A 144,179-nucleotide genomic window follows, 5' to 3' on the forward strand; every position below is an offset into this window, starting at 1 on the left:
TATTGCCTGAGGGTCCCTTGACCTGGCGCAATATCTGTCCAGTTTTTTGTTGAGGCGGGACGCCATCATGTCCACCTTTGGTTTTTCCCAACGGTTCACAATCATGTCGCAGACTTCTGGGTGAAGTCCCCACTCCCCCGGGTGAAGATCGTGTCTGCTGAGGAAGTCTGCTTCCCAGTTGTCCACTCCCGGAATGAACACTGCTGACAGTGCTATCACATGATTTTCCGCCCAGCGAAGAATCCTTGCAACTTCCGTCATTGCCCTCCTGCTTCTTGTGCCGCCCTGTCTGTTTACGTGGGCGACTGCCGTGATGTTGTCCGACTGGATCAACACCGGCTGACCCTGAAGCAGAGGCCTTGCCTGACTTAGGGCATTGTAAATGGCCCTTAGTTCCAGGATATTTATGTGAAGTGACGTTTCCATGCTTGACCACAAGCCCTGGAAATTTTTTCCCTGTGTGACTGCTCCCCAGCCTCTCAGGCTGGCATCCGTGGTCACCAGGACCCAATCCTGAATGCCGAATCTGCGGCCCTCTAGGAGATGAGCACTCTGTAACCACCACAGGAGAGACACCCTTGTCCTTGGAGACAGGGTTATCCGCTGATGCATTTGAAGATGCGATCCGGACCATTTGTCCAGCAGATCCCACTGAAAAGTTCTTGCGTGGAATCTGCCGAATGGAATCGCTTCGTAAGAAGCCACCATCTTTCCCAGGACCCTTGTGCATTGATGCACTGACACTTGGCCTGGTCTTAGGAGGTTCCTGACTAGGTCGGATAACTCCCTGGCTTTCTCCTCCGGGAGAAACACCTTTTTCTGGACTGTGTCCAGAATCATCCCTAGGAACAGCAGACGTGTCGTCGGAATCAGCTGCGATTTTGGAAGATTTAGAATCCACCCGTGCTGTCGTAGTACTACTTGAGATAGTGCTACTCCGACCTCTAACTGTTCTCTGGACCTTGCCCTTATCAGGAGATCGTCCAAGTAAGGGATAATTAAGACGCCTTTTCTTCGAAGAAGAATCATCATTTCGGCCATTACCTTGGTAAAGACCAGGGGTGCCGTGGACAATCCAAACGGCAGCGTCTGAAACTGATAGTGACAGTTCTGTACCACAAACCTGAGGTACCCTTGGTGAGAAGGGCAAATTGGGACATGGAGGTAAGCATCCTTGATGTCCAGAGACACCATATAGTCCCCTTCTTCCAGGTTCGCTATCACTGCTCTGAGTGACTCCATCTTGAACTTGAACCTTTTTATGCAAGTGTTCAAGGATTTCAGATTTAAAATGGGTCTCACCGAGCCGTCCGGCTTCGGTACCACAAACAGCGTGGAATAATACCCCTTTCCCTGTTGTAGGAGGGGTACCTTGATTATCACCTGCTGGGAATACAGCTTGTGAATGGCTTCCAATACCGCCTCCCTGTCGGGGGGAGACGTTGGTAAAGCAGACTTCAGGAACCGGCGAGGGGGAGACGTCTCGAATTCCAATTTGTACCCCTGAGATACTACCTGCAGGATCCAGGGGTCCACTTGCGAGTGAGCCCACTGCGCGCTGAAATTCTTGAGACGGGCCCCCACCGTGCCTGAGTCCGCTTGTAAGGCCCCAGCGTCATGCTGAGGACTTGGCAGAAGCGGGGGAGGGCTTCTGTTCGTGGGAAGAGGCTGTCTGCTGCAGTCTTTTTCCCCTTCCTCTGCCCCGGGGCAGATATGAGTGGCCTTTTGCCCGCTTGCCCTTATGGGGACGAAAGGACTGAGCCTGAAAAGACGGTATTTTTTTCTGCTGAGAGGTGACCTGGGGTAAAAAGGTGGATTTCCCAGCCGTTGCCACCAGGTCCGATAGACCGACCCCAAATAACTCCTCCCCTTTATACAGCAATACTTCCATATGCCGTTTGGAATCCGCATCACCTGACCACTGTCGCGTCCATAACCCTCTTCTGGCAGAAATGGACAGCGCACTTACTCTTGATGCCAGAGTGCAAATATCCCTCTGTGCATCTCGCATATATAGAAATGCATCCTTTAAATGCTCTATAGTCAATAATATATTGTCCCTGTCCAGGGTATCAATATTTTCAGTCAGGGAATCCGACCAAGCCACCCCAGCACTGCACATCCAGGCTGAGGCGATTGCTGGTCGCAGTATAATACCAGTATGTGTGTATATACTTTTTAGGATATTTTCCAGCTTCCTATCAGCTGGTTCCTTGAGGGCGGCCGTATCAAGAGACGGTAACGCCACTTGTTTTGATAAGCGTGTGAGCGCCTTATCTACCCTAGGGGGTGTTTCCCAACGCGCCCTAACCTCTGGCGGGAAAGGGTATAATGCCAATAATTTTTTAGAAATTAGCAGTTTTTTATCGGGGGAAACCCACGCTTCATCACACACCTCATTTAATTCATCTGATTCAGGAAAAACTACGGGTAGTTTTTTCACACCCCACATAATACCCTTTTTTGTGGTACTTGTAGTATCAGAAATGTTCAAAACCTCCTTCATTGCCGTGATCATGTAACGTGTGGCCCTACTGGAAAATACGTTTGTTTCCTCACCGTCGACACTGGAGTCAGTGTCCGTGTCAGTGTCTGTATCTGTATCGACCTGAGGTAACGGGCGTTTTAGAGCCCCTGACGGTGTTTGAGACGCCTGTACAGGTATTAACTGATTTGCCGGCTGTCTCATGTCGTCAACAGTCTTTTGTGAAGTGCTGACACTATCACGTAATTCTTTCCATAAGACCATCCAGTCAGGTGTCGACTCCCTAGGGGGTGACATCACTAACACAGGCAATTGCTCCGCCTCCACACCATTTTCCTCCTCATACATGTCGACACAACGTACCGACACACAGCACACACACAGGGAATGCTCTGACAGAGGACAGGACCCCACTAGCCCTTTGGGGAGACAGAGGGAGAGTTTGCCAGCACACACCAGAGCGCTATATATATATATATATATATATATATATATATATATATATAGGGATAACCTTATATAAGTGTTTTTCCCTGATATAGCTGCTGTATATATTTATCTGCCAATTAGTGCCCCCCCTCTCTTGTTTTACCCTGTTTCCGTAGTTCAGGACTGCAGGGGAGAGTCAGGGAGCCTTCCTCCAATGGAGCTGTGAGGAAAAAATGGCGCCAGTGTGCTGAGGAGATAGGCTCCGCCCCCTTCTCGGCGGCCTTTCTCCCGCTTTTTTATGGAAAAATTGGCAGGGGTTAAATGCATCCATATAGCCCAGGAGCTATATGTGATGTATTTTTTGCCAAAAAAGGTGTTTTTATTGCGTCCCAGGGCGCCCCCCCCCCCCCAGCGCCCTGCACCCTCAGTGACCGGAGTGTGAAGTGTGCTGAGAGCAATGGCGCACAGCTGCGGTGCTGTGCGCTACCTTATTGAAGACAGGACGTCTTCTGCCGCCGATTTTTCCGGACCTCTTCTGCTCTTCTGGCTCTGTAAGGGGGACGGCGGCGCGGCTCTGGGACCCATCCATGGCTGGACCTGTGATCGTCCCTCTGGAGCTAATGTCCAGTAGCCTAAGAAGCCCAATCCACTCTGCATGCAGGTGAGTTCGCTTCTTCTCCCCTTAGTCCCTCGGTGCAGTGAGCCTGTTGCCAGCAGGTCTCACTGAAAATAAAAAACCTAAAACTAAACTTTTTTCTAAGCAGCTCAGGAGAGCCTCCTAGACTGCACCCTTCTCGTTCGGACACAAAAATCTAACTGAGGCTTGGAGGAGGGTCATAGGGGGAGGAGCCAGTGCACACCAGGTAGTCCTAAAGCTTTTACTTTTGTGCCCAGTCTCCTGCGGAGCCGCTATTCCCCATGGTCCTTTCGGAGTCCCCAGCATCCACTAGGACGTTAGAGAAATATATTTGGATTGAGAGAGGAAACCAAGTAAAACATCTGCGCTGTGGCATTTGTCCTGCGGGCAGCAATCTGAAATCACTGTGAACAGGGTGCTCAGGGGTGTTTCTAGAGAGGAGGCGGCCCACGTACAGGCTCAGTCAGGGCCCTCTCCTCTCTAGCTGGCAGCAGCGCTGTGACTCTGGGCACTAGGGTCCCTTGGTGATCCTAGAGCTGTCCCAGAGCCTAGATCTCAGTGATTTCTGCAGCACTGCTGTTGCGCCGCGGAACGTTGGAGGTTAAGTATTTAAACTAATGGGTGCAGGGTGTGCGATGTGGGCCTCCCTGGACCCCCAAGGGCACCACACACACTGCACCCATTATAAATATGCCAGTGAGTGTGCTGGTATAGGTCATTGGTGAATTTGATTTTTAGCTCTGGTCATTACACTACTGTAACATGGTGCCAAGCAGATCCAACTGGAAACAGACCCGCTAACTAAGATACATACTATTTTACGCTGTGTAAAGGGGCCTACACACGGTGCGATTCTGACTTTGCGATTTTCCTTGAAATCCCCAGAGCCCAAAACCACCAATATTGACTGTATACACGGTGCAATTTTGGCTACGAACAATTCTGACTATACTAGAAACTAGATTGTACACTTTCTAGTCAAAATTGACCTGCCTGCACAGTATATTTTTCTTGTGATACCGACCCCGTAGGAGTGTGCATTGACCTTGTAAGCTGTGTACACACGGTACGATACGTACTGTTTTCTACTGATATGAACTAAATAGTTCAAAATGCAACGAGTGTATGCGGCATAAGATCTATTTTAATATTTTTTTAAATATTAAGCTGGCCATACACCTTAAGATTCTCTTCCCAACCAATCAATTAATTCGCTGGTTGGAAGGAAAATGTTGCGATTTATGAGGGGAGGGGGGGGGGGGGGCAATTTACCATATTCTCCCAAATGCAAAATAATGGACATTGAGACAAATTTGTTAAATCAAACTGACTTAAGGGGGGTACTCACGGGAGAGATGTGTGCCGAGCGATCTTAACACAGACCGCTCAGCACACATCTCTCTCCCCGCTCAGCACAGCGCGATGTGCTGAGCGAGGGGGAAAGCCGACGGGGGGGCGCTCACACTTCACACAACGGTGAAGTGAGCGACCCGCTAGATTGAGCCTGCATGCAGGCTTAATCTAGCGACAGCGATATCGCTGGGGGGCATACACACGGCAGATCCGTGCTTAAAATCTAAACAATCTAGCAAGATTGCTTAGATTTTAAGCACGGATCTCTCCGTGTGTACCCCCTTTAGGGCCTAATTCCGAGTTGATAGCATCAGCAAATTTGTTAGCAGTTGGGCAAAATCATGTGCATTGCAGGGGGGGGGCAGATGTAATATGTGCAGAGAGAGTTAGATTTGGGCGGGCTGTGTTCAAACTGAAATGTAAATTGCAGTGTAAATATAAAGCAGCCAGTATTTACCCGGCACAAAAACAATATAACCCACCCAAACCTAACTCTCTCTGCACAGGTTATATCTGCCACACCTGCAGTGCACATGGTTTTGCCCAACTGCTAACAAATTTGCTGCTGCGATCAACTATTAATTACCCCCTTAATCAATTTGATTAAAGGTGCATGGCCAGCTTGTCAGCAATGCAGTTTGTCATTTCCCAACACAGACCTTCTCTGGATTTTTTATATCTACTTTTGTATTTTTTTTTTTTAAGTTATTTAATGACAGCTGTATTTTTTTTTTTTTTTTTTTTTTTTAAGCATGAGATTTTGATTGACTCACACCCAAAATGTCCTTTAGGGTGATATTTCTACAACAATTTATACATTTTGTGTAAAGACAATCTTTAAAACTTATTCCCACAGATGCACTGAGAGAAGTAATAAAAATTTCCTTAGAAAATGTGTTTATTTTAGTGGTGTGTATTTAATGTGTGTAGCCAGGACCACTAGAAGCCGCTTTACACATTTTAAAATGGCCTCCGCGGTTTCCGACATGGTCAGAGCTGTGGGAAGGAGACGGTTAACTCCTAGTGCAGTGTACTGGGCGAAATGAGTGCTGCAGTACCAAACAGAGATGCAATATTTTTGGAGGTGCAAGTAGAAGCATTCCCGAGCTTGGCCTCTGCAGCTCAGCCATCTGAAGATGGAGTTAGTCTGTTGTAGCCTATGGGCTACAAACTACAACAGTAACTGGCAGAATTTTCCTCCAGAACCCTCCCCCACCAACGGCTGCAGCGAATAGTGGTCCGTACATGTGTACGAGTCCTGCTATCACTCAGAACTCATCACAGGGTCGGGCTCCATCCCTAAAGCTGGGTACACACTGGACCAGTGGTTCTCAATCCCTTTTAAATCACTGCGCCCTAGAGTATCAGAATTTTTTTCACAGCACCTCCTAGGCCAAACATTTCTTATTGATAAATTTAGAAAGAAATATTAAATTAAGTAAATTGTGTTTATATGTCGTCCTTAGGTTTAATTGTGTGATGAGGGACAAGTGATGCTTCCGTTTGTCCACATATTTTATGATTGACAGCCACCAGTGCTGGTTTTGCCTATTACATTGACCATAAATAATTTGAATTGGTGCTGGAACACCAATCCAAGGCACCCCTGCAAGTGCCCTGAAGCACCCCAGGGTGCAATGGCACACAGTTTGAGAACCACTGCACTAGACTTATCTTAACGATGTGGCTGATTCCGACAGATTGGAACAACACATCATTAAAGTTGTACAGTGTGTAACAATGCACGCTCCCGTGGGTCGTTAGCGACATTCCACGTTGGCTGCACAAGCGGCTCAACCTGGGGATGTCGCAAGCAATGCCTTTCAGCCGTGCTCCCCTCAATGCTCCGTCGCGACCAACATCTGCAAGTGTGTATGCACTTGCCGATGTCGGCGGGTACACACATTGTTTAGCTTAATAGTTTATATATCTGCCCAGTGTAACTACATAATGCTAATATCCCACCCACCCATTGCAGTAAAGTATGTGATTATTAATAAACAGACCACCAGTATATGTCACAACTGGCTCATATGAAAAATTGCACACACAATAACATCTGCTGCATTAGACATTATTTTCTTCCATCCAGGATACCAAAGTTCCAACAAAACTGTAATACCCCTTTCACACCGCAAATATATCCCGGGATATTGTCAGGTCGAGGTGCAGTCTAAAAGCACCACTTTTGAATATCCAAGGTCGAGTAACCCTGCGTTTCAACCTGGTATAAAAGCAGTGTTAAACACGAGTTGGATCCGGGTCAATGTGCACTCTAAAGCAGGCTTTTTCAACCAGTGTGCCGTGGCACACTAGTGTGCCGTGACCAGTTGCAAGGTGTGCCGCGGAGCCAGAGCAGCTTCCTGCACCTTCAGAGTGAACTGTTGGCCCAGGCTCTTCTTAGAGGATCAGTCGTGCTCCGGCTGTGACGTATGCCTTGAAGACGCTGCGGTGTGATATCATAGGTCACAACCGCCGCGTCTCACCACCCAGCCAGCCCACCTGCCTGCATACACATCTTACAGTTCCTGCCTGCACACACAGCTTTCCTTGCCCACCCACATCCACACCTGCCCGACTGCCCGCTGCTCAGTATTCGCAGCACTCCACTATGAACAACCCCCGCCACTTAGGGACAGGGAGGAGGACAGCTGACCGGTAGGGACTAATATTTGGTATTTTTTTTCTCCTGTGGGGAACAATAGGATTTATGTGGGGAGAATAAGGAATTATGGATTTATGGGGGGAACAATGTGAATAATTCATGTGGGGAGCAATAGGATTTATGTAGGGAGCAATATGATTTATGTGGGGAGCAATGTGATTGATTTTCCTGTGTAGGCCAATGTATGTGTGGATATTTTTTTACTATGAGGGCCAATGTGTGTGTTTTGTTTTTTTCTGTGGGGAACTGATGGTGTGCCTTGGCAATTTTAAAATATTGTTCGGTGTGCCGCGAGTAAAAAAAGGTTGAAAATCACTGCTCTAAAGTATTCAACCCTGCATTCATGTAAAAGTGCTGATTGGCTGTTCTTTGTGTGCCTTGATGATGTCAGCAGCCTGAGCCCTGCTACACAGGAGAGAACAGAGAGCATTAAGAATTGGAGCTATTAAGAATTAGGGGTGAGGCAGAGATTGCTAGCTAGCTTACTGTATACCTCCCAACTTATTCAAAGTACAAAGCGGGACCTTGGGGTGCGCCACGTGCATGCACGGCCGAAACGAGTGTGGCCTATATGAAAGCGGGCGTGTCCTCATGGTAGAGCAGCGACCGCGAGCCACATACCCATTTACTCCACTCCACCCCCCCCCACTGCGGGACACTATGGCCCGCGCGTGGTACAGCAGGACAGGCCCAAAAAAAAACAGGATTGTCACGTGAATATCGGGACAGTTGGGAGGTATGTTACTGGATCAGTTAAAGATGTAATTGTGTATAAAAAACATAGCTCTGTCAGCCACAATTCCTGCAATGCTGTGAGCTGTCCCCACCCTCTTCTTTTATCCCCTTCTGACACTTCATCTTTCTGAGCCAAAAAAAGTCCATTTAAAATGACATCCATGGTGTTTTAATTGCTGACCTGGGTTGAGTTAAAAAGAGCCAACCCTGCAATAACCCGGGTTGAAAGTGTAGTGTGAAAGGGTCTGACCTGGATTCAAAATACTGGGTCGGACCGGGGTTTGCGGTGTGAAAGGAGTATAACCTACTCCCAGATCATGCCAACTTCTGTTAATATAATACACTAGCCATATATGGCCCTACACACTGGGCGATAATACTCAAAGATATGAACGATCTTGTTCATTAATGAACGAGATACCTTTCATATCTTTCAGTGTGGAGGCACCAGCGATGAACGATGCGCGGCCCCGTGCTCGTTCACCGCTGGTGCCCCGTCGCTTGTGCATGCAGGCCAATATGGACGATCTCATCCATATTGCCTGCACTGCTATGGAGCCGGGTCACTACCCCCCCCCCGCCGCCAGGTCGCCTGTATCCGCCGTCGGGCAGCTCGGCGGCGGATCTCGCAATGTGTAGGGCCCATAAGACACACGCTGTCCTTCCAACCAACATAACGCTGATGCTGCTGCTGTTACTGGGATGGAAGGTAATAAAATAAAAATATACAAAACCAGAGTGTTATACAAAGCATATGCACACCTGCAGATACCAACACATCTGATGCGACTAAAACCAATAACCGGATACTAATGTCTAATTCTAGAAAATAGAGTGAGCATCATTCACTCCCGAATCGAGTGTTTTACATCTGCCCCCGCTGGCTAATATAGTCATGGCCGGAACATGCGGCACAGAGAGAGCTCAGCACCGAATATTCAAGCAGAAATAACGACTGCTCTGTACATGCCAAGACCGGTGCCCCCTCCCGGTGCTGCAGCCGTTGCCATCCAGGGTGGAGTTACTGTGCCCAATGACCCTGTGCCGCTACTCGCCATGTTGCCCAGGCACTGCCGTACTGCTCCGCACCATCTCTATGCCATTATATCATGAAACTGCCCTCTGAGCCTAGCCACATTCTCACCCATGCTGCCCCAGGTCTGTCAGGGCCTCTCCCGGCTCCTCTGGGACAATATGTCTGACTAACGGAAGCCTCCAAGTGACAGTTTAAGGAAAGCGCGGAGTAAATGTGTATACGTAACGTCAGGGAGCCCGAGCGTGCGCCGTGCGTGTCACCGGCCGCTGCTCTGCGTGTCAGCAGCTCACCGCCGGACAACCGGTTTATAGTGGCAGTGATGCAGCGCGTATACAGCACATCGGTATACAGCGGTGTATAGCAGTATAACGGATGTATGTACGTAAGAACATATAGTAGTTTATTGCAACAGAGAGCAGCATAAAGCGATATATATCGAAACACATAGCAGCATACCTCCCAACATGACCCTCTCCAGGAGGGACAGAATGCTCTGCTCCTGGACTTCCCTCTTAATTTCTGATTGCCATCACCTGTGGTGAAACACCTTTCTTATTCATTAACTTGTCCAAATCAGGTGCCGACAATTACACATTAAGAGGAAAGTCCAGAAGCAGAGCTATTTGTCCCTCATGGAGAGGGTCATGTTGGGAGGTATGTAGCAGTCCATAGTAGCAGGGATGGGTGTATTACCAGTGCATATTATTATTCACAAGTTTATATGACACCACAAGGTGTTCATTGTGCCAGACAATGAAAACAAGATACATACACATAGTGAAAATACAGAGGAAAACCATAGTATAAAGCAGGGTATATACACATACCTAATCCTCTGCTGATCGGGTTTCATGCTCTCGATCAGCCGAGTTGTGTGTATCCAGCTTGACACCCTGTTACCGGGATACGGTCCTTAGGCCAACTTCCATTAGGTCGATATGGAAAAAGGTCGAAATTAGTTTTTCCCTTTTTTTTCCCATTTTTTTAAAACTTTTTCATACTTTCCGATCCACGTGGACCACGATTGGGAATAGTTTCTGAGCCATGCGAGGGGATGCGGTGCACTAATTGGGGTTCCCCGTCACTTTACAAAGAAAACAACGCCAAAAAATGTTTAAAAAAAACATGTCAACCTTTTTCCGTGTCGACTTAGTGACCATGTCAGCCAATAGTGGTCGACCTAATGACCCATACCCTGTGACCACTTGTGAGGCAGGGGCAGCAGCATTGAGGTAAGCAGCTCCTCTAGGATTATGTTATAAGCCATATGTCGGCTAATGCTCCTGCATTGGCACTGCATAGACCCCTATACAATTGGATAAAGCTTCTGTGAAAGGTGCGAAACGCGTCAGAAGTGTGGATTTTGGACCCTTATTTCTCTATCGTCCTAAGTGGATGCTGGGGTTCCTGAAAGGACCATGGGGAATAGCGGCTCCGCAGGAGACAGGGCACAAAAAAGTAAAGCTTTACTAGGTCAGGTGGTGTGCACTGGCTCCTCCCCCCATGACCCTCCTCCAGACTCCAGTTAGATTTTGTGCCCGAACGAGAAGGGTGCAATCTAGGTGGCTCTCCTAAAGAGCTGCTTAGAGAAAGTTTAGTTTAGGTTTTTTTCTTTACAGTGAGTCCTGCTGGCAACAGGATCACTGCAACGTGGGACTTAGGGGGAAAGTAGTAAACTCACCTGCATGCAGAGTGGATTTGCTGCTTGGCTACTGGACACCATTAGCTCCAGAGGGATCGAACACAGGCCCAGCCGTGGAGTCCGGTCCCGGAGCCGCGCCGCCGACCCCCTTGCAGATGCTGAAGCGTGAAGAGGTCCGGAAACCGGCGGCTGAAGACTCCTCAGTCTTCATAAGGTAGCGCACAGCACTGCAGCTGTGCGCCATTTTCCTCTCAGCACACTTCACTGGGCAGTCACTGAGGGTGCAGAGCGCTGGGGGGGGGCGCTCTGAGAGGCAAATATAAACCTTATACAAGGCTAAAAATACCTCACATATAGCCCATAGGGGCTATATGGAGATATTTAACCCCTGCCTGACTGGAAAAATAGCGGGAGAAGAACCCGCCGAAAAAGGGGCGGGGCCTATCTCCTCAGCACACGGCGCCATTTTCTGTCACAGCTCCGCTGGTCAGAACGGCTCCCAGGTCTCTCCCCTGCACTGCACTACAGAAACAGGGTAAAACAGAGAGGGGGGGCACATTAATGGCTATATATATATATATATTAAAGCAGCTATAAGGGAGCACTTAATATAAGGATATCCCTTGTATATATAGCGCTTTGTGGTGTGTGCTGGCAGACTCTCCCTCTGTCTCCCCAAAAGGGCTAGTGGGTCCTGTCTTCATTAGAGCATTCCCTGTGAGTTTGCGGTGTGTGTCGGTACGTGGTGTCGACATGTATGAGGACGATATTGGTGTGGAGGCGGAGCAATTGCCAAATATGCAGATGTCACCCCCCAGGGGGTCGACACCAGAATGGATGCCTTTATTTGTGGAATTACGTGATGGTTTATCTTCCCTTAAACAGTCAGTTGAGGACATGAGGCGGCCGGACAATCAATTAATGCCTGTCCAGGCGCCTCAAACACCGTCAGGGGCTGTAAAACGCCCTTTGCCTCAGTCGGTCGACACAGACCCAGACACGGGCACTGATTCCAGTGACGACGGTAGAAATTCAAACGTATTTTCCAGTAGGGCCACACGTTATATGATTTTGGCAATGAAGGAGACGTTACATTTAGCTGATACTACAGATACCGTAAAACAGGGTATTATGTATGGTGTGAAAAAACTACAAACAGTTTTTCCTGAATCAGAAGAATTAAATGACGTGTGTGATGAAGCGTGGGTTGCTCCTGATAAAAAGTTGATAATTTCAAAAAAGTTATTGGCATTATACCCTTTCCCGCCAGAGGTTAGGGCGCGCTGGGAAACACCCCCTAAGGTGGACAAGGCGCTCACACGCTTATCCAAACAAGTGGCGTTACCCTCTCCTGAGACGGCCGCACTTAAGGATCCATCAGATAGAAAGATGGAAGTTATTCAAAAGAATATATACACACATGCAGGTGTTATACTACGACCAGCTATAGCAACTGCCTGGATGTGCAGTGCTGGAGTAGTTTGGTCAGAATCCCTGATTGAAAATATTGATACCCTAGATAGGGACAATGTTTTACTGTCGTTAGAACAAATAAAGGATGCATTTATCTATATGCGTGATGCACAGAGGGATATTTGCACACTGGCATCTCGGGTGAGTGCTATGTCCATTTCAGCCAGAAGAGCCTTATGGACACGACAGTGGACAGGCGATGCGGATTCAAAACGTCACATGGAGGTTTTGCCGTATAAAGGGGAGGAGTTATTTGGAGTTGGTCTATCAGACTTGGTGGCCACGGCTACTGCCGGGAAATCCACTTTTTTACCTCAAGTCACTCCCCAACAGAGAAAGGCACCGACCTTTCAACCGCAGCCTTTTCGCTCCTACAAAAATAAGAGAGCAAAGGGCTTGTCGTACCTGCCACGAGGCAGAGGAAGAGGGAAGAGACACCAACAGGCAGCTCCTTCCCAGGAACAGAAGCCCTCCCCGGCTCCTGCAAAAACCTCAGCATGACGCTGGGGCCTCTCAAGCGGACTCGGGGACAGTGGGGGGCCGTCTCAAAAATTACAGCGCGCAGTGGGCTCACTCGCAGGTAGACCCCTGGATCCTGCAGATAATATCTCAGGGGTACAGGTTGGAATTAGAGACGGATCCTCCTCATCGTTTCCTGAAGTCTGCCTTACCAACCGTCTCTTCCGAAAGGGAGAGGGTGTTGGAAGCCATTCACAAGCTGTACGCTCAGCAGGTGATAGTCAAAGTACCCCTATTACAACAAGGAAAGGGGTATTATTCCACTCTATTTTTGGTACCGAAGCCGGATGGCTCGGTAAGGCCTATTCTAAATCTGAAGTCCTTGAACCTCTACATAAAAAAGTTCAAGTTCAAGATGGAGTCACTCAGAGCAGTGATAGCGAACCTGGAAGAAGGGGACTTTATGGTATCCTTGGACATCAAGGATGCGTATCTACACGTTCCGATTTACCCCGCACACCAGGGGTACCTCAGGTTCATTGTTCAAAACTGTCACTATCAGTTTCAGACGCTGCCGTTCGGATTGTCCACGGCGCCTCGGGTCTTTACCAAGGTAATGGCCGAGATGATGATTCTTCTTCGAAGAAAAGGCGTATTAGTTATCCCATACTTGGACGATCTCCTAATAAGGGCAAGGTCCAGAGAACAGCTGGAGACAGCTTTAGCACTATCTCAAGAGGTGCTAAGACAACACGGGTGGATTCTGAATATTCCAAAATCCCATTTAATCCCGACAACTCGTCTGCTGTTCCTAGGAATGATTCTGGACACGGTTCAGAAAAAGGTTTTCCTTCCAGAGGAAAAAGCCAAGGAGTTATCCGATCTGGTCAGGAACCTCCTAAAACCAGGAAAAGTGTCAGTACATCAATGCACAAGAGTCCTGGGAAAAATGGTGGCTTCTTACGAAGCAATTCCATTCGGCAGATTCCATGCAAGAATATTCCAAAGGGATCTGTTGGACAAATGGTCAGGGTCGCATCTGCAGATGCACCTGCGAATAACCCTGTCACCAAAGACAAGGGTGTCACTTCTGTGGTGGTTGCAGAAGGCTCACCTATTAGAAGGCCGCAGATTCGGCATTCAGGATTGGATCCTGGTGACCACGGACGCCAGCCTGAGAGGCTGGGGAGCAGTCACACAAGGAAGAAACTTCCAGGGAGTATGGACGAGTCTGGAAAAGTCTCTTCACATAAACATTCTGGAACTAAGAGCAATCTACAATGCTCTAAGCCAGGCGGAACTTCTCCTGCAAGGAAAGCCGGTGTTGATTCAGTCGGACAACATCACGGCGGTCGCCCATGTAAACAGGCAGGGCGGCACAAGAAGCAGGAGTGCAATGGCAGAAGCTGCCAAGATTCTTCGCTGGGCGGAGAATCACGTGATAGCACTGTCAGCAGTGTTCATCCCGGGCGTGGACAACTGGGAAGCAGACTTCCTCAGCAGACACGATCTTCATCCGGGAGAGTGGGGTCTACATCCAGAAGTCTTCAACATGTTAATAGACCGTTGGGAAAGACCAATTGTAGACATGATGGCGTCTCGCCTCAACAAGAAACTGGACAAATATTGCGCCAGGTCAAGAGATCCACAGGCAATAGCTGTGGACGCACTGGTAACTCCTTGGGTGTACCAGTCAGTGTATGTGTTTCCTCCTCTGCCGCTCATACCAAAGGTATTGAAGATCATACGGCAAAGAAGAGTAAGAACAATACTAGTGGTTCCGGATTGGCCGAGAAGGACTTGGTATCCGGAACTTCAAGAGATGCTCACGGACGAACCGTGGCCTCTACCTCTGAGAAGGGACCTGCTACAGCAGGGTCCCTGTCTTTTTCAAGACTTACCGCGGCTGCGTTTGACGGCATGGCGGTTGAACGCCAGATCCTAAAAGGGAAAGGCATTCCAGAAGAAGTCATTCCTACCTTGATTAAGGCACGGAAGGAAGTCACCGTGAAACATTATCACCGCATTTGGCGAAAATATGTAGCGTGGTGCGAGGATCGGAAGGTTCCGACGGAGGAATTCCAACTGGGTCGTTTCCTACATTTCCTGCAATCAGGATTATCTATGGGTCTCAAATTGGGATCCATTAAGGTTCAAATTTCGGCCCTGTCAATATTCTTCCAAAAAGAATTGGCCTCTGTCCCTGAGGTCCAGACTTTTGTCAAGGGAGTACTGCATATACAGCCTCCTGTGGTGCCTCCGGTGGCACCGTGGGATCTAAATGTAGTTTTAGATTTCCTCAAATCCCATTGGTTTGAACCATTGAAAAAGGTGGATTTGAAATATCTCACATTGAAAGTGACTATGTTACTAGCCCTGGCCTCTGCCAGGAGAGTATCTGAATTGGCGGCTTTATCTTATAAAAGTCCTTATCTAATCTTCCATTCGGATAGGGCAGAACTGCGGACTCGTCCGCATTTTCTCCCTAAAGTGGTATCAGCATTTCATCTGAACCAACCTATTGTGGTGCCTGCGGCCACTAGCGACTTGGAGGACTCCAAGTTGTTGGACGTTGTCAGAGCCTTAAAAATATACATTGCAAGGACGGCTGGAGTCAGAAAATCTGACTCGCTGTTTATATTGTATGCACCCAACAAGTTGGGCGCACCTGCTTCTAAGCAGTCGATTGCTCGTTGGATTTGTAACACAATTCAACTTGCACATTCTGTGGCAGGCCTGCCACAGCCTAAAACTGTAAAAGCCCACTCCACAAGGAAGGTGGGCTCATCTTGGGCGGCTGCCCGAGGGGTCTCGGCATTACAACTCTGCCGAGCAGCTACGTGGTCGGGGGAGAACACGTTTGTAAAATTTTACAAATTTGATACCCTGGCAAAGGAGGACCTGGAGTTCTCTCATTCGGTGCTGCAGAGTCATCCGCACTCTCCCGCCCGTTTGGGAGCTTTGGTATAATCCCCATGGTCCTTTCAGGAACCCCAGCATCCACTTAGGACGATAGAGAAAATAAGAATTTACTTACCGATAATTCTATTTCTCGGAGTCCGTAGTGGATGCTGGGCGCCCATCCCAAGTGCGGATTATCTGCAATACTTGTACATAGTTATTGTTAACTAATTCGGGTTATTGTTAAGGAGCCATCTTTAAGAGGCCCTTTCTGTTGTCATACTGTTAACTGGGTTTAGATCACAAGTTGTACGGTGTGATTGGTGTGGCTGGTATGAGTCTTACCCGGGATTCAAAATGCCTCCCTTATTGTGTATGCTCGTCCGGGCACAGTACCTAACTGGAGTCTGGAGGAGGGTCATGGGGGGAGGAGCCAGTGCACACCACCTGACCTAGTAAAGCTTTACTTTTTTGTGCCCTGTCTCCTGCGGAGCCGCTATTCCCCATGGTCCTTTCAGGAACCCCAGCATCCACTACGGACTCCGAGAAATAGAATTATCGGTAAGTAAATTCTTATTATTACCTTTGAACCCATCTGTATTGCTGTTCATCGCCATTAACATCAGCCCGACACCCTTTGAGAGGAGAGAGACCGGGACCTGGGTGCTTGCAAGCAGCACTGGAACGGTGCGGTCTCGTTGTTCCCCGTGGCTGGACATCCTCGCCATCAGCGGGCGGCATTGCAGGCGCTGGATCCCCTGAAACCGGGACCGCTGTACTCACCATTGGGGCTCCATCTTGCATTACACAACACTGACGGAAACCACACGTAAGGCTCCGTTTAGGAGCATATCTTCATGCCATTATTCTGTCTTTGCTGATGGGCAATAAAATATGGAACATTGCTTTTACATAAAAAACATCTAAGGAACTTACATTTCTACATGGGTTCTAGAAGCAAATTGTTGCGCATTATAACAAGTGTATTATGCGGACTGAAATATAGTTACTAATTTGTCCGTTTGAGAACTGTGCACAGATCAGCTTGGCTCCACCTCCTTGAGTCATTTTTAATAGTATTTTGATAATACTGATTATATTATTGTTCTTATATTGTTAAGATATCTTAGACCGGTCTAGTTTTTTATGTGTATTAAAACTCATGAATTATAAGAAAATTTGCAGTTTGGTTATTTGAACATCAGCCATACCATATTTAATAGCGCAGAGTTAAGTGTTAGATTAGCTTTGGGAACTAGCACAGGGTTCACCTGTGCTAATTAATCTGACTTGAAGGCCCCAAGTCAGTAACTCTGTGTTGCAGTTTGAAAATAACAAATGGTGATTTATTAAATTGAAATTAGCTATTTATTAGCGCCTGGTTGCGGCTTGTGTGTTGTGACCCCTATACAATTGGCAATATCGGGAGAACGGGCTGACATTGTATAGGCGTGTACACAGTTTATGGGGGGGCATTTATCCAAAATCGCATTGTTGAGTTGTATCTGCCGTGACACAGAAATAGCTGCTGACAATGCATGTGTCTGAAGTGGCAAAGGGCTTTTTTCCATGTTCCCGACATGTGAAGGTTTCAGTGGCAGTGTGGAGAGGTGATTGGCCGGGACAGAGCTTTCTCCAAGCCCTGCTTTCAATACATTTGTGCGATATTTCTAAATATTTCATTTAGAATGGGTACATTTTTTCAGATTTATAGCCGCATTTCATATGCGGATTGTGATAAATGGGTTTCAAGGAGTTAATGATTTGCCACACACCACAATCAACCAGTCAGCCATGCCGGTATTTCTTCTACATTATGGGGGTCATTCCGAGTTGTTCGCTCGTTAAAAATCTTCGCATCGCAGCGATTTTCCGCTTAATGCGCATGCGCAATGTCCGCACTGCGACTGCGCCAAGTAAATTTGCTATGCACTTAGGAATTTTACTCACGGCATTTTCATCGTTCTGGCGATCGTAATGTGATTGACAGGAAATGGGTGTTACTGGGCGGAAACAGGCCGTTTTATGGGCGTGTGGGAAAAAACGCTACCGTTTCCGGAAAAAACGCAGGAGTGGCCGGAGAAACGGGGGAGTGTCTGGGCGAACGCTGGGTGTGTTTGTGACGTCAAACCAGGAACGACAAGCAGTGAAATGATCGCAGATGCCGAGTAAGTCTGGAGCTACTCAGAAACTGCTACGAGGTGTGTTATCGCAATATTGCGAATACATCGTTCGCAATTTTAAGATGCTAAGATTCACTCCCAGTAGGCGGCGGCTTAGCATGAGCAAATCTGCTAAAATCCGCTTGCGAGCGAACAACTCGGAATGACCCCCTATACACGGTCGAGTCACATTATTATGACCACCAGCTAATAGACAGAGTAACCGCCATATGCAGCATGGACAGCAGTTAGACGGGCTGAACTGATGTTTTAGCCCCCAGGTTAATTTTGACAGTGAGCTGCTCCACAGTAGGTTGACCCTCATGCACCTTCGTAGCCGACATTCACCTCTCACATCAATGGCACATGGTTATTCGCAGTTTCCATGTCAGTTATTTGCAATGGTGCCATTTGTCCAGTCACGATACACCTTCACAGCAGGCAAACAGTTCACAATTGTGCTGTTTCAGAAACACTGCCACCCTTGGCCCGAAAGCCGATAATCATTTAAGGGATGTACCAGCATAGGAGGACCAGTGCCATTTAACGTATTTGTGAGTAGGCGACCAGTTTTATTGCCAAATTTACGGTATTGTTAATTCACTGTGAATAGATATTTGTCCCCCATGCTTTGCAGTAACTCTTCAAAGTGTATTTTAGCTTTCTGATATTGCTGTTCAGGGATGTAACTACGTGTGTGCAGAGTGTGCGCTGCCCACAGCGCGTTGGCACTGCAGGCGCAACCGGCACACTCTCTCTCCTCCTTCCTCCTCTCCTCCCCCGCCGCAGCCTCTTGCACCCAGTGCACACTGGCCTTGGCGTTCAGCACTCGCAATCGTTTTAATGCGTCTGCCGCCGCCGCCCACCCTTTCACCCGCAGGCGGCCTGTCCCTTTCTAGCAGCTAAGCTGTTGACTTTGTCTGTGTGATATGCAGAGTTCCGCAGCTCTGCCTTGAACTCGGTGGTGGAATACACGTGACTGCAGGTGCCGGAGGAGCGGACCGAGGCAGTGTGGGGTGAGTCACGGGGGAGGGGGGGGGGAGTGAGGTTACAAATGGCAGCATTAACGCACACTTGGCTCAGCAGCTCCACACTGATGTCCCGCACTGTTCCAAACACACTCCCTACACCCCTGTCTCTCTGCTCCCCTCACTCAGTCACCCACCCTCACTGCTCCCTAAACCAGCCCTCACTGCTCCCTGCACCCACTCTCTCTGCTCCCCTCATTCATCCTCACTGCTCCCTACACCCACTCTGCTCCCCTCACTCACCCCCACTGCTCCCTACACCCACTCTCTCTGCTCCCCTTACTCACCCTCACTGCTCCCCTCACTCACTGCTCCCTACACTGACTCACCCTCACTGCTTGATAACCTCACCCTCACTGCTCCCCTCACTCACTGCTCCCTACACTGACCCACCCTCACTGCTTGATAACCTCACCCTCACTGCTCCCTACACTAACCCAGCCTCACTGCTTGATAACCTCACCCTCACTGCTCCCTACACCCTTCCTCACTTTTCCCTACACTCAACCTTACTAACTCCTCTCTACAAGGACCAGGGCCATAACTAGGGGTGTGCAGATGGTGCTTTGCCCAGAGCACATTTGCCCTGTGGGGGCACCATCTACAGATACCCCAACTGTCCGCTTATTCCCTCATGTGGTCCGCTGATGGACGCTCCTTCTGCTCCCACTCCCCTGAGCGCTCTGTCTGCATTAGAGCATCCGATGTCTAGCGCCTCAGCCCCAAGCCTTCACTCTCAGGGAGGGAGCAGCACCAGCCTTTGCCCAATCAGATTGCAGCATCGGCAAGAGTGACGGCTGGCTGCAGAAATCCCTCTCTGTCCCTTTCTCCCTTTGCATGACAGACGTCGGAGGAAGGACAGCTGCTACCAGGGCCGGCTCCAGGCCTACTAGTGCCCTGAGCGAGAAAATGTAAAAGCGCCCCTCCCCCCCCCATGCGCGCGCCTTCGGCGCTCGCGCTCCTGGAAAGTGGGTGTGGTCTCTTGAAAAGTGGGCGTGGCCTCGTAACTTCATATCATCAAACTATAAATATATTTTCACACAATTAGCAGCCTTACACATAGCCACAGTAGTGTTCCTTACACACAATGTCTCCAGTATAGTGCCAGATACACATAATGTGCAGTGCCAGATAGACATGACATGCCCCCCAGCAGTGCCAGCTACACATGACATGCCCCGCAGCAGTGCCAGCTACACATGACATGCCCCGCAGCAGTGCCAGCTACACATGACATGCCCCGCAGCAGTGCCAGCTACACATGATAGTGTTCACTTTTTAGGGCATGGTGCTGATCACAGGGAGGGCACATTTTTAAGTTAGGAGGGCAAAATGATGTACATACTGCTTGTTGTTCCCATACCTATATGTCAAAGCAAGGACAGTGCGCACCGAAGGCGCGCAGCAAAAATTAAGGGGAGTTACTTCGTGGGGAAGGTACGTGGCCACATAATAGTGGCAATTTGCATTACACCACACAGTAGTGCAGCTAATACACACTGCACCAGGTAGAACCTCCTATACACTTTGCGCCAGGCACAGCACTGAGACACATTGCACCAGGGAGAGCACTGAGACACATTGCCTAGCCACAGACGCCTAGCGGGAACACTACATGACATGCCCCCCAGCAGTGCCAGCTACACGTGACATGCCCCCCAGCAGTGCCAGCTACACGTGACATGCTCCCCAGCAGTGCCAGCTACACGTGACATGCCCCCCAGCAGTGCCAGCTACACGTGACATGCCCCCCAGCAGTGCCAGCTACACGTGACATGCCCCCCAGCAGTGCCAGCTACATAAATGGCCACACAGTGCCAGATATGCACCCACAGTTCAGATACATAAATGCCCCCAAAGTGCCAGATACATAAATGCCCCCAGAGTGCAGATATGCCCCCCACAGTGCCAGATACATAAATGCCCCCACAGTGCCAGATACATAAGTGCCCACACAGTGCCAGATACATAAGTGCCCCCACAGTGCCAGATATAAAAATGCCCACACAGTGCCAGATATGTCCCCACAGTGCCAGATATAAAAATGCCCCCACAGTGCCAGATATAAAAATGCCCCCACAGTGCCAGATATGCCCCCACAGGGCCAGATACATAAATGCCCCCAGTGCCAGATACATAAATGCCCACACATTGCCAGATGCATAAATGCCCCCAGTGCCAGATGCATAAGTGCCCACACAGTGCCAGATACATTATTGCCCCCCACAGTGTCAGATACATTAATGCCCCCAGTGCCAGATATGCCCCCCCAGTGCCAGATATTCCCCCACAGTGCCAGATATGCCCCCACAGTGCCAGATACCTTAATGCCTCCAGTGCCAGATATGCCCCCACAGTGAGAGATACCTTAATGCCCCCAGTGCCAGATATGCCCCCACAGTGCCAGATACATTAAATGCCCCCAGTGCCAGATATGCCCCCACAGTGTCAGATAAATAAATGCCCCCCACAGTGCCAGATAAATAAATGCCCCCCACAGTGCCAGATAAATAAATGCCCCCCACAGTGCCAGATAAATAAATGCCCCCACAGTGCCAGATAAATAAGTGCCCCCATAGTGCAGATATACCCCCACAGTGCCAGATACATAAATGCCCCCACAGTGCCGATATGCCCCCACAGTGCCAGATACAGAAATGCCCCCACAGTGCCAGATACAGAAATGCCCCCACAGCGCAGATATGCCCCCACAGTGCCAGAAATGCCCCCACAGTGCCAGATACATTAATGCCCCCTCACAGTGCACAGATTAATGTGTCACCCCCCCGCAGTGCCAGATAAATGAATGCCCCCCACAGTGCCAGATAAATGAATGCCCCCCACAGTGCCAGATAAATGCCCCCCACAGTGCCACATATGCCCCCAGTACCTGCTGTGCCGAGGGAGGGGGAGTGCTGCTGGTAGTGCTGCTGTGCGCGCCGCTGTCTGTGCGCGCTGTGCGGCGCCGGTGTCTGACATCAGACGCCGGCGCCGCACAGCGCACACAGCGGCGGCGCACACAGCGGGAGCCGGGAGGACAGCAGGGGAGATCAGGGCCGGCTCCAGGCTCCGACATGGCGGCGCCAGCGCGCGGTGCCCTTTAAGGGTGGCGCCCTGCACGGCCGCTCGAGTCGAACATGCCTCGAGCCGGCCCTGGCTGCTACTGCCACCGACCACGATACCTCAGGATTCCTCTCCTCAGTATGCTCCACCCCCTCCGTCTCCTGCAGTTTCTGAGGAGGGACTGGAGTATAGGAGCCATTCCTCGGCAGAAGAAATGTAAGTAGCACCATAGCTGCCATCCACATTATACAGCATGACCCAAATGCCCACTGTACTGCCGCAGACAGAAGTCATGAATTTCTTTTGAGCATTTGTTGGAACATCAAACTTAGTGTGAGACCATGCGTCTGACTGTTCTCTACTGTGGTATAAAATGTATAAAGTGTACTTCTTTGTGGTGTGGGCTTTACCTGCCGTCATATGAATTGGTATTATTTTGTGGCCACGCCCCTTCCCCATGAAGCTATGCCCCTGTATGTTTAGCCCAGTTTTGAATATGAAGGGAGGAAGGGGGGGGAGGGGGGTGCCAATGTAGTTTTTTGCACACAGTACTAAAATGTCTAGTTGCAGCACTGTCTACCTGGCATAATGTGTCTCAGGAGTTTTACCTTGTGTAATGTGGGCTCTGCTTGGCATAAAGTGTATCTGGGGCTCTACCTACCGTAATGTGCAAAATGGGACTGTACCTGGTGTAATGTGTGTAAGTGGCGCTACTGCGCAGCGTAGTTTGGAGACTACTGTGCAGCGTAATATGAATTGGTATTATTCTGTGGCCACGCCCCTTCCCCATGAAGCCACTCCCTTCATGGGAGTGGCTTTATGGGGAAGGGGCATGGCCACAAGTTTGAATATGGGGGGGGCAATGCCGTTTCTTGCACACAGCGCTAAACGTCTAGTTATGGCACTGTTGCTGTTTATTAGTAAGTGACAGGTTTTCTTTGAATTTAGGCCCTCATTCCGAGTTGTTCGCTCGCAAGCTGCTTTTAGCAGCATTGCACACGCTAAGCCGCCGCCTACTGGGAGTGAATCTTAGCTTATCAAAATTGCGAACGAAAGATTCGCAATATTGCGAAAAGACTTCTCTGTGCAGTTTCTGAGTAGCTCGAGACTTACTCTTCCAGTGCGATCAGTTCAGTGCTTGTCGTTCCTGGTTTGACGTCGCAAACACACCCAGCGTTCGCCAAGGCACTCCTCCGTTTCTCCAGCCACTCCCGCGTTTTTCCCAGAAACGGTAGCGTTTTTTCGTACACTCCCATAAAATGGCCAGTTTCCGCTCAGAAACACCCACTTCCTGTCAATCACACTCCGATCTCCAGTACGAAGAAAAAACCTTGTAATGCCGTGAGTAAAATACCAATCTTCATAGCAAATTTACTTGGCGCAGTCGCAGTGCGAACATTGCGCATGCGCAGTTAGCGGAAAATCGCTGCGATGCGAAGAAAATTACCGAGCGAACAACTCGGAATGACCACCTTAGAGTATGAGTTTGATAAAGAAGCTTGAAGCGTTAGGTAAGACGAGGAGTATTCCCTTTTTAAAGAGAATACATAGGATATTAAGTAACCTTTCAAAACTGATTTGGTTGATTGCCAAAACAGCGGAGGGTCTGAGGAGGCATGGGATTGATTATTAAGCTTTTGTTCTTCCCATATGGCCTCTAATAAATCGGTGCCTAAATTTTAGAGAGTGAATAAGATGTGATGGAAACCACCTAAAAAAGTGAGAGGATCTCTTTATGACCTGTAATGAAAACCAAAGTAGAGCGTGGTTGGATATTGCAATGAGCTTGATATTAAATACCAATTTTTTAGGAAAGAATGTAGTGGAAATCATAAGATAATCAATTCTAGGGAGCATGTGATGTGTAGCCGATAAACTGTATTCTTTTTCGGTAGGGTTTAGTGCTCTCCAAAGGTCTACCAGTTGTAAATTAGTCATAAACATTGTGATTCCAAATTTCGAGATGGAAGGTAACTTTTTAACAGAATTAGATATATATAATTGATTATTAGAGACCAAATTAAAATCTCCACAAACTATTAAACATCCTGCAGAGTGTGGAATCAGTGCAGCAACTAATTTCTGGAAAAAAAGATTAAAAAAAAACAAAACACCACTGGGGACATAAACATTACAAAATACATAAGGTGTATTATACAACATAGCTGAGACAATAACATATCGTCTTTGTGGGTCGGCTTGTACAGAAAAGACGGTTGATGTTATAGAGCGCTGTGCCAGAATCGCTACACCTCAAGCATTAAATGCATAAGGTGCCAAAGCGATTAGTATCCAATTTAATATATGCAGTTTGACCATTTCAGAAGCAACTAAATGGTGGGAATTCAAATGTTATCGCCCCCGATCTCCCGTCTAAAGTGATGGGAGATCGCAGGGGGAGATATACAATTGATGTCACCTGTAGCGCTGATCGCACCCATTAGTGTCGGCTTTCGCTATGTAAAGTGGCTAAACCCGTCTAAATGAATGGGCGTGATCGGGAAAAGTGCCGGTTGGGTGCCCAAACGGATCACTTTTCACACATTTGAGCTTGCCACCCTGACTGGGTGCGAGCTGAAATGTAGACGCTGGCAGCCAATCGCGCCTGAACGGCGCTACATTTGAATAGCTCCATTCGACGCCTTCTAGTGGCTGCCGGTGAGAATAACATTTGAATTCCGCCCAGTGTGTCTCTTGTATTAAAGCTATATCTAGGTTATGTTTGGATAAATACAGAAGAATCTTTTGTCTCTTGGCTGGGGAATTTATTCCCCCTATATTAAATGAACATATTTTTACATTAGACATCTAGAAATAGTATGCAAGTATATGAAAACACAGCCATACTTTGTTCTATGACTACCAATACAGGGATTAACAGAGTTAGCGCTCTATAACAGACCTGCAGTATATTAAATGTGAATACTATACAGCGAATCATAAACATAAATTCCGGGGTGCATTACTCCTTTCTGGATCCCGGTATGAATAATGGTAAGAGCAAAAAAGTAAAAAACAAAACCCAAAAACTATAAGCATTGAAGTTCCTGAAAACCTCGGTACGACAGAATAACAAGCAATAGACTTGTAATGTAATATGAGAGATCAACTACTATTGAAACATAATTATAAAAACATTGGCCCTCATTCCGAGTCGTTCGCTCGGTCTTTTTCATCGCATCGCAGTGAAATTCCGCTTAGTGCGCATGCGCAATATTCGCACTGCGACTGCGCCAAGTATCTTTGCTATGAAGAAAGTATTTTTACTCACGGCTTTCTCATCGCTCCGGCGAACGTAATGTGATTGACAGGAAATGGGTGTTACTGGGCGGAAACACGGCGTTTTATGGGCGTGTGGCTGAAAACGCTACCGTTTCCGGAAAAAACGCAGGAGTGGCCGGAGAAACGGGGGAGTGGTTGGGCGAACGCTGGGTGTGTTTGTGACGTCAAACCAGGAACGACAAGCACTGAACTGATCGCACAGGCAGAGTAAGTCTGGAGCTACTCTAAAACTGCTAAGTAGTTTGTGCTCGCAATATTGCGAATACATCGGTCGCAATTTTAAGATGCTAAGATACACTCCCAGTAGGCGGCGGCTTAGCGTGTGTAACTCTGCTAAATTCGCCTTGCGACCGATCAACTCGGAATGAGGGCCTTTGAAACATTATATAATTGAAGATGCAAATAGAGATATACTTGAAGATAAAGGAAAAGGTGTATTTATGTCCTGATTAGCATATAAGGTGCGTTGACCATTTCTTGAAGAAAAATACACTGGCTGATATCAAACTGTGTAATGAAAGTGATATAAACACATATCATGACTCAGACAAACATGTCAGAATAAGGATAATGCGTTGACAAGTTAGCGAGCCAAGATGTAGTCGCAAGGTGGGAGAAGAAGGTCCGAAATATCCAAGGCCTGGCTTTTCTCTTGTAGATATGCGAGTATCTTCTGGAGAAGTAAAATCCTGGTATTTGTCACCATCAAATGAAGCCTAGCAGGATATATTAGGGCAAACTTCTTCTTTCCTTTGACCAGACAAGAACATAGTTGAGAAATAGCCTTGAGGGCCATGGTGAGCGCCACAGAAAAATCTTGAAGTAAATTAAGCTTCTTCCCTTCCCATAGTAGTAATTGTTTTTTTCTGGATGCAGTCCAGATTGCTACCTTATGTAGCTAATTCAGGCTCCTAAATATCACCCCAGGTCACGCTTCTGAAATTCTGGATGACGGCCCAATTCTATGAACGCGTTCCACACCAAGATCCTGTAATCTATGCTTAATTGCAATACAAGGATTGACAATACAGAAAAGAAAACATTCAAGGACACAAATATATGTTTGTGAAATCATGTACCTTCCTCTTAAATACTATAGTGGTCATTCCGAGTTGTTCGTTCGTTGCCGTTTTTCACAACGGAGCGATTAGGTGGAAAATGCGCATGCGCATGGTACGCCGCGCGCATGCGTTAAGTACATTAACACAAAACTTTGGAGATTTACACAAGCTCGAGCAACGTTTTTTTCAACGCTCGAGTGATTGACAGGAAGTGGGTGTTTCTGGGCGGAAACTGGTCGTTTTGAGGGAGTGTGCTAAAAAACGCAGGCGTGCCAGGTAAAAACGCAGGAGTGGCTGGAGAAACGGGGGAGTGGCTGGCCAAACGCAGGGCGTGTTTGTGACGTCAAACCAGGAACTAAACGGACTGAGGTGATCGCAATCTAGGAGTAGGTCTGGAGCTACTCAGAAACTGCAAGGAATTATTTAGTAGCAGTTCTGCTAATCTTTCGTTCGCTATTCTGCTAAGCTAAGATACACTCCTAGAGGGCAGGGGCCTAGCGTTTGCAATGCTGCTAAAAGCAGCTAGCGAGCGATCAACTCGGAATGAGGGCCTATATAATAAAAGGCTAATGCTGCTACTCACCTCTATGGGGAGAATTCAGGTATATTGCGCACCAGCGGCCACTAGATGGCAAGTGTTGCTCCATTCAGCCACTCACAGCCGATGTAGCTGACATTACTGTTATGTTGCTCCGTCATTTTGATGGGCTGGTAAGTAGTATGTATATATTTGGTCGGTGTAGTCATTTTGGATCTTTAGCAAAACGTTTTTGCAATGGTAGTTGTCCAGTGGAACTTGTAGACCTGATCACTGACTCTTGTTGTTAGAACTTATCAAATATGGTCCAATACAGGTTGTTCAAAATGGAAGTAATAATGGCTGGGCACATTTTACTATGGAAATCATCCCACAGCTGAAGCAGCTTTTTCCCACTTCTGGGAAATTGCTGAAGCTCTAGTCCACGTTATGGCATAGTAATGGAAAACATGCTTGAAGACTTGCCACAGATTTTTGATAGAATAAAGATGGCCATACATTATATAATTATGATAAGTGGTTGATTGGACCAATAATCGGGCAATGTGTAGCGCAACTGACTACAAATTAGCGGTCTGTTATGGTGGGTACACACTTATAGATATATCTGCAGATCAATTGATCTGCAGATATATCTATCTATGGACGGATCGGGCAGTGTGCCTGATCCGTCGGTGACTGACGTCATGAACTGGGCGGGTGTGTACACACGCCCGCCCAGTTCAGCTGTCAATCACCGCCGGCTGCCACAGTATGTGTACGGGCGGTTGCCTGGTCGCCCGTACACAAACAGTGATGCGCCAATATATTGGTAGATATATTGGCCATCGGCTGTGCTGCAGGGTCGAAGCAATATTTCTGTGAACGACAGAGTTCACAGACATATCACCCGTACACACTGGCCGACGGACCCGCAATATATCGGCCGTTCAATAGAACGGTTGATATATCCGCCAGTGTGTACGGGCCTTAAGACATGCCAAAACGTCTGGCATGTACAATTTGTGAGCTTCAAGTTGGCTGCATTGGACTTTGTACTCTTCCCCTGCCCGAGTAACCAACATTTCCCCTATTCCTTCACAGTAGAGGAACGTGTCACGATCCGGGTATCTGGACGCCATTACTTACCCTTCAGATGCCTCCTAAGGCTGGCTCAGCGTTCCAGGACCGGATCCCGCTGTTCCTGAGTTTCCACATGCAGAATGTCAGAGTGGTGATTTCATCAGCCGCGGCCTCCGCTGTGCCCTCGTGGTTAAATGTGCGCTTGTCAGTCTGGCGTCTCCTGTCTCCTGTGGCCGGCGTCGCCATTACTGTTTCAATTCTCACATGGATTACAAACCAAACTTCCCTCCAAGTGTCTGCATGGGCGCAGCCATCTTGGATTTTGTCATCTGATTATTTCCACCAATCTGCTGTCTGTATTGTTGATTTGCATAATTGCCTAGCCAACCCCTTCCTTGCTGCAGGTATAAGTATGCTGTGCCTGAGCAAGGAAGGCGTCAGTGCTTTGGTTGTCTAACCTAGTTCCAGTTTGTCTCTCTCCTGTGGTTGTCTTCCAGGTTCCAGCTCCTGTCTCCAGACTTCTGCTATAGAGACCCGCACCAGCATTCCATCTGCGGTGTAGCCTGACTCTCCGATCCATTCTGGACTCACCTGTTTCCAGCTACAACAATCACCTGCTTCCAGCCCAGCTTCCAGCAGTGTACAGCTTCTCTTAAAGGGCCGGTGTCCTTTCTGCAGTTTACCACTCTCCACCGGTATTATTATTTCACCGCTCTCAAACTCCAAACTTCATTATTATTTCATCGCTCTCAAGTTCGTTTATTATTTAACTGGTTCCAGCCAGTATCCACTCCGTACCAACAACAGTCTGGTTCCAGCCAGTATCCACAGCAGCCGTTTTACCTTCAGCAGCCCAGCCTTTCCTGGAACATCAGCTGGTACGATCCTGGGTTCTCTCCATTGCTACAGTCAGGCCTGGTAAGGACTTTCCAACTAGAAGATTATAAGAACTGTCTCACACTACCAGTGCCTGTGGCCCTTGCCACCCTGTAGTACCCAGGAATTGTATTTATCCTCTGTTGACTTTTATGTTTCCTTTTACTGCTGCTGTGTTACGGAGTTTGTCATAATAAACATCATTGACTTTTATCCTGGTTGTCGTGGTCACGCCTTCGGGCAGTTATTCTACATGTTACTTACATGTCTAGGGGTCTGATACAACCTCCCAGGTTCCGTTACATCTCAGCCCCTACAACTGAGGCTGCCTCCCGTCAGCTCAGGCCCTCAGTTGTGACAGTAAGCACTGACCTAATGAATCCAGCCGGAGACCAGGATCAAGCGGCCAGGCCGATGCAAGAACTGGCAGCCCGACTTGAACATCAGGAGGCTGCACAGGGCCACATCATCCGCTGTCTCCAGGATCTCTCTACACGGCTGGATGGGATTCAAACGACCCTCCGTGGACCTGGCACGTCCGGTGCGTCCACTACAGTAACACCAGCTGTAACCCCACCCACCTTACCCATTTCCAGTCCACATCTTCATCTTCCAACGCCAGCAAAATTTGATGGATCTCCAAGGTTCTGCAGGGGATTTCTCAATCAATGTGAAATCCACTTTGAGCTTCTACCTGGCAATTTCTTCAGTGACCGTACCAAAATTGCCTATATCATCTCCCTTCTCAGTGGCTCAGCCCTTGACTGGGCATCACCTTTATGGGAGAAGTCTGATCCCCTGCTATCCTCCTATACTGACTTTGTAGCTACATTCAGGCGCATCTTCGACGAGCCAGGCCGGATAACATCTGCTTCATCTGAGATTCTCCGTTTACGCCAGGGAACACGTACTGTGGGACAGTATCTTATACAGTTTAAAATCCTGGCATCCGAACTGGCATGGAACGACGAGGCCCTGTATGCTGCATTCTGGCATGGCTTATCAGAACGCATCAAGGATGAGTTAGCTACCAGAGACTTGCCCTCTAAGTTGGATGAGCTAATTTCTCTTTGCACGAAGGTTGATCTACGTTTCAGAGAGAGAGCAACCGAGCGAGGAAGATCATCTACTCCTAAATCTTCTGCTCCTCCTCCTCGTCAACCATCTCCATCCAAGGATGAGCCTATGCAAATTAGTCATTCCCGTCTATCTCCCGCTGAGCGCCGAAGACGTCTCTCTGAGTCTCTCTGTCTCTACTGTGCAGCTCCGTCGCACACTATCAATGCCTGTCCCAAACATCCGGGAAACTCCAGATCCTAGCTCGCCAAGGAGAGGGCCGGCTAGGAGTAATGATCTCCTCTCCATCTCCTCATGACTGTAACCTCCCAGTGTCGCTCCAAATTGCTCAACGTTACAGGAACGTCATTGCCCTCCTTGATTCCGGAGCAGCTGGGAATTTCATAACCGAAGCTTATGTTAAACGGTGGTCCCTACCCACCGAGAGACTGTCCTCGTCCATCTCTTTGACTGCCGTGGATGGCAGCAAGATTTTTGACGCATTCATTTCCTTAAGGACTCTTCCAGTTCGTCTGAGAGTGGGAGTTCTTCATTCTGAGTATATTTCTTTTTTAGTGATTCCAAGAGCCACACATCCAGTGGTTTTAGGCCTTCCATGGCTCCGTCTCCACAACCCATCAATTGACTGGACGACTACGCAAATACTGGCATGGGGTCCCTCCTGTGCTGAGACTTGTTTAGCCAAAGTTCTTCCTGTTTGTTCTTCCTTCCCCAGGTCATCTGATGTTCCGCCTCCTCCATATCAAGACTTCACGGACGTGTTCAGTAAAGCCTCTGCTGATATCCTTCCTCCTCATAGAGAATGGGACTGCCCAATCGACCTCATTCCAGGGAAGGTTCCACCGCGAGGCCGAACTTATCCGTTGTCTCTGCCTGAGACACACTCCATGGAAGAGTACATCAAAGAGAACCTGGCGAAGGGTTTCATCCGACCATCTTCTTCTCCAGCCGGCGCAGGCTTCTTCTTCGTTAAGAAGAAAGACGGTGGTCTGCGTCCGTGCATCGACTACAGAGGTCTGAACGACATTACCGTCAAGAACCGATACCCTTTACCCCTGATTACCGAGCTCTTTGATAGAGTTAGTGGTGCAACTATTTTCACAAAGCTGGACTTGAGGGGTGCCTACAATCTCATCCGAATCCGTGAGGGTGACGAGTGGAAGACCGCCTTTAACACCCGTGACGGACATTATGAGTACCTCGTCATGCCCTTCGGATTGAGCAACGCTCCAGCAGTCTTCCAGCACTTCGTGAATGAGATTTTCAGGGACATCTTGTACCGCCATGTCGTGGTTTATCTAGACGACATCCTCATCTTTGCTAATAATCTCGAAGATCATCGTTTCTGGGTAAAAGAGGTTCTTTCCCATCTCCGTGTCAATCACCTCTATTGTAAATTGGAGAAGTGTGTGTTTGAAGTTAAAACCATTCCGTTTCTAGGTTACATTGTGTCCGGTTCCGGACTAGAGATGGATCCTGAGAAACTCCGAGCAATCCAGAATTGGCCTATACCCTTAAGCCTCAAAGGGGTCCAGAGGTTCTTAGGGTTCGCCAATTATTATAGAAAATTTATACGAGACTTTTCCACCATCGTGGCGCCTATCACTGCATTAACCAAGAAAGGTGCTAATCCGTCCAAGTGGTCCGAGGAAGCTACACAGGCCTTTCACCTTCTGAAGCAACGGTTCATCTCTGCACCAGTTCTGAAACATCCCGACACCGACTCTCCTTTTATCTTAGAGGTAGATGCCTCCTCCGTTGGAGTAGGAGCAGTGTTATCCCAGAGGGCCAAAGATGGACATCTACATCCTTGCAGTTTCTTCTCCCGGAAGTTCTCCCCAGCTGAGCGCAACTATGCCATTGGCGATCAGGAGTTGCTAGCCATCAAGCTCGCTCTGGAGGAGTGGAGATACCTGTTGGAGGGAGCTTCCCACTCAATCACCATACTTACCGACCACAAAAATCTTTTATATCTCAAAGGCGCACAATGTCTGAATCCTCGTCAGGCCAGATGGGCACTTTTCTTCTCTAGGTTTGACTTTAAACTCCAGTTCTGTCCGGGTTCTCAGAATCGTAAGGCCGATGCCCTTTCCCGCTCATGGGAGCAAGAAAATGAGTCCGAGTCTGCAGACAAGCATCCTATTATTAATCCGTTGGCATTCTCCACGGTAGGGATGGACTCTACGCCTCCACCAGGGAAAAGTTTTGTTAAGCCAGTTCTAAGGAAGAAGCTCATGCATTGGGCCCATGCTTCCCGTTTTGCTGGACATACAGGCATTCAGAAAACCCTTGAATTTATTTCTAGGTCCTACTGGTGGCCAACTCTGAAGAAGGACGTTATGGAATTTATTGCCTCCTGCCCAAAGTGTGCCCAACACAAAGTCTCCCGCCAGTCGCCTGCGGGGCAACTGGTTCCATTATCTGTTCCCCGTCGACCTTGGACCCATTTGTCGATGGACTTTGTTTCCGATCTACCTATCTGCAACAAGTTTAATACCATCTGGGTGGTAGTTGACCGGTTCACCAAGATGGCACATTTCATCCCTCTCACCGGTCTTCCGTCAGCTTCCAAGTTGGCTCAAGTGTTTATACAAGAGATCTTCCGACTTCACGGTCTTCCTGAAGAGATCATCTCGGATCGTGGAGTACAATTTGTAGCCAAATTTTGGCGAAGTTTGTGTCAAGCCCTCCAAGTCAAGTTAAAGTTTTCCACGGCTTACCATCCTCAGACCAATGGTCAAACCGAGAGGGTGAATCAGGACTTGGAGGCCTTCCTCCGTATATATGTGTCTTCCTCTCAAGATGACTGGGTTCAACTCCTTCCTTGGGCCGAGTTCAGCCACAACAATCAATACCATTCCTCATCTTCTTCTACACCATTCTTCATTAATTATGGATTCCACCCTAAAGTCCCAGAATTCCAACCGCTTCCCGCAACTTCTGTTCCAGCAGTGGATGTCACCTTGCGTCAGTTTTCAAATAACTGGAGGAACGTCCGCGCAGCCCTGCTTAAAGCCTCATTCAGGTATAAGAAGTTTGCCGATAGGAAGCGTAGAGCGGTTCCTGCTCTCAAGGTGGGTGATCGTGTGTGGCTGTCCACGAAGAATTTGAGGTTGAGAGTTCCCAGCATGAAATTTGCACCTCGCTACATCGGACCCTTCAAGATTGAACAAGTCATCAATCCTGTTGCCTACAGTTTACAGTTACCATCCTTCTTGAAAATACCCAGGACATTTCATGTTTCTTTGTTGAAACCGCTGATCCTGAATCGGTTTCATTCCGCACTTCCTCCAGCTCCCAAAGTTCAGACTCAACGGGGAGTCGAGTACGAGGTGGCCAAGATTTTGGACTCACGTTTCCGTTACGGTCAGTTACAATACCTCATTGACTGGAAGGGCTATGGTCCTGAAGAACGCTCTTGGACCAATGCCTCAGACGTCCATGCTCCTGCCTTGGTGCGAAATTTCCACGCAAAGTTTCCTTTAAAGCCTAAGAAGTGTCCTGGGGCCACTCCTAAAGGGGGGGGTGCTGTCACGATCCGGGTATCTGGACGCCATTACTTACCCTTCAGATGCCTCCTAAGGCTGGCTCAGCGTTCCAGGACCGGATCCCGCTGTTCCTGAGTTTCCACATGCAGAATGTCAGAGTGGTGATTTCATCAGCCGCGGCCTCCGCTGTGCCCGCGTGGTTAAATGTGCGCTTGTCAGTCTGGCGTCTCCTGTCTCCTGTGGCCGGCGTCGCCATTACTGTTTCAATTCTCACATGGATTACAAACCAAACTTCCCTCCAAGTGTCTGCATGGGCGCAGCCATCTTGGATTTTGTCATCTGATTATTTCCACCAATCTGCTGTCTGTATTGTTGATTTGCATAATTGCCTAGCCAACCCCTTCCTTGCTGCAGGTATAAGTATGCTGTGCCTGAGCAAGGAAGGCGTCAGTGCTTTGGTTGTCTAACCTAGTTCCAGTTTGTCTCTCTCCTGTGGTTGTCTTCCAGGTTCCAGCTCCTGTCTCCAGACTTCTGCTATAGAGACCCGCACCAGCATTCCATCTGCGGTGTAGCCTGACTCTCCGATCCATTCTGGACTCACCTGTTTCCAGCTACAACAATCACCTGCTTCCAGCCCAGCTTCCAGCAGTGTACAGCTTCTCTTAAAGGGCCGGTGTCCTTTCTGCAGTTTACCACTCTCCACCGGTATTATTATTTCACCGCTCTCAAACTCCAAACTTCATTATTATTTCATCGCTCTCAAGTTCGTTTATTATTTAACTGGTTCCAGCCAGTATACACTCCGTACCAACAACAGTCTGGTTCCAGCCAGTATCCACAGCAGCCGTTTTACCTTCAGCAGCCCAGCCTTTCCTGGAACATCAGCTGGTACGATCCTGGGTTCTCTCCATTGCTACAGTCAGGCCTGGTAAGGACTTTCCAACTAGAAGATTATAAGAACTGTCTCACACTACCAGTGCCTGTGGCCCTTGCCACCCTGTAGTACCCAGGAATTGTATTTGTCCTCTGTTGACTTTTATGTTTCCTTTTACTGCTGCTGTGTTACGGAGTTTGTCATAATAAACATCATTGACTTTTATCCTGGTTGTCGTGGTCACGCCTTCGGGCAGTTATTCTACATGTTACTTACATGTCTAGGGGTCTGATACAACCTCCCAGGTTCCGTTACATCTCAGCCCCTACAACTGAGGCTGCCTCCCGTCAGCTCAGGCCCTCAGTTGTGACAGAACGTGGAAATATCTCCTCCCGAGGTGAGGAAAATATAGTGTTGCCATACACTGTGAGATATCTCTCAATGGTATATGTTTAAGTTGCAGGCAGTCGAGATCCCGGCATTCAGGCTAGCAATGCCGGAATCCCAACAGCTGGCAATGCCGGCAGCCGGAATACCGACCAAACATGACTATTCCTACTCATGGGTGTCACGACACCCATAGAGTGGGAACAGAACCTACGGCGAGTGCAGCGAGCCACCGAGCCCGCGGCGCGGGGAGCGTCTCTTTTTGCTCGCCCTGCTGGCGGCCGGGATCTTGACGGCCGGCATCCCGGACGCCGGTAAATCATACCGAACCCCTCTCAGTGTATGGCCATGATACCTGCTGGGTTTCAGGTTGTCATATAAAATATCTGACAATGTCTACCCAGCATTAAGGTCAGGACAAAATTATTTTATCTTCAGTGTTAAGCTAGGTACACACTATACAATGATTTGAACAATTTGCCAATAATCGGGTGCTCGGCCTGTTTTAATGTATAGTGTGTGTACAATAATTTCTCTTACGTCCTAGAGGATGCTGGGGACTCCAAAAGGACCATGGGATATAGACGGATCCGCAGGAGACATGGGCACACTAAAAAGACTTTTACTGGGAGTGAACTGGCTCCTCCCTCTATGCCCCTCCCCCAGACCTCAGTTAGACTCTGTGCCCAGGAGTCACTGGACACACACTAGGGGAGCTCTACTGAGTTTCTCTGGAAAAGACTTATGTTAGGCTTTTTTATTTACAGGGAGACCTGCTGGCTACAGGCTCCCTGCATCGTGGGACTAAGGGGAGAGAAGTCAGACCTACTTCTTCTTAGTTAAGGGCTCTGCTTCTTAGGCTACTGGACACCATTAGCTCCAGAGGGTTCGATCACTTGGTTTGCCTAGCTGCTTGTTCCCGGAGCCACGCCGTCACCCCCTCACAGAAGCCAGAAGAAAGAAGCCGGGTGAGTATTAGAAGAACAGAAGACATCAGAGGCAGAAGACTTCAGTAACGGAGGTACAGCGCAGCGGTAGCGCTGCGCTCCATGCTCCCACACACATCACCAACGGCACTTACAGGGTGCAGTGCGCTGGGGGGGAGCGCCCTGGGCAGCAGTTACTGGGGTCAATCTGACTGACAAAAGGCATATTCAGTGCCCGGGCACCGTATACAATACCACCGCCAGTATAAATATATCAAATTTGAGCGGGACTACAGCGCGCCGGGAAGGAACGGGGCTAAGCCGCACAGCTCACCAGCACCATTTTCTCTCTCTCCACAGCCGCTGCAGAGGCGCTGGCCCGGACCTCCAAGCTCCTTCAAAGTAACAAGGGAGCAAAACGGGGGAGGGGGGGGGGCACATACAATTTGGTGCTTTCTCTAACGTCCTAGTGGATGCTGGGGACTCCGTAAGGACCGTGGGGAATAGACGGGCTCCGCAGGAGACAGGGCACTTTAAGAAAGAATTTGAATACTGGTGTGCTCTGGCTCCTCCCTCTATGTCCCTCCTCCAGACCTCAGTTTGAATCTGTGCCCGGACGAGCTGGGTGTTACTTAGTGAGCTCTGCTGAGCTTGCTATAAGAAAGTATTTTGTTAGGTTTTTTATTTTCAGGGAGCTCTGCTGACAACAGACTCCCTGCATCGTGGGACTGAGGGGAGAGAAGCAGCCCTACTCTCTGAAGATAGGTCCTGCTTCTTAGGCTACTGGACACCATTAGCTCCAGAGGGATCGTACACAGGATCTCACCCTTTGTCGTCCGATCCCGGAGCCGCGCCGCCGTCCCCCTCGCAGAGCCGGAAGACAGAAACCGGGTGAAAGAAGCAAGAAGACTTTGAAATCGGCGGCAGAAGACTCCAGTCTTCATATGAGGTAGCGCACAGCACTGCAGCTGTGCGCCATTGCTCCCACACTACACCCACATACTCCGGTCACTGTAAGGGTGCAGGGCGCAGGGGGGGGGGGGGGGGGGCCCTGGGCAGCAATTAGAGACCTCTTTGGCAAAAGTTTGCATAATATACAGTTGGGCACTGTATATATGTATGAGCCCCCGCCAAAATTGTACATGAAAGCGGGACAGAAGCCCGCCGTCGAGGGGGCGGGGCTTCTTCCTCAGCACTCACCAGCGCTATGTTTTTTCTCCACAGCACCGCTGAGAGGAAGCTCCCCAGTCTTTCACCTGCAGTTACACGGTAGAAGAGGGTAAAAAGAGAGGGGGGGCACATAATTAGGCGCAAAAATCAATATAAACAGCAGCTACTGGGTTAACATTAAGTTACTGTGTTATTCCTGGGTTAATAGCACTGGGGTGTGTGCTGGCATACTCTCTCTCTGTCTCTCCAAAGGGCCTTATGGGGGAATTGTCTTCAGATGAGCATTCCCTGAGTGTGTGGTGTGTCGGTACATGTGTGTCGACATGTCTGAGGTAAAAGGCTCCCCTAACTAAGGAGGATAAGGAGCAAATATGTGTGTGAGAGGGTGTCTCCGTCGACAACGGCGACACCTGTTTGGATATGTGTAAATAAGTGCTAAGGTGAATTTATTGCACAAAAGATTAGAGAACAGACAGGAAATCTACCCATGTCTGTCCCTATGTCGCAGAGACCTTTAGAGTCTCTCAATGCTCACTATCCAAAATAATAGACACTGATATCGACACGGAGTTTGACTCCAGTGTCGATTACGATAATGCAAAGTTACAGCCAAAATGGCAGAAAAGTATTCAATATATGATTATTGTAATAAACGATGATTTGCATATCACTGATGACTCATCTGTCCCTGACACAAGGGTACACATGTTTAAGGGGAAGAAAGCTGAGGTAAATTTCCCTCCTCTCATGATGAAAAAGAGCGGTAAATCTCCAGACAAGAGACTGCAGTTTCCCACAAAGAATTCTCAGGCAGTATCCTTTCCGCACTAGGGCCAGGATATGATGGGAATCTTCCCCTAGGGTGTCACGTTTGCCCAAAAGGTAGCCCTGACGTAACAGCTATTCTCAGGGATCCTGCAGATAGCGTGCACATTCTGGTACACTACTCAGACCGGCGATTGTGTCGGCATGGGTTTATAGCGCTGTGGCAGCGTGGACAGGTACCTTATCAGCAGAGATTGAGACCCTAGTATGCATATAGATATATATATGTATATATAGAGATATATATATATTAAAGATGCTGTCTTAAGTAGGGATGAGCGGGTTCGGTTCCTCGGAATCCGAACCCGCCCGAACTTCAGTTTTTTTCACACGGGGCCGAGCGACTCGGATCTTCCCGCCTTGCTCGGTTAACCCGAGCGCGCCCGAACGTCATCATCCCGCTGTCGGATTCTCGCGAGGCTCGGATTCTATCGCGAGACTCGGATTCTATACAAGGAGCCGCGCGTCGCCGCCATTTTCACACGTGCATTGAGATTCATAGGGAGAGGACGTGGCTGGCGTCCTCTCCGTTTATAGAGAAGAGAGTGAGACAGTAGAGAGAGACACAGTAGTAATTTTGGGGAGCATTAGGAGGAGTACTAGTAGTTACTTGCTGAAGTGATAGATAGTGTGACTGTATTATCTGACTTGTGGGGGAGACACTGACAGTGGGGAGCAGTTAGAGTCTGAGAGCAGGACTCAGGAGTACATATAACGTACAGTGCACACTTTTGCTGCCAGAGTGCCACACTGCCATTGTGACCACACTGACCACCAGTATAATATATATTGTGATTGTCTGCTTAGGAGTACTACTTGCAAGTTGCTGATAGTGTGACCACTGACCAGTGACCTGACCACCAGTTTAATAATCACCACCAGTGAGTTTAATATATATATATATATAATTGTATATAATATATATATAATATTGTATACCACCTACCCGTGGTTTTTTTTTTTTCTTTCTTCTTTATACATACTACTATAGTAGCTTACTGTAGCAGTCTGCGGTGCTGCTGAGCTGACAGTGTCCAGCAGGTCCGTCATCAGTCATTACATAATAAATATATATACCTGTCCGGCTGCAGTACTAGTGATATTATATATATATATATTGATTTCATCTCATTATCATCCAGTCTATATTAGCAGCAGACACAGTACGGTAGTCCACGGCTGTAGCTACCTCTGTGTCGGCAGTCGCTCGTCCATCCATAATTGTATACCACCTACCCGTGTTTTTTTTTTTTTCTTTCTTCTTTATACATACTACTATAGTAGCTTACTGTAGCAGTCTGCGGTGCTGCTGAGCTGACAGTGTCCAGCAGGTCCGTCATCAGTCATTACATAATAAATATATATACCTGTCCGGCTGCAGTACTAGTGATATTATATATATATATATTGATTTCATCTCATTATCATCCAGTCTATATTAGCAGCAGACACAGTACGGTAGTCCACGGCTGTAGCTACCTCTGTGTCGGCAGTCGCTCGTCCATCCATAATTGTATACCACCTAACCGTGGTTTTTTTTTTTCTTTCTTCTTTATACATACTACTGTAGTAGCTTACTGTAGCAGTCTGCGGTGCTGCTGAGCTGACAGTGTCCAGCAGGTCCGTCATCAGTCATTACATAATAAATATATCTACCTGTCCGGCTGCAGTACTAGTGTGATATTATATATATATATATTGATTTCATCTCATTATCATCCAGTCTATATTAGCAGCAGACACAGTACGGTAGTCCACGGCTGTAGCTACCTCTGTGTCGGCAGTCGCTCGTCCATCCATAATTGTATACCACCTACCCGTGGTTTTTTTTTTTTCTTTCTTCTTTATACATACTACTATAGTAGCTTACTGTAGCAGTCTGCGGTGCTGCTGAGCTGACAGTGTCCAGCAGGTCCGTCATCAGTCATTACATAATAAATATATATACCTGTCCGGCTGCAGTACTAGTGATATTATATATATATATATTGATTTCATCTCATTATCATCCAGTCTATATTAGCAGCAGACACAGTACGGTAGTCCACGGCTGTAGCTACCTCTGTGTCGGCAGTCGCTCGTCCATCCATAATTGTATACCACCTAACCGTGGTTTTTTTTTTTTTCTTTCTTCTTTATACATACTACTATAGTAGCTTACTGTAGCAGTCTGCGGTGCTGCTGAGCTGACAGTGTCCAGCAGGTCCGTCATCAGTCATTACAAAATAAATATATCTACCTGTCCGGCTGCAGTACTAGTGTGATATATATATATATATATTGATTTCATCTCATTATCATCCAGTCTATATTAGCAGCAGACACAGTACGGTAGTCCACGGCTGTAGCTACCTCTGTGTCGGCAGTCGCTCGTCCATCCATAATTGTATACCACCTACCCGTGGTTTTTTCTTTTTTCTTTCTTCTTTATACATACTACTATAGTAGCTTACTGTAGCAGTCTGCGGTGCTGCTGAGCTGACAGTGTCCAGCAGGTCCGTCATCAGTCATTACATAATAAATATATCTACCTGTCCGGCTGCAGTACTAGTGTGATATAATATATATTGATTTCATCTCATTATCATCCAGTCTATATTAGCAGCAGACACAGTACGGTAGTCCACGGCTGTAGCTACCTCTGTGTCGGCAGTCGCTCGTCCATCCATAATTGAATACCACCTAACCGTGTTTTTTTTTTTCTTTCTTCTTTATACATACTACTATAGTAGCTTACTGTAGCAGTCTGCGGTGCTGCTGAGCTGACAGTGTCCAGCAGGTCCATCATCAGTCATTACATAATAAATATATCTACCTGTCCGGCTGCAGTACTAGTGTGATATTATATATATATATATATTGATTTCATCTCATTATCATCCAGTCTATATTAGCAGCAGACACAGTACGGTAGTCCACGGCTGTAGCTACCTCTGTGTCGGCAGTCGCTCGTCCATCCATAATTGTATACCACCTACCCGTGTTTTTTTTTTTTTTTTCTTCTTTATACATACTACTATAGTAGCTTACTGTAGCAGTCTGCGGTGCTGCTGAGCTGACAGTGTCCAGCAGGTCCGTCATCAGTCATTACATAATAAATATATCTACCTGTCCGGCTGCAGTACTAGTGTGATATTATATATATATATATTGATTTCATCTCATTATCATCCAGTCTATATTAGCAGCAGACACAGTACGGTAGTCCACGGCTGTAGCTACCTCTGTGTCGGCAGTCGCTCGTCCATCCATAATTGTATACCACCTACCCGTGTTTTTTTTTTTCTTTCTTCTTTATACATACTACTATAGTAGCTTACTGTAGCAGTCTGCGGTGCTGCTGAGCTGACAGTGTCCAGCAGGTCCGTCATCAGTCATTACATAATAAATATATCTACCTGTCCGGCTGCAGTACTAGTGTGATATTATATATATATATATATTGATTTCATCTCATTATCATCCAGTCTATATTAGCAGCAGACACAGTACGGTAGTCCACGGCTGTAGCTACCTCTGTGTCGGCAGTCGCTCGTCCATCCATAATTGTATACCACCTACCCGTGGTTTTTTTTTTTTCTTTCTTCTTTATACATACTACTATAGTAGCTTACTGTAGCAGTCTGCGGTGCTGCTGAGCTGACAGTGTCCAGCAGGTCCGTCATCAGTCATTACATAATAAATATATCTACCTGTCCGGCTGCAGTACTAGTGTGATATAATATATATTGATTTCATCTCATTATCATCCAGTCTATATTAGCAGCAGACACAGTACGGTAGTCCACGGCTGTAGCTACCTCTGTGTCGGCAGTCGCTCGTCCATCCATAATTGTATACCACCTACCCGTGGTTTTTTTTTTTCTTTCTTCTTTATACATACTACTATAGTAGCTTACTGTAGCAGTCTGCGGTGCTGCTGAGCTGACAGTGTCCAGCAGGTCCGTCATCAGTCATTACATAATAAATATATATACCTGTCCGGCTGCAGTACTAGTGATATTATATATATATATATTGATTTCATCTCATTATCATCCAGTCTATATTAGCAGCAGACACAGTACGGTAGTCCACGGCTGTAGCTACCTCTGTGTCTTTTAGTTGTGCCTATTAAAATATGGAGAACAAAAATGTTGAGGTTCCAAAATTAGGGAAAGATCAAGATCCACTTCCACCTCGTGCTGAAGCTGCTGCCACTAGTCATGGCCGAGACGATTAAATGCCAGCAACGTCGTCTGCCAAGGCCGATGCCCAATGTCATAGTACAGAGCATGTAAAATCCAAAACACAAAATATCAGTAAAAAAAGGACTCCAAAATCTAAAATAAAATTGTCGGAGGAGAAGCGTAAACTTGCCAATATGCCATTTACCACACGGAGTGGCAAGGAACGGCTGAGGCCCTGGCCTATGTTCATGGCTAGTGGTTCAGCTTCACATGAGGATGGAAGCACTCAGCCTCTCGCTAGAAAACTGAAAAGACTCAAGCTGGCAAAAGCACCGCAAAGAACTGTGCGTTCTTCGAAATCCCAAATCCACAAGGAGAGTCCAATTGTGTCGGTTGCGATGCCTGACCTTCCCAACACTGGACGTGAAGAGCATGCGCCTTCCACCATTTGCACGCCCCCTGCAAGTGCTGGAAGGAGCACCCGCAGTCCAGTTCCTGATAGTCAGATTGAAGATGTCAGTGTTGAAGTACACCAGGATGAGGAGGATATAGGTGTTGCTGGCGCTGGGGAGGAAATTGACAAGGAGGATTCTGATGGTGAGGTGGTTTGTTTAAGTCAGGCACCCGGGGAGACACCTGTTGTCCGTGGGAGGAATAGGGCCGTTGACATGCCTGGTGAAAATACCAAAAAAATCAGCTCTTCGGTGTGGAAGTATTTCACCAGAAATGCGGACAACATTTGTCAAGCCGTGTGTTGCCTTTGTCAAGCTGTAATAAGTAGGGGTAAGGACGTTAACCACCTCGGAACATCCTCCCTTATACGTCACCTGCAGCGCATTCATAATAAGTCAGTGACAAGTTCAAAAACTTTGGGCGACAGCGGAAGCAGTCCACTGACCAGTAAATCCCTTCCTCTTGTAACCAAGCTCACGCAAACCACCCCACCAACTCCCTCAGTGTCAATTTCCTCCTTCCCCAGGAATGCCAATAGTCCTGCAGGCCATGTCACTGGCAATTCTGACGAGTCCTCTCCTGCCTGGGATTCCTCCGATGCATCCTTGCGTGTAACGCCTACTGCTGCTGGCGCTGCTGTTGTTGCTGCTGGGAGTCGATGGTCATCCCAGAGGGGAATTCGTAAGCCCACTTTTACTACTTCCACCAAGCAATTGACTGTCCAACAGTCCTTTGCGAGGAAGATGAAATATCACAGCAGTCATCCTGTTGCAAAGCGGATAACTGAGGCCTTGACAACTATGTTAGTGTTAGACGTGCGTCCGGTATCCGCCGTTAGTTCACAGGGAACTAGACAATTTCTTGAGGTAGTGTGCCCCCGTTACCAAATACCATCTAGGTTCCACTTCTCTAGGCAGGCGATACCGAGAATGTACACGGACGTCAGAAAAAGACTCACCAGTGTCCTAAAAAATGCAGTTGTACCCAATGTCCACTTAACCACGGACATGTGGACAAGTGGAGCAGGGCAGGGTCAGGACTATATGACTGTGACAGCCCACTGGGTAGATGTATGGACTCCCGCCGCAAGAACAGCAGCGGCGGCACCAGTAGCAGCATCTCGCAAACGCCAACTCTTTCCTAGGCAGGCTACGCTTTGTATCACCGGTTTCCAGAATACGCACACAGCTGAAAACCTCTTACGGCAACTGAGGAAGATCATCGCGGAATGGCTTACCCCAATTGGACTCTCCTGTGGATTTGTGGCATCGGACAACGCCAGCAATATTGTGTGTGCATTAAATATGGGCAAATTCCAGCACGTCCCATGTTTTGCACATACCTTGAATTTGGTGGTGCAGAATTTTTTTAAAAACGACAGGGGCGTGCAAGAGATGCTGTCGGTGGCCAGAAGAATTGCGGGACACTTTCGGCGTACAGGCACCACGTACAGAAGACTGGAGCACCACCAAAAACGCCTGAACCTGCCCTGCCATCATCTGAAGCAAGAAGTGGTAACGAGGTGGAATTCAACCCTCTATATGCTTCAGAGGTTGGAGGAGCAGCAAAAGGCCATTCAAGCCTATACAATTGAGCACGATATAGGAGGTGGAATGTACCTGTCTCAAGCGCAGTGGAGAATGATTTCAACGTTGTGCAAGGTTCTGCAACCTTTTGAACTTGCCACACGTGAAGTCAGTTCAGACACTGCCAGCCTGAGTCAGGTCATTCCCCTCATCAGGCTTTTGCAGAAGAAGCTGGAGGCATTGAAGGAGGAGCTAAAAGGGAGCGATTCCGCTAGGCATGTGGGACTTGTGGATGGAGCCCTTAATTCGCTTAACAAGGATTCACGGGTGGTCAATCTGTTGAAATCAGAGCACTACATTTTGGCCACCGTGCTCGATCCTAGATTTAAAACCTACCTTGGATCTCTCTTTCCGGCAGACACAAGTCTGCTGGGGTTCAAAGACCTGCTGGTGACAAAATTGTCAAGTCAAGCGGAACGCGACCTGTCAACATCTCCTCCTTCACATTCTCCCGCAACTGGGGGTGCGAGGAAAAGGCTCAGAATTCCGAGCCCACCCGCTGGCGGTGATGCAGGGCAGTCTGGAGCGACTGCTGATGCTGACATCTGGTCCGGACTGAAGGACCTGACAACGATTACGGACATGTCGTCTACTGTCACTGCATATGATTCTCTCACCATTGAAAGAATGGTGGAGGATTATATGAGTGACCGCATCCAAGTAGGCACGTCAGACAGTCCGTACTTATACTGGCAGGAAAAAGAGGCAATTTGGAGGCCCTTGCACAAACTGGCTTTATTCTACCTAAGTTGCCCTCCCACAAGTGTGTACTCCGAAAGAGTGTTTAGTGCCGCCGCTCACCTTGTCAGCAATCTGCGTACGAGGTTACTTCCAGAAAATGTGGAGAAGATGATGTTCATTAAAATGAATTATAATCAATTCCTCCGTGGAGACATTGACCAGCAGCAATTGCCTCCACAAAGTACACAGGGAGCTGAGATGGTGGATTCCAGTGGGGACGAATTGATAATCTGTGAGGAGCGGGATGTACACGGTGATATATCGGAGGATGATGATGAGGTGGACATCTTGCCTCTGTAGAGCCAGTTTGTGCAAGGAGAGATTAATTGCTTCTTTTTCGGTGGGGGTCCAAACCAACCCGTCATTTCAGTCACAGTCGTGTGGCAGACCCTGTCACTGAAATGATGGGTTGGTTAAAGTGTGCATGTCCTGTTTATACAACATAAGGGTGGGTGGGAGGGCCCAAGGATAATTCCATCTTGCACCTCTTTTTTCTTTCATTTTTATTTGCGTCATGTGCTGTTTGGGGAGTGTTTTTTGGAAGGGCCATCCTGCGTGACACTAAGGTGCCACTCCTAGATGGGCCAGGTGTTTGTGTCGGCCACTAGGGTCGCTTATCTTACTCACACAGCTACCTCATTGCGCCTCTTTTTTTCTTCTTTGCGTCATGTGCTGTTTGGGGAGTGTTTTTTGGAAGGGCCATCCTGCGTGACACTGCAGTGCCACTCTTAGATGGGCCAGGTGTTTGTGTCGGCCACTAGGGTCGCTTAGCTTACTCACACAGCTACCTCATTGCGCCTCTTTTTTTCTTCTTTGCGTCATGTGCTGTTTGGGGAGTGTTTTTTGGAAGGGCCATCCTGCGTGACACTGCAGTGCCACTCCTAGATGGGCCAGGTGTTTGTGTCGGCCACTAGGGTCGCTTAGCTTACTCACACAGCTACCTCATTGCGCCTCTTTTTTTCTTTGCGTCATGTGCTGTTTGGGGAGTGTTTTTTGGAAGGGCCATCCTGCGTGACACTGCAGTGCCACTCCTAGATGGGCCAGGTGTTTGTGTCGGCCACTAGGGTCGCTTATCTTACTTACACAGCTACCTCATTGCGCCTCTTTTTTTCTTCTTTGCGTCATGTGCTGTTTGGGGAGTGTTTTTTGGAAGGGCCATCCTGCGTGACACTGCAGTGCCACTCCTAGATGGGCCAGGTGTTTGTGTCGGCCACTAGGGTCGCTTAGCTTACTCACACAGCTACCTCATTGCGCCTCTTTTTTTCTTCTTTGCGTCATGTGCTGTTTGGGGAGTGTTTTTTGGAAGGGCCATCCTGCGTGACACTGCAGTGCCACTCCTAGATGGGCCAGGTGTTTGTGTCGGCCACTAGGGTCGCTTAGCTTACTCACACAGCTACCTCATTGCGCCTCTTTTTTTCTTTGCGTCATGTGCTGTTTGGGGAGTGTTTTTTGGAAGGGCCATCCTGCGTGACACTGCAGTGGCACTCCTAGATGGGCCAGGTGTTTGTGTCGGCCACTAGGGTCGCTTATCTTACTCACACAGCTACCTCATTGCGCCTCTTTTTTTCTTTGCGTCATGTGCTGTTTTGGGAAGTGTTTTTTGGAAGGGCCATCCTGCGTGACACTGCAGTGCCACTCCTAGATGGGCCAGGTGTTTGTGTCGGCCACTAGGGTCGCTTATCTTACTCACACAGCTACCTCATTGCGCCTCTTTTTTTCTTCTTTGCGTCATGTGCTGTTTGGGGAGTGTTTTTTGGAAGGGCCATCCTGCGTGACACTGCAGTGCCACTCCTAGATGGGCCAGGTGTTTGTGTCGGCCACTAGGGTCGCTTAGCTTACTCACACAGCTACCTCATTGCGCCTCTTTTTTTCTTTGCGTCATGTGCTGTTTGGGGAGTGTTTTTTGTAAGGGCCATCCTGCGTGACACTGCAGCGCCACTCCTAGATGGGCCAGGTGTTTGTGTCGGCCACTAGGGTCGCTTAGCTTAGTCATTCAGCGACCTCGGTGCAAATTTTAGGACTAAAAATAATATTGTGAGGTGTGAGGTATTCAGAATAGACTGAAAATGAGTGGAAATTATGTTTTTTGAGGCTAATAATACTTTGGGATCAAAATGACCCCCACATTCTATGATTTAAGCTGTTTTTTAGGGTTTTTTGAAAAAAAACACCCGAATCCAAAACACACCCGAATCCGACAAAAAAAAATTCGGTGAGGTTTTGCCAAAACGCGGTCGAACCCAAAACACGGCCGCGGAACCGAACCCAAAACCCGAAAAATTTCAAGTGCACATCCCTAGTCTTAAGAGATATGTATATAAAACATGCCCAAAGAGACATGAGTATACTGGGTCCTAGAGTCAAAGCTATGTCGATTTCTGCTTGACGTGTCCTGTAGAATATGCAATGGACAGATGATGCCGACTTAAGAGGCATATGGAAGGCTGAGGATTGTGTGGAGAAGCGTTCTCGGACCTGGTCTCCACAGCTATAGCTGGTAATTCTGATATTTTGCCTTATATTCCTGCACAGCCTAGGAAAGCACGACATTATCAAATGCAGCCTTTCGAATAAAGAAACAAGAAAGTCCGAGGTGCGTCCTTTCTTGCCAGAGGCGGGGGCAGAGGAAAGAAGCTGCACAACACAGCTAGTTCCCAGGAACAGAAGTCCTCCCCGGCCTCTACAAAAATCCACCGCATGTCGCTGGGGCTCCACAGGCGGAGCTAGGCCCGGTGGGGGCACGCCTTCGTAAGTTCAGCCACAAGTGGGTTCACTCCCTGTTAGATCCCTGGGCAATAGATATTGTGTCTCAGGGATACAAGCTGGACTTTGAGAAGATGCCCCCTCACCGACGGCCCTGCCGGCTTCCCCCCACGAGAGGGAAACAGTGTTAACTGCAATTCACAAATTGTATCTTCAACAGGTGGTGGTCAAGGTTCCCCTCCTTCAACAAGGAGGGGGGTATTATTCGACCATGTTGTAGTCCCGAAACCAGACGGTTCGGTCAGACCCATATTGAATTTAAAATCCCTGAACATATACCTGAAAAGGTTTAAGTTCAAGATGGAATCGCTAAGAGCGGTCATTGCAAGCCTGAAAGGGGGAGATTTTATGGTGACTCGGGACATAAAGGATGCATACCTTCATGTCCCCATTTATCCACCTCATCAGGCGTACCTCAGAATTGCGGTACGGGATTGTCATTACCAATTTCAGACGTTGCCGTTTGGTCTCTCCACGGCCTTGAGAATATTCACCAAGGTAATGGCGGAAATGATGGTGCTCCTGCGGAAGCAAGGTGTCACTATTATCACGTACTTGGACGATCTTCTCATAAAAGCGAGATCAAGAGAGCAGTTGCTGAACAGCGTATCACTTTCTCTGGAAGTGTAACGGCAACACGGCTGGATTCTATATATTCCAAAATCGCAGTTGGTTCTTACAGCTCATCTGCCTCTCCTAGGCATGATCCTAGACACAGATCAGAGAAGGGTTTATCTCCTGATAGAGAGAGCTCAGGAGCTCGTGACACTGGTCAGGAATCTATTAAAACCAAAACAGGTGTCAGTGCATCACTGCACTCGAGTCCTGGGAAGGAGGGTGGCATCATACGAGGCCATTCCCTTCGGCAGGTTCCATGCGAGGACCTTCCAATGGGACTTACTGGACAAGTGGTCCGGATCACATCTTCAGATGCATCGGTTAATCACCCCATCCCCCAGGGCCAGGGTGTCTCTCCTGTGGTGGCTGCAGAGTGCTCACCTTCTCGAAGGTCGCAGATTCGGCATTCAGGACTGGGTCCTGGTGACCACGGATGCAAGCCTCCGAGGGTGGGGGGCAGTCACACAGGGAAAAAATTTCCAAGGGCTGTGGTCAAGGCAGGAGACTTGCCTTCACATCAATATCCTGGAACTAAGGGCCATATACAACGCCCTAAGTCAAGCGGAGACCCTGCATGCGACCAACCGGTTCGGATTCAGTCAGACAATATCACCGCAGTGGCTCATGTAAACCGCCAAGGCGGCACAAGGAGCAGGATGGCGATGGTAGAAGCCACCAGAATTCTTTGCTGGGCGGAGAATCACGTAAGCACACTGTCAGCAGTGTTCATTCCGGGAGTGGACAACTGGGAAGCAGACTTCCTCAGCAGGCACGACCTCCACTCGGGAGAGTGGGGACTTCATCAAGAAGTCTTTATGCAGATTGCAAGTCGGTGGGAACTGCCACAGGTGGTCATGATGGCATCCCGCCTCAACAAAAAGCTGCAGAGATATTGCGCCAGGTCAAGAGACCCTCAGACGATAGCTGTGGACGTACTGGTGACACCGTGGGTGTTCCCGTCGGTCTATGTATTTCCTCCTCTTCCTCTCATACCCAAGGTGCTGAGAATCATAAGAAAAGTGGAGTGAGAACAATACTCTTTGTTCCGGATTGGCCAAGAAGGACTTGGTATCCAGATCTGCAAGAAATGCTCACAGAGGACCCGTGGCCTCTGCCTCTAAGACAGGACTTGTGCAACAGGGGCCCTGTCTGTTCCAAGACTTACCGCGGCTGCGTTTGACGGCATGGCGGTTGAACGCCGGATCCTAGCAGAAAAAGGCATTCCGGATGAGGTCATTCCTACGCTGATAGAGGCTAGGAAGGATGTGACGGCTCAACATTATCACCGTATATGGCGAAAATATGTTGCTTGGTGTGAGGCCAGGAATGCCCCTACGGAGGAATTCCAGCTGGGCCGTTTCATTCACTTCCTACAGTTGGGAGTGGCTTTGGGGCTGAAATTGGGTTCCATTAAGGTCCAGATTTCAGTCCTATCCATTTTCTTTCAAAAAGAACTGGCTTCTCTTCCTGAAGTTCAGACGTTGTAAAGGGAGTGCTGCATATTCAGCCCCCTTTTGTGCCTCCAGTGACACCTTGGGATCTTAACGTGGTGTTGAGTTTCCTGAAGTCACACTGGTTTGAGCCACTCAAAACCGTGGAGTTAAAATTTCTCACGTGGAAGGTGGTCATGCTATTAGCCTTGGCTTCAGCTAGGCGTGTGTCAGAATTAGCAGCTTTGTCACATAAAAGCCCCTATCTGGTTTTCCATATGGACAGGGCAGAATTGCGGACCCGTCCACAATTTCTGCCAAAAGTGGTGTCATCTTTTCATATGAACTAACCTATTGTGGTGCCTGTGGCTACTCGTGACTTGGAGGATTCCGGGTTGCTGGATGTGGTCAGGGCTTTGAAGGTTTATGTAGCCAGAACGGCTAGAGACAGGAAAACTGAGTCGCTTTTTATCCTGTATGCATCCAACAAGCTGGGTGCTCCTGCTTCAAAGCAAACTATTGCTCGCTGGATCTGTAACACGATTCAGCAGGCTCATTCTGCGGCTGGATTGCCGCTTCCAAAATCAGTAAAAGCCCACTCCACAAGGAAGGTGGGCTCTTCTTGGGCGGCTGCCCGAGGGGTCTCGGCATTACAGCTTTGCCGAGCAGCTACTTGGTCAGGTTCAAACACTTTTGCAAAGTTTTACAAGTTTGATACCCTGGCTGAGGAGGCCCTTGTGTTTACTCATTCGGTGCTGCAGAGTCATCCGCACTCTCCCGCCCGTTTGGGAGCTTTGGTATAATCCCCATGGTCCTTACGGAGTCCCCAGCATCCACTAGGACGTTAGAGAAAATACGATTTTACTTACCGGTAAATCTATTTCTCGTAGTCCGTAGTGGATGCTGGGCGCCCGTCCCAAGTGCGGACGTCTTCTGCAATACTTGTATATAGTTATTGCTTAAATAAGGGTTATGTTGTGGTTGCATCAGGGTTGATCTGATGCTCCGTTGTTGTTCATACTGTTAACTGGGTAAGTTTATCAGAAGTTATACGGTGTGATTGGTGTGACTGGTATGAGTCTTGCCCTGGATTCGAAAATCCTTTCCTTGTACTGTCAGCTCTTCCGGGCACAGTTTTTCTAACTGAGGTCTGGAGGAGGGACATAGAGGGAGGAGCCAGAGCACACCAGTATCCAAATTCTTTCTTAAAGTGCCCTGTCTCCTGCGGAGTCCGTCTATTCCCCATGGTCCTTACGGAGTCCCCAGCATCCACTACGGACTACGAGAAATAGATTTACCGGTAAGTAAAATCTTATTTTTTATATTGCTAATGACAGCGCTAACCACATATATTATTGCTTTGTAGTATATGGGCGCTGGGGTGTGAGCTGGCATACTCCCTCTGTGTTTCTCTCTGTAGGCTTCCCTGTGGGTCTGTCCCCTTATTTTGGGAGTGTGGATGTGTCGGTATTATGTGTCGACATGTCTGAGGCTGAGTGTTCCTCCCCGGAGGAAGTTACTGGGGGCGCAGAAAAGGATTTGGGAATGACTCTGTCGGCACAGCCGACTGCTGATTGGGTGAATATGTTGAGTACACTGAATGCAAATATGGCTTTATTGTCTAAGAGGTTGGATAAATCTGATTCTCAGACGCAAACATGGAGGAAATCCATGGAGGACTCTTTGTCTCAGGTACAGACCCCCTCGGGGTCACAGAAACGTTCATTTACCCAGATGGTAGATACAGATGCCGACACGGACTCTGATTCCGATGTCAATTTCAATGAGGCTACTTTACACCCAAGGGTAGTTAGGAGTATTCAGTACATGATTGTGGCTATTAAAGATGTTTTACATATCTCTGAGGAACCTGCTGTTCCAGACACGAGGGTTTGCTTATTTAAAGGGAAAAAGCCTGATGTGAAAGTTTCCCCCCTCTCATGAAATGAATGCTCTTTGTGAAAAGGCTTGGGAGTCGCCGGACAAGAGGTGGCAGATTCCCAAGAGAATATTTATGGCATATCCTTTCCCCTCTGATGACAGGGAGAAATGGGAGTCGTCTCCCAATGTCGACAAGGCTCTATCCCGATTGTCCAAGAAGGTGGCGCTGCCGTCTCCTGACACGGCTGCTCTCAAGGATCCGACGGATCGCAAGCTGGAGACGACATTGAAGGCCATTTTCGTTAATACTGGTGCATTGCTCAGACCTGCTGTGACGTCGGTATGGGTGAGTAGTGCTATTGCTAAATGGGCTGATAATTTGGCTTCTGATATGGATACCCTTGATAAGGATAACATTCTTTTGACTATTGGTTATATCAAGGACGCTGCAGATTACCTAAAGGATGCGGCGAGGGATGTTGGCCTCTTGGGATCAAGAGCCAATGCCATGGCGGTCTCGACCAGGAGGGCGCTGTGGACTCATCAATGGAATGCTGATGCCGACTCCAAGAAAAATATGGAAGCTCTCCCCTTTAAAGGTAGTGTCTTGTTTGGTGACGGCCTTGCTGACCTGGTGTCTACCGCTACTGCGGGTAAGTCATCTTTTCTTCCTTATGTTCCCACACAACAGAAAAAGGTGCCCCATCAGCAGATGCAGTCCTTTCGGCCTAATAAATACAAAAGCTTCAAAGGGTAGAGGAAGGGGAAAGAGGTCGCCTGCAGTGTTAGGCGCCCCGGACCAAAAGTCCTCCCCCGCCTCTACCACGTCCACCGCATGACGCTGGGGCTCCCCTGCGGGAGTCCGTGCCGGTGGGGGGCCGTCTCCGAGTCTTCAGTCAGGTCTGGTTTCAATCGGCCCTGGATCCTTGGGTTTTGGACATAGTGTCCCAAGGGTACAAACTGGAGTTTCAGGAGATGCCCCCCCCCCCGCCGCTTTTTCAAGTTGGCCCTTCCAGTTTCTCTTCCAGAAAGAGTAGTAGTAAATGCTGCGATACAAAAGCTGTGTCAACAGAGGGTCGTTGTGCCGGTTCCCCCGTCCCAATGGGGGGAAGGGTTCTATTCGAGCCTCTTGTCGTGCCGAAGCCGGACGGCTCTGTCAGACCGATTCTGAACCTAAAATCCATACTTGAAAACTTTCAAGTTCAAGATGGAATCTCTTCGAGCTGTGATCTCCAGCTTAGAAGGGGGGGATTTTATGGCGTCAGTCGACATAAAGGATGCCTACTTACACATCCCGATATATCCTCCTCATCAGGCCTTCCTGAGATTTGCGGTACAGGATTGTCATTACCAATTTCAGACGTTGCCGTTTGGGCTTTCCGCGGCCCTGAGGGTTTTCACCAAGGTTATGGCGGAAATGATGGTACTCCTTCGCAAGCAAGGGTGTCACAATTATCCCGTACTTGGACGATCTCCTGATAAAGGCGAGATCAAGAGAACAGTTGCTAAGAAATGTGGAACTCTCCCTGTCGGTGCTGCAACATCATGGTTGGATTCTAAATTTGCCAAAGTCTCAGTTGATCCCGACAACTCGGCTGCCCTTCCTGGGCATGATCCTAGACATGGAGCTACAGAGAGTGTTTCTTCCGGAGGAAAAAGCTCTGGAAATACAGACCATGGTTAAGGAGCTTCTGAGACCGGCAAGAATGTCGATTCATCAATGCACTCGAGTGCTAGGGAAGATGGTTGCGGCTTACGAAGCCATTCCATTTGGCAGGTTTCATGCTCGGGTGTTTCAGTGGGATTTGCTGAAAAAATGGACCGGGTCTCACCTGCACATGCACCGGAAAATAAGTCTATCTTCCAGGGCCAGGATTTCTCTTCTGTGGTGGCTGCAAGGCTCTCACCTTCTAGAGGGACGTCGATTCGGAATCCAGGACTGGGTCCTGCTGACCACAGATGCAAGTCTCCGAGGCTGGGGCGCAGTCACACAAGGAAGAAGTTTCCAGGGAAAATGGTCAAACCAGGAATCTTGTCTCCACATAAATGTTCTTGAGTTAAGAGCCATTTACAACGGCCTCCTGCAAGCGAAGAACCTTCTTCAGGGTTTCCCTGTCCTGATCCAGTCGGACAACATAACAGCGGTGGCGTACGTAAACCGCCAAGGCGGAACAAGGAGCAGGGCGGCAATGGCGGAAGACACAAGAATTCTCCGCTGGGCGGAACAGCACGTGAGCGCTCTGTCAGCAGTCTTCCTCTCGGGCGTGGACAACTGGGAAGCAGACTTCCTCAGCAGACACGCTCTCCATCCAGGAGAGTGGGCTCTTCATCAAGAGGTATTTGCAGAAGTGACAAGGCATTGGGGAATTCCTCTGATAGACATGATGGCGTCTCGCCTCAACAAGAAGCTTCCGAAGTATTGTTCCAGGTCGAGGGACCCCCAAGCCTGTGCGGTGGACGCCCTGGTAACTCTGTGGGTGTTTCAGTCGGTGTATGTGTTCCCTCCGCTTCCTCTCATTCCAAAGGTGTTGAGGATCGTAAGACGAACAAGGGTTCGGGCTATACTCGTCGCTCCAGATTGGCCTCGGAGGGCCTGGTATCCGGATCTTCAGGAATTACTAGTGGAAGATCCCTGGCCGCTTCCTCTAAGAGAGGACCTGTTACTGCATGGGCCCTGTGTGTTCCTGGACTTACCGCGGCTGCGTTTGACGGCATGGAAGTTGAACGCCAGATCCTAGCCCGGAAGGGTATTCCCGGGGAGGTCATCCCCACTCTCCTTAAGGCTAGGAAGGAGGTCACGGCGAAACATTATCACCGTTTTTGGAGAAGGTATGTGTCGTGGTGTGAAACCAAAGCTGCTCCTGCGGAGAAGTTTCACTTGGGTCGTTTCCTCCATTTTTTACAGGCAGGCGTGGATGCAGGCCTGAAATTGGGTTCCATCAAAGTGCAGATTTCGGCTTTATCTATCTTTTTTCAAAAAGAATTGGCCGTACTTCCTGAGGTTCAGACTTTCGTGAAGGGAGTGCTGCATATCCATCCTCCATTTGTGCCACCCGTGGCACCGTGGGATCTTGAAGTGGTGTTGCAGTTTCTTATGTCTCACTGGTTTGAACCTTTGCGTAAGGTTGAGTTGAAGTTTCTCACTTGGAAGGTGGTCATGCTTTTGGCTTTGGCGTCTGCCAGACGAGTGTCCGAGTTGGCGGCTTTGTCTCACAAGAGCCCATATTTGATTTTTCATGTGGATAGAGCGGAATTGAGGACTCATCAACAATTTCTGCTGAAGGTGGTTTCTTCGTTTCACATAAATCAACCTATTGTGGTACCTGTGGCTACGGATGCTGTGGCAGTCCCAAAATCTCTTGATGTTGTAAGAGCTTTGAAAATTTATGTCGCCAGAACGGCTCTTACTAGAAAAACAGAGGCTCTGTTTGTCCTGTATGCTTCCAACAAGATTGGAAATCCTGCTTCTAAGCAGACTATTGCACGCTGGATTTGTAGTACGATTCAGCACGCTCATTCTTCAGCTGGGCTACCGTTGCCGAAGTCAGTAAAGGCCCATTCTACCAGGAAGGTGGGCTCTTCTTGGGCGGCTGCCCGAGGTGTCTCGGCGCTTCAACTTTGCCGAGCAGCTTCATGGTCGGGTTCAAACACTTTTGCTAGATTCTACAACTTTGATACCCTGGCTGATGAGGACCTCATGTTTGCTCAATCGGTGCTGCAGAGTCGTCCGCACTCTGCCTCCCGGTCTGAAGCTTTGGTATAGACCCCATGGTCCTTTTGGAGTCCCCAGCATCCTCTAGGACGTAAGAGAAAATAGGATTTTAATACCTACTGGTAAATCCTTTTCTCCTAGTCCGTAGAGGATGCTGGGCGCCCATCCCAGTGCGGACTGTTCCTTGCAGTTGTTTTGATACTAGTTATTTTCGGTTACACGAGGTTTGTGTATCAGTTGTATTCAGCTTGTTGCTGTTGTTAGTTCATACTGTTATCTGGTTTCCTGTTGCTCCAGTTGTACGGTATGTTTGTGGTGTGGGCTGGTATATTTTCTCGCCCTTAGTTAACAAAAATCCTTTCCTCGAAATGTCCCCTCTCCTGGACACAGTTCCTATAACTGAGGTCTGGGGGAGGGGCATAGAGGGAGGAGCCAGTTCACACCCAGTTCAAGTCTTTTTAGTGAGCCCATGTCTCCTGCGGATCCGTCTATACCCCATGGACCTTTTGGAGTCCCCAGCATCCTCTACGGACTAGGAGAAAAGGATTTACCGGTAGGTATTAAAATCCTATTTTTGGTTTTCATAAACCATAGAAATCATGGTCACAAACATGCTTCTTTGATTATGGGATTGGTCGGCCAAGACAGAAACTATCATCCTTTATCTCCTGATATCCTGCAGTGTGTGGTCATTGGCCCTCATTCCGAGTTGTTCGCTCGCAAGCTGCTTTTAGCAGCATTGCACACGCTAAGCCGCCGCCTACTGGGAGTGAATCTTAGCTTATCAAAATTGCGAACGAAAGGTTTTCAAAATTGCGAATAGAAATTTCTTTGCAGTTTCTGAGTAGCTCGAGACTTACTCTTCCAGTGCGATCAGTTCAGTGCTTGTCGTTCCTGGTTTGACGTCACAAACACACCCAGCGTTCGCCCAGACACTCCTCCGTTTCTCCAGCCACTCCCGCGTTTTTCCCAGAAACGGTAGCGTTTTTTCACACACTCCCATAAAACGACCAGTTTCCGCCCAGAAACACCCACTTCCTGTCAATCACATTACGATCACTAGAACGAAGAAAAAACCTTGTAATGCCGTGAGTAAAATACCAATCTTCATAGCAAATTTACTTGGCGCAGTCGCAGTGCGAACATTGCGCATGCGCAATAAGCGGAAAATCGCTGCGATGCGAAAAAAATTACCGAGCGAACAACTCGGAATGACCACCATTGTCCATAATCTGACCATATTTCCCACATCTTTCTAAGTAACATTTTACAAACGCTTTGTGGAGAGGATATGCGCTTTCTTCTATCAACTTCTTTCTTGCAACTTGGCTATAAAGGCTTTTTTTTTCTTGAGATTGCTGAGTCATATAAATTATTTTTCATCACAATGAATGACTTATGTAGCTTGTTCGGTGTTACTGTAGGCCTTGCAGCAACTTACAATACACAGTAAATTCTCTTCTTGTTTTACACCTAATACCGCTTTTCCAGTAACTTAAAAAAAAAGTGTGTTTTTTTACCTGGGTCTGACTCGGGAATGATCCGGGTAAGGGTGCAGTGTAAATGAGTTACCTGGGTCATCCAACCCGGGACACGATAACAGCATGCCTAGAACTCTTACCTCCCTGACCGCAGAGTCCCACGGGCAGTCGGGAGGTTGGGGGACACTGTGCATGCTGTCAGCGCTGCTGTCTGTTCTGCTATGCAGACAGCAGCGCTGGACCGAAAAGGGGTGTGCCGGAGGCTGGAGGCAGCCTAGCAGCTTCCAGAGTTCTGGTCTTGCCTCCAGCGTGACGGTGGGCAGCTTCAAATTGGGGGCATGGCCTAAGGGGACCGAGGCCATGCCCCGAGGGTCCCGATCTGCCAGTTTTCCGGGCGCTTGGAGATGACGTAATCTTCATCGCAGGCCAGAAGACATTACACCCGGGTGCAGTGTAAATGGCGCAGACCCGGGATATTCCCGGGTCGCGCAAGTTGAAAAGGTGTCATGTCTCGGGTCTGACCATGCTTGGAACAGTGTTCCAAATCCCAGTGTTGCAACTTTAGTGGAAAAGGGGTATAAGTTTACACTGTCAGTTTGACCTAGGCAAGTGGGGTGTACTATGGTATGCCGGCGACGTCACAAACACACCCAGCGTTCGCCCAGAAACTCCTCCGTTTCTCCAGCCACTCCCGCGTTTTTCCCAGAAACGGTAGCGTTTTTTCGCACACACCCATAAAACGGCCAGTTTCCGCCCAGAAACACCCACTTCCTGTCAATCACATTACGATCACCAGAACGAAGAAAAAACCTCATAATGCCGTGAGTAAAATACCTAACTGCATAGCAAATTTACTTGGCGCAGTCGCACTGCGGACATTGCGAATGCGCATTAGCGACTAATCGCTCCGTTGCGAGAAAAAAATAACGAGCGAACAACTCGGAATGACCCCCAGAGGTGTTATTTTTATGTGCAACATTTTTATCGAAGATAAAATAGGATTTTAATTACCTACCGGTAAATTCTTTTCTCGTAGTCCATAGAGGATACTGGGGTCCATTTAGTACCATGGGGTATAGACGGGTCCAGTAGGAGCCTTGGGCACTTTAAGAATTTGATAGTGTGCGCTGGCTCCTCCCTCTATGCCCCTCCTACCAGGCTCAGCATAAGAAACTGTACCCAAGGAGACGGACATACCTTGAGAGAAGGATTTAAAGGACAGTGGTGAGATTATTCGAACCAGCACACTCAACAAGAGGAAAGCCATGCTAACCCAACTTGATGAGGAACAGCAACAGCTGAACCAACAACAGTACTTAACAAGTAATAGTGCAGGAAAACACGGAGCACTGGGTGGGCGCCCAGTATCCTCTACGGACTACGAGAAAAGGATTTACCGGTAGGTAATTAAAAGTAGGATTTTAATACCTACCGGTAAATTATTTTCTCTTAGTCCGTAGAGGATGCTGGGGTCACTTCAAGAACCATGGGGTATAGATGGGATCCGCAGGAGACATGGGCACTTTAAGACTTTCAAAGGGGTGTGAACTGGCTCTTCCCTCTATGCCCCTCCTCCAGACTCCAGTTATAGGAACTGTGCCCAGGGAAACGGACATTTAGAGGAAAAGGATTTATTTTTAAACTAAGGTGAGATACATACCAGCTCACACCTCAAGCACGCCGTACCACATGGCATTTAACACAACGCAAGTCAACGGCATGAACAACATCAGCAAGGGGCTGACTATAAACGTAACACAACATGTGTTCAACCACAACTAATAACTGCAGATACAGTACGCACTGGGACGGGCGCCCAGCATCCTCTACGGACTAAGAGAAAAGGATTTACCGGTAGGTATTAAAATCCTATTTTCTCATACGTCCTAGAGGATGCTGGGGCCACTTCAAGAACCATGGGGTTTATACCAAAGCTCTAGAACGGGCGGATGACTCTGCAGCACCGATTGACTAAACATGAGGTCCTCATCAGCCAGGGTAACAAACTTGTAAAACTTCGCAAAGGTGTTTGAACCTGACCGAGTAGCTGCTCGGCAAAGCTGTAATGCTGAGACCCCCGGGCAGCCGCCCAGGACGAACCCACCTTTCTGGTAGAATGGGCCTTCACTGATTTCGGTAACGGCAATCCAGCCGTAGAATGAGCCTGCTGAATCATATGACAGATCCAGCGAGCAATAGTCTGCTTGGAAGCAGGAGCCCCAATTTTATTGTGAGCATACAGGACAAACAGAGCCTCCGTTTTCCTAAACTGAGCCGTTCTGGCCACATAAATTTTCAAAGCTCTGATAACGTTGAGATACTTCGATTCCATCAAGGTGTCAGTAGCCACTGGCACCACAATAGGTTGGTTCAAGTGGAACTACGAAACCACTTTCGGCAGAAATTGCCGACGAGTCCTCAACTCTTCTCTATCTTCATGGAAGATCAAATAAAGGCTCTTGTGAGACAAGGCCGCCAATTCAGACACCCACCTGGCTGATGCCAAGGCCAACAGCATGACCACTTTCCAAGTAAGGAATTTCAACTCCACCTTTTGTAAAGGTTCAAACCAATGAGATTGAAGGAATTGCAACACCACGTTAAGATCCCACGGTGCCACAGGGGGCACAAAGGGAGGTTGGATGTGCAAGTCTGAACTTCTGGAAGGGAGGCCAATTGTTTTTGGAAGAAAACCGATAAGGCTGAAATTTGTACTTTAATGGAGCCCAACTTTAGGCCCGCATCCACACCGACTTGTAGAAAATGGAGAAAACGTCCTAACTGAAACTCTTCCGTAGGAGTCTTCTTGGATTCACACCAAGACACGTATTTTCTCCAAATACGGTGGTAATGTTTAGACGTTACTCCTTTCCTGGCCTGAATAAGAGTGGGGATGGCTTCCTTGGGAATACCCTTTCGGACTAGGATCCGGCGTTCAACCTCCAAGCCGTCAAACGAAGTCGTGGTAAGTCTTAGAACACGCACGGCCCCTGCTGTAACAGATCCTCTCGTAGAGGAAGGGGCCAGGGATCTCCTATGAGTAATTCCTGAAGATCCGGATACCAAGCCCTCCTTGGCCAGTCTGGAACAATGAGGATCGCTTGAACCTTTGTTCTTCTTATGATCTTTATCACTTTTGGAACGAGTGGAAGCGGAGGAAACACGTACACCGACTGAAACACCCACGGTGTCACCAGGGCGTCCACTGCCATTGCTTGAGGGTCTCTCGACCTGGAACAATATCTCTGAAGTTTCTTGTTGAGATACGCCATCATGTCTATTTGAGGAATTCCCCAAAGACTTGTCACTTCTGCAAAGACCTCTTGATGAAGACCCCACTCTCCTGGGTGGAGATCGTGTCTGCTGAGGAAGTCTGCTTCCCAGTTGTCCACTCCGGGAATGAAGATCGCGGACAGAGCGCTTGTATGCCTTTCCGCCCAGCGGAGAACCTTTGTGGTCTCTGCCATTGCCACTCTGCTCTTTGTTCCGCCCTGGCGGTTTATGTACGCTACTGCTGTTATGTTGTCCTACTGAATCAAGACGGACCGATAGCGAAGAAGATGTTCTGCTTGCAGAAGGCCGTTGTAAATGGCCCTTAGCTCCAAAACGTTTATGTGTAGACACATTTCCTGGCTTGACCATCTTCCCTGGAATCTTTCCCCTTGCGTGACTGCTCCCCAGCTTCGGAGACTCGAATCAGTGGTCACCAAGATCCAGTCCTGGATTCCTAACCTGCCTCCCTCTAGGAGGTGAGAGCTGTGCAGCCACCACAGGAGTGAGATTCTGGTCTTGGAAGACAAGGTTATCCTTCGGTGCATGTGCAGATGGGACCCGGACAACTTGTCCAACAGGTCCCACTGAAACACTCTGGCATGGAATCTGCCAAACTGAATGGCCTCGTAGGCCGCCACCATCTTCCCCAGCAACCAAGTGCATTTATGGATCAATACTCTTGTTGGTTTCAGCAGTTGTTTGACCAGGTTCTGAATTTCCAGAGCCTTTTCCACTGGAAGAAGACTCTCTGTAATTCTGTGTCCAGAATCATTCCCAAAAACGACAGCCGTCTCGTCGGAACCAACTGTGATTTTGGCAAGTTTAGGAGCCAACCATGTTGCTGCAGAATTGTCAGGGAGAGTGTAATGTTCTGCAGTAATTGGTCCCTGGATCTCGCCTTTATCAGGAGATCGTCCAAGTACGAGATAATTGTGACTCCTTGCTTGCGCAGGAGGACCATCATTTCGGCCATTACTTTGGTGAAAACCCTGGGAGCCGTGGACAGACCAAACGGTAACGTCTGAAATTGGTAATGACAATCCTGAACTGCAAACCTCAGGTAAGCCTGATGTGGGGGATAAATTGGAACAAGCAAGTAGGCATCCTTTATGTCTACCGACACCATAAAATCCCCCTCCCCCAGACTGGAGATCACTGCCCGGAAAGATTCCATCTTGAATTTGAATTTTTTTAGATAGAAATTGAGGGATTTGAGGTTCAGGATAGGTCTGACTGAGCCATCTGGCTTCGGGACCACGAACAGGCTCGAACAAAAGCCTTCTCCCTGTTGTGACGGGGGAACCCTGACAATGACTTGATTGTGACACAATTTTTGTATTGCGGCGCATACCACCTCCCTGTCTGGAAGTGAAGCTGGTAAGGCTGATTTGAAAAATCGGTGAGGGGGGATGTCTTGAAACTCCAGTTTGTACCCTTGGGACACAATTTCTAAAACCCATGGGTCCAGGGCCGAACGAGCCGAGAACTGACTGAAGAGCCTGAGACGTGCCCCCACCGGTGCGGACACCCGCAGAGGAGCCCCAGCGTCATGCGGTAGACTTGGCAGAAGCCAGGGAGGACTTCTGCTCCGGACTTCTGCTCCTGGGAACTGGCCACGGCCGGTGATCGTTTCCCTTTTCCCTTTCCTCTAGTAGCAAGGAAGGAAGACCCTCGGCCCTTTCTGTATTTATTGGGCCGAATGGACTGCATCTGATAGTGGTGTGCTTTCTTTTGTGGTACAGGCACATAAGGTAAAAATGATGACTTACCCGCGATAGCCGTAGATACCAAATCAGCGAGGCCGTCACCAAACAACACACCACCTTTATACTGTAGAGACTCCATAGCTTTCTTAGAATCAGCATTCCATTGATGAATCCACAATGCTCTCCTAGCTGAGACTGCCATGGCATTGGCCCGTGATCCCAAGAGGCCAATATCTCTCGCAGCTTCCTTTAGGTAGACTGCTGCGTCCCTGATATGACCTAGTGTCAAAAGAATGCTATTCCTATCCAGGGTATCCATTTCAGATGACAAGTTATCTGCCCATTTTTCGATAGCACTACTCACCCACGCAGATGCAATGGCTGGTCTGAGTAGCATACCCGTGGTGACATAAATGGATTTTAATGTACTTTCCGGTCTACGATCTGCAGGGTCCTTTAGGGCTGCCGTGTCAGGGGACGGGAGAGCCACCTTTTTGGACAGCCGTGACAGAGCTTTGTCCACAATGGGGGGTGACTCCCATTTTTCCCTATCCTCAGAGGGAAACGGATACGCCACTACAATCCTTTTGGGAATCTGAAACTTCTTGTCAGGACTTTCCCAAACCTTTTCACAAAGCGTGTTCAGTTCATGAGAGGGAGGAAATGTTACCTCAGGTTTCTTCCCTTTATACATACAGACCCTAGTATCAGGAACAGTAGGGTCCTCAGTGATATGTAATACAACTTTTATAGCCACAATCATGTACTGAATGCTCTTTGCCAGTTTTGGATCTAATCTGGCATCACTATAGTCGACACTTGAGTCCGTGTCGGTATCCGTGTCTGCCAGCTGGGCAAATGAACGTTTTTGTGACCCCGAGGGGGTCTGGACTTGATACAACACATCCTCTACGGATTTCTTCCATGCCTTGTTCTGAGACTCAGATTTAACCAATCTTTTATTTATCAGAGCCACATCTGCATTCAAAGCACTCAAAACATTCACCCAGTCAGGTGTCGGCGGTGCCAACAGGGTCACTCCCACAGCCGTTTGTGTCCCTATTGTCAAAGTCGAAAAATATCCTGATGCATATGCCTTGTACTAACCCCTCATGCACATGCCCGCTGCGCGTGCACATGCTCTGCCGTGCGTGCACATATCCGCAATATGCGTAAGATCGCTCCAGCGATCACGCGCGTGGTATGCGCATTTACGGTAGAGTTTGTAAGCGTCTAGCGTGCGACTCGATCGTAGCATATTTAACCCATATAGTGTGTTTTGTAGTAAATATTCCCCTAGACGATGTCAGCAAGTATGTTTAGTTTAAACTGTTCCTGGACAGAGAGATTCCTCTTTACATGATAGGAAGGGTCAGACAAAGGTTGAAAGGTGGTGTCTAGTATCCAGCTGTAGGGTATTTTAAGAGTAACATTCCGATGCTAGTTAGGAAAGGATCGCTCGCTCCTGCGTATAGTTATGTACAAATGTAGTTTATGAACATTAACTGTATTTGCTGTAAATTACACATGCGGCGGGAATCCTGAGGATACCTCCCACCAGAGCAGTTGGGGAAAGACACAGCCCACCTGTTCAAATCCACCTATGACCTTTGCTATAATGTGGAGACACATCCCTGTGTCCAATGAACAATGAGATACAAGGTACCATTGTATTGTGAATGTATGTTGTGCTATATAAAGACCACCATTGCCTGGCCAGACTCACTCTCTCTGAAGACTTTCTCCCTGAATGCTGAGGACTGGATCCAGGTCGCGCATGCGAATCATCCCCACATATGTATTATTCTCTGTAGCCATTTTGTTATCCATTTTGTTCGCCATTTGTTCCCATTGTGTTCTCATTCTGTTCGCTCTTGCTTGCGATTGTTCGCAATTGTTCATGTATTATTCTCTGTTATTCTGTTTAGATTTCCATGTTAGTTTGTAGTGTATAACTTGTATTGTGTTTCCCTTTTTCTCTAAACCATCCACGGCGGTGTTAGAGCTGCTGTGGTTTTTAAATCCAAACCAGGTCTTGTGTTTTCACTAAATACTGCAAAGGGCTTTTCTTAGCGTCTCAATTGCTCAAACAGCATACACCTTGTTAAGGTTTCTAATCGTTACATCATTACAGTACTTGGTTATTAAGGTTTAGAGTATAAGTATATTCTCACTGTGTTTTATTAGCAAGGTTTAAAGGTTATCCACTGTGTGCGCGCCCGATGTGTGTAATCCGTACACTCAGCGCAGCGTGTGTACGCCAAGTGCGTACCACGTGCGGGACTCTGTACGCAAATAGCGTACAAAGTGCGTAGCACGTGCACGTGGTCTAGCGGCCATAACGGCTCCACGGTATTAGTATATAGCTTCATGTTTAAAGGTAATAATTGACATTATCAATTGAGGGCTCGTCCGGTCCTCCTCATATCCGCAGCCTAGCAGGACAAAGCAGACTTCTATCTATCAGCAAAGGGCGGGAAGGTAGTATCCCCTGTTAGCCGTTTGGTGGTCGGGGATACAGTAGTGCTGATTAGATAAGCGTCTGCTCCGCTTGGTTTGTAGGGATGCTGGTGGGATCCGGATCCGAAAGGTAAGAACGTAAAGCTATTGTCTTTTAAATCTGTTAAATTTCTGTTTGGTTTCAACTGCGCACGCAACACACGCACACATTTGTATTTTATCTGTGTATTTTCGCATATCTACCTTTCTGTTTGCCATTAGCATTGATCACGTGCTGGGAAATTTGTTGCTATTTCGTGAAAAGTAAAAAGTAATATTTAAGGGAGTAATTGTAAAGCACACACGCAGCCTGACCCAGTTATAAAGGTTCATACAGGAGATACGGTGTGGTGCTTGGTAAGCGATTATAGTTAAATATCGTTTGTGTCACAATCCCATGTAGTTTCTACTCCATGCCTGGGGTGGCGCTCTCTGCTCTGGTGTTCAGAGTTCTGCTCTGTATCTGCATCTTGATTAGTAGCTGCTACCACAGCTGTGAGCAGCACCTGTACTCACTACTTAGGCCAGCCACACAGGCTCCCTGGTGCCAGTTCATCAAGTCAAGATTGTTACAGCTCCTGGTCCTGGTCATGCTGATCTCTGCTGCTAAATCGACCAAAGAACTGCCAGTGCTCTTGTTCCCGGCGAGTTTCTCCGCAGTCTACCCCAGTGTCTCCGGTGCTTCCAGCATTAACTGCTGCACAGCTTCCAGCGTTCTCAAGCAGCTTCTGGACTTTAATGTGTCTCGGTCATCAGCGTGCTGGGAGTCAGTGTCTGCATCAGAGTCTTTAAGTATTATTTTCAAGTTCCTGGAATCATCAGCGTCTTCAGTCACCGTGTACTACTCTGCAAACCATCAGTGTCTTTAATTGTTATTTTCAAGTTCCTGGAATCATCAGCGTCTTCAGTCACCGTGTACTACTCTGCAAACCATCAGTGTCTTTAATTGTTATTTTCAAGTTCCTAGAATCATCAGTGTCTCCAGTCACCGTTTACTACTCTGCAAACCATCAGTGTCTTTAATTGTTATTTTCAAGTTCCTAGAATCATCAGTGTCTCCAGTCACCGTTTACTACTCTGCAAACCATCAGTGTCTTTAATTGTTATTTTCAAGTTCCTAGAATCATCAGTGTCTCCAGTCACCGTTTACTACTCTGCAAACCACCAGTGTCTTTAATTATTATTCTCAAGTTCCTGGAATCATCAGCGTCCTCAGTCCCCGTTTACTACTTTGCAAATCACCAGTGTCTTTAATTATTATTCTCAAGTTCCTGGAATCATCAGCGTCTTCAGTCACCATTTACTACTCTGCAAACCACCAGTGTCTTTTAGTTATCATTCTCAAGTTCCTGGAATCATCAGCGTCTCCAGTCACCATTTACTACTCTGTAAACCACCAGTGTCTTTAACCATTATTCTTAAGTTCCTTAACTCATCAGCATCTTCAGTCACCATTTACAAGTCTGCAAATCACCAGTGTCTTCAATCATCATTTACAAGTTCCTTAACTCATCAGCATCTTCAGTCACCATTTACAAGTCTGCAAATCACCAGTGTTTTCAATCATCATTTACAAGTTCCTTAACTCATCAGCATCTTCAGTCACCATTTACAAGTCTGCAAATCACCAGTGTCTTAAATCATCATTCACAAGTTCCTTAACTCATCAGCACCTTTAGTCACCGTTCACAAGTTTACAAATCATCAGTGTCATCCTGTGTTCCAGTTACAGTGCAATCCTGCAACCCTGGTACGTGCATACTCTACCACAGTCTACATCATTCTCATGTACTCACAGTTTCCTGGCATCCCATGTCCCCTCAGTTTTCCCTTTGTGTTCTCTAGTTATTCCTGCTTTATATTTATTGTTTACAGTTGTACGTTGCTTTAATAAACTAGTTATTATTCCGTGAACCTCAGTCCCTGCTAATATGTTTTCACACTGGGAGATCCAAACGAATTCTGACAGTATGAACTGGCCAAAAACAAACAGCAGGGGAGATAATTGCAATCTGCCTGAGGGAGTTTTCTCACAGCTCGTTAACCCCTCAGCTCCCGTGACATCACCTTCTTTAGATTTGTTATAACTGGGGGTTTTAAAGGAGCAGTTAGACCAGCTACAGACTTTAGTGTCCGGTATTCTATGCGTTCTTCCTGAATTCCTGGGGAGACTGGTGGACCCCAGTAAAATAGCTCCAGAAAAGGAGTTTTCTTCTGACCCATGGACTAGGCATGATAGGGGCACCTCTCCTCCTCAGACAAGAGGCAAGTTCCAAAGTTTCCCTCGACCTAGCCTCTCTGAAACAGAACGCCAGTATCGAAGAGACTATAAACTTTGCCTGTATTGTGGGGGTCAAGGACATTTTATTTTAACCTGTCCCATTCGAAAACCAAGAAATGAGGGCAGAGTGTATCTCCAATCTTTAAATACCATCTGTCACAAAACTGGTCTTCCACCTAGAGTTTCCAAGCCTGTCGCCCCAGGAGGGGGTTCTTCAGAGTGTCCAGCCCCAAGAAGGGGTTCTTCAGAGTATCTTGCCCCAAGAAGGGGTTCTTCAGAGTGTCCAGCCCCAGTGAGGGGTTCGGAGCGTCCAGCCCCAAGAGGGGGTTCTTCAGAGCGTCCAGCCCCAAGAGGGGGTTCTTCAGAGCGTCCAGCCCCAGTGAGGGGTTCAGAGCGTCCAGCCCCTGTGAGGGGTTTTTCAGAATGTCCAGCCCCAAGAGGGGGTTCTTCAGAGTGTCCAGCCCCAGTGAGGGGTTCGGAGCATCCAGCCCCAAGAGGGGGTTCTTCAGAGCGTCCAGCCCCAAGAGGGGGTTCTTCAGAGCGTCCAGCCCCAGTGAGGGGTTCAGAGCGTCCAGCCCCTGTGAGGGGTTTTTCAGAATGTCCAGCCCCAAGAGGGGGTTCTTCAGAGCGTCCAGCCCAAGTGAAGGGTTCAGCGCGTCCAGCCCCAGGAGGGGGTTCTTCAGAGTGTCCAGCCCCAGGAGGGGGTTCTTCAGAGGGTCCAGCCCCAGGAGGGGGTTCCGAGGGTCCAGCCCCAGGAAGGGGATCCGAGGGTCCAGAGCCAGAGGGTCTACAGAGTGCTGCCCAGCCAGAGGGTCTACAGAGTGCTGCCCAGCCAGAGGGTCTACAGAGTGCTGCCCAGCCAGAGGGTCTACAGAGTGCTGCCCAGCCAGAGGGTCTACAGAGTGCTGCCCAGCCAGAGGGTCTACAGAGTGCTGCCCAGCCAGAGGGTCTACAGAATGCTGCCCAGCCAGAGGGTCTACAGAGTGCTGCCCAGCCAGAGAGTCTACAGAGCGCTGCCCAGCCAGAGGGTCTACAGAGCGCTGCCCAGCCAGAGAGCCTTCAGAGCGCTGCCCAGCCAGAGAGCCTTCAGAGCGCTGCCCAGCCAGCGAGCCTTCAGAGCGCTGCCCAGCCAGCGAGCCTTCAGAGCGCTGCCCAGCCAGAGAGCCTTCAGAGCGCTGCCCAGCCAGAGAGCCTTCAGAGCGCTGCCCAGCCAGAGAGCCTTCAGAACGCTGCCCAGCCAGAGAGCCTTCAGAGCGCTGCCCAGCAAGAGAGCCTTCAGAGCGCTGCCCAGCAAGAGAGCCTTTAGAGCGCTGCCCAGCAAGAGAGCCTTCAGAGCGCTGCCCAGCAAGAGAGCCTTCAGAGCGCTGCCCAGCAAGAGAGCCTTCAGAGCGCTGCCCAACAAGAGAGCCTTCAGAGCGCAGCCCAGCCCCGTGAAGAGGGGGCTCTTGCCTCAGCCCAGCCCCGTGAAGAGGGGGCTCTTGCCTCAGCCCAGCCCCGTGAAGAGGGGGCTCTTGCCTCAGCCCAGCCCCGTGAAGAGGGGGCTCCTGCATTAGTTCAGCCCCGTGAAGAGGGGGCTCCTGCCTTAGTTCAGCCCCGTGAAGAGGGGGCTCCTGCCTTAGTTCAGCCCCGTGAAGAGGGGGCTCCTGCCTTAGTTCAGCCCCGTGAAGAGGGGGCTTCTGCCTTAGTTCAGCCCCGTGAAGAGGGGGCTTCTGCCTTAGTTCAGCCCCGTGAAGAGGGGGCTTCTGCCGTAGTTCAGCCTCGTGACAAGGGGGCTTCTGCCTTAGTTCAGCCCCGTGACGAGGGGGCTTTGAGCATTATGTCCATTTCAGAAGAAGAATCTAGCACTCTCGTTTCTCACAACACAGGCCATATATCTAGACACATAGGCACTGTTGTAGTCCTGGGTTCCAATTCTACTACTAACTTGTTGGCTCACGATTTGGGTACAGCCCAGTCCCCCAGGACTTCCAGGAAGGACCAAATCCAAAAAGTACCATCCAAGCCTCTAATCCAAGTTCAGTTAGGATCATCATATATTTCTGACCAGTCTTCTGAAAGTCTGTCCCCTCATCAGTGTCCTGATGATCCATCTCCAGTGTTTCCAGAAAATCAAGTTTCCACTTCACAGAATTCATCCAACGCTCCATCTTTGGATTACTTTGATGGAGATTTAACGCAATACTACGCACTAGTTAATCGATATGTTTCTATGATGGAGACAGATCTTTCCCTCGGAATTACTCCATCCAACATAATTAAACTTTTATTCCTGACTTTCAGAGGAGAAGCCGCGGCTTGGGCTAGTCCACTAATTGAGACCAATGACCCAGTTCTTCTTAATCTTGTGGCCTTCAGTGAAATGGTAATTAAGAAATTCAATTCATGGTCTTACCAGTCTTCAGTCCCAAATGAGGTTCCTGCCCAGCCGGGGTCATCCAAGGTTCCTATCTATCTTGATTCATCCGAGAATCCTGTTGCCAGCTTTGAGACTCCAGCAATCAGCTTACCTGTTGGTTTTCTTCAGCTCCAGTCTATTGTTCCTACTGGGAAATCCACAAAAAGGAGAAAGAAGAAAAAGGGAAAATCTAAGTTGAAAGCCTCTGTTGGACTTCCTTTGCAGCATGAGGATACCGTGATATGCCCTCTACCTTTTGATTCAGACTCTGACATGTGTTGAGCGTCTGGAATCCGCTCCTTAGGGAGGGGGTACTGTCACAATCCCATGTAGTTTCTACTCCATGCCTGGGGTGGCGCTCTCTGCTCTGGTGTTCAGAGTTCTGCTCTGTATCTGCATCTTGATTAGTAGCTGCTACCACAGCTGTGAGCAGCACCTGTACTCACTACTTAGGCCAGCCACACAGGCTCCCTGGTGCCAGTTCATCAAGTCAAGATTGTTACAGCTCCTGGTCCTGGTCATGCTGATCTCTGCTGCTAAATCGACCAAAGAACTGCCAGTGCTCTTGTTCCTGGCGAGTTTCTCCGCAGTCTACCCCAGTGTCTCCGGTGCTTCCAGCATTAACTGCTGCACAGCTTCCAGCGTTCTCAAGCAGCTTCTGGACTTTAATGTGTCTCGGTCATCAGCGTGCTGGGAGTCAGTGTCTGCATCAGAGTCTTTAAGTATTATTTTCAAGTTCCTGGAATCATCAGCGTCTTCAGTCACCGTGTACTACTCTGCAAACCATCAGTGTCTTTAATTGTTATTTTCAAGTTCCTGGAATCATCAGCGTCTCCAGTCACCGTTTACTACTCTGCAAACCATCAGTGTCTTTAATTGTTATTTTCAAGTTCCTAGAATCATCAGTGTCTCCAGTCACCGTTTACTACTCTGCAAACCATCAGTGTCTTTAATTGTTATTTTCAAGTTCCTGGAATCATCAGCATCTTCAGTCACCGTTTACTACTCTGCAAACCATCAGTGTCTTTAATTGTTATTTTCAAGTTCCTAGAATCATCAGTGTCTCCAGTCACCGTTTACTACTCTGCAAACCACCAGTGTCTTTAATTATTATTCTCAAGTTCCTGGAATCATCAGCGTCCTCAGTCCCCGTTTACTACTTTGCAAATCACCAGTGTCTTTAATTATTATTCTCAAGTTCCTGGAATCATCAGCGTCTTCAGTCACCATTTACTACTCTGCAAACCACCAGTGTCTTTTAGTTATCATTCTCAAGTTCCTGGAATCATCAGCGTCTCCAGTCACCATTTACTACTCTGTAAATCACCAGTGTCTTTAACCATTATTCTTAAGTTCCTTAACTCATCAGCATCTTCAGTCACCATTTACAAGTCTGCAAATCACCAGTGTCTTCAATCATCATTTACAAGTTCCTTAACTCATCAGCATCTTCAGTCACCATTTACAAGTCTGCAAATCACCAGTGTTTTCAATCATCATTTACAAGTTCCTTAACTCATCAGCATCTTCAGTCACCATTTACAAGTCTGCAAATCACCAGTGTCTTAAATCATCATTCACAAGTTCCTTAACTCATCAGCACCTTTAGTCACCGTTCACAAGTTTACAAATCATCAGTGTCATCCTGTGTTCCAGTTACAGTGCAATCCTGCAACCCTGGTACGTGCATACTCTACCACAGTCTACATCATTCTCATGTACTCACAGTTTCCTGGCATCCCATGTCCCCTCAGTTTTCCCTTTGTGTTCTCTAGTTATTCCTGCTTTATATTTATTGTTTACAGTTGTACGTTGCTTTAATAAGCTAGTTATTATTCCGTGAACCTCAGTCCCTGCTAATATGTTTTCACACTGGGAGATCCAAACGAATTCTGACAGTTTGCATTTATAGAAGCGTGTTATTTGTGTTACTGCGGACGTATCCGGCCTTTGTATACGTGTCTCGGACCACGTGCGAGATTGCGTACGCAACGCAGAGGCCTACACACGTGGTGTGTTTACGCAGCGTGCGTACAGATACGCCCACTAAATACAAATCACACGATAGCATTGTTTTAGTCTAGTAGATACGGAAACCACGCGATAATAGCACAAATTTGTTCAGTTTCCAAAATTTTAGTTTAAAAGATCCTTCTCTTATTGCATCACCTCTGGGATTAGCCTGTTTTACCTGAATGAAAGTAATTTTCTGTACAGAAAAATCAAAGTGTATATGAGTGAGCAGAAGTGAGTGTGAAAATAAAGGTTTTTTGTGAACCCATAATTCGGGATCCCGTCGGAGACCACATCAGGTGAGTGGACACTTGGTGGCGTGGGAGTGGCTTTCTCACTTTAACATTGTATAAGGTATAAAGGAGCAATTAGTATTACAGCAGACCAAAAGGTCAGCGAAGTCAGAAATCTGTTTAAAGCAACTAGCGAAGTTCTGAAAACCCTGACTTGAGAAAGGTCAGAGGTAGTGAGCGCAGCCCCGGGGGTTTGCGTAGTACCCATATAGGCCCGTTTTGAGAATATGCTCCGGCTGAGGTGTCGCAGCCCAAACAATCGATTCCGTTGGTCGTGCAGCGGATAAGTAATAGTTACTTATACGCAGTGCGACTGGACCGCACGCTACTGTGTACATTAGTTAGTTCACCTTGATACCCACTAAATTTGCTGCGGGATCATAGACGCTAATTGTACAGGTAAACGTGATTTGTGTAGGTTTTTTTATTTTAAGGGAGTTTCGCTGTTCACTCAGGAAATCTCCAACAACTGATATTTACTGGGAGGGGTAGCATACTCCCACACGCTCTCAGTAAATAGAGCTTACAAAAGATCCCGAGGTTGGGTACTACCGGCACTGGGCACAGGGCTTGGTGTATAGGCCAATAGTGGCGTGAGTGGGTGAAAGCGCTTGGAGAACTTTCACCGTCGCCTTACCACTGAGTAAGTTGGTTTTTGTAAGGGTTCGCTGAGAAGGCAATACCTGCAAAGAATGGGGGCCAGTTGCTCAAGTAGGGGACGATCAACAAGGGTTCACGTTGATATTTGTCGGCCCAAAGGGTCGGCGAGGTACATAATGTGTGAGAAATATGGATCACATGCAGAGGTCTTGTGCAATGAGTGGGAACGTATGACTGTGAACGATGGGGAACAGTTCCCTAGGGTAGGCAGTTTTAATCCTGAGGTTTTGCAAAATTTAAGGAGAAGGATATGTCTGATTAAATCCGGAAAGCAACGGATTAGACATTATGATTATTTACAGTTATGGCAACAGGAAGGTGAGATACAAAGGGGATTAGCTCAAGCAGCTGGTTCCAACCCTAGCAGGAAGCTAGTAGCAACAGCACCACCACCACCATACATAACAGGAGAGAAAATGGCTACAGAGAATGGCATACTGGTATATGATAAAAGTGCACTTAATAAATGTATTAATGATAAGAGTAAAGTAGATAAGTGTATTGATGCTAATGCTAACCCGTGCAAGTTGTATCCCATCTTAAACTTCCCTCAGGACTGCGACCAGGAAGATGAGCCCACAACGATATCGGCACTCTCTTTAGCAGCCACCATACAAGAGACTACAGTGGGCACGGACCAACCAGTAAGAGGAGTAGCGAAGGCCCCTAGTGGAGGGATAGGTGAGGTCGTGTCCACGGGTAAGTACGGAACTGTACATTATGCGGAAACAATTACACCTCATATTGTAGAAGAAACACAGAGTGATGTAATTGAACTTAATCCTGTCAGGGTGATCGCAGTCCCAAATGGAAAGACTGACGCTCAGGGAGTCACTCCCGTCAGGAACATTGCGATGCATTGCCTCTGGTCCCGGACAGAATTAAGGACAATTATGTCTGAATTTCCTGACCCCAGGAAAGATCTAGCCGCATGCCAAAGGTTCATTAAAGAACTAGGTAACGCCGCCGAACCCACTAACAAAGATTGTCGGACAGTACTGCGGACATGTTTGCCCTCTACTATTGACCCTTTGAAATTCATTTCTGATTGTAAGTTAGATGAAGAGAAACCTCTCACTGATGCATACAATCAGGAAAATGTTAAACAGATCAACCTGCAGTTAGGAGTATATTTCCCAACTGTTGTCAAGTGGAACAAAATTTTCTCCATTAGACAAAAAGAAGGGGAAACTGCTTCTGACTATTTCCATAGGGCATTAGAGGAAATGGCTAGATACACTGGAGTTGTAGACATTGAGGAAAATGTGCACCATAGAGAGGTAGCGGTGTCCGTATTAATGGACGGTTTAAAGCAAGTGTTGAGAACTAGGGTACAAACCACTCAACCTAACTGGAGAGGTATGTCGGTGGCTGCTTTGAGAGAGACCGCTGTCGGGCATGATCGGAACATTATTAGACACAGGGAGTCACAGGGCGATAAGCTGATGGCAGTAAGTATACAGGCCCTTACAACAAGGCCACCTCAGCCTAAGCCCCAGACCCCTGACGGTAAGTCGTATGTGGTAAAATGTTATAACTGTCAGAGGGAAGGACATTTTTCACGAAACTGCACCTATAGAAACCCACATAAGGTATATCGACCCCCTAGACCGGAACATGACACACAGTATGACGCACGCAAATGGGATCAGGGACCGCAGAGGAGGAGTTATGAGCCACATGCAGGGGAAACAAAAAGGTACCCACCAAGGAGAGACTGGCAGGTCTCTGAAAATTCTCTGTTACCCCCCTCACATATTGTAGCTGCCAACGCGCTGCGGGAGGGCCACAACTTACAATAGGGGTCAGGCCACACCTGTAGTCTGCAGCCAGTGAAATTAATTGCGAGCCTTGGAAGTGAACCAGAGGTCACAATTGATGTAGCTGGTAGATCACTACCTTTCCTTGTAGATACGGGGGCGGCCAAGTCAGTGTTAAATTCAACAGTGGGTATGAAAACCACTGGTAAAACAATTCCAGCCATGGGAGTAACAGGAGTAGTACAACACTACCCTTTAAGCAGACCAGCAGAGATTACGATAGGGCCTTTGCAGACCAAGCACTCCTTTTTGCTAGCTGCATCGGCTCCGACTAATCTACTTGGGAGAGATTTACTGTGTAAGATGGGGTGTGTCATATATTGTACTCCTGGAGGTGTGTTCTTAGATATACCCGAGAATCACGCTCAGGAAGTGCAGGATATGTTAGACTCCCCTCAAAGGTTAATATCACACTCTGCTGTTACAGACAGGTGTCCATCCAAGGTAGAGGAAATGATCTCCCAAATACCGGAGTCACTTTGGACCAAGGATGGACAAGACACTGGATTGATGGCAAATGTAGCTCCTGTAGTAGTTCAAGTAAAAGATGGTAGGATAGCTCCAAAAATCCCACAGTATCCTCTGAAGCCAGAGGTGGAGTTAGGAGTTTACCCAGTAATAGAGCGCTTGCTATCACAGGGCATTCTGGTTAGGACGTCCAGCACTGCCAATAGTCCCATCTTCCCTGTGAAAAAGAGTGGGGGGAGGGGTTACAGGCTAGTGCAGGATTTAAGGGGGATCAACAAAATAGTTAAGAGCCAATTCCCCGTAGTGCCAAATCCAGCTGTCATCCTTATGCAAATCCCTCCCACTGCGAAATTTTCACTGTGATTGACCTCTGTTCCGCTTTCTTTTCGGTTCCTCTGCACCCTGATAGCCAATATTTGTTTGCATTTACATACAGAGGAGTACAGTACACCTGGACTCGTTTACCACAAGGTTTCATTGACAGCCCAAGTATTTTCTCACAGGCTTTGCATGATTGTTTACAATCCTTTCAACCTGAGAGCGGATCAGTATTAATACAGTATGTAGATGACTTACTGCTGTGTTCTGATTCACTCGAAGCGTCCTTGAGAGACACGAAACAGCTTTTGTTTCATCTTTCTAATACGGGACACAAGGTTTCAAAGGATAAGTTGCAGTTATGCCAGACCAAGGTAAAATGTTTGGGACATTGCTTGACACAAGGACTGAGACACCTCACCGCTGATAGAATACAGGTGATTCGCGACATGACTCTGCCACAAACCCAGCAACAGATTCGCACTTTCTTAGGAATGTGTGGGTACTGCCGCAACTGGATCCCAGGGTTTTCCATACTAGCCTTACCTTTACAAGAGATGGTCTCATCAAACAAACCAGATCGGATTTCGCACACAGATGAGTCCGAACTGGCATTTGAGAGACTCAAACAGTGCCTATCGCAGGCACCAGCATTAGGTATGCCAGATTATGGGAAACCCTTTGAACTGTACGGTACAGAAAGTGCTGGGTGTGCGGCAGGTGTTTTAACCCAGAAACATGGTGATGCCAGCAGGCCGGTAGCCTACTACAGCGCTCAGCTAGACACCGTAGCACGATCTCTCCCCACATGCTTGGGAAGTGTTGCAGCGATAGTATTGCTAGTGAGTAAAAGCGAAGATGTAGTGCTAGGACACAACCTGACCATCCATACACCTCATGCAGTGTCAGCTTTACTGAATTCTGCCCAAATCAGACACGTCTCATCTGCACGGTTTACAAGGTGGGAATTAGCACTAATGGCCCCTGTAAACATCACCATAAGGAGATGCAGCGCACTAAATCCTGCAACGTATCTCCCAGGTGTGCCTGGACAGGCACAAAGGGTGGGGGATGAGAGTGATGGTGAAGGAGGATTTAGTACAGACACTGACACACATGATTGTATGGAATATTTGACCCAAATTTTCACTGCAAGGCCTGACATCAGTGACAACCCACTGGAAGGTGTAGATTTTACTTTTTACACTGACGGTAGTTGCCACAGAAAGACGGACTCGGGAGACTTGTGTACTGAATACGCAGTCGTAGATGACAAAGGTACCATAGAAGCGGAACCCCTGGGCCCACCTCACTCAGCACAAGTTGCTGAGCTGGTCGCCCTAACCAGAGCGTGTGAATTGGCTAAGGGTAAGTCAGCCAATATTTACACGGATTCTAGGTATGCCTTTGGAGTAGTGCATGATTTCGGGGCCCTATGGCGCCTCAGAAATTTCATGACGGCAGCTGGCACACCCGTGGCGCATGCGACCCACATCAAAAGACTTCTAGCAGCAATACAGGAACCTGACAGAGTGGCTGTTATCAAGTGTAAAGCCCACACATACAGCCAAGACCCAGTGTCACTTGGTAACAGCCGGGCAGACGAAGCTGCTAAATCAGCAGCCAGCACCCCCATACAGACAGACATCACACAACTGATGGTATTCAATACCGTCAACACACAGAAATTGAGTGAAATGCAAAATTTGTGTTCCCCACAGGAAAAGGCAGTCTGGAGGTCAAAAGGATATGGCCAGGAGTCCTCAGGACTCTGGACAGATAGACAGGGTAAGCCAGTGGCACCCAGAGCATACCTTCCAAGTTTAGCTGAGGCGGCACATGGTCTGACTCATCTAGGCAAAGAAGGTATGTGCAAGTTGGTAAGAGCCTACTGGTGGGCACCAGGATTTTCTTCCCATGCAGGTAAGAGAGCAATGACATGCCTCACCTGCTTGATGAAGAATATTGGAAAGGCAATACCAACTGAACCATCCCATATCCCGCCAACGGACGGCCCTTTTCAGGTAATACAAATTGATTTCATACAAATGCCACCTTGTAGAAATTTAAAGTATGTATTGGTTTGTATTGATGTGTTTTCAAATTGGGTTGAAGCGTACCCCGCTGCCACAAATACTGCTACGTTTACTGCAAAGAAAATTGTGCAGGAATTTGTGTGCAGGTATGGTATCCTTAGGATAATTGAAAGCGATAGGGGTACCCATTTTACAGGTGAAGTCTTTCAGGTAATGTGCAAATGAATGGGAATTAATAGTAAGCTGCATACTCCGTACCGCCCACAGGCGAGTGCGAAAGTGGAAAGAGTAAACAGCACTATTAAGAACAAGTTGAGCAAAGTAATGGCTGAAACTGGATTGTTGTGGCCAGAAGCTTTGCCACTTGTACTGTACAGCATCAGAACCACTCCCAGGTCCCCTCTTAACCTGTCACCCTTTGAGATTCTTTTTGGTCGACAACCCCATGTAATGATTGACCCCCAGGATGATTTGAAATGTAACAATGAAGTAACTGTAAAGTATTTGGTTAAGATGAGCAAGCAGTTGAGGAATCAAAACAGCAATCTAAAGCTAGTGATTCCTGATCTGCCAGACAGTAATTGTCATGACATTGAACCTGGGGATTATGTAATGATTCAAAATTTTCTACGCTCAGGTTGTCTGATTGACCGGTGGGAAGGACCGTACCAAGTCTTGCTGACCAGCACGACAGCATTGAAGGTTGCCGAGAGAGAGACTTGGGTCCACTCGTCCCACTGTAAGAAGGTCGCTGACCCAGAGAAAGCCCGTGACAAAGAGCAGAGTGTGAAGGAAACCATATCACTGGAGTGTCTGTTCCGGGAAGGTTGAGAGGCAGGACTGTTGTCACGGCACCTGAGCACAGAGAACTACAGGATCAGAGGCGGTTGTCGCGCCAAGTTTTCTTTCCCTCCTAATTATTTTCTTTCCCCCATTACAACTCTTTCTTTCTCCTCCTGCAAGATGGACTTACTCCAAGAGACTGCATTCTGTGTTTTCCTGTTGACCCTGTTGTTGACCAGAGCAGTCTGTTTCAGTGAGAGTACCAGAGAGGTCGAGAAAGGATCTGGAATGGGTTCTGATGACAAGGATGGATTCGTAGAATTCCAAGAGCAACACAATCACCGAGCAAAGGCGAGTATCAGAAAACGATCTGATAGTCATGACACTAAGAGACATTGCGAAGGATTGTTAGCTGAAGAGAATTGTATCTGTAGGAATTGTGAAAACATAGCTGAGGACGGGTGCATCCAGAGATGTCAGTCCAGCCTTAATATCAACATGGACCGACATCCATTGAGTGACTATCACTCATTAGTGGGTAAGGTTTTAAACCAAACGGAATGCTGGGTGTGCTCACAAGTACCTCAAGGTCAGAGCAAGTCAGGACTAGTGCCATACGCTTTAACGATAGATGAGGTACTTGAATTAAGGGGTGGGAGACCGGTGGACAAGAAATTTAATATTTCTAAGCCTCCTAGTTTGAAGCTCCACCAATATCATGTGGATAGGTCCTTAATATGTTTTAACATTTCCAATCCCCGAAAGCCGGGAAATTGGGAAGTGACATGGAACAACCAAACCATGACATTCTCACACAGAGCCGATAGAATGCCCGTAGACTCAGAGCTTATACGCCAAATAGCCAACGGTGGGAGATATTATCAGTATAGGTACACTCTAGGAAGTAGGACCATGCGAGTTGGAGAAGTATCACCAGGATACTGTGCGCATATCATACAGCCTGATACGTGTACTAGACAAATGAGAGAGTTAGAGATAGGATTTTTCACCTGGAAGGTTTGTAATATGGTGATGTCATATTCTGTCCCATATGTCCTCCCCGATGATGCATATTTCATATGTGGGAGGAAGGCGTATAAGTGGCTTGCCCCAAACTCAGAGGGATTGTGTTACATTGGAAGAGTGTTGCCAGAAGTAATGACCATTACCCATGATAAAATGAAGGACGTTCACCGCAATGCTCAAGCTCCTTACACTCACACTCACTACGAACACATTGTTAAGAGACACCTTATAGATAGGACAGAGCATGCAGCCTCTGATTTGATCCACGAATACACCGGGATTCAATTCCTACTCGCGCTAGATATCACCTGTACCGCCAGAGGAGTTATACATTTTAGGTATATAACTGCGCTAGCGAACCTGATAGACAATATCACCGAGATGTATGATGACACCTTCAGGTATACTGGGAGAGAATTGCAAGCTTACAAAACGGAACTGATCCAGCACAGGATGGTTCTCAATTACATCACAGCGGTGACAGGCGGGTATTGTGTCACCCTAGCAACTCAGTATGGTGTGAAGTGCTGTACATATATCACAAACTGCACCGATGACCCAACCGAGGTCATAGATCAAAAGATGGACGATATCTTGCAACTGAAGTGGGAGTTCCGAAGGAGACACAACCTTACTGTCACAACTGAGGGCCTGAGCTGACGGGAGGCAGCCTCAGTTGTAGGGGCTGAGATGTACCGGAACCTGGGAGGTTGTATCAGACCCCTGGACATGTAAGTAACATGAATAATAACTGCCCGAAGGCGTGACCACGACAACTTGGATAAAAGTCAATGATGTTTATTATGACAACTCCGCAACACAGCAGCAGTAAAAGAAAACGTAAAAGTCAGCAAAGAATAAATACAGTTCCTGGGTACTACAGGATGGCAGGAGCCACAGGGCACTGGTAGTGTGAGATAGTTCTTATGATCTTCTAGATGGAAAGTCCTTACCAGGCCCGACTGTAGCAATGGAGATAACCCAGGATTGTGCCAGCTGGTGTTCCAGGAAAAGCTGGGTTGCTGAAGATAAAACAGCTGCTGTGGATACTGGCTGGAACCAGACTGTTGTTAGCACGGAGTGGATACTGGCTGGAACCAGTTAAATAATAAATGAACTTGGGAGCGATGAAATATGAACTGAAATGTAGAACTTGAGAGCGGAGAAATAATAATACCGGTGGAGAGTGGTAAAGTGTAGAAAGGACACCGGCCCTTTAAGGGAAGCTGTACTCTGCTGGAAGCTGAGCTGGAAGCAGGTAATGTTGTAGCTGGAAACAGATGAATCCACAATGGATTGGAGAGTCAGGCTACACCGCAGGTGGAATGCTGGTGCGGGTCTCTATGGTGGAAGTCTTGAGACAGGAGCTGGAACCTGGAAGACAATCACAGGAGAGAGACAAACAGGAACTAGGTTTGACAACCAAAGCACTGACGCCTTCCTTGCTCAAGCACAGTGTATTTATACCTGCAGCAAGGAAGGGATTGGCTAGGCAATTATGCAGATTATCAATACTGAGAACAGATTGGTGGAAATGATCAGCTGACAGAATCCAAGATGGCTGCGCCCATGCAGACACTTGGAGGGAAGTTTGGTTTGTAATCCATGTGGTAATGAAAACAGTAATGGCGGCGCCGGCCACCGGAGACAGGAGGCGCCAGGCTGACAGATGCACATCCAACCACGCGGACACAGCGGAGGCCGCGGCTGACGCAATCGCCACTCAGACACTCTGCATGCAGAAGTTCAGGGACGGCGGCGGAGGCCGCGGGAGACGCCATGCCAGGTGTAATATGGCGTGTACTGTGACAGCGTCCCAGAGTGACAGGAGAGGATACAGGAATGTACACATCAGGATAACAGATGGGATCCGGTCCTGGAGCGCTGAGCCAGCCTTAGGAGGCATCTGATGGGTAAGAAATGGCGTCCAGATACCCGGATCGTGACAGCACCCCCCCCTTTAGGAGTGGCCCCAGGACACTTCTTTGGCTTTTGAGGAAACTTGGAATGGAATCTCCGGACCAAGGCAGGAGCATGGACATCAGAAGCATTGGTCCATGAACGTTCCTCAGGACCATAACCCTTCCAGTCAATAAGATATTGTAGTTGACCGTAACGGTGACGTGAGTCCAGGATCTTGGCCACTTCATACTCAACGCCTCGTTGAGTTTGGACTTTCGGAGTTGGAGGAAGTGAGGAATGAAACCGATTCAAGATCAGCGGTTTCAACAGGGAAACATGGAATGTCCTGGGTATTTTTAAGAAGGGAGGCAACTGGAGTCTGTAAGCAACAGGATTGATGACTTGTTCAATCTTGAAAGGACCGATATAGTGAGGTGCAAACTTCATACTGGGAACTCTTAACCTCAAATTCTTCGTGGATAACCATACCCGATCACCCACCTTGAGAGCAGGAACTGCTCGACGCTTCTTATCCGCAAACTTCTTGTACCTGAACGATGCCTTGAGCAGAGCTGATCGTACGCTCTTCCAGATATTGGCAAACTGATGCAAGGTGATATCCACTGCGGGAACAGAAGTTGCTGGAAGCGGTTGGAACTCAGGGACTTTAGGGTGGAATCCAAAGTTAGTGAAGAATGGTGTTGAAGCAGATGAAGAATGATACTGGTTGTTATGACAGAACTCGGCCCAGGGAAGTAATTGAACCCAGTCATCTTGAGAGGAGGACACATAGATGCGGAGGAAGGCCTCCAAGTCCTGATTCACCCTCTCGGTTTGACCATTGGTCTGAGGATGGTAAGCCGTGGAAAACTTTAGCTTGACTTGGAGGACTTGACATAAACTTCGCCAGAATTTGGCTGTGAATTGAACTCCTCGATCTGAGATAATTTCTTCAGGAAGACCGTGGAGTCGGAAGATCTCTTGTATGAATACTTGAGCCAACTTGGAAGCTGACGGAAGACCGGTGAGAGGAATGTAGTGTGCCATCTTGGTGAACCGGTCAACTACCACCCAGATGGTATTGAACTTGTTGCACATGGGTAAGTCTGTAATGAAATCCATCGACAAGTGGGTCCATGGTCGACGGGGAACGGATAGTGGAACCAGTTGCCCCGCAGGCGACTGGCGGGATACTTTATGTTGGGCACACTTTGGGCAAGATGCAATAAACTCCAAGACGTCCTTTTTCAGAGTTGGCCACCAATAGGACCTAGAGATAAACTCCAGGGTTTTTTGGATACCTGTATGTCCGGAAAAACGGGAAGCATGGGCCCAATGCATGAGCTTCTTCCTTAGCATCGGCTTCACAAAACTTTTCCCTGATGGGGGCGTAGAGTCCATCCCTACCGTGGAGAATGCCAACGGATTTATAATAGGATGCTTGTCTGAAGACTCTGACTCATTTTCTTGCTCCCATGAGCGGGAAAGGGCATCGGCCTTGCGATTCTGAGAGCCCGGACAGAACTGGAGTTTAAAGTCGAACCTGGAAAAGAAAAGTGCCCATCTGGCCTGACGAGGGTTGAGACATTGTGCGCCCTTCAGGTATAAAAGGTTCTTGTGGTCTGTAAGTATGGTGATTGAATGAGAAGCTCCCTCCAACAGATACCTCCACTCTTCTAGAGCGAGCTTGATGGCTAGCAACTCCTGGTCGCCAATGGCATAGTTGCGCTCAGCTGGGGAGAACTTCCGGGAGAAGAAACTGCAAGGGTGTAAATGGCCATCTTTAGCCCTCTGAGATAACACCGCTCCTACTCCAACGGAGGAGGCATCCACCTCTAAGATGAAAGGAGAGTCGATGTCAGGCTGTTTCAGAACAGGCGCAGAGATGAACCTTTGTTTTAAAAGATGAAATGCTTGCATGGCTTCTTCAGACCACTTGGACGGGTTAGCACCCTTCTTAGTGAAAGCAGTAATAGGCGCCACAATGGTGGAAAAGTCTCGTATAAACTTTCGGTAATAGTTGGCGAACCCTAAGAACCTCTGGACCCCTTTGAGGGTTAAGGGTACCGGCCAATTTTGGATTGCTTGTAGTTTCTCTGGATCCATCTCTAGTCCGGAACCGGACACAATGTACCCTAGAAACGGAATGGACTTGACTTCAAAGACGCATTTTTCTAATTTGCAATAGAGATGATTGACACGGAGACGGGACAGAACCTCTTTAACCCAAAAACGATGTTCCTCTAAATCGTTGGCAAAAATGAGGATATCGTCTAGATAGACCACGACATGACGGTATAGAATGTCTCTGAAGATCTCATTGACAAAATGCTGGAAGACAGCTGGAGCATTGCTCAATCCGAAGGGCATGACGAGGTACTCATAATGTCCGTCACGGGTGTTAAAGGCGGTCTTCCACTCGTCACCCTCACGGATCCGGATGAGATTGTATGCACCTCGCAAGTCCAGCTTTGTAAAGATGGTAGCTCCGCTAACTCTGTCAAAGAGCTCAGTAATCAGGGGTAAAGGATAACGGTTCTTGATGGTAATGTCATTCAAACCTCTGTAGTCGATGCACGGCCGCAGACCACCATCTTTCTTTTTTACAAAAAAGAAGCCTGCGCCGGCTGGAGAAGAAGAAGGTCGAATGAACCCCTTTGCCAGGTTCTCTTTAATATATTCCTCCATAGAATGCGTCTCAGGCAGAGACAACGGATAAGTTCGGCCTCGAGGTGGAACCTTCCCTGGAACGAGATCAATCGGACAGTCCCATTCTCTATGAGGAGGAAGGATATCAGCAGAAGCTTTACTGAACACATCCGTGAAATCTTGATATGGAGGAGGTGGAACATCAGACGACCTGGGGGAGGAAGAACAGACAGGCAATACTTTAAACAAACATGTCTCAGCACAGGAGGAACCCCATGCCAGGATTTGCGTAGTCGTCCAATCAATTGTAGGATTGTGAAGACGGAGCCATGGAAGGCCCAGGACCACAGGATGTGTGGCTCTTGGAATCACTAAAAGTGAAATAAGTTCGGAATGAAGAACTCCCACTCTCAGACGAACTGGTAGAGTCCTTAGAGCAATAACTGTATCAAAAATTTTACTGCCATCCACGGCAGTTAAGGAGATGGACGAAGGAAGTCTCTCGGTGGGTAGGGACCACCGTTTAACATAGGCTTCGGTAATAAAGTTCCCAGCTGCTCCGGAATCAAGGAGGGCAATGACGTTCCGATAACGTTGAGCAATTTGGAGCGACACTGGGAGATTACAATCATGAGGAGATGGAGAGGAGATCATTATTCCTAGCCGGCCCTCTCCTGGGCGAGCTAGGGTTTGGAGTTTTCCCGGACGTTCGGGACAGGCATTGATGGTGTGAGACGGAGCTGCACAATAAAGGCAAAGAGACTCAGAGAGACGTCTTCGGCGCTCAGCAGGAGTTAAACGGGAACGGCCAAGTTGCATGGGCTCATCTTTAGATGGTGACAGTTGACGAGGAGGAGGAGCAGAAGATTTTGGAGCAGATGATCTTCCACGCTCAGTTGCTCTCTCTCTGAAACGTAAATCAACTTTCGTGCAGAGTGAGATTAGCTCATCTAACTTAGAAGGTAAGTCTCTGGTAGCTAACTCATCTTTAATACGCTCAGATAAGCCATGCCAGAATGCAGCATACAGGGCCTCGTCGTTCCATGCCAGTTCGGATGCCAGGATCTGGAACTGTATCAGATATTGTCCTACAGTACGTGACCCCTGGCGTAAACGGAGAATCTCGGATGAAGCTGAGGTTACCCGGCCTGGCTCGTCGAAGATGCGCCTGAATGTTGACACGAAGGCAGTGTAGGAAGATAGCAGGGTGTCGGACCTCTCCCATAACGGTGATGCCCAATCAAGGGCTGAGCCACTGAGAAGAGAAATAATATAGGCAATTTTTGTACGGTCACTGGGAAAATTGCCAGGTTGTAGCTCAAACTGAATCTCACACTGGTTGAGAAATCCCCTGCAGAATCTTGGAGATCCGTCAAATTTTGCTGGCGTTGGAAGATGAAGACGTGGAGCAGAAATGGGTAAGGTGGGTGGGGTTATAGCTGGAGTCACTGTGGTTGACGCACCAGACGCGCCTGATCCACGGAGAGTTGTCTGAATCCCATCCAGCCGAGTAGAGAGATCCTGGAGACAGCGGATGATGTGGCCCTGTGCAGCCTCCTGATGTTCTAGTCGGGCTGCCAGTTCTTGCATCGGCCTGGCCGCTTGATCCTGGTCTCCGGCTGGATTCATTAGGTCAGTGCTTACTGTCACAACTGAGGGCCTGAGCTGACGGGAGGCAGCCTCAGTTGTAGGGGCTGAGATGTACCGGAACCTGGGAGGTTGTATCAGACCCCTGGACATGTAAGTAACATGAATAATAACTGCCCGAAGGCGTGACCACGACAACTTGGATAAAAGTCAATGATGTTTATTATGACAACTCCGCAACACAGCAGCAGTAAAAGAAAACGTAAAAGTCAGCAAAGAATAAATACAGTTCCTGGGTACTACAGGATGGCAGGAGCCACAGGACACTGGTAGTGTGAGATAGTTCTTATGATCTTCTAGATGGAAAGTCCTTACCAGGCCCGACTGTAGCAATGGAGATAACCCAGGATTGTGCCAGCTGGTGTTCCAGGAAAAGCTGGGTTGCTGAAGATAAAACAGCTGCTGTGGATACTGGCTGGAACCAGACTGTTGTTAGCACGGAGTGGATACTGGCTGGAACCAGTTAAATAATAAATGAACTTGGGAGCGATGAAATATGAACTGAAATGTAGAACTTGAGAGCGGAGAAATAATAATACCGGTGGAGAGTGGTAAAGTGTAGAAAGGACACCGGCCCTTTAAGGGAAGCTGTACTCTGCTGGAAGCTGAGCTGGAAGCAGGTAATGTTGTAGCTGGAAACAGATGAATCCACAATGGATTGGAGAGTCAGGCTACACCGCAGGTGGAATGCTGGTGCGGGTCTCTATGGTGGAAGTCTTGAGACAGGAGCTGGAACCTGGAAGACAATCACAGGAGAGAGACAAACAGGAACTAGGTTTGACAACCAAAGCACTGACGCCTTCCTTGCTCAAGCACAGTGTATTTATACCTGCAGCAAGGAAGGGATTGGCTAGGCAATTATGCAGATTATCAATACTGAGAACAGATTGGTGGAAATGATCAGCTGACAGAATCCAAGATGGCTGCGCCCATGCAGACACTTGGAGGGAAGTTTGGTTTGTAATCCATGTGGTAATGAAAACAGTAATGGCGGCGCCGGCCACCGGAGACAGGAGGCGCCAGGCTGACAGATGCACATCCAACCACGCGGACACAGCGGAGGCCGCGGCTGACGCAATCGCCACTCAGACACTCTGCATGCAGAAGTTCAGGGACGGCGGCGGAGGCCGCGGGAGACGCCATGCCAGGTGTAATATGGCGTTTACTGTGACAGCGTCCCAGAGTGACAGGAGAGGATACAGGAATGTACACATCAGGATAACAGATGGGATCCGGTCCTGGAGCGCTGAGCCAGCCTTAGGAGGCATCTGATGGGTAAGAAATGGCGTCCAGATACCCGGATCGTGACACTTACCCTTACTGCTGTGAGTAATGAACTGACCGGCTGGGTTTCATGGTTGAACCCACGCGATTGGTTCTCAGGTTTAGGAGAATGGGCTCAAAATGTTATCGTTAATGTAGGGAAATTTCTCTTATGTATCCTAGGAGTTGTCATAATGATTGGTTTGATATTTAGATGTGTTCGGATTTTAATTAATTGCAAGCGCAGTACCAAATTGATGAGTTTAAGGAGCGAGGGCATTGTTACAACAACTGGTTTAATTTATGACCCATCAATCGAGACAATGTTGTGATAAGACGTGATTCCACGGTCCGTTTCTTTCACCCGTTTCTCCTTTGTTTTTCTCCAAGGTAAAAAGACATCCACCCGGAAGAAGATTTTGATGCACATTTCTACAGACCATTGATGAACTTTTTCACAGACATTTGATGAACTTTTAGAGACTTTAACTTTCTATGGACACTTGAAAAACTTTGCTTGCCACTTACAGCAAAGATACAGCAATCCGGACAAGACTTCAACAGACATCCAAGGACAATCACATACAATATCATATGAATGCATTTATAACACATGTTTCTTATCTTCATCTCTACGATCTTCAGGTAGTGACGCACATAGTCGACAGGTAATATAGGTACATATATTAGCACTCACATATTTTCCCCCTTCATGTATCATCAACTAATGTGCACCTCATTTGTTGGAACTAAAAGCCGAAAAGAGCTCGGTAGAGTTTGTTAGCCCACTTACAGACCCTTAATACGGGATAAGAAAGATTTAATGTATACTTCGCAATACCTCGAAGCTTGTACGGCACGATGATACATGACCCCTCAGACATGAATTTCATACATACATGCTTTTACTATCCCACTAGGTCATACATTTCCCACCTTCTCCTCTCCTCCCCACACCCAATCATATATAGGTATTTCACGGTATTATGTATTTTTCTGCTTAAATTGTTTAGATAGTGGCAGTTATTGTTGACTGCCAAAGGGTGGACTGTCAAAGTCGAAAAATATCCTGATGCATATGCCTTGTACTAACCCCTCATGCACATGCCCGCTGCGCGTGCACACGCTCTGCCGTGCGTGCACATATCCACAATTTGCGTAAGATCGCTCCGGCGATCACGCGCGTGGTATGCGCATTTACGGTAGAGTTTGTAAGCGTCTAGCGTGCGACTCGATCGTAGCATATTTAACCCATATAGTGTGTTTTGTAGTAAATATTCCCCTAGACAATGTCAGCAAGTATGTTTAGTTTAAACTGTTCCTGGACAGAGAGATTCCTCTTTACATGATAGGAAGGGTCAGACAAAGGTTGAAAGGTGGTGTCTAGTATCCAGCTGTAGGGTATTTTAAGAGTAACATTCCGATGCTAGTTAGGAAAGGATCGCTCGCTCCTGCGTATAGTTATGTACAAATGTAGTTTATGAACATTAACTGTATTTGCTGTAAATTACACATGCGGCGGGAATCCTGAGGATACCTCCCACCAGAGCAGTTGGGGAAAGACACAGCCCACCTGTTCAAATCCACCTATGACCTCTGCTATAATGTGGAGACACATCCCTGTGTCCAATGAACAATGAGATACAAGATACCATTGTATTGTGAATGTATGTTGTGCTATATAAAGACCACCATTGCCTGGCCAGACTCACTCTCTCTGAAGGCTTTCTCCCTGAATGCTGAGGACTGGATCCAGGTCGCGCATGCGAATCATCCCCACGTATGTATTATTCTCTGTAGCCATTTTGTTATCCATTTTGTTCGCCATTTGTTCCCATTGTGTTCTCATTTTGTTCGCTCTTGTTTGCGATTGTTCGCTATTGTTCATGTATTATTCTCTGTTATTCTGTTTAAATTTCCATGTTAGTTTGTAGTGTATAACTTGTATTGTGTTTCCCTTTTTCTCTAAACCATCCACGGCGGTGTTAGAGCTGCTGTGGTTTTTAAATCCAAACCAGGTCTTGTGTTTTCACTAAATACTGCAAAGGGATTTTCTTAGCGTCTCAATTGCTCAAACAGCATACACCTTGTTAAGGTTTCTAATCGTTACATCATTACAGTACTTGGTTATTAAGGTTTAGAGTATAAGTATATTCTCACTGTGTTTTATTAGCAAGGTTTAAAGGTTATCCACTGTGTGTGCGCCCGCTGTGTGTAATCCGTACACTCAGCGCAGCGTGTGTACGCCAAGTGCGTACCACGTGCGGGACTCTGTACGCAAATAGCGTACAAAGTGCGTAGCACGTGCACGTGGTCTAGCGGCCATAACGGCTCCACGGTATTAGTATATAGCTTCATGTTTAAAGGTAATAATTGACATTATCACTATCATAGTCTCCTCCTGGGAAGAGCACTCCGCCTCTGACACGTGCACCCACCACACGCAGATACACTGGGCCTATAGGGGACAGACCCACAGTAAAGCCTGTCAGAGACACAGAGGGAGATATTGCCAGCTCACACCCCAGCACCCAAACCCGGTCTGAAAACTCTACAGAAATGTCCCCGACCTGCAGCGCTTTTATAAATTATATATATAATGCACCAAAATCACTGTGCCCCCCCCCCCCCGTTTTGCACCCTGTTACTTGTACAGCAGTGTGAGGAAGGTCCAGCGTCTCTGCAGCCTTGTGGAGAGAATATGGCGCCAGGCTGTGAGGGCTAAGCCCCGCCCCCGTAATGGCGCGCTTCAGACCCGCTCTTTTTTGTAACTTTTTTATACTGGCGGGGGTCCGCACAGTGCCCTGGCACTTAGTCCGCTCTTGCCAGGTAGTGATTTGAGGTAAAAATGCTGCCCAGGGTGCCCCCCCCCCGGCGCCCTGCACACTGTAGTGCCTCTGAGTGCGGGAGCATGGCGCGCAGCGCGGCTACTGTGCAGTACCTCAAAGCTGCCACTGAAGTCTTCTGATCTTCCTCTACTCACCTGTCTTCTGGCTCTGCAAGGGGGGTGACGGCGGGCTCTGGGAACGAGCATCTAGGCGTACCTAGCGATCAGACCCTCAAGAGCTAATGGTGTCCTGTAGCCAAAGAAGCAGATCCTTTAAACTCACAGAAGTAGGTCTGACTTCTCTCCCCTAAGTCCCACGAAGCAGGGAGACTGTTGCCAGCAGTGCTCCCTGACCATAAAAACCTAACATAAAGTCTTTTCTGAGAAACTCAGTAGAGCTCCTCCGTGTGCATCCAGTCTGCCTGGGCACAGATTCTAAACTGGAGTCTGGAGGAGGGGCATAGAGGGAGGAGCCAGTTCACACTCCTTTGAAAGTCTTAAAGTGCCCATGTCTCCTGCGGATCCCGTCTATACCCCATGGTTCTTGAAGTGACCCCAGCATCCTCTAGGACGTATGAGAAATCCTATTTTATCTTATGTCCTAGAGGATGCTGGGGTTCATTTAGTACCATGGGGAAGTACCAAAGCTCCCAAACCGGGTGGGAGAGTGCTGAGGTTCCTGCAGAACTGATTGACCAAACTGAAGGTCCTCAGAGGCCAAAGTATCGAACTTGTAGACCTTAACAAACATGTTCAAACCTGACCTGTTCGGCAGAGCTGTAAAGCCGAGACACCCTGGGCAGCCGCCTAGGAAGAACCCACCAACCTAGTAGAGTGGGCCTGTACAGATTTTGGAACCGGCAAACATGCCGTAGAATAAGCATGCTGGATAGTAATCCTGATCCAGTGAGCAATAGACCACTTTGAAGCAGGAAACCTAATTTCTGAAGTGTCCTAGAGGATTCTGGGGTCCATTTAGTACCATGGGGTATAGACGGGTCCGCAGGAGCCTTCGGCACTTTAAGACTTTTTTACAGTGTGAACTGGCTTCTCCCTCTAGGCCCCTCCTCCAGACCTCAGTTTAGAAAATGTGCCCGGTGAGACTGGACGTACGCTAGTGGAGCTCTACAGAGTTCTACTGGAAAATACTTTATTAGGTTTTTGATTTTACAGGGAAGCTGCTGGCAACAGCTTCCCTGCTTCGTGGGACTTAGGGGAGGAAGTAGGAACCACCTTCTCATTAAGTTTCATGGCTCTGCTTCCGCTGACAGGACACCATTAGCTCCTGAGGGGTACTGAACATAGCCCAAGCCTGGCTAGCGCTCACTCCCACAGCACTGCCGCCACCCCCTAACACAGCCAGAAAAGTGGTGGGTATATCACCGAAGACCTACAAGAGAGGGGCCCTACGGTCATCGTTGGCGGCAAAAAGGTACAGCGCAGCGGCAGGATGCTGCGCGAGCATGCTTCTCAGCACACAGCCCTTCAAAACACAGGGCGCCCTGCGCGGGGGGTTGGAGGGGGGCCCTGAGCTGTATGAAAAATCCTTACTCTCACTAGCAAAACGGTAACATGTATAGCCTCTGATTTACAAACCCCAGCCAGTATAAAAATCATTGTTACTGAGGCAGAAGGGCGGGGCTTCTCCTCAGACTTGCCAAACGCTCACTCAGTGCCATTTTCTCCTGCACAGAGAAGCTGACAGACGCGGTTTCCTCCTCATAACGCTAAAACAAGTACCAGGGTGTTATAGAGAGATGGGGGGGGGTTATTACTTTGGGTGAGCGTGCCTAATATTGAAATAAAGCGCTGAAGGGTTTGTATAATAAATATACATATACAATTCTCTTCATATAGGGCGCAGTGTGTGAGCTGGCAAATCTCTCCGCGTTTCTGACAGATTTTAGTGTGGGTCTGTCACCGATAGCTCCCCTGTGTAATTGTGGTGTGAAAGTACACGTTCATGACATGTCAGACAATGGAGAGAGCTCTTCCCCTGAGGAAGCCATTTTAGATACGCAGGAGTGTAATGTGGTGGCCCTTCCCTCACAGAAGGAGCCAGAGTGGGTGAGAAAATTACAAAGTAATATGTTAAAGCTTTCTAGAAAATTCTCTGAGTCTGAACAACAGACAAAATACTGAAGAAAGTCAGTGGAGGATGTACCCTCCACGTCATCCACAAGGGACTCCTCAAGTTCCCAAAAGAGGTCACTTACGCAGATTATGCAAGGTGACACAGACACAGATTCCGACACAGGTTTAGACACTGGGGATTTGAGAGGGGTGGACTCCAAGTTAGCAAAAAGCATTCAATGTATGATAATAAATTTGATATAGTTTGCTGCGCTGTGAAGAAAAAGCTGCTCAGGTTGTTTATTGGTGATTGTTAGAATTTTTGTTGAACCGAGCGCTTGTGTCAACAAAAATTCAGTGTATGATAATTGCTATTAGGGAGGTGTTAGAGATTACAGAAACAACACCTGAACCCAAAGAAAAGGCTTATTTTTATTTAAATAAGTAACCGGTGATAACTTTTCCTCCTTCAAAGGAATTGAATACATTCTTTGAAAAATCCTGGTCTAACCCAGAAAATAAATTTCATATTCCTAGCAGAATACGTTTAGCTTACCCCTTTCCTGAAGACAACAGGAAAAGATGGGAGTCACCCCCCCATGGTAGACACCTCAGTTTCTAGGTTGTCTAAGAAAATAATTTTACCTGCCCCAGGGTCAGCTTCATTAAAGGAGCCTGCTGACCGTAAGTTAGAGACGACCTTAAAATCCATTTATATGGCTACCGGAACATTACTCAGGCCCACTATTACTTGTGCATGGGTAGGTAACGCTATTGGAAAATGGTCAGACAACTTGCTAGCAAATATAGACACAGTTGATAAGGAGGATATGGTCTTAACTCTCGGTCACATAAAGGATTTGCAGGATACTTGATGGAAGTGTCAAAGTCGAAAAATATTGCAGTACACACATCACGTACAAACTACGCACAGATGGCCTCCGTACTTGCTCTGCTGTGCGTGTGCATATTTGCAATTTGCGTATGGTCGCTCCCACGGTCCTGTGTATTAGCGCGTGGTATGAGTATTTACGGTAGAGTTTGTGAGCGCATGGAAGGCTATCAAAACACATTACATATTTAATCCAAATAGTGCACAATGTACACAGTCTCCCTGCACCACATCAGATAGTAACAGCAGTTTAAATGGTAACAGAACAAAGGGATTCACCTTTACAGGATAGGAGGGGACAGAACAAGGTTATAAGGTGGTGTTTGGTATCCAGCTGAAGGGTATTTTAAGGGTAACATTCCGGTGTTGGTTTGAGGAAGATCGCATGTTCCTGCGGATAGTTATGTGCAGGAGCAGAATATAGATATAAACTGTATTTACTGTACATTATGTATGCGGCGGGAATCCAGAGGAGACCACCCACGAGCAGTTGGAAAAGACATCGCCTACCTATTCAAACCGACCTATGACCTCTCCTGTACTGTAAATGACCATCCCTGTGTCCAATGGACAAAGAGATTACAGTATCCATTGTGTTATGTTTTGGATGAATTGTATAAAGAGAGCCTGCAGCAGGCCTGGTCAGACACAAGACTCACAACGTTATCTATCAGATGACGGAGGACCAGACTGGGTAGTGCGGCGAATCCACTCACGTATGTAACATTGACTGTAGCCATTTACTCTGTTATATTGTATTGTATTGTTTGTATTGTAACCCCCTTTCAGCAATAATACGCTGTGGTGTCGGAACCCAGCGGTTTAATTACAATCTGGTGTCGTGTCTTCATTGCCCTGCTAAGGTTTAAAGTGTATTATCATTGCATTTCATTGCTGCATCATGTTTAAAAGGTATCTCTGGGTGTGTACGCGCTGCGTGTACTTTGTACTGTCAGTGCGGCGTGTGTACGCAAAGTCCGTACACTGTACGGGACTCTGTACGCAAACAGTGTACAATGTACGTAGGGTGTGTATTAAGTTTAGCGGCCGCAGCGGCTCCATGGTAAAGTGTATTTAAAGTGTGTATAAGGTATAGCTTTTCATTCCTGTATATAAATCAGCATTCTCAATTGGGGGCTCTCACGGGATATCACGTTCATAATGATGCACTGTACATTATAAACGCGGCTGTAATTGAGCGGCTCCAATGGACGCATTGAGAAGCTGATGAAAATAACATCCACGTTAATGTATTGTTGTGGTATCAGTAAGCCGCTGATATGAAATTCAAGGGACAATGCGTTTCTCATAATATTTAAGATGCTAAAATGTATTTTTATTGTTGCAAAACAAGGTTCAAGTAAGTCATATTGTGTTTGATTCAGATTGGATTGTTTATCTGTTAAGTAGGTTTAAAAGTACATTTAAAAGTTGCTGCATAGCCTTGATATAGTTTTTATTTTTAACTCAGGCCTAAATTAACTTCTGGTGCTTGTATGATGTGTGATTTCTTTGTGACAAAGGAAGCCGCATGGTCTATCCTCCATTTTGGACTAACCACATGGCCTGTCCACTATTTTGTGTAACCCTCATGGATGTGGAAGGGGGAGGAGCAGCGGCCATTTTGGGAAGGTCATTTCTCTATCGTCCTAAGTGGATGCTGGGGTTCCTGAAAGGACCATGGGGAACAGCGGCTCCGCAGGAGACAGGGCACAAAAGTAAAGCTTTTACAGGTCAGGTGGTGTGTACTGGCTCCTCCCCCCATGACCCTCCTCCAGACTCCAGTTAGATTTTTGTGCCCGGCCGAGAAGGGTGCAATTCTAGGTGGCTCTCATAAAGAGCTGCTTAGAGAGTTTAGCTTAGGTTTTTTATTTTACAGTGATTCCTGCTGGCAACAGGATCACTGCAACGAGGGACAGAGGGGAGAAGAAGTGAACTCACCTGCGTGCAGGATGGATTGGCTTCTTGGCTACTGGACATGAAGCTCCAGAGGGACGATCACAGGTACAGCCTGGATGGTCACCGGAGCCACGCCGCCGGCCCCCTCACAGATGCTGAAGCAAGAAGAGGTCCAGAATCGGCGGCTGAAGACTCCTGCAGTCTTCTTAAGGTAGCGCACAGCACTGCAGCTGTGCGCCATTTTCCTCTCAGCACACTTCACACGGCAGTCACTGAGGGTGCAGGGCGCTGGGGGGGGGGCGCCCTGGGAGGCAAATGAAAACCTTTAAAAAGGCTAAAAATACCTCACATATAGCCCCAGAGGCTATATGGAGATATTTACCCCTGCCTAAATGTACTAAATAGCGGGAGACGAGCCCGCCGAAAAAGGGGCGGGGCCTATCTCCTCAGCACACGGCGCCATTTTCTGTCACAGCTCCGCTGGTCAGGAAGGCTCCCAGGTCTCTCCCCTGCACTGCACTACAGAAACAGGGTATAACAGAGAGGGGGGGCAAAATAAATGGCAATATATTAATATAAAAGCAGCTATAAGGGAGCACTTAATCATAAGGCTATCCCTGTCATATATAGCGCTTTTTGGTGTGTGCTGGCAGACTCTCCCTCTGTCTCCCCAAAGGGCTAGTGGGTCCTGTCTTCGTATAGAGCATTCCCTGTGTGTCTGCTGTGTGTCGGTACGTGTGTGTCGACATGTATGAGGACGTTATTGGTGTGGAGGCGGAGCAATTGCCAAATATGAGGATGTCACTTCCTAGGGGGTCGACACCAGAATGGATGCCTTTATTTGTGGAATTACGGGATAGCGTCAACTCGCTTAAGCAGTCGTTTGCCGACATGAGGCGGCCGGACACTCAATTAGTGCCTGTCCAGGCGCCTCAAACACCGTCAGGGGCTGTAAAACGCCCCTTGCCTCAGTCGGTCGACACAGACCCAGACACAGGCACTGATTCCGGTGGTGAAGGTGACGAATCAACCGTATTTTCCAGTAGGGCCACACGTTATATGATTTTGGCAATAAAGGAGATGTTACATTTAGCTGATACTACAGGTACCACTAAACAGGGTATTATGTGGGGTGTGAAAAAACTACCAGTAGTTTTTACCGAATCAGAAGAATTAAATGACGTGTGTGATGAAGCGTGGGGTGCCCCGATAAAAAACTGCTAATTTCAAAGAAGTTATTGGCTTTATACCCTTTCCCGCCAGAGGTTAGGGAGCGCTGGGAAACACCTCCTAGGGTGGACAAAGCGCTAACACGCTTATCAAAACAAGTGGCGTTACCCTCTCCTGAGACGGCCGCACTTAAAGATCCATCAGATAGGAGGATGGAAAATATCCAAAAAGGTATATACACACATGCAGGTGTTATACTACGACCAGCTATTGCGACTGCCTGGATGTGCAGTGCTGGGGTAGTTTGGTCAGAGTCCCTGATCGAAAATATTGATACCCTGGACAGGGACAATATTTTACTGTCGTTAGAACAAATAAAGGATGCATTTCTTTATATGCGTGATGCACAGAGAGATATCTGCACACTGGCATCACGGGTAAGTGCTATGTCCATTTCGGCCAGAAGAGCTTTATGGACACGACAGTGGACAGGCGATGCGTAGAGGAGTTATTTGGGGTCGGTCTATCGGATTTGGTGGCCACGGCTACGGCCGGGAAATCCACCTTTCTACCTCAAGTCACTCCCCAACAGAAAAAGGCACCGACCTTTCAACCGCAGCCCTTTCGTTCCTTTAAAAATAAGAGAGCAAAGGGCTATTCATATCTGCCACGAGGCAGAGGACGAGGGAAGAGACAACAACAGGCAGCTCCTTCCCAGGAACAGAAGCCCTCCCCGGCTTCTACAAAAGCCTCAGCATGACGCTGGGGCTTCGCAAGCGGACTCGGGGGCGGTAGGCGGTCGTCTCAAGAATTACAGCGCGCAGTGGGCTCACTCGCAGGTAAATCCCTGGATCCTGCAGATAATATCTCAGGGGTACAGGTTGAAATTAGAGACAGAGCCACCTCGCCGTTTCCTGAAGTCTGCTTTACCAACGTCCCCCTCAGAAAGGGAGACGGTTTTGGAAGCCATTCACAAGCTGTATTCTCAGCAGGTGATAGTCAAGGTACCTCTTCTACAACAAGGGAAGGGGTATTATTCCACTCTTTTTGTGGTACCGAAGCCGGATGGCTCGGTAAGGCCTATTCTAAATCTGAAGTCCTTGAACCTGTACATAAAGAAGTTCAAGTTCAAGATGGAGTCACTCAGAGCAGTGATAGCGAACCTGGAAGAAGGGGACTTTATGGTATCCTTGGACATCAAGGATGCGTATCTCCACGTTCCAATTACCCCTCACACCAGGGGTACCTCAGGTTCGTTGGACAAAACTGTCACTATCAGTTTCAGACGCTGCCGTTTGGTTTGTCCACGGCACCTCGGGTCTTTACAAAGGTAATGGCCGAGATAATATTTCTTCTTCGAAGAAAAGGCGTATTAATTATCCCATACTTGGACGATCTCCTAATAAGGGCAAGGTCCAGAGAACAGCTAGAGATGGGTTTAGCACTATCTCAAGAGGTGCTAAAGCAGCACGGATGGATTCTGAATATTCCAAAATCCCAATTAATGCCGACAACTCGTCTGCTGTTCCTGGGGATGATTCTGGACACAGTTCAGAAAAAGGTTTTTCTTCCCGAAGAAAAAGCCAAGGAGTTATCTGACCTGGTCAGGAACCTCCTAAAACCAGGAAAGGTGTCTGTACATCAATGCACAAGAGTCCTGGGAAAAAATGGTAGCTTCTTACGAAGCAATCCCTTTCGGCAGATTCCATGCAAAGGGATCTGTTGGACAAATGGTCAGGGTCGCATCTTCAGATGCACCTGCGGATAACCCTGTCGCCGAGGACAAGGGTATCCCTTCTGTGGTGGTTGCAGGAGGCTCATCTATTGGAGGGCCGCAGATTCGGCATGCAGGATTGGATCCTGGTGACCACGGATGCCAGCCTGAGAGGCTGGGGAGCAGTCACACAGGGAAGAAATTTCCAGGGAGTGTGGTCGAGCCTGAAAAAGTCTCTTCACATAAGCATTCTGGAACTAAGAGCAATCTACAATGCTCTAAGCCAGGCGGAACCTCTGCTTCAAGGAAGACCGGTGTTGATCCAGTCGGACAACATCACGGCAGTCGCCCATGTAAACAGACAGGGCGGCACAAGAAGCAGGAGGGCAATGGCAGAAGCTGCCAGGATCCTTCGCTGGGCGGAGAATCACGTGATAGCACTGTCAGCAGTATTCATCCCGGGCGTGGACAACTGGGAAGCAGACTTCCTCAGCAGACACGACCTTCACCCGGGAGAGTGGGGACTTCATCCAGAAGTTTTCCACATGCTATTAAACCGTTGGGTAAAACCAATGGTGGACATGATGGCGTCTCGCCTCAACAAAACACTGGACAGGTATTGCGCCAGGTCAAGAGATCCGCAGGCAATAGCTGTGGACGCGCTGGTAACACCTTGGGTGTACCAGTCGGTATATGTGTTTCCTCCTCTGCCTCTCATACCAAAGGTATTGAGGATTATACGGCAAAGAGGAGTAAGACTAGTGGCTCCGGATTGGCCAAGAAGGACTTGGTACCCGGAACTTCAAGAGATGGTCACGGACGATCCGTGGCCTCTACTTCTGAGAAGGGACCTGCTTCAGCAGGGTCCTTGTCTTTTTCAAGACTTACCGCGGCTGCGTTTGACGGCATGGCGTTTGAATGCCAGATCCTAAAAGGAAAAGGCATTCCAGAAGAAGTCATTCCTACCTTGATAAAGGCAAGGAAGGAAGTCACCGCGAAGCATTATCGCCGTATTTGGCGAAAATATGTTGCGTGGTGCGAGCAGCGGAGTGCTCCGATGGAGGAATTTCAACTGGGTCGTTTTCCTACTTTTCCTGCAATCAGGATTGTCTATGGGTCTCAAATTGGGATCTATTAAGGTTCAAATTTCGGCCCTATCAATATTCTTCCAAAAAGAATTGGCCTCAGTCCCTGAGGTCCAGATTTTTATCAAAGGAGTACTGCATATACAGCCTCCTGTGGTGCCTAAGGTGGCACCGTGGGATCTAAATGTAGTTTTAGATTTCCTCAAATCCAATTGGTTTGAACCACTAAAGAATGTGGATTTGAAATATCTCACATGGAAAGTGACTATGTTACTGGCCCTGGCTTCGGCCGGGAGAGTATCTGAACTGGCGGCTTTGTTTTATAAAAGCCCTTATTTAATTTTCCATTCGACATAGGGCAGAGCTGCGGACGCGTCCGCATTTTCTCCCTAAGGTGGTATCAGCGTTTCACCTGAACCAGCCTATTGTAGTGCCTGCGGCTACAGACGACTTGAAGGACTCCAAGTTGTTGGACGTTGTCAGAGCCTTAAAAATATACATTTAAAGGACGGCTGGAGTCAGAAAATCTGACTCGCTGTTTATACTGTATGCACCCAACAAGTTGGGTGCACCTGCTTCTAAGCAGTCGATTGCTCGTTGGATTTGTAACAAAATTCAACTTGTACATTCTGTGGCAGGCCTGCCACAGCCTAAATCTGTTAAGGCCCATTCCGCAAGGAAGGTGGGCTCATCTTGGGCGGCTGCCCGAGGGGTCTCGGCATTACAACTCTGCCGAGCAGCTACGTGGTCAGGGGAGAACAAGTTTGTAAATTTTTACAAATTTGATACCCTGGCAAAGGAGGACCTGGAGTTCTCTCATTCGGTGCTGCAGAGTCATCCGCACTCTCCCGCCCGTTTGGGAGCTTTGGTATAATCCCCATGGTCCTTTCAGGAACCCCAGCATCCACTTAGGACGATAGAGAAAATAAGAATTTACTTACCGATAATTCTATTTCTCGGAGTCCGTAGTGGATGCTGGGCGCCCATCCCAAGTGCGGATTATCTGCAATACTTGTACATAGTTATTGTTAACTAATTCGGGTTATTGTTTAGGAAGCCATCTTTCAGAGGCTCCTCTGTTATCATACTGTTAACTGGGTTTAGATCACAAGTTGTACGGTGTGATTGGTGTGGCTGGTATGAGTCTTACCCGGGATTCAAAATCCTCCCTTATTGTGTACGCTCGTCCGGGCACAGTACCTAACTGGAGTCTGGAGGAGGGTCATGGGGGGAGGAGCCAGTACACACCACCTGACCTGTAAAAGCTTTACTTTTGTGCCCTGTCTCCTGCGGAGCCGCTGTTCCCCATGGTCCTTTCAGGAACCCCAGCATCCACTACGGACTCCGAGAAATAGAATTATCGGTAAGTAAATTCTTATTTTTTCTAACTGGCTGCTTTTCAGTCTGCTCAGAATAATCAGCTTTCCTTGGTCACATGAAACACGATTTATGAGTTACCAATGCATTTATTTAACCCATGCCATAGTCAATTACAAATAGTTTCAATGGGGCCTAGTAAAAGTTAATAGTGAGATGAATACTTGATGTAAGAATTACACACAGATATAAACAAAGTTTTTTTTTTCTTTTACCTCTAGGATTTAGTTAAATCTGCTTGCTATAAAATAGCCATTGAAATGCAAATTAACCTGTGTAACTGCTTTTTCTTAGCAGTGAAAAACCACTTTGCAGGCAGCCAAAAACACATAGCATTGATATGCAAATTAGAAGCACTGAATGGGTAAATGAGTCTCATAGGAGACCAGTGAATGGTACATATATATAATATTATAATTATGTGTGTGTTTATATCAATGTATGTTCTGCAAGATGGCTATCCAATCTGAATCATATCATTTAAATTATTGATCATTGCTAGATTCATTTAGACCTGTGTGAAACCGGAGATATTTGTTGCTATATAGTTAAAACTAAAATAAATATTTAAGGAAGGAAGTAAGCGTAAAGCACAAACACAGTCTGGCCTAGTTGTAAAGGTTTATACAGAAAGAAACTGTGTTGTGTTTAGTGGGCAATAGTAGTTTTATTGCTCACATTTATAGAGTTGTATGATTTGTGCTATTGCGGACGTACGGTTTTGTACATGTGTCTCGGACAAAGTACGGAACTGCACACGCGGCATAAGAGACACGCACGGTCGCGTGTTTACGCAAATTGCGTAAGAGTACGGGCGCTAAGTACAAATTACACAATAGTTCGTTTAGTTTAAAGGTGTGACAATAGCCATGCTACAATAGCACAAAACTACCCGGTTTCTAAAAAAGAAAAAATTTTAGTATAAAAACAAAATTTAGTATAAATAAAAAAAAATGTAAATTGCCTCTGGGGGTAAAGCTGCCAACTTGAATGAATCCAAATTTTCTGTACAGAAAAACAAAGTGTATTTGAATGAGCGAACGCAGGAGTGAGTGGATACTGAACCCAAGAACTGAAGTGGTCTGAAGTGGTAACAGTGGGTTAGTAGAGGCCCGGTGGGATAGGGTTCGCTACCCTGCGTTATTAGGAACTGAAGTGGTCTGAAGTGATCCCATACAACTGAAGTGGTCTAAAGTGGTCTGGAGTGGTCTAGGCTAAAGTGGTCTACAGCAATTGTAGGGCATATAGATAACTAGTATCTATAGGCTGTGCTATTGCATCGCATGTCCGTTTGTTCTGCACAGCACAACGTGATACCATTGTGTCATATGCGCTGTGGAAGAGCATACGCAGATGTGATTGTATAGACAAAGGGGTTTTTCTTTGATAACGTCGGGAAATCTCCCTGGTGGGCTTCACTGGAAAGGGTGAAGGATAGTTATCTAATTTATCTGTTTTTCACCCTACAAACAATTCCAGTTGAAAGATACCGAAAAGGAATTTTTCGCTGCCTTCTCAGGAAAATATTCCAAACAGAACTTCCACCGAAAGAAATTACGGTATTGTAAGGTCTGATAGGAGCCCTAAGTTGGGTACATTGCGATCAGCTACCAACAGTGTATTGTTGTACTGACCAGCGTGGGCGATAGCGAGTGAAAGGCGCTCAGGGATACTTCCACCGTCTACTTGTATTGAGTATTTTGGTGTTTGTGGGAATTTTTTAAAGTTATTAGAAAAGACCCTCAAATATGGGAGCCAGTTGCTCAAGTAAGAGACGTTTAGACAGGGTTCAGGCAGAATTGTGGCCAAAAGGCTCAGCAAGGTTTATCATGTGTGAAAAATATGGTTCACACACAGAAGTTTTATGCAATGAGTGGGTATGTATGACTAACAATGATAGGGTACCATTCCCTAGGGTGGGCAGCTTTGAACCAGAGGTATTACAGAACTTAAGGTTAAGGATATATCTGATAAAATCCAAGAAACAAAGGATTAAACATACAGATTGTTTAAATTTATGGCAACAGGAGGGGGATATACAAAGAGAATTAGCTCGCGCAGCAGGTTCCAAACCTAGCGGGAAAATAATGGCGTCCGCACCACCACCACTACCGTATATTGCGGGGGAGAAGATGGCTACAGTCAATGGTATATCCGTAAAATATAGTAGTATGTAAAAACAATGAATTAACCCTAATTATTTTTTGCAAGATGTATCCTGTTTTTGAACTCTTTTCAAGGTTATAGGTCACTAGAGGATGATGGACTTGCTGGCAGACCTGTTCCTGTATTTATTTACTGAGAGAGAGAGACATAAGATGCATTGGAGGGAATGGTAATTGTATCGCTGGCCTGTAACTGTAATTGTATGTAACTATGTTTTAACTGCTTACTGTATGAGTTGTAACTATAGGTATACTGTACTTTGTAATATATATATTGAATCTATATCTTTTTTTTAATAACAAATATATCCAGCCAAATCGCAGCTCTCCTCCAAGCAGTCACCTTGCTGCAGGAAACTCAGGTGGGGCCTGTCCAACCAGGTAAAGCAGTAACAATATTCCCCAATGAAAGAACTGGTGAGGTCACAGCTACCGGTAAGTGTGAGACAGTTCATTGCACAGAGACAACAACACCTCACAGTAAACAGATTAGGAACGGAATGGTAGGATTACACCCTGTCTTGGAAATAGTAACCCCCAATGGGGGAACCAATAGTCAGGGAATAATCCTCACCAGGAATAATGCAATGTATTGCCCGTGGCCAAGAGATGAGCTGCGATCAATCATTTCAGAATTCCCCGACCCTCGGAAGCATTTAGCCAGATGTCAGAAATTTTTCAGAGATCTGGGTAATGCATATGAACCGACAAACAAACACTGGCGGATATTTTTTAAAGCGTGCCTACCTCCTAATATTGACACCCAAAAAAATGTATCACTGATTGTAGATTAGAGTCGGATAGTCTTATGACTGACAAAACACAATCAGGAGAACTTAGAGCAAATTAACATGCAACTAGAGTTGTATTTCCCCACAACTGTTAAGTGGAGAAAAATGTTCTCCATAAAACAGAGGGAAAATGAAATGACATCTGAATATTTCCATCAGGACCTGCAAATAATAGATAGATACATGGGGGTATTAGATACAGGGAACGATGCAAATTACTGGGAGGTAGCTGTTTCTGTATTAGTGGACGGACTCAGACAGTAAGGGACAGGGTACAAACATCTTTTGCCTGATAGGAGAGGGGCCACAGTAGCTTGTCGTAGAGAGTGCGCAATTGAACACCATACGAATATTGCTAGGCGTAGAGAACTGCAGGAGGAGAGGCTGAGGATTGAAAGTATACAGGCTCTTACACCAGAATCTCATCAGCCTAAACCCCAAAACCCTGGTGGTAAGAAAAGACCGAGAAATTGTTACATTTGTAAAAAAAAAAAAAAAAAAAAGGACATTTTGCTAGAGATTGCAAGAGTAGTAGAGCACATAGCCAATATAGACCCCTAGACAGAGAAAACAAGCCACGTTATTAAACACATAGACGGGATCAAGGGACATATAGTAAGGAGTCACGAGCCACATAGAAAACACAGATTCGGTTAATGGGAAGAATGGAATAAATGCAACTTTACCCTTTTGACAGAACTTACTGGGGTTAGGAGGAGGTCTCTAAACTTCTGCTTCTTTCTCTAGCAGAAGTGACCTCTAATTAATTTAACAGAAGTTTTGTTAGAGATGGTATACATATAGCGTGCTCCCGCCCAGGAACTACGAATTATGTTGGATACCCACGAAGACTAAGGTTGCATTTCGCTCTTCTAGATACATGTCCATCACAGGTAGAGGAAATTATCTCAAAGATACCGGGTTCCCTATGAACTTAGAATGGACAGGACACTGGATTGATGGCTGGGATAGTCCCAGTAGAGATATAACACACGTAGATTTTTTTGCGGGGAGCAGACCGAGTAGAGAATCATTCCCCTTAGTGCCTAATCCAGATGTCAAACTTTGTAAAATCTTCTTTGCCTCTACCAACTTATCTGTTTCTAAACTCTATGTGATTTGTCTTCAAAGTTTCCTCTTTATCTCTTACGTTCACCGACAAAGTTACAGTTCAGACGCCACAGGCCTACTCGGTCTTTCAGAGTTCTGCCCAAATCCAGTATATCTCACCAGCATAGGGACACCAGTATCAGTGTGCCTGGTCATGCACAAAGGGTGGAGAATGGGAATACGGGTGAGGGAGACTGTATATAGACACCGATATGCATGATGGCGTGACAGTCTGATGGTGAACGCAAATTTGAAAAATTTTCTTTTTATTATTTCCTTTCTCTTTTCACTTTCCACGGATGGTTTACTTCACACAACTGATAATAGACAACAGTTAAACACATTGAAATGCAAGATTTATGTTCCCTACAGAAAGGTCGCTGACCCGGAGAGAACTCGTGACAAAGAGCAGAGTGTAGAGAACCTCGTATCACTGGAGTGTCTGTTCCGGGAAGGTTGAGAGGCAGGACTGTTGAAGGGCATCCGAGCACAGATCTAGAACGGTTGTAGTATCATTCATTTTTTTCACCTCCCCCTGCATTTTCCTGTCTTTTCCCCTTCTTATTTTCCTCCTTTCCCTAAACGAAATGGATCGATCACAAGAGACTGCGTTTAGGGTTCTATTAGTAATTCTGGTTTTGATCAAGACAGTTTGTTTTGGTGAGGGTCCCAGAGAGGTTGAGCAGGGATCTGGAATGGGTTCTGATGACGAGTATGAATTTGTAGAATCTCAGGAGCGGCACATCGCTCAAGTAAAGGCTAGCATCAGTAAGCGCTCTGGTAGTCAGGGAGCTCGGAGGCACTGTGAGTGGTTATTGTCTGAAGAATATTGTATTTGTAGGAATTGTGAGAATATAGTTGAGGATGGGTGCAACCAGAGATGTCAGTCCAACCTTAATATCGACATGGACCGTCATCCATTGAGTGATTACCACTCACTAGTGGGTAAGGTCTTAAACCAGACAGAATGCTGGGTGTGCTCACAGGTACCTCAAGGTCAGAGCAAGTCAGGATTAGTACCGTACCCTTTAGCAATAGACGAGGTACTCGAATTACGGGGTGGGAAACCGGTGGACAAGAAATTCAATATCTCTAGGCCCCCTAGTTTGAAGCTCCACCAGTATCATGTAGACAGGTCCTTATTGTGTTTCAATATTTCCAATTACTGAAAACCGGGAAATTGGGAAGTGACGTGGAATAACCAGACAATGACCTTTTCACACAGAGCTGATAGGATACCCATAGACTCTGAACTTGTACGCCAAATAGCAAACAGTGAGAGGTATTTTCGGTATAGGTATACTCGTGGAAGCAAGACCATGTGGGTTGGAAAAGTATTGCCAGGGTATTGTGCTCATATCATCCAGCCCGATACTTGTACTGAGCAGATGGGAGAACTAGGGATTGGTTTCTTCACTTGGAAAGTTTGTAATATGGTGATGTTATATTTTGTCCCCTATGTTCTCCCAGATGATGCCTATTTCATATGTGAAGGCGTACAAGTGGCTTGCCCTGAGCTCAGAGGGATTGTGTTATATTGGGAGAGTACTGCCAGAGGTCATGACCATAACCCATGATAAGATGAAAGACATTCACCGCAGTGCTCAGGCTCCTTATACTCATACTCACTATGAACACATCATCAAGAGACACCTCATAGATAGGACAGAGCACGCAGCCTCTGATTTGATCCACGAATCCACCAGGATTCAATTCCTTCTCGCATTAGACATCACCCGTACTGCCAGAGGAATTATAAATTATAGGTATATCCGTGCGCTAGCGAACTTGATAGATAATATCACTGAGATGTATGACGACACCTTCAGGTATACGGGAAGGGAGTTGCAAGCTTACAAGAAGGAACCGATTCAGCACAGGATGGTCCTAAATTATATCAAAGCCGTGACAGGTGGGTACTGTGTTACTCTGGCAACTCAATATGGTGTGAAGTGCTGTACTTATATTACAAACAGCACTGACGACACAACGGAGATCATCGATCAAAAGATGGATGATATCTTGCAGTTGAAGTGGGAGTTCAGGAGGAAACACAACCTTACCTTGGCGACTGTGAGTAATGAACTGACCGGCTGGGTCTCATCGTTGAACCCACGAAATTGGTTCTCAGGTTTAGTAGAGTGGGCTCAAAATGTTTTCTCTGACGTCCTAGTGGATGCTGGGAACTCCGTAAGGACCATGGGGAATAGCGGCTCCGCAGGAGACTGGGCACAAAAGTAAAGCTTTAGGACTACCTGGTGTGCACTGGCTCCTCCCCCTATGACCCTCCTCCAAGCCTCAGTTAGATTTTTGTGCCCGGCCGAGAAGGGTGCACACTAGGGGCTCTCCTGAGCTTCTTAGTGAAAGTTTAGTTTTAGGTTTTTTATTTTCAGTGAGACCTGCTGGCAACAGGCTCACTGCATCGAGGGACTAAGAGGAGAAGAAGCGAACCTGCCTGCTTGCAGCCAGCTTGGGCTTCTTAGGCTACTGGACACCATTAGCTCCAGAGGGACCGAACACAGGCCCAGCCTCGGAGCTCGGTCCCAGAGCCGCGCCGCCGGCCCCCTTACAGAGCCAGAGGTCCGGAAAAATCGGCGGCAGAAGACATCAGTCTTCAACAAGGTAGCGCACAGCACTGCAGCTGTGCGCCATTGTTACTCAGGCACACTTCACACTTCGGTCACTGAGGGTGCAGGGCGCTAGGGGGGGGCGCCCTGAGCAGCAATGTAAACACCTTGGCTGGCAAAAATACACCACATATAACCCCCAGGGCTATATGGATGTATTTTAACCCCTGCCAGAACTCACCAAAAAGCGGGAGAAAAGGCCGCCGAGAAGGGGGCGGAGCCTATCTCCTCAGCACACGGGCGCCATTTTCCATCACAGCTCCGCTGGAAGGACGTCTCCCTGACTCTCCCCTGCAGTCCTGCACTACAGAAAAGGGTAAAAAAGAGAGGGGGGCACTAATTTGGCGCAGTTTTAATAATAACAGCAGCTATAAAGGGAAAAGCACATTTTATAGTGGTATTCCTGTCTATATATAGCGCTCTGGTGTGTGCTGGCATACTCTCCCTCTGTCTCCCCAAAGGGCTAGTGGGGTCCTGTCCTCTATCAGAGCATTCCCTGTGTGTGTGCGGTGTGTCGGTACGATTGTGTCGACATGTTTGAGGAGGAAAATGAGATGGAGGCGGAGCAATTGCCTATTATAGAGTTGTCACCCCCTAGGGAGTCGACACCTGAGTGGATGAGCTTATGGAAGGAATTGCGTGACAGTGTCAGCTCTTTACGAAAGACAGCTGACGACATGACACAGCCGGCTACTCAGCTTGTGCCTGTCCAGGGGTCTCAAACGCCATCAGGGGCTTTAAAACGCCCGTTACCTCAAATGGCAGACACAGACACGGATACTGACTCCAGTGTCGATGATGAGGAGACACACGTGACTTCCACTAGGGCCACACGTTACATGATTGAAGCAATGAAAAATGTATTGCATATCTCTGATAATACAAGTACCACTAAGAAGGGTATTATGTTTGGTGAGAAAAAACTGCCTGTAGTTTTTCCTGTATCCGAGGAATTAAATGAAGTGTGTGATGAGGCGTGGGTTTCCCCCGATAAAAAACTGATAATTCCTAAAAGGTTATTGGCATCGTACCCTTTCCCGCCAGAGGATAGGGCACGTTGGGAAACACCCCCTAGGGTGGATAAAGCGCTCACACGCTTGTCTAAACAGGTAGCACTACCCTCTCCTGATACGGCCGCCCTAAAGGAACCTGCCGATAGAAAGCTGGAGAATATCCTAAAATGTATATACACTCACACGGGTGTTATACTGCGACCAGCAATCGCCTCAGCCTGGATGTGCAGTGCGGGCGTGGCGTGGTCGGATTCCCTGACTGAAAATATTGATACCCTAGATAGGGACAGTATATTACTGACTATAGAGCATTTGAAGGATGCATTTCTATATATGCGTTATGCACAGAGGGATATTTGCCGACTTGCATCAAGAGTTAGCGCGCTGTCCATTTCTGCAAGAAGAGGTTTATGGACGCGGCAGTGGTCAGGTGATGCGGATTCTAAAAGGCACATGGAAGTATTGCCTTATGAGGGGGAGGAGTTATTTGGGGTAGGTCTATCAGACCTGGTAGCCACGGCAACTGCTGGAAAATCCACATTTTTACCCCAGGTAGCTTCTCAACCTAAGAAGACGCCGTATTATCAGGCGCAGTCCTTTCGGCCCCATAAGGGCAAGCGGGCAAAATGCGCCTCATTTCTGCCCCGTGGCAGAGGGAGAGGAAAAAGGCTGCAGCAAACAGCCAGTTCCCAGGAACAAAAGCCCTCTCCCGCCTCCGCAAAGTCCTCAGCATGACACTGGGGCTTTACAAGCGGACTCAGGCACGGTGGGGGCCCGTCTCAAGAAGTTCAGTGCGCAGTGGGCCCACTCGCAAGTGGACCCCTGGATCCTTCAGGTGGTATCTCAGGGGTACAAATTGGAATTCGAGATGTCTCCCCCTCGCCGTTTTCTAAAGTCTGCTTTACCGACGTCTCCCTCAGACAGGGAGGCAGTATTGGAAGCCATTCACAAGCTGTATTCCCAGCAGGTGATAATCAAGGTACCCCTCCTACAACAGGGAAAGGGGTACTATTCCACACTATTTGTGGTACCGAAGCCGGACGGCTCGGTGAGACCAATTTTAAATCTAAAATCCTTGAACACTTACATACAAAGGTTCAAATTCAAGATGGAGTCACTCAGAGCAGTGATTGCAAACCTGGAAGAAGGGGACTATATGGTGTCTCTGGACATCAAAGATGCTTACCTACATGTCCCAATTTACCCTTCTCACCAAGGGTACCTCAGGTTTGTGGTACAGAACTGTCACTATCAGTTTCAGACGCTGCCGTTTGGATTGTCCACGGCACCCCGGGTCTTTACCAAGGTTATGGCCGAAATGATGATACTCCTTCGAAGGAAGGGAGTTTTAGTTATCCCTTACTTGGACGATCTCCTGATAAGGGCAAGATCCAGGGAACAGTTGGAAGTCGGGGTAGCACTATCTCAGATAGTGCTGCGCCAGCACGGTTGGATTCTCAATATTCCAAAATCGCAGCTGATCCCGACGACACGCCTTCTATTCCTAGGGATGATCCTGGACACAGTCCAGAAAAAGGTGTTTCTCCCGGAGGAGAAAGCCAGGGAGTTATCCGAACTAGTCAGAAATCTCCTAAAACCAGGCCAAGTCTCAGTGCATCAATGCACAAGGGTCCTGGGAAAGATGGTGGCTTCTTACGAAGCAATCCCATTCGGGAGATTCCACGCAAGAACCTTCCAGTGGGATCTGCTAGACAAATGGTCCGGGTCGCATCTTCAGATGCATCAGCGGATAATCTTGTCACCAAGGACAAGGGTGTCTCTCCTGTGGTGGTTGCAGAGTGCTCATCTTCTAGAGGGCCGCAGATTCGGCATTCAGGACTGGGTCCTGGTGACCACGGATGCCAGCCTGAGAGGCTGGGGAGCAGTCACACAGGGAAGAAATTTCCAGGGCTTGTGGTCAAGCCTGGAGACATCACTTCACATAAATATCCTGGAGCTAAGGGCCATCTACAATGCTCTAAGCCTAGCAAGACCTCTGCTTCAAGGTCAGCCGGTGCTGATCCAGTCAGACAACATCACGGCAGTCGCCCACGTAAACAGACAGGGCGGCACAAGAAGCAGGAGGGCAATGGCAGAAGCTGCAAGGATTCTTCGCTGGGCGGAAAATCATGTGATAGCACTGTCAGCAGTGTTCATTCCGGGAGTGGACAACTGGGAAGCAGACTTCCTCAGCAGACACGACCTCCACCCGGGAGAGTGGGGACTTCACCCAGAAGTCTTCCACATGATTGTGAACCGTTGGGAAAAACCAAAGGTGGACATGATGGCGTCCCGCCTCAACAAAAAACTAGACAGGTATTGCGCCAGGTCAAGGGACCCTCAGGCAATCGCTGTGGACGCTCTGGTAACACCGTGGGTGTACCAGTCAGTGTATGTGTTCCCTCCTCTGCCTCTCATACCCAAGGTACTGAGAATCATAAGAAGGAGAGGAGTAAGGACTATACTCGTGGCTCCGGATTGGCCAAGAAGGACTTGGTACCCGGAACTTCAAGAGATGCTCACAGAGGACCCGTGGCCTCTACCTCTAAGAAGGGACCTGCTCCAGCAGGGACCCTGTCTGTTCCAAGACTTACCGCGGCTGCGTTTGACGGCATGGCGGTTGAACGCCGGATCCTGAAGGAAAAAGGCATTCCGGATGAAGTCATCCCTACCCTGATCAAAGCCAGGAAGGATGTAACCGTACAGCATTATCACCGTATTACGGACAGGGCAGAATTGAGGACTCATCCTCAATTTCTCCCTAAGGTGGTTTCAGCGTTTCACTTGAACCAGCCTATTGTGGTACCTGCGGCTACTAGGGACTTGGAGGACTCCAAGTTGCTGGACGTAGTCAGGGCCCTGAAAATATGTTTCCAGGACGGCTGGAGTCAGAAAATCTGACTCGCTGTTTATCCTGTATGCACCCAACAAGCTGGGTGCTCCTGCTTCTAAGCAGACTATTGCTCGTTGGATTTGTAGCAGGGCCGAAACTAGGGGGGGGCTAGGGGGGCAGGCGACCTGGGCGCCAGATTGGAGGGGGCGCCGAGACCCCCTAACACCCGCCGCGGCACTTACTTTTAAAAAACCCCTTCTCCCGAGTGCCCAGCTCGGGGGGCGGGGTTTCGCGGAATGACGCGATTGCGTCGTGACGTCACGGCGCAAACGCGTCATTCCACGAAACCCCGCCGGAGGAGGGAGAAGGGGGAGCCCGGAGCCGCGCAGACGAGGAGGAAGAGGCGGCTGAAGAGCGGCGAGAACCGCTTCAAATGTAAGTCAGCCCCTCTCCCTTCCTCTCTCTCTCTCTCCCTCCACCACCTGCCGCAATGTGTAAAATGGGGACCTGTGCCTGCCGCTATGTGTAAAATGGGGACCTGTGCCTGCCGCTATGTGTAAAATGGGGACCTGTGCCTGCCGCTATGTGTAAAATGGGGACCTGTGCCTGCCGCTATGTGTAAAATGGGGACACTTGCCAGCGTACTGTGTAAAATGGGGACCTGTGCCTGCCGCTATGTGTAAAATGGGGACACTTGCCAGCGTACTGTGTAAAATGGGGACCTGTGCCTGCCGCAATGTGTAAAATGGGGACACTTGCCAGCGTACTGTGTAAAATGGGGACCTGTGCCTGCCGCTATGTGTAAAATGGGGACACTTGCCAGCGTACTGTGTAAAATGGGGACCTGTGCCTGCCGCAATGTGTAAAATGGGGACACTTGCCAGCGTACTGTGTAAAATGGGGACCTGTGCCTGCCGCAATGTGTAAAATAGGGACACTTGCCAGCGTACTGTGTAAAATGGGGACCTGTGCCTGCCGCTATGTGTAAAATGGGGACACTTGCCAGCGTACTGTGTAAAATGGGGACCTGTGCCTGCCGCAATGTGTAAAATGGGGACACTTTTTCCTGCCGCAATGTGTAAAATGGGGACACTTTTTCCTGCCGCAATGTGTAAAATGGGGACACCTGTCTGCCGCAATGTGTAAAATGGGGACACTTGCCAGCGTACTGTGTAAAATGGGGACCTGTGCCTGCCGCTATGTGTAAAATGGGGACACTTGCCAGCGTACTGTGTAAAATGGGGACCTGTGCCTGCCGCAATGTGTAAAATGGGGACACTTTTTCCTGCCGCAATGTGTAAAATGGGGACACTTTTTCCTGCCGCAATGTGTAAAATGGGGACACCTGTCTGCCGCAATGTGTAAAATGGGGACACTTGCCAGCGTACTGTGTAAAATGGGGACCTGTGCCTGCCGCTATGTGTAAAATGGGGACACTTGCCAGCGTACTGTGTAAAATGGGGACCTGTGCCTGCCGCAATGTGTAAAATGGGGACCTGTGCCTGCCGCAATGTGTAAAATGGGGACACTTGCCAGCGTACTGTGTAAAATGGGGACCTGTGCCTGCCGCTATGTGTAAAATGGGGACACTTGCCAGCGTACTGTGTAAAATGGGGACCTGTGCCTGCCGCAATGTGTAAAATGGGGACACTTTTTCCTGCCGCAATGTGTAAAATGGGGACACTTTTTCCTGCCGCAATGTGTAAAATGGGGACACCTGTCTGCCGCAATGTGTAAAATGGGGAATGGGGACACTTGCCTGTCGTACTGTGTAAAATGGGGACACTTTTTCCTGGATATGAAATTTATGTTAGAAAAGGCAGTTTCTCAGGTAAAAAAGTTCTGAAAGAGATATATATATATATATATATATATATATATATAATATTTTTATTCATTTATTTTTTATTCTTTCTATTCTATTTTATTATTTTTATTTATTTATTGTAAAATATTTTTTTTTTTTTTTTGCGGGGGGGGGGGGGGATGGGGGGTGTCAAATGACTACCTTGCCCCGGGTGACAAAAATCCTAGTTTCGGCCCTGTTTGTAGTACAATTCAGCTTGCACATTCTGTGGCAGGCCTGCCACAGCCAAAATCTGTAAAAGCCCATTCCACAAAGAAGGTGGGCTCATCTTGGGCGGCTGCCCGAGGGGTCTCGGCTTTACAACTTTGCCGAGCAGCTACTTGGTCAGGGGCAAACACGTTTGCTAAATTCTACAAATTTGATACCCTGGCTGAGGAGGACCTGGAGTTCTCTCATTCGGTGCTGCAGAGTCATCCGTACTCTCCCGCCCGTTTGGGAGCTTTGGTATAATCCCCATGGTCCTTACGGAGTTCCCAGCATCCACTAGGACGTCAGAGAAAATAAGAATTTACTTACCGATAATTCTATTTCTCGTAGTCCGTAGTGGATGCTGGGCGCCCATCCCAAGTGCGGATTGTCTGCAATACTTGTACATAGTTATTGTTACAAAAATCGGGTTATTATTGTTGTGAGCCATCTTTTCAGAGGCTCCTCTGTTATCATGCTGTTAACTGGGTTCAGATCACAGGTTGTACGGTGTGATTGGTGTGGCTGGTATGAGTCTTACCCGGGATCCAAAATTCTTCCTTATTGTGTACGCTCGTCCGGGCACAGTATCCTAACTGAGGCTTGGAGGAGGGTCATAGGGGGAGGAGCCAGTGCACACCAGGTAGTCCTAAAGCTTTACTTTTGTGCCCAGTCTCCTGCGGAGCCGCTATTCCCCATGGTCCTTACGGAGTTCCCAGCATCCACTACGGACTACGAGAAATAGAATTATCGGTAAGTAAATTCTTATTATTATGAGTGTAGGGAAGTTTCTCCTTTGTATCCTGGGAGTCGTCATAATTATTGGTTTGATATTTAGGTGTGTTTGAATTCTGACGCGGTGCAAGCACGGCACAAAGTTGATGAGTCTAAGGAGCGAGGGCGCTGTTATAGCAGCAGATTTAATTTATGACCCATTCATAGAGACAGTGTTATGATAAGGATTGCAAATGAATTTCATGGCCTGTTTCTTTCACCCGTTTTTCTTTTGTCTCCCCCTCTGCCCAGATACATCCATCCGGAAAAAGACATCAGCCCTACCCAAAATGTTTATGTGAATGTATTTTATTTATATGTCTTATCTTCATCTCTGCAACCTTCAGTTAATAGCACACATAGTCGACAGGTGATATCCACATATACTAGCACTCACTTATGTTTCCCCCTCCATGTATCATCAACTAAATGTGCACCCCATTTGTTTTAACAAGAAGCCGAAAAGAGCTCGGCAGTGTTTGTTGGCCCATTTACAGACCCTTGATACGGGATGAGAAGGATTTAATGTATACTTTGCAATACCTCGAAGCTTATTTAGAACATATACGGCACGATGATACATGCCCCTCATCTATGGATTCATACATACATGCTTTCTACTATCCCACTAGGTCATACATTTCCCACCAACAACTCTCCCCCGACCATCCAAACGTCTGTAGATACTGTGTAGATATTTTTCTGTTTAGTGATTAGATAGTGGCAGTTATTGGTGACTGCCAAAGGGTGGACTGTCAAAGTCGAAAAATATTGCAGTACACACATCACGTATAAACTACGCAGATGGCCTCCGTGCGCGTACTTGCTCTGCTGTGCGTGCGCATATTCACAATTTGCGTATGGTCACTCCCGCGGTCCTGCGTATTAGCGTGTGGTATGAGTATTTACGGTAGAGTTTGTGAGCGCATGGAAGGCTATCAAAACACATTACATATTTAATCCAAATAGTGCACAATGTACACATAGTCTCCCTGCACCACATCAGATAGTAACAGCAGTTTAAATGGTAACAGAACAAAGGGATTCACCTTTACAGGATAGAATGACAGAACAAGGTTATAAGGTGGTGTTTGGTATCCAGCTGAAGGGTATTTTAAGGGTAACATTCCGGTGTTGGTTTGAGGAAGATCGCATGTTCCTGCGGATAGTTATGTGCAGGAGCAGAATATGGATATAAACTGTATTTACTGTACATTATGTATGCGGCAGGAATCCAGAGGAGACCACCCACAAGAGCAGTTGGAAAAGACATCGCCTACCTATTCAAACCGACCTATGACCTCTCCTGTACTGTAAATGACCATCCCTGTGTCCAATGGATAAAGAGATTACAGTATCCATTGTGTTATGTTTTGGATGAATTGTATAAAGAGAGCCTGCAGCAGGCCTGGTCAGACACAAGACTCACAACGTTATCTATCAGATGACGGAGGACCAGACTGGGTAGTGCGGCGAATCCACTCACGTATGTAACATTGACTGTAGCCATTTACTCTGTTATATTGTATTGTTTGTATTGTTACCCCCTTTCAGCAATAATACGCTGTGGTGTCGGAACCCAGCGGTTTAATTACAATCTGGTGTCGAGTCTTCATTGCCCTGCTAAGGTTTAAAGTGTATTATCATTGCATTTCATTGCTGCATCAGGTTTAAAATGTATCTCTGGGTGTGTACGCGCTGCGTGTACTTTATACCGTCAGTGCGGCGTGTGTACGCAAAGTCCGTACACTGTACGGGACTCTGTATGCAAACAGTGTACAATGTACGTAGGGTGTGTATTAAGTTTAGCGGCCGCAGCGGCTCCATGGTAAAGTGTATTTAAAGTGTGTATAAGGTATAGCTTTTCATTCCTGTATATAAATCAGCATTCTCAGAAGCTATGAAGGATATTGGGTTATTAGGATCAAAATCCTCATCTATGGCGATTTCAGCTCGCAGAGCACTGTGGATTCGCCAATGGAATGCAGATGCAGAATCAAAAAGGAATATTGAAGCGCTCCCCTACAAGGGTGAGGCGCTATTTGGGGACCAGCTGGATGCCATGATTTCAACGACTACCTCAGGTAAATCAGCATTTCTTCCTTATGCAGCGGCACCTGCACAGAAAGCATATCATTCGCATCCGATGCAGCCCTTTCGACCCAACAAACACAAAAAAGCAAAACGTACCCCCTTCTTGGCAGGAAGAGGGTGGGGAAGAGGTAGGAAACCTACAACAGCATCAGGATCGCAGGAGCAGAAGTCAGCCGCTGCTTCTGCTAAAACCACAGCATGACGCTGGGGCTCCCCTGCGGGAGTCCGCTCAGGTGGGGGCGCGTCAAACTCTTCAGTCAGATCTGGGTACAATCAGATCTGGATCCTTGGATACTACAAATAGTATCCCAAGGTTACAAGTTAGAGTTTCAAGATCTCCCCCATGTCGATTTTTCAAATCAGCCTTACCAGTTTCTGTTCAAGACAGAAGAAATATAACGGAAGCAATACAGAAATTATGTCAGGACGAGGTAATTACCTTAGTCCCTTGGCTACAACAGGAAAAAGGATTTTATTCAAGCCTGTTTGTGGTACTGAAGCCGGACGGCTCGGTCAGACCGATTTTAAATCTAAAATCATTTAATCTTTACCTAAAAAGATTCAAATTCAAGATGGAGTCCCTGAGAGCAGTAATCTCCAGCTTGGAGGAGAAGGAATTTATGGTGTCGGTGGACATCAAGAATGCTTACTTGCATGTTCCCATTTACCCTCCACATCAAGCATACCTGAGGTTTGTGTTTCTGGACTGCCACTACCAGTTCCAGACATTGCCATTTGGGCTCTCCACAGCACCGAGATTATTCACCAAGGTGATGGCAGAGATGATGGTTCTCCTTCGCAAGAAAGGGGTCAACATAATTCCTTACCTGGACGATCTCCTGATAAAAGTGAGATCCAAGGAGAAGTTAGTGCAGAACATTGCACTATTCCTGACAGTGCTTCAACAGCACGGTAGAATCATAAACTTTCCAAAATCACAGTTGGAACCGACGATGAGATTATAATTTCTGGGAATGATACTGGACACCGAGGTACAGAAAGTATTTCTACCGGTGGAAAAGGCTCTGGAAATCCAGAAGATGGTCAAACAAATTTTGAAACCAGCACGTGTGTCGATTCATCAGTGCATCCGCCTGCTAGGGAAGATGGTAGCAGCCGACGAGTCTCTACAGTATGGCCGATTCCATGCCAGGGTGTCCCAGTGGGATCTACTGGACAAGTGGTCCGGATCGCATCTACACATGCACCAGAGGAGACTCCTGTCGACAAAAGCCAGAATCTCGCTCCTGTGGTGGCTACGCAGTTCTCACCTCCTAGAGGTACGCAGGTTCGGGATTCAAGCCTGGATCCTAGTGACCACGAATGCAAGTCTCCGAGGTTGGGGAGCAGTCACGAAAGGGGAAAGCTTCCAAGGAAGATGGTCAAGTCAAGAAACACTTCTTCACATAAACATTCTGGAGTTGAGAGCCGTTTACAACAGCCTTCTACAAGCGGCGCATCTTCTTCAAGATCTTCCCATACAGATCCAGACAATGTAACAGCAGTGGCTTACATAAACCGTCAGGGCAGAATGAAAAGCAGAGCGGCAATGGCAGAGGTGACAAAAATACTCCTCTGGGCAGAAAGACATGCAAGAGCTCTGTCAGCAATATTCATTCCGGGAGTAGACAACTGGGAAGCGGACTTCCTCAGCAGACACGATCTCCATCCAGGAGAATGGGGCCTCCACCAAGAAGTCTTTGCAGAGGTAGCAAGTTGTTGGGGCGTTCCTCAAGTAGACATGATGGCATCTTGTCTCAACAAGAAGCTTCAGAAATATTGTTCCAGGTCGAGAGACCCACAAGCAATAGCAGTGGATGCACTGGTGACCCAGTGGGAGTTCCAGTCAGTGTATGTGTTCCCTCCACTTCCACTAATACCAAAAATTCTCAGGATCATAAGAGAAAAAGTTGGGGCGATCCTCATTGTCCCAGACTGGCCAAGGAGGGTTTGGTATCCAGATCTTCAGGGGTTACTGATAAAAGATCCTCGGCCTCTTCGCAAGGACCTGATTCAGCAGGGGCCATTTGTTTATCAAGACTTACCGTGGCTACGTTTGACGGCATGGCTGTTGAGCGCCAGATCCTAGCCCGAAAGGGTATTCCCAACAAAGTCATTCCCACACTTATTCAGGCCAGGAAAAGAGTAACGTCTAGACATTACCATCGTATTTGGAGAAAATATGTATCTTGGTGTGAATACAAGAATTCTCCAACGGTGGAGTTTCAATTAGGACGTCTTCTCCTATTTCTACAGGCTGGTGTGGATGCAGGCTTAAGATTAGGATCTATCAAGGTCCAAATTTCAGCCTTGTCCATTTTCTTTCAGAAACAGTTGGCTTCCCTTCCTGAGGTTCAGACGTTCGTGAAGGGGGTTCTGCGCATCCAACCACCATTTGTGCCTCCTACGGCACCATGGGATCTTAACGTGGTGTTACAGTTCCTTCAATCAGATCGGTTTGAACCTCTGCAAGAGGTTGAGTTAAAGTTTCTCACTTGGAAAGTGGTCATGCTGCAAGGCAGGTGTCTGAGTTAGGGGCCTTGTCTCACAAGAGCCCTTATTTGATCTTTCATGAAGATAGGGCTGAACTAAGAACGTGTCAGCAATTTCTTCCAAAGGTTGTGTCTCCTTTCCATGTGAACCAACCTATTGTGGTGCCAGTGGCTACTGACACCTCAGCTGTTCCAAAGTCCTTGGATGTGGTCAAAGCTTTGAAGACTTATGTCACGAGAACAGCTCGTATAAGGAAAACAGAAGCATTGTTTATCCTGTATGATCCCAACAAGATTGGGTGTCCTGCTTCTAAGCAGAGGATTACATGCTGGATCAGATGTACGATTCAGCATGCTCATTCCACGGCAGGATTGCCGATACAGAGTTCGGTAAAGGCCCACTCTACGAGGAAAGTGGGTACTTCCGGGGTGTCTCGGCTTTACAGATTTGCCGAGCAGCTACTTGGTCAGGGGCAAACACGTTTGCTAAGTTTTACAAGTTTGACACCTTGGCTGCTGATGACCTTAAATTTGGTCAGTCAGTTCTGCAGGAACATCCGCACTCTCCCGCCCGTACTGGGAGCTTTGGTACATCCCCATGGTACTGAATGGACCCCAGCATCCTCTAGGATGTTAGAGAAAATAGGATTTTAATATACCTACCGGTAAATCCTTTTCTCGTAGTCCGTAGAGGATGCTGGGTGCCCGCCAGTGCTCCTTTTTCTGCATTATATTTTTTCTTCTTACACAAGTTATCACGTGTTAAGTTGTTATTCAGCAGTTGCTGTAAAGTTATTCATGCTCGTTGGCATGTTTTGAGTTGTATGCCATGTTGTGCGGCATGGTTGAACAGTGTGAGCTGGTTTGAATCTCGCCACCAGCTTAAAGTAAATCCTTCTCTCAAAGTTTGTCCATCTCCTCGGGCACAGTTCCTATACTGAGGTCTGGAGGAGGGGCATAGAGGGAGGAGCCAGTTCACACTGTAAAAAAGTCTTAAAAGTGCCGAAGGCTCCTGCGGGCCCGTCTATACCCCATGGTACTAAATGGAGCCCAGCATCCTCTACGGACAACGAGAAAAGGATTTACAGATAGGTATTGTAAATACCAAATTGCTTTCTAACAAATATTTAAAATGCCCGCTCTAATATATATTGTAGACGCCTGCACATCTTATTACCATGTGCCATGAATGTGTGCTATACATCGCAAAACACTGCATCCCATAAAAGAAAACAATACACCCACACATTATCTGAGTTCCAAAGCTCATTGATGTATATATTTGTTATTAAAAGGATATATATTCAATATATCACAATGTACAGTATATATATAGTTACATGGTTACAATTCATACAGTAAGCAGTTAATACATAGTTACAGTTCAGCAAATACATCACCATATCTTTCTCGTATAAAAGTCTTCCCTCCATATCACTCTCTCTCTCTGTAAATAAATACAGGAACCGGACTGGCAGCATCTCCACCAACGTCTGGGACAAAACAGCAACTAGCAACTGTGTGTCTCTGTAATGTGTTATCTAGTTTAAGGGAGGGAATTTTCTCATTCATGATGAGTTCGTATGCTAAACAGGTTCAGCCTTGAAGACATCAAAAGGGGCTGGCCTGAGTTTCCTGTCCACCACCTGTTTCTGTAAATGTCTATTGTCCTAATAAGAGTGATTTTAGCTTTCATACTTTAATCATAACTACTTGTTGCAATGTCCTACAACTTAATAACAAGTATCAAATGAATCTACACATTAATCTGGTTGCTTTAATACCAAATATGACAGGTCTATCTTGCTTCATTCCAATAATACACATACATGACATTACTCCATTATATAATTTTAAATCATTATGATGTCTGGCGCTTGATATTAGTATAATTATGTGCTGTATGATATAAGTGTCAAATCCATCTCTGTGGCATGTCCGTGTAAATGCGTATGTTACCATATATTGCTGTGCTCGCTGCGCGTATGTGCAAGCATAGCGACTCATAATGTGTGTAGTCTGTATGTTCTTTCTATGTAATATTTTTGACTTCGACAGTCCACCCTTTGGCAGTAAACAATAACTGCCATCAATTATTAACATAAGAAAAAAAAATATTTCAGACAATAATCAGTGACCTAGACACAAGTATGTATTCATTTCGCAAATCAGACACTTGACTATATTTGGGGAAAACAGGGAGGAGGACGAGACATGCTCTATATGCACTCGGCGGTCACAGGACCACTAATTGGGTGTGGGCCAACATTCAACCTATAGAGTATGCTGGGACAGTGCTTTGGCCTATAATGTCTGATTTGCGACGAACATTTCACACATACATGTACCTACGTCTTTGTAAATTGATGTTTGGATTCGATTGAGGTTCTGCTTGGTAGATGAAGAAGACACAAACAAATCGTGAAAGTGACATATAAAAGTTTCATGATCTACATATTCCTATCATTTTCTGAACATTGTTTCCATTTCTGGAACGTATGCTAGGTTTGTTTAATAATTGAACAAGGGTTATAAGTAGTGTCCTTCCTAAATAACATAAACCTTCGGAGTTCGGGGAGAGCCACTCATAAACCTTTCTTCCACATATTAATGAGCTCTTTATCTGCAATGTGTGAATAGCCATTGTCTGATTGTTCCTGATTACCTCCGAACTCCATAACTACTAGACCTTTGATTTTTCTCTGGCTTTAACAAACTGATCGGCTAATCCTGGGATCTTATAAGGAAATCACTCCTTCCTCAAGAACCAGTTCCAGTCCCACACTCGACTCCTCATAAAAAAAACCTCGCAAAAATAGAATGTCCTGAAAAAAAAATGTTTGTCAGCGGGAAAGAGAGAAAAGAAAAATAGAACAAAACAACTTTTGTTCATAACAAATCTATTACAAGGACTGGTCTTTCTGCAATCCTTTAGTACGCTCAGGTAGTGTTCAACAGTGCCGCCTCTCAGTCTTCACGGATCAAAGTCTCTGGTCATAGTTTTGCGATCTCACTCCATTTACGAGTTCCTTCCGGACTACCGACTTTCCTGCACTGGGAATCGTGGACCCAAGTCTCTCTCTCGGCTAATTTCACTGGGATAGTGCTGTCAACAAAATTTGGTAGGGTCCTTCCCACCTGTCTATTAGGCAACCTGAGCGTAAGAACAATCACACAGTCTCTTGGTTCACAATCAAGACAGTTAGTATTTGGCATACCAGCAATCAACAGTTTCAAGTTCTTTTGTCAAGTTCTCAAATGCTGGCTCATCTCGATAAAGTACTGTACTGTCACCTCATTGGTGTATTTCTGATCATGGGCCCTCATTCCAAGTTGTTCGCTCGTTGCAGAATTTCGCTATATTGCGATTAGTCGCTTACTGCGCATGCGCAATGTTCGCAGAGCACATGCGCTTAGTTATTTTACTCAAAAGTTAGGTATTTTACTCACGGCATTACGAGGATTTTTCTTCGTTCTGGTGATCGGAGTGTGATTGACAGGAAGGGGGTGTTTCTGGGCGGAAACTGGCCATTTTATGGGTGTGTGTGAAAAAACGCTGCAGTTTCTGGGAAAAACGCGGGAGTGGCTGGAGAAACGGGGGAATGCCTGGGCGAACGCTGGGTGTGTTTGTGACGTCAAACCAGGAACGAAACTGACTGAACTGATCGCAGTGGCAGAGTAAGTGTCGAGCTACTCAGAAACTGCTAAGAAATTTCTATTCACAATTTTGCGAATCTTTCGTTCGCAATTCTGCTAAGCTAAGATACACTCCCAGAGGGCGGCGGCTTAGCGTGTGCAATGCTGCTAAAAGCAGCTAGCGAGCGAACAACTCGGAATGAGGGCAATTGTGCGGATCAATCATGACATGAGGTTGTCTTCAAAAACAAAACAAAACACAAATACCAAAACAAAAACAAATTTCGAAGAGGGTGATTCATTAAGTGATTATCTGGGAGTGGTTCCGATGCTACATAATACTAGTGGCAGTATCTATGATCACAATAGTACAATTTCAAGCTTTGCTCCTACTTCTAGGGGTACCATTATCTACACCCAAATTTCTGAGCAATTTTTCTTTGCGGTAAACACAGCAGCATCCGTGGCGGCAGGAAATGCCTCTACCCAGTTTGAGAAAACATCAGTGCACACCAATACATAACAATAATTCCTAAAGGGTGTTAACTGTATGAAGTTGTTGTGTGTTTGCAATATAGAGTATCATGAGCATAACTCAAAAAAAAAAAAAGAAACATCTCTAGAGGAGAGAAAGAAGAAGAAAATGAAAAAAAAAAAAAAAAATGTCAGGTTTGCCATTCACCAACAGGCATATCAGTGCCTATACAACATTTCCCTTCACCAGTATTCTCATCCTTCCTTCACCATTTGTGCATGACAAGGCACACTGCAGTAATACTGGTGTTATCGTGCTGTTGAGATATACTGGGTTTAGGCAGAACTCTGAAGGACCTAGGCATGTGGAGTTTGAACTGTACTTGGGATCCATGTATTGTACCACCCTGAGTGAACGCAAAAGATGAAGAGGAAACTGTAGAGAAACAGAATAGAGGTTGGTGACAGATGAGTTTGTAGAGGTGAAGATTTTATAAAAATTTGACAACTGGATTGGGCACTACGGGGATGTGATTCTCTACTTAGTCTACTCCCCTTAAAAAAAAATTCTGTGAAAGGGATTATTGCCCCATAAATCTCCTGGCCCAGATGGATTTTCTGGCATGTACTACAAGTTGTTGGAGACTGAAATATTGCCCACGTTATTGACTTTGTTTAACAAAGTGTTAAAAGATAAACCAACTTTTCCTTCTTTTACGGACGCTTACACCTCCCTTATTTTGAAACCCGATAAAGACCCTTTGTTGATGGATTCCTACAGGCCGATATCTCTCCTTAATGTCGACCTGAAGTTATTAGCTAAGATTATGGCCAATAGATTACAAGTCATACTGCCGGATTTGTTGACCAGTCATCAGACTGGATTTGAAGGGGGGCGACATTCTGTAAGGGCAATAAGGATGGCCATAGCAGCAGTGGTAGCGGGAACCCAAACATCGCATCCCAATAGCATGCTACTCAGTTTGGATACAAATAAAGCTTTTGACTCAGTGGCATGGCCACATCTGTTTGCGGTACTGGATAGGAGAGGTTTTGACCCGAGTTTTACTGATTTAATTAAATACTTCTATACCCAACCAAAAACATCTTTGTTAATTAATGGAGTGAGGGGGGACCACATATGTATGTTTCGGGGAACACGCCAGGGCTGCCCATTATCCCCCTTACTGTTTAATCTATGTATAGACCCTCTGTTTCCGCATTCTACAATCTTGGACAGAATTTAAGGGCATAAAGGTGGGTGGGGTAGAAATGTAACTGTCTGCCTTTGCGGATGATGTATTATATATCGATGACCCAAAAACGTCTCTGCAAAAATTTTTTAGGGAAATTTGGAGAATTTGGTGAAATCTCAGGATTCACAGTTAACCTGGCTAAGTCAGTGGGTCTCTATCTGAATCCTCGGACTACCACTCCGCACTGGGGACGTCTATTAGCGGTGAGGTGGGCAAGATCATACATCGATTACTTAGGTATTCGCCTCCCCAAACGGCCGGCAGAGCTATACAGATTAAACATCTCTACGGCACTAACAAGGGAGCTAGAGGGCTGGGCACACTTGATGCTGTCGTATGTGGGGAGAGCGAATCTCATTAAAATGGTGACGTTTCCAAGATGGTTATATATATTACAGGCTTTACCTCTTCTTTTATCTCAAAAGGATATTGGTTCATTGATTGCCCACTTTAGAAGATTTATCTGGGGATCTAAAAGACCGCGCATAGGGCTGATAAAATTGCAACAACCGGTTGCCAATGGAGGGATTAATTTTCCTATTATTTTATATTATAATCAAGCGGCGGTATTGAGATATCTACGAGACTGGTTGTCTGAAACTGACCTATATGCAAACACTTCTCTAGAACAACAGTTTTTAATTAACTGTAACTTGACGGGTCTGCTACATCTACATGATAGCGAAGTAGAAGACAATATACGTAATAACCCTTTATTATGGACTACAAAAGTCTTTGGCATATACTCCAACATAGACAAGACTTAAACTCCTATAACTCCCTTTTTTCACAATTACTTCACAATCCTGACTTTCAGGGTGGGCTGGCAGCCTCACCATACGATAGACTAAACTCAGAAGGACTACATAATGTGGGGACACTTTTAGACAAGGACACTAAAGCACCTCTTTCATATACACAAGCATCGGAGAGGTTCCCGAGTTTCCAGAGATACCCTTTTGCATATATGCAGGCTAAACACTATGCTATGTCGGTGATAGGCAAATTGTCTGACAAGGACTGGAATAATTCTTTAGATGTGCTGCTAAAGTCGGATTTGACAGTAAAGGGAGCGATCTCACACCACTATACTTTCCTGAGGCAAAATATTAACCACAATCTTATTCAGTCGGGTATGAACTCTTGGGTATGCATTATTCCCTCTTTGACATATGATGGATTGTTGAAGACATTATGTTGGTCGAGAAAAACAATTCCGGCGATGCAATATCAAGAAATGTTTTTGAACATTTATCATAGGGCTTACTTTTCACACCATAGACAATATTTAGCAGGATTGATACCATCTGCTTCTTGTCCCAGATGCCACGCTGATATAGCGGATATGTACCATTACTTCTGGAAATGCCCCATGTTGAGATTATTCTGGCTCAAAGTAAGACAAATTGCTCTCGATAACTTGGTAAACTATATTCCTTTTACTGACATATGGGCAATATTCGGTATGTTACCAAGAGACCAACGAATAGAGAGGGGATGTAAACGCTTGTTATTAATTATAAGTGCGACCGCTCGTAAAGCCATCTTGCAGACATGGATTGAGGCAACTCCCCCCACCCTGAAACTGTTTAAAGATAAACTACACCATGTATTCAACATGGAGTGGATTGACACCATGCTGGAAAAAGAAAAGCGTTCAGCTGGGTTCTTTGGAACCTGGGAAAGCTATATCGATACTCTGCCGTTTGACATGCGTTCCAGAATACATGAATCCCTAAAACTCACGCATTGGTACGTTAGTCGGGAATTATCTGGGGACCCACCGGTAAATGTATTACCATGATTGCCCTAATAAACCCACTACATCTTTGGGACAAAGGGACGGATAGCGACAAGAAGGGTCGGGGGGAATTGTTTCCTAAACACATAGTCTTATGGGAAAGGACATTGAACTTTATTCCTGTATAACAGATGTATATCTTTCTTATTGGGATGTGCTGCTGATTCAAGATATCAGTATGGTATGTTTAGACAACCTCATGAAGGATGTTATATACGACACGTTACACGGAATTTTTTTTGTTATCATACATGTTTTTATTATCAAGAAAACTGTACATATTATGGTATTTTACGTGTTTCAATAAAAACTATATAAAAAATAATAATTCTGTGTTTGTCGTATCGCTATTGGGACTATCCCAGCCATCAATCCAGTGTCCTGTCCATCCTAAGTTCATAGGGAACCCGGTATCTGTGAGATAATTTCCTCTACCTGTGATGGACATGAATCTAGAACCATGAAATGCAACATTAGTCTTCGTGGGTGTCTAACATACTTTGTACTTCCTGAGCGGGAGCACATTATATGTATATCATATCTAACAAAGCTCCTGTTAAGTTAATCATGGGGCATTTCTGCTAGGAAAAAGAAGCAAAAGTTTAGAGGCCCCATCTTAACCCCAGCAAGTTTTGTCAAAAGGGAATGTTGCATTTATTTTGTTCTTCCCATTAGCCGAATCTGTTTTCTCTATATGGCTTATGATTCTATAGATTGTAAGTTTGCGAGCAGGGCCTTCCTACCTCTGTCTGTCTGTTTTTACCCAGTTTTGTTCTATTACTGTTGTTCTAATTGTAAAGCGCAACGGAATATGCTGCGCTATATAAGAAACTGTTAATAAATAAATAATAATAATGATTCCTTACTATATGTCCCTTGGTCCCGTCTATGTGTTTAATAATGTGGCTTGTGTTTTCTGTCTAAGGGGTCTATATTGACTATGTGTCCTACTACTCCTACAATCTCTGGCAAGATGCCCTTCCTTCCTAGAAGTGTAACATATTATTGACCATTAGGGATCTGGGGTTTGGACCGATGGGTCTTTCCTGTATGTGCTAGTATACTTACTGTCCTCAGCCTCTCCACCTGTTGTTCTCTGCGCCTAGCACTATTCTTGTGATGTTCAATAGCACACTCGCTAAGATTAGCTACTGTGACCCCTTTCCAATTTTGCAAAGAAGTCTGCACCCTGACCCTCAAGGCCTTATTGAGCCCCTCCATTAGCACAGAGACAGCCACCTCCAATTTGCCGAATTAGTGTTTACCAGTGATCATATCCAGATGGAGAGTTTTCTATTACTGCAAAAGACAAAAAAAATTAAATTTAACAAGCTTCTAGGTCATGCGTATTCATTCAATTCTTCTCATCCCGTATTAAGGGTCTGTAAATGGTCCAACAAACATTTCCAAGCTCATCTTGACTAGGGGCATTACTAGGAATGAATACTTCTTATATGGTAACTGACAGAAATACCCAGGGGTTACCCTGTCTCTGTCTGCTTTCCTACTGGCAAATACTATGTGCAGACAAGTTTTTCTCCATTTCTGACGTTACTTTCTTGATTTTTATTTTTTTGGGGTTTACTATATATGTACACGAATGATACCATACTTACCAGTTCCACTGGTCTCAGCCACTTCCCCCGCAGGCTACTGCTCTTCTTTTACCGGTTGGATACTCCTCTGAGTGCATGAGAGATGGCTGAAAACAATCAGGTCACCTTCTCCTCCTAAATAAAACTTCAACATTCATTAGTACATATATAGGTTACAGTCATATTTTTCATATTTTTATTTATTTTCTATAGTTTGTATGCTGGCCGTAACTGCTTCCACATCTACATAAGGCGGTGTACTTGCATTCTCTTTTTTTTCTTTCTACTTGTTTATTGTTGCTACAAGTTCAAACAGTTCTTATATTTCCATTCTTGTCTTATATGACTTTTGTTAGACCTACCACCTGCAATACCTTAGGATCAAACTCACCAACCCCTCTTGCTGCCACAGGTTTAAACAATTTGTATGTCTGACCCTTTGTTTTCTGGATTTTATCAGACATATTTTAATACCTACATTCTGCAGTACCTCTGGTTCACAGCTGCCCACCCTAGGGAATGATACCCTATCGTTGTCAGTCATACGTACCCATTCGTCACAGTAAACTTCAGCGTGTGGACCATATTTTCCACACATAATAAACCTTGCTGACCCTCTCGGCCGCAAATCTGACCTTCTCGGTCCCGAGTCTGACCTTCTCGGTCCCAACTCTTCTGCCTGAACCCTGGCTACCATACGTCCCTTTGTTGAGCAACTGGCTCCCAGAATTTGTGGGTCTTGCCTTCTCGGCTAATCCCACGAATACCAAAATACTCAATATAAGGCGACGGTGAAAGTTCTCCGAGCGCTTTCACCAACTCTCACCCACGTTGGCCGGTACTACCATACACTGTCGATAGCGAAGGCGATGTACCCAACTTAGGGCCCCTAATTGACCTATATTTACTGAAGTTTTTAGGAGTAACTTACCCTTTCCAGTAAATATCTGTCGTTGGAGATTTTCCTGAGAGAGACCAGCGAAAACTCCCTATGCACTTTTTATACACAAATCACGCTTGTGTATGCTCTACACGGCGCTAATGATACTGCGATTTTACGCAAAAGCTCGTAAAAGGGTTATCAAGTTGCGCTATATATCGCACCCACAAACGCGCGGTCCAATCGCACAGCGTATAGGTACTCGTTACCTATCCGCCCTACGACCACTGGAATCGAATCACAAGCTGCGAAACCTCAGCCGGAGCGTATCAAAAACCTATATGGGTCACAAAGTTCACAATTCCCTACCAAGCTCCTGTGTAAGTCTCCTCACGACTTACGTATTCCAATCTATACTAAAGTGAGTCAGCCGCCTCACGCCGCCAAGCCTCCACTCACTTGGTGTACCACACGACGGGATCCCGAATTCCCGGGGTTCAATACGTTCACTCCTACTTCCACTCACTCAAATATGCTTTGTTTTCTGTACAGAAAATTTTCACTCGTTCTGATCGGCAGCTTTACCCCCAGAGGCAATACAGTTTTTAAACTAAATTTAGAGCAACCTGCTTTTGAAATCGGATAGTTATGTGCTATTGTACTAAATGTCTACTATCCCACCTTAATTGAACAAATATCGTGTGGTTTTATTATGCGCACATAACCCTACGCAAGCTTGCGTAATTACGCAAACCGCGTGTACCCCTATGCCACGTGTGCGGCCTTGCGCCACGTGCACGTTTTTTGTTTGCTGTCCTCACGTTCCGTACCACGTGTACCAATGTGCGTACGCAATAAAAAAATCACACAACTCTAAAATTGTGAGCAATACTAACTATATTCGCTCACTTAACACAACACCCAGTTTTTTTTTCTTAACAACCAGGCCAGAACTGTGTTTCATGTCTATAATTACTCCCTTAAATACATTTATTTCAAATTTACCTATATAGCAACAAATGTATCCGATTTCACACAGATCTATAATGACTGCAATAATCTATAATTTAAATGATATGATTCAGATTGGATAGCTATCTTGCAGAACATACACTGATATAAATATACACATAATTACTATAATATTTTATATATATATATATATATATATATATATATATATATATATATATAATTTACTGGCCTCCTATGAGACTCATTCACCCATTCTGTGCTTCTAATTTGCATATCAGATGTTTTGCCTGCCTGTACTAGTGGTTGAACCAGTTAATTAACATTTCAATGCCTATCTTATAGCAAACAGAGAGTTAACTAAATCCTGGGAAAGAAGAAGAAAAAAAATAAGTATTTTTTTTCTTTTTTTTCTGTGTGCAATTTCTTACACCAAGCCAAGGATTTATCTCACCATTTACTCTCACTAGGCCCAATTGAAACTATTTGTAATTGACTATGGCATGGGTTAAATAAATGCATTGGTAACTCATAAATGGTGCTTGATGTGACAAAGGAAACTGATTGTTCTGTGCAGACTGAAAATCAGCTATTTAGAAAAATGACCTTCCAAAATGGCCACTGCTCCTCCCCCTTCCACATCCATGAGGTTTACACAAGACGGTGGACAGGCCATGTGGTTAGTCCAAAATGGAGGACAGACCATGCGGCTTCCTTTGTCACAAAGAAATCACAAATTGTACAAGCACCAGAAGTTATTTTAGGCCTGAGTTAAAAAAAAAAAAAAAACTATATCAAGGCTATGCAGCAACTTTTAAATGTACTTTTAAATCTACTTAACAGATAAACAATCCAATCTGAATCAAACACAATATGACTTATTTAAACTTTGTTTTGCAACAATAAAATACATTTTAGCATTTTAAATATTATGAGAAACACATTGTCCCTTGAATTTTCATATCATCGGCTTACTGATAACACAACAGAACACACGGATATGATTTCTCAGCGTCACGATGCGTCCATCATAAGCTGATCGACCACAGCGTCGCGTTTGTAATGTACAGTGCATCATTAAGACTGTGATATCCCGGACGAGCCCCCATCTGTAAAAATTGCTTTCTAACAAATATTTAAAATGCCCGCTCTAATATATATTGTAGACGCCTGCACATCTTATTACCATGTGCCATGAATGTGCGCTATACATCGCAAAACACTGCATCCCATAAGAGAAAACAATACACCCACACATTATCTGAGTTCCAAAGCTCATTGATGTATATATTTGTTATTAAAAGGATATGTATTCAATATATCACAATGTACAGTATACATATAGTTACATGGTTACAATTCATACAGTAAGCAGTTAATACATACAGTTAAAGTTACAGTTCAGCAAATACATCACCATATCTTTCTCGTATAAAAGTCTTCCCTCCATATCACTCTCTCTCTGTAAATAAATACAGGAACCGGACTGGCATCATCTCCACCAACGTCTGGCACAAAACAGCAACTAGCAACTGTGTGTCTCTGTAATGTGTTATCTAGTTTAAGGGAGGGAACTTTCTCATTCATGATGAGTCACTGGTCTGTTCGTATGCTAAACAGGTTCAGCCTTGAAGACATCAAAAGGGGCTGGCCTGAGTTTCCTGTCCACCACCTGTTTCTGTAAATGTCTATTGTCCTAATAAGAGTGATTTTAGCTTTCATACATTTAATCATAACTACTTGTTGCAATGTACTACAACTTAATAACAAGTATCAAATGAATCTACACATTAATCTGGTTGCTTTATACCAAATATGACAGGTCTATCTTGCTTCGTTCCAATAATACACATACATGACATTACTCCATTATATAATTTTAAATCATTATGATGTCTGGCGCTTGATATTAGTATAATTATGTGCTGTATGAAATAAGTGTCGAATCCATCTCTGTGGCATGTCCGTGTAAATGCGTATGTTGCCATATATTGCTGTGCTCGCTGCGCGTATTTGCAAGCATAGCGACTCAATGTGTGTAGTCTGTATGTTCTTTCTATGTAATATTTTTGACTTCGACAGTATATTAAAATCCTATTTTTGTTGGGATCATAGAGAACAAACAGCGAGTCTGATTTTCTGTGACGAGCTGTCCGCTTCATGTAGATCTTCAAAGCCCTCACAACATCCATGGACTTTGAAGTAGCAGAGGTGTCAGTAACCACCGGAACCACAATAGGTTGGTTGATATGAAACGCAGACACCACCTTAGGAAGAAATTACTGACGAGTTCTGAGTTCAGCTCTATCTTCATGAAAAATCAAATAGGGGCTTTTGTGAGACAACGCCCCCAGTTCCGACACATGCCTTACTGAAGCTAAGGCCAAGAGTGTGATGGTTTTCCACGTAAGAAACTTCACGTCAACCTCCTGTAAAGGCTCAAACCATTCTGATTGTAGAAACTGCAACACCACGTTGAGATCCCAAGGTGCCGTGGGAGGCACAAAGGGCGGTTGGATGTGCAGAATGTCTTCAAGAATGTCTGAATGTCCGGGAGGGAAGCCAATTGTTTCTTGAAGAAAATGGACAAAATCTGTACTTTTATGGAGCCCAAGCGTAGGCCCACATCCACCCGACTGCAGAAAAAGGAGAAAACGTCCCAGTTGAAATTCCACCACAGGAAATTCCCTGTTTTCACACCAGGAGACGTATTCTTTCCAAATATGGTGGTAATGTTTAGACGTTACCCCCTTTCTGGCTTGGATCAAAGTTGGAATAACCCTGTCCGGGATCCCTTTCCGGGCTAGAATTTGATGCTCAACTTCCATGCCATCAAACGTAGCCATGGTAAGTATTGATAGACGAACGGCCCTTGTTGCAGAAGATCCTCGCGAAGAGGTAGAGGCCACGGGTCCTCTAAGAGCATCTCCAGTAGATCCGCGTACCAGGCCCTTCTTGGCCAGTCCAGAGCAATGAGTATTGCTTAAATCTTTTCTCTTTTTATTCTTTTGAGAATTCTTGGGATCAATGGAAGTGGTGGAAACGCGTACACCATCTGGTAAACCCATGGAGTACCAGAGCGTCCACCACAGCCTGTGGGTCTCTCGACCTGGAACAATAACGCTTGAGCTTCTTGTTGAAATGAGAGGCCATCATGTTGATTTGAGGAACCCCCCACCAACGTGTCAAGCACCTGAACACCTCCGGGTTAAGGCCCCACTCTCCTGGGTGGAGGTCGGGTCTGCTGAGAAAGTCCCATTTCCAGTTGTCCACTCCCAGAATGAAGATTGCCGACAACACCACAGCGTGTCTTTCTACCCAGAGGAGAATCCTTGTTACCTCTGACATTGCTGCTCTGCTCTTCATTCCACCCTGCCGGTGTATGTACATTACTGCCGTCACATTGTCCGACTGAACCTGAATGGCTTGATCCTGAAGAAGATGTGATGCCTGTAGAAGGGCATGGTATATGGCCCTTAGTTCCAGAATGTTGATTGGGAGACTGGTTTCCTGACTTGACCATTTTCCTTGGAACTGTTCCCCTTGGGTGACTGCTTCCCAACCTCTAAGGCTTGCGTCTGTGGTTAGCAGAATCCAATTTTGAATCCCAAACCTTCGGCCCTCTGTCAGGTGAGAAGTCTGAAGCCACCACAGAAGAGAAATCCTGGCTCTTGGCGACAGACGTATCTTCTGGTGCATGTGAAGAAGCGATCCGGACCATGTGTCCAACAGAACCAGCTGGAAGGGCCTTGCGTGAAACCTTCTGTACTGCAGTGCCTCGTAAGCAGCTTCCATCTTCCCCAGAAGGCGAATGCATAGATGCACAGATATCCGGGTTGGTTTTAGAATATCCCACACCATCGACTGGATTACCAAAGCCTTTTCCAATGGAAGGAATACAGTCTGTGCCTCCGTATCTAGTATCATCCCCAGGAACAAAAGCCTCCGTGTTGGTTCCAGGTGAGATTTTGGTAGGTTCAGAATCCACCCGTGATCCCGGAGTAGACGAGTTGAGAGGGCAATGTTGTACAACAACCTCTCCCTGGATGGTGCCTTTATCAGTAGATCGTCCAGGTACAGAATTATGTTCACTCCCTGTTTGCGGAGGAGAAACATAATCTCTGCCATTACCTTGGTGAAAACCCTCGGTGCCGTGGAGAGGCCAAATGTCAGGGCCTGGAACTGGTAGTGACAGTCCTGTAATGCAAACCTTAGATAAGCCCGATAAAGGCAGCCAGATTGGAATATGAAGGTACGCATCCTTGATATCCAGAGACACAAGGAATTCCCCCTCCTCCAGACCTGAGATCACCGCTATCAGAGACTCCATCTTGAATTTGAACACCCGTAAGTACGGGTTCAGTGACTTGAGGTTTAAAATGGGTCTTACTGAACCGTCCAGCTTCAGTACCACAAACAAGTTGGAATAATAACCTTTGTTGCACAGATGAGGTAGAACTGGAACAATGACCTGAGTCTGTACCAGTTTTTGAATTGCTTCCTGTAAAGTCATACTTGAATCCTGAGAAGCTGGCAAGCCTGATTTGAAGAATCTGTGAGGTGGTAGTTCCTGAAACTCCAGCCTGTTCCCCTGGGAGATAAGATTTTTGACCCAGGGATCCTGGCATGATGTCGCCCATATGTGAATGAAATGTCTTAATCGGGCTCCCACCTGCCTGTCTTCCAGCCAGTGCGGTCCACCGTCATGCTGAAGGCTTTGAGGAAACAGAACCCGATTTCTGTTCCTGTGAACCTGCAGTTTCTGGTTTTCTGGGTTTACCTCTATTGCCTCTGGAGGCTGTAGAAGAACCTCTGGTTTTATTTCTAATTTGGCTGTCCGAAAGGACTGCAAAGTTGGAGCCGAGGTTGGTTGATATGAAACGCAGACACCACCTTAGGAAGAAATTACTGACGAGTTCTGAGTTCAGCTCTATCTTCATGAAAGAAAGGGGGCTGCGGAAGGAAGATATGTAGACTTAAGTGTCGTAGCCTTGGATATCCACGTATCCAATTCATCTCCAAATAGGGCCTCACCTGTGAATGGTAGGCTTTCCACCCCCTTCCTGGAATCCGCAGTCCACTGGCGTAGCCATAAGCCCCTGCATGCTGACACTGCCATGGCAGTGGTGCGTGCGTTGAGCAATCCTATTTCTTTTATGGCCTCCACAATAAAATTTGCAGTGTCCTGTATATGTTGTAGGAGTAAAACTACCTCCCCCCTGGATAAGGAAACTAATCCCTCAATTAGCTTACCTGACCATTTTGCAATGGCCCTATTGATCCATGCACAAACAATAGTGGGTCTTTGGGCCACCCCAGCAGCTGTATATGCAGATTTGAGAGTGGTCTCAATCTTGCGGTCAGCTGTGTCCTTTAAGGAGGCTGCCCCAGGGACAGGTAAGATTATCTTACGTGATAACCTAGATACCGATGCATCAACAATCGGTGGATTTTCCCATTTCTTCCTATTATCCTGAGGAAAAGGGAAGGATGTGAGTAACCTTTTTGGGATCTGAAACTTCTTATCAAGTCTCTTCAAATAGGGAATTCAACTCTTTTGATGCAGGAAAAGTAGCAGAGGATTTGTTTTTTACATTACAATAAGATTCCTCATCCTCCTCTGTCACCTTATCAGGAATGTGCAGGACGTCTCTAATAGCTTTTATCAGGGCCTGTATTCCTTGTGACAGAGCAGCATCCCCACCTCCTGAGTCCACCTCACCCTCCTCCGCGTCTGATACATCATCAGTGTCAGCCTGCAGGATCTGGGCCAGTGTACGCTTTTGCGGACAAATTGTAGGGCTGAAACGCCGGTATGGGAACTGAATCTCTATTCATCAGGTTATCCACAGACTGCCTTAAGTATTGCATCTCTCTTTCATTATGGGATAATTTATTCAAAATATTTGAGATCATCCTTTAAGGGAATCCAACCATGTTGGTTCGGACCCACTAGCCTCAGAATGTGTACTATCCTGAGTACACTGTAGTATCCTGAGGAAGAAAGACACTCTGCCGTGCATGAAACACACTCCTTGCCTGACATTGTAAATGTGAAGCACACACACAGAAAAGGTTAAAATAAGATTTTACTCACCGGTAAATCTATTTCTCGTAGTCCGTAGTGGATGCTGGGAACTCCGAAAGGACCATGGGGAATAGCGGCTCCGCAGGAGACTGGGCAAAACTAAAGAAAGCTTTTAGGTCACCTGGTGTGCACTGGCTCCTCCCACTATGACCCTCCTCCAAGCCTCAGTTAGGACACTGTGCCCGGACGAGCTGACATAATAAGGAAGGATTTTGAATCCCGGGTAAGACTCCTACCAGCCACACCAATCACACCGTGTAACTCGTGATACTATACCCAGTTTAACAGTATGAAAACAACTGAGCCTCTCAACAGATGGCTCAACAATAACCCTTTAGTTAACAATAACTATGTACAAGTATTGCAGATAATCCGCACTTGGGATGGGCGCCCAGCATCCACTACGGACTACGAGAAATAGATTTACCGGTGAGTAAAATCTTATTTTCTCTGACGTCCTAGTAGATGCTGGGAACTCCGAAAGGACCATGGGGATTATACCAAAGCTCCCAAACGGGCGGGAGAGTGCGGATGACTCTGCAGCACCGAATGAGAGAACTCAAGGTCCTCCTCAGCCAGGGTATCAAATTTGTAGAATTTTGCAAACGTGTTTGCCCCTGACCAAGTAGCAGCTCGGCAAAGTTGTAAAGCCGAGACCCCTCGGGCAGCCGCCCAAGATGAGCCCACCTTCCTTGTGGAATGGGCTTTTACTGATTTAGGATGCGGCAGTCCAGCCGCAGAATGCGCCAGCTGAATTGTGCTACAAATCCAGCGAGCAATAGTCTGCTTAGAAGCAGGAGCACCCAGTTTGTTGGGTGCATACAGGATAAATAGCGAGTCAGTTTTCCTGACTCTAGCCGTCCTGGAAACATAAATTTTCAAGGCCCTGACTACGTCCAGTAACTTGGAATCCTCCAAGTCCCTAGTAGCCGCAGGCACCACAATAGGTTGGTTCAAGTGAAAAGCTGATACCACCTTAGGGAGAAACTGGGGACGAGTCCTCAATTCCGCCCTATCCATATGGAAAATCAGATAAGGGCTTTTACATGACAAAGCTGCCAATTCTGACACACGCCTGGCTGAAGCCAAGGCCAATAACATGACCACTTTCCACGTGAGATATTTTAGATCCACGGTTTTAAGTGGCTCAAACCAATGTGATTTTAAGAAACTCAACACCACGTTGAGATCCCAAGGTGCCACTGGAGGCACAAACGGGGGCTGAATATGCAGCACTCCTTTCACAAACGTCTGAACTTCAGGTAGTGAAGCTAGTTCTTTCTGGAAGAAAATCGACAGAGCCGAGATCTGTACCTTAATGGAGCCTAATTTCAGGCCCATAGTCACTCCTGCTTGTAGGAAATGCAGAAATCGACCTAGTTGAAATTCCTCTGTTGGGGCCTTTTTGGCCTCACACCAAGCAACATATTTCCGCCATATGCGGTGATAATGCTTTGCAGTTACATCTTTCCTGGCTTTAATCAGCGTAGGAATGACTTCCTCCCGAATGCCCTTTTCCTTCAGGATCCGGCGTTCAACCGCCATGCCGTCAAACGCAGCTGCGGTAAGTCTTGGAAGAGACAGGGCCCCTGTTGCAGCAGGTCCTGTCTGAGCGGCAGAGGCCATGGGTCCTCTGAGATCATCTCTTGAAGTTCCGGGTACCACGCTCGTCTTGGACAATCCGGAACCACGAGTATTGTTCTTACTCCTCGTTTTCTTATTATTCTCAGTACCCTTGGTATGAGAGGCAGAGGAGGGAACACAAACTTTTTGTTTAGGCGGGACGCCATCATGTCCACCTGTGGCCGTTCCCATCGATTTACAATCAGCGTGAAGACTTCTGGATGAAGTCCCCACTCTCCCGGGTGGAGGTCGTGCCTGCTGAGAAAGTCTGCTTCCCAGTTGTCCACTCCCGGAATGAACACTGCTGACAGCGCTAGTACGTGATTTTCCGCCCATCGGAGAATCCTTGTGGCTTCTGCCATTGCCATCCTGCTTCTTGTGCCGCCCTGTCGATTTACATGGGCGACTGCCGTGATGTTGTCTGACTGGATCAGTACCGGCTGGTGTAGAAGCAGGGATTTTGCCTGACTTAGGGCATTGTAAATGGCCCTTAGTTCCAGAATATTTATGTGTAGGGAAGTCTCCTGACTCGACCATAGTCCTTGGAAGTTTCTTCCCTGTGTGACTGCCCCCCCAGCCTCGAAGGCTGGCATCCGTGGTCACCAGGACCCATTCCTGTATGCCGAATCTGCGGCCCTCTAGAAGATGAGCACTCTGCAGCCACCACAGCAGAGACACCCTGGTTCTTGGAGACAGGGTTATTAGGCGATGCATCTGAAGATGCGATCCGGACCATTGGTCCAACAGGTCCCACTGAAAGATTCTGGCATGGAACCTGCCGAAAGGAATTGCTTCGTAAGAAGCCACCATCTTTCCCAGGACCCGCGTGCAGTGATGCACCGATACCTGTTTTGGTTTCAGGAGGTCTCTGACTAGAGATGACAGCTCCTTGGCTTTCTCCTCCGGGAGAAACACTTTTCTGGACTGTATCCAGAATCATACCCAGGAACAGTAGACGTGTCGTCGGAACCAGCTGTGATTTTGGAATATTCAGAATCCAACCATGCTGGTGTAGCACCTCCTGAGATAGTGCTACTCCCACCAACAACTGCTCCTTGGACCTCGCCTTTATTAGGAGATCGTCCAAGTACGGGATAATTAAAACTCCCTTTCTTCGAAGGAGTATCATCATTTCCGCCATTACCTTGGTAAACACCCTCGGTGCCGTGGAGAGTCCAAACGGCAGCGTCTGGAATTGGTAATGGCAATCCTGTACCACAAATCTGAGGTACTCCTGGTGAGGATAGTAAATGGGGACATGCAGGTAAGCATCCTTGATGTCCAGGGATACCATGTAATCCCCCTCGTCCAGGCTTGCAATAACCGCCCTGAGCGATTCCATCTTGAACTTGAATTTTTTTATGTATGTGTTCAAGGATTTCAAATTTAAAATGGGTCTCACCGAACCGTCCGGTTTCGGTACCACAAACAGTGTGGAATAGTAACCCCGTCCTTGTTGAAGTAGGGGCACCTTGATTATCACCTGCTGGGAATACAGCTTGTGAATTGCCGCTAGCACAGCCTCCCTGTCTGAAGGAGTAATCGGCAAGGCAGATTTTAGGAACCGGTGGGGTGGAGACGCCTCGAATTCCAGTTTGTACCCTTGAGATACTATTTGCAGGATCCAGGGATCCACCTGTGAGCGAGCCCACTGATCGCTGAAATTTTTGAGGCGGCCCCCCACTGTACCTGGCTCCGCCTGTGGAGCCCCACCGTCATGCGGCGGACTTGGAAGAAGCGGGGGAGGACTTTTGCTCCTGGGAACCTGCTGTTTGTTGCAGCCTTTTTTCCCTACCTCTGCCTCTGGACAGAAAGGACCCGCCCTTTCCACGCCTGTTTTTCTGTAAATGGACAATGCACTTATTTTAGATGCCAGCCGGCAGATCTCCCTCTGTGCATCTCTCATGTATAAGACTGAGTCTTTTACATGCTCTATGGTTAGCAGAATAGTGTCCCTGTCTAGGGTGTCAATATCTGACAGGAAATATGACCACGCAGCGGCAGCACTGCACATCCATGCTGACGCAATAGCTGGTCTAAGTATAATGCCTGAGTGTGTATATACAGACTTCAGGATCGCCTCCTGCTTTCTATCAGCAGGTTCCTTGAGGGCGGCCGTATCCGGAGACGGTAGTGCCACCTTTTTAGACAAACGTGTGAGCGCTTTATCCACCCTAGGGGGTGTCTCCCAACGTGACCTATCCTCTGGCGGGAAAGGGAACGCCATTAGTAACTTCTTAGAGATTACCAATCTTTTATCAGGGAAAGCCCACGCTTCTTCACACACTTCATTTAATTCTTCTGATGGGGGAAAAACTACGGGTAGTTTTTTCTCCCCAAACATAATACCCTTTTTAGTGGTACCTGGGTTTATATCAGAAATTTGTAACACCTCTTTCATTGCTTCAATCATGCAACGAATGGCCTTAGTGGACATTAGACTAGACTCATCGTCGTCGACACTGGTGTCAGTATCCGTGTCGACATCCGCGTCTGCCATCTGAGGTAGCGGGCGTTTTAGAGCCCCCAATGGCCTTTGAGACGCCTGGACAGGCACGAGCTGAGAAGCCGGCTGTCCCGCATTTGGCATGTCGTCAAATTTTTGTGTGTAAGGAGTCGACACGTGCACGCAATTCCTTCCATAAGTCCATCCACTCAGGTGTCTGCCCCGCAGGGGGTGACATCCCTTCTATAGGCATCTGCTCCGCCTCCACATCATTATCCTCATCAAACATGTCGACACAGCCGTACCGACACACCGCACACACACAGGGAATGCTCTAACAGAGGACAGGACCCACAAAAGCCCTTTGGGGAGACAGAGTGAGAGTATGCCAGCACACACCAGAGCGCTATATAATGCAGGGACTAACTGAATTATGTCCCCTATAGCTGCTGTTATATATACTGCGCCTAAATTTAGTGCCCCCCCTCTCTTTTTTACCCTTTTCTGTAGTGTAGACTGCAGGGGAGAGCCAGGGAGCTTCCCTCCAGCGGAGCTGTGAGGGAGAAATGGCGCCAGTGTGCTGAAGGAGATAGCTCCGCCCCTTTTTCGCTGACTTTTCTCCCGCTTTTTTATGGATTCTGGCAGGGGTAATTATCACATATATAGCCTCTGGGGCTATATATTGTGGTATTTTTGCCAGCCAAGGTGTTTTTATTGCTGCTCAGGGCGCCCCCCCCTAGCGCCCTGCACCCTCAGTGACCGGAGTGTGAAGTGTGTATGAGGAGCAATGGCGCACAGCTGCAGTGCTGTGCGCTACCTTGGTGAAGACTGATGTCTTCTGCCGCCGATTTTCCGGACCTCTTCTTGCTTCTGGCTCTGTAAGGGGGACGGCGGCGCGGCTCCGGGACCGAACACCAAGGCCAGTTCCATGCGGTCGATCCCTCTGGAGCTAATGGTGTCCAGTAGCCTAAGAAGCCCAAGCTAGCTGCAAGCAGGTAGGTTCGCTTCTTCTCCCCTTAGTCCCTCGCTGCAGTGAGCCTGTTGCCAGCAGGTCTCACTGTAAAATAAAAAAACCTAATTATACTTTCTTTTTAGAAGCTCAGGAGAGCCCCTAGTGTGCATCCAACCTCGGCCGGGCACAAAATCTAACTGAGGCTTGGAGGAGGGTCATAGTGGGAGGAGCCAGTGCACACCAGGTGACCTAAAAGCTTTCTTTAGTTGTGCCCAGTCTCCTGCGGAGCCGCTATTCCCCATGGTCCTTTCAGAATTCCCAGCATCCACTAGGACGTCAGAGAAAACTCAGTTAACCCACACAGAGCCCTTCCAGGGAGACAGAGTATATAGAAGCCAGCCACATTGCGCCCTTAGTGCTAATGCCAAGCTTAGCTGGGACGCAGACTAAGTACCCTCATAGGGGTTTAGCACTCTAATAATGCTCCCCCCCTTACTATGACCCCTGGTACTGGTGAGGTAAGCTGGAGTCCTTCTTGAGAAGCTGCGCTTCCCTGCCAGTCTGTCTGTGTAGAACTGCACAGGGAAAATGCCGCTGGTGAGCCGCTGATAGTGAAGTCCTGCCCCATTAATGGCACGCGGTCTTCCCGGTTTTATTTTAAACTGGCTGAGGTGTTTTAAATGCTTAAACAGTGGGACATAGCCCCTGTAAGCGTATTTGCCAGTGTGGGTACTGTATAGGATAACTCGGCTCGCCCCTCATATCGGCGACCCACTAACCAGGACGCCGGCATAACACTCACCACTCTTCTTTCTTCTGGCTCTGTTAGGGATGGCGGTGTGCTGCAGGAATGTACACTCGCTGTGGTGGGGCTTGCGAATGGTTCCCTCAGGAGCTTAATGTCCTGTCAGCGGGGAAAGGGACCATTAACCCTATAGGAGGTTGGGTCGTTCACCCACCTAAGTCCCACGAAGCTGGCAGACTATTGCCAACCAGACCTGCCTGTAAATAACAAATAGAAAATAAATGCAGAAAACTCTTCAGGAGCTTCCCTAAGCGTGACCGACTCCTCCGGGCACATTTTCTAAACAGAGTCTGGTAGGAGGGGCATAGAGGGAGGAGCCAACACACACTATCAAATTCTTAAAGTGCCCAAGGCTCCTAGTAGACCAGTCTATATACCATGGTACTAAATGGACCCCAGTATCCTCTAGGACGTAAGAGAAAATGGCTTTTCTGTTACCGGATTTATCATTAAGTGCTTGTATATTATGAGATATGGATGAAGGTCCTGAGTGATTATTTCGCACATATACAGGATTGGTCTATAAAGTGTGGATATTTGCTGATTTTGTAAAGAATTAATTTAGCAATCCTTTGAGCCTTATTTATTTAATATAGGTCGTCTGTGTGTTGAGTGTTTTGTGAGTCTAACACAGATATGTGAATAAACGTTTTAACTACTTTAAGAGTACCCCAACAAAGTTTTCTTCTGTTCTGTATTATGTCTTATAGGGTGAAGGGTATTTATATTCCCAAAATAAGGGACAACAGGCACAACTCTCATCACTTACACAGATGGAATCAATGTGGGCCTTTGTAGGTGGATGCATAGAAAATAGGATTTTGGTACTTACCAGGTAAATCCTTTTCTTTGAATCCACAGGGGGCACTGGAGTACTCTTGGGATATGGACGGCTTCCGCAGGAACAGGGCACTGAATATTTAAATTTAGAACTCTCCACCCCTCCATATCCCAGAGTACCTCAGTGTTTTTTACTGAGCCGAACAGGAGCTATAGAGAGGTTGACAATAGAGAATTACATATAACATAACGGACAACAATAAAGTTGACACATAACGTTACTGACAACTAAACAGTTGACACCATAACCGATAGAGTTTGATAATTTGAACCAGTCGGTGAAAGTGTGTTACCATAAGATCCCCTGAGCTTACCACAAACCAGGTAAAACTGCTCTGGGTGGGCGTCCAGTGCCCCCTATGGATTCAAAGAAAAGGATTTACCTGGTAAGTACCAAAATCCTATTTTCTTTTTCATCCACTAGGGGTCACTGGAGTACTCTTGGGACGTACCAAAGCTTCCCCCGTGGGCGGGAGAGCTGTTTGGCACCTGTAACACTATGCGGCCAAAGCTAGATGCTGATGCCGCAAACGTATCAAACTTGTAACAGCGCACAAACGTGTGCACCGATGACCATGAAGCCGCACGGCAAAGCTGTGTCGTAGAAGCTCCACGACCAGATGCCCATGAAGCTCCCACAGAACGTGTGGAATGAGTTGTTACTGATGTAGGCGGTTGTAACCTAGCATGAAGGTAAGCCTGACGTATAGTCAGTTTTATCCATCCGGGTAAGGTCTGCTTAGAAGCTGGCCAACCTATCTTGGCAGCATCATAGAGAACAAACAACGTATCCGTTTTACGAACTGTAGACGTTCGGGATACATAAACGCGTAATGCGCGTACCACATCCAGAGTTCCAGAATGTCCGGTTAATACAGGAACTACTATTGGTTGATTGATGTGAAAAGAGGACACTACCTTTGGTAAGAAAGCGGGATTCGTTCGAAGTTCCGCTCTGTCATCATGAAACACCAAATACGGTGGCTTGCATGACAAGACACCCAAATCTGAAACACGCCTTGCCGAAGCTAAGGCTAGGAGAAAAAATTTTTCCAAGTAATATCCACTTGTTGTAAGGGTTCAAAATATGAAGACTGTAAGAAATCTAAAACCAGATTCAAGTCCCATGGCGCTGTAGGTAGAATGAATGGAGGCTTGCAGAAAAGTGTGTACCGACGGCAATAGAGCCAATCGTCTTTGAAAGTAAATTGACAACGCAGATACCTGCACCTTTAGTGTAGATAAACGCAGTCCTCTATCTAACCCCGTCTGTAGAAATAACAAAAGACGGGATAACTTGAAAGATGATATCGGAAACTTCCGAGCTTCACACCAACCTATATAGGCACGCCAAATTCTGTAATAAACAGCTGCCGTAATGGCTTCCTAGCTCGTAACATGGTTGGTATAACCGATTCTGGAATGCCCTCTCTTAAGAGGGCGGTCTCAACAGCCACCCCGTCAAACGCAGCCGCGCTAAATCGGGGTAAAGGAACGGACCCTGTTGTAACAGGTCCGGACGTAGTGGGAGAGGGCAAGGATCGTCTGCGAGTAGTCCGCGGAGATCCGAGAACCAAGCTCTCCGACGGCCAATGAGGCGCCACTAGTATGACTGTGACGGACTCCATTTTGATACGTTTTAGCAACAGAGGGAGCAGCGGAAACGGTGGAAACAAATACACGAGGCTGAACGGCCACACGATTGTGAGAGCGTCCGAGCATCCACCGCCACTGCCTTTGGATCTGTCGTTGTGGACACATGCTGGGTCGTTTAGTGATTGTGGCGAGATGCCATCCGGTCCACTTGAGGGTAACCCCACCTCTGGACCAACATGTGAAACACTTCTGGATTTAATGGCCATTCTCCTGGATGAAAATCCTGACAGCTGAGATAATCCGCCTCCCAGTTGTCCACTCTCGGAATGAACACTGCCGACAATATCACTTGGTTATGTTCGGCCCAATTGAGCATTCGAGCTACTTCCCGCATTGCCATGCGGCTTCTCGTTCCTCCTTATTTGATGATGTACGCGACTGCCGTCGTGTTGTCTGACTGCACCTGGACAGTCTGAGACCGCAACATGTGTACTGCTTGTCGTAGCGCATTGTAAATTGCCCGGAGTTTCAGGACATTTAGACACAGCAATCTTTGGTGATCCGCCCAGAGACCCTGGAGCTGACAATTTTGAACGACAGCTCCCCCACCTCTGAGACTCGCGTCCGTCGTTAGAATTATCCAATTCCAGGCGCCGAACCGTTTCCCTGCGGTTAGATTGTGTACTTTGAGCCACCAGAGTAGAAATACCCTTGCCCGTGGCGACAACCTCACCCTGTGGTGAATTTGCAGATGCGAGGCCGACCACTGTGCGAGCACATCCAGTTGAAATGGACGTGAGTGAAATCTTCCGAACTGAAGCGCTTCGAAAGCCGCCACCATTGTGCCTAAGAGGCGAATGCACAAATGTACCGAGACTGTGCGTGGCTTGAGCACTAATTGTACCAGATGACGAATAATCTGTACTTTCTGTTCTGGTAGGTAAATTCTTTGATTTACTGTATGGAGAATCATACCTAGGAATTGAAGTCGTTGAGACGGAATTAGATCTGATTTCCTGAAGTTGACAATCCAACCGTGGTGAACCAGTACATTGTACATTAGCAACGCATGTTGGAGGAGCATCTGTTGAGACGGAGCTATTATGAGCAGATCGTCTAAGTACGGAACTATTGTCACTCCCAGGGATCTGAGATGAGCTATCATCACAGACATCACTTTGGTGAATACCCGAGGCGCTGACGAGAGGCCAAACGGTAGAGCCTGAAACTGGTAATGGTTGTGGCGTATTGCAAAACGCAAGAACCTCTGATGAGGTGACCAAATCGGAATGTGTAAGTACGCATCCTTGAGATCTAGCGCAATCATGAATTCCTGTGGCTCTAAATCTGCAATTACTGACCGCAGAGATTCCATCTTTAATCTGTAGTAAGTGATTTACTGATTGAGACCCTTTAAGTTCAATATTGGCCTGACGGAGCCATCCGGCTTCGGTACCACAAACAGACTGGAATAATAACCCTGACCTTGTTGGTGTACAAGGCCTGGAATTAAAACTGCTGCATCCAGCAGAGACTGAATGGCAAGTTGCCGAACCGCCCTCTTGTCGTCCGACAGAAGCAGTCCTGTCTTGAAAAAGCGCAGTGGCGGGAGACAGCTTTCTTTTAACACTAAATTGCGGATCCATCCATCAGTGGATGTCGGGAACCCCGGCAAATGGAACGTCTGAAGGCGTGCTCCCACAATTGGAAATCCGAGATGGCCTGGGAGCCCGTCATGCCACTGGCTTGTCGGTGACCTTAGCGCCCTGACTGGTGTTGGTTTGTTGGAAACCACTCAGCAGCTTCTCAGATTTGATTAGCGATAAGTATAACGTGATCGTCATGTAGAGCAGACTTGAGTTCTGTTATCCATACAATTAGCGCCTTAGTGACCCAAATGCCCTTCTATCTTACGTCTGAAGGGTCTTTATAAGTTTTGACACAGACGAATCCACCAATGGCGGATTCTCCAATGTAGATGTCACTGACTGTGGAAACGGGTAACTAGACTTAAATCTGTGGAGGTATAGAAACGGTTATTCGGATACTTTCGTGTTTCTACTAACATCTTATTAAGATATTCCTAAATAAGAACCCCATTGGAGATCTCTGTCGTTTAGTAAATACGACTTTATTATATGTCAGAGGCTCCTTAGTCTCTGTAAACTTCAGAGACTGACGCACTGGCCTGATGAGATTATCAATGCCTGGGCTGTCAAAAGCTGCACTATCTGAGTGCTGGTCTAATTTGCCCTCCTCACCCTTATTTAGCGCCGTGAGGTCTGGCATAGAATCTTCAGACTGCAACATAGCAGAAAACCGGTAAATTATAAGACAAATTAAATTTATCCCTTGTACCCAAAGTGAACTTGGACCTTTGCAAAGGCTGAGACGCCTCCGTTAGTTCTGGCGGTCTCACCCGAGACTCCGATCTTGCCGCTCGTATCGAGCTGCAGCCAATTCTGATTTCAACCCAGCCATTACATTTGCTTAACATAGACCATGGAGTATCCGGGAATGAAACCGGCTTCCGGAGTGGAAACCTACAAAACATACTGTACATGTGGTAGATTCATGTACAGACATTGCAGTAAAACTTCTTTTTAGTCTTTGCTGGTGCCTTACTCATTATGCAGACAGACAATACAATAGACAAAGACAGACAACTTGCACGACTCAGTAAAATTGTTACTTAAGGTGTGTAATATATATATATATATATATAT

This window comes from Pseudophryne corroboree, chromosome 2, assembly GCF_028390025.1.
Source record: "Pseudophryne corroboree isolate aPseCor3 chromosome 2, aPseCor3.hap2, whole genome shotgun sequence".
NCBI lineage: Eukaryota > Metazoa > Chordata > Amphibia > Anura > Myobatrachidae > Pseudophryne > Pseudophryne corroboree.